This window comes from Anastrepha ludens, chromosome 3 (genome assembly GCF_028408465.1).
Source record: "Anastrepha ludens isolate Willacy chromosome 3, idAnaLude1.1, whole genome shotgun sequence".
In the NCBI taxonomy this organism is placed as follows: domain Eukaryota; kingdom Metazoa; phylum Arthropoda; class Insecta; order Diptera; family Tephritidae; genus Anastrepha; species Anastrepha ludens.
In genome coordinates this window covers 379,660-501,128 of record NC_071499.1, presented here as the reverse complement: position 1 = coordinate 501,128, position 121,469 = coordinate 379,660, and the positions used below count along the sequence as shown (strand labels likewise).

Genomic DNA, 121,469 nt, shown 5'->3' with positions numbered 1-121,469 from the left:
CTCCCGATTGGTAGTCATGCACTAATCCATTCGGCTACGGCGGCCGATGTACATATACTACCTACATATATTGAATGTTGTTCAATGCCTAACTGCTTAAATGATTGTTCGAAATTTTCGAGCCCTTCAACAATTTGAGCAGCTAAACATTTACCAGCTTTTCTTAAGCTTTCCAATGACGTTAGCACTGACAAACCGAATTAATAAATGTGACTTTTTTGCAATTTGGTAGTTTGATTGTAAAAAATTCAAACAAATTCTAACCAAACAAATAGTCGCCAAGAGAAAAAGAACAAATCACCTGTTACAGCGGAGTGTGGATTTGCCTTGGCACTTTGTATGAATAGTTTATAAAACTTAAAAAAATACTACATACGTGAGCACAGTACTTTTGGTTATAAGTTGCTCCAGAAAAGTATGCATAAATATGTGAAGCCAAAATCAAAAAGAAATTAAAAGAAATACATCTAAAAATGTTTCACCAATTTGATTTAATTCAACTGCTTTTTAATGTTTTGAAAAGTGCTTGTTTGTGCAACAAAATAATAAATCAGCAGACAGAATTTTTAAAAAGGTAAAACACAATCAATACAACACTCCCCTCAATAGGGGCGCTGGGTTGGTGCTTTCTGATTAGAAGAGGTCTAACCCTTGACAGAAAGTTAATGTCCAACATTAAGCAGAGGATGAGGAAGGCAACAGCCGCCTTTTATGGATGCAAGGGGTTTTTGGCAAAAGATGGTTCCTCTCGCCTAGAGTTGTATTTTGGCTCTATAATACTATGTTGAAGCCAATATTCGGCTCAGTCACACAGTAGTCAGAAGTACGAATATAGCGGAGCAAAATTATTTTGAAAAGAAAAGTCATGCTTTAATTTCTTAGTTATGCAATAATATAGTGTAGAGAGTTTAGAATAACGGCAAGCGCGTTCCCAAATGTTTTGATGCGTTACTACCATTCGGTAGTGCCCGAGTTCGAAAGAAAGGAAACAGTTTTTCTAATAGGGGTTCATACTAGCGATTTTCTAATAGCGATGATATATCGAAAATGGCCCAGTGCCGGGTAGAGAGCAGTAAACACGCGATCATATGCATGAACTGTATCGCTGCTCTGTTTTTGAAAATTTTCGCGAAAAAAATTTAGGCTTAGTTCCGTTATGAACGATAGCGAAATTTGACCCATCGATCGTGGAAACGTTGAGATATACTGAGGGTAGTTTTTCTGGCGAACAAAACAGACATCCCCGTATTTATTATCCAATTGACGATTTTGTGCATATACTTATATGTCTGTATCGTTCCGATAATGTAGAACCGACCATCCTGGCCCATCTTTTCCCATGACTTGGCCTTATGCAGTTATGATAGTATCTGGAAAATAAATTGAAATTGATTCGCACAATATTATCCTAGTTTCTAGTGACAAACTCAGACTTCTACACACGCTGACACTTGATTGTATACTAGTTTGCATATGTACATATGTATATGGCGTTACGATCACCGAGTACTCGGCAACCGATTTCTGCCCACTCGTTTCACGCGTATTCACACACTCGCCCCAACCTTGGGGCACACCCTTACGAATCCGCTGCGATGTCATGTTGCGAAAATATAAGTATAAACAAAAGAAAGGGGGAATTATTTTTTGGGAAGAGGAAGAGTGGGCGAAACCAATATAAACTACCAAACACAAGAAATTGTGCACATACACACACACACACACTTTCTTGCCACACCATCAACCGGCGCGTTTTAATTTTTTTTCGTATATGACTAACGCAATCTTAAAACATTACTTTAATCGAATAAGTCAAACTGCACAAGATTATGATCCATAAGGATACGAAAGTGTAGGAAAACGACTGCTATTTCTCAAAACGGCAATAATAATAATAATAACAATTTTTTTGTTGGTTACAAATGGCTTTAGTTATGTACGATTACTGATGTGGAGTAGAATTAACAAACATTTTTAGAGATTTCGTTTTTTTATAGTTCTGAATAGTTTTGTTTAATGTTTTGTTCTATTATTTGTTACTAGCAAAAGTACCTTATATTTGCATTCATAATTATGGTTCGTGCGCCCCTGAATCAGGAGACCTTTTAAACACAATTTGTAAAATGAACACCTTAAGATTTCTCTGTATTATTATGTATAGGATTTTTAAATTAGTTTATCTTAAATTTTAAATGGTTTTATTTCACCTTACGTTTAAATGCTTTCAGTGATAGAATTTTTACTTAGTCGAGGGATTACTCAAAAAATCCCAAAATCCCAAAATACCTGGATAAAAATTTTTAGATTATACTAGCATCCCTAATATATACATACATACGAATGTATGTACATGCAAATGTGTCCATAGTCAAAAGCTTTTGAGAATGAAAAAAGAGCTTTCGTTTTCCCTGAAACAATTTGAAAGAGAAAATTGCGATTGTGCAATTCAGTCGCAAAAAGAACGTCATACCAGGTTTTAATGACAATGACTAAAGTAGAAGTGAATTGCATATCAGGGTTAGACGGTTGAAAGTTTTTTTCGGGTTAAGAAGCGCGAAAAGCCAAACAAATTTGTTATATACACACATACATGTGCACCGATGAGAATAATTAAACATTCTACAAATCAATAAGCGTTGCGAACTTATTTTCCGGACACTTAAATTGCATTGTGCCATCCGTACTTGCATATTTTTTTAATCCTATATATGTATATACATATGTATGTAAGTTAATAACCTACGTAGAAATTTACAAATCGTAAAAAGCATTACAGCAAAACGTAATAAGCGTATGTAGATACATACATACGAGTATCAGTAAAAGTGAACTCGATACATACATATCTTGGAAAACTTCGACTGGAGACTGTTGACACAATAAGTTCAGCAAAATGTCATGGAGATATACGGTATGCATAAGTCTCGATTAACATATTTCCAACAAATATTATAAATAGCAAATATGAGTATATAAATACGCCAAAAAAATACCTAATTCAACCTTCACTGATCAAAACCATAAAACTCTAATAAAACAGTGAAATTTTAAGACAAATACTTAATTTTCGACGTATCTATGCTACAAAGCCTTTAAAAAGCCGATATGTACGAAAATTTAATTGTAAAACAGCCAAATGTTTATACGTCGAAAGTGTCGACTGTGATTAAATATGTGCAGCGAGAGTGTCGCTATGGGCTGGCAATTATGAATGTAAAAAATACATTTGTTAATAATGGATGGAGCAGCTCAAAATTATTGCAGTGATCAATAACATCTCCACGTAAAAGTGGGCAGTTGGCTTTGGACAAATAATCACATTTGTCGCACATATCTATGTGCATATGGTACTTGTATGGATATATGTACAAGTGTAGGTGTAATTATTTAGTATATGTTTACTTAGTGTCAATCAATGAGAGGGTGCATTCCACTCAATGCTAGTGTGTACATGTATCCATGCTGTGTGCATGCATACCATACAACATGAACATGAACATACATATCATTTGTACATACATAAATGTATAATATATTTCAATCCAATCCATTTTTTTTCTATTTAATACTCGTAGTGGAAAACTTAAAAAAAATATATGTACGTGGGAGGTTTTTTCTCAATATACACATATGTACAATATATACTTATTATTCTGTTATATTTCAGCCCTTTACTGACAGGTACAGCACCAATATAGGAGAAAGATACAGTTCATTATATTATCAGGTATATTTTAAATGTGTATGGAAGATATTCCGTGTCGTGGCTCAGCTTTTCGAGGTCAGAGATATTGTGCTTCCACTCCTGAAAATTGTAAAAATATATTAATAAGAAATTACTAGCACGTTACTCTCCCAGAAAACTGATAATTGTTTGCAGAAACCAGCGTAAGAGTTCGCGCCAACTCATTGCATTGCAATTAAATCTTCAAAGTGTATGGGCGCTACAGAGGTACCAGTCTTTTGAAGGCAAATGCCTTTTTATCGCCAAGCATGTCAAATCATTGAAAAATAAATAAAAAATAAAAACAAAATGCATATAACAAGTGGTTTTCAAGAGTTAATATTTTTAGTTTTTTGGTTGGTAGAGCTTTCAAGGTGATAAAAAACTGAACGGTGAAAAAGCTGGAAGCTAAAAATAGAAATAAACACGATTTCTCCAGGAGTTGGGCCACAATACACTCGATATATGTATATGAATATATGTATGTGTACCTCTTTTCAAGTACAAAAATGCATGCATTATTGTGCCTTTAGGAAATTTTGGCATTTCGCAAATCTTTTTTTTCATGCTTTATGTACAATAATAACTGTAACTGCCTAAATTAATCAAACGCAACATATTCACAGTTATGCTGAATATTATAAGCATGCATATGTTTGCTTATTGATATTTGAGATCATTCGAATACCGAGTCTTAACTCATTTAAGATTTACAATAACCCTATTTCTAATTAGTACTCACATATATACAGGGTTGACTCCAAATTCTTTTCAAGTTGTGGTGGGCACCTTGGTTTTTTCTCGCGAATGCAGAATCGCACAGCGGCTGAAGGCAGAAGGTGACCTCGATTAGAAAATGGTTTGTCTATTAGAAAATGGCAAAACTCCGATTTCTGCCATGAAAAACAACTTCTTAAGAACATCTCCCGTTCCAAAGCGATTCCTCTCCTTTTCTAGGCCAGCATCAAGACACACAACATAAATTGGAAAGGATGTGTAGGGGTTTCCAATAACAGGTGTTATTGGTGAATGGATTGCGATATCGAGAGATGATTAACGTTTTTTATGGTCGGAATTGGATGGTATTGATCGGGACAACGTTTATTTTTAACAAGACGGCGCTACGTGTCACACAAGCAACGAAACCATTGATTTTTACGGATAAAGTTTCCGGGCCGTGTTATCTCTCGAAGAGGTGATTACAATTGGCCACCGAGATCTTGTGATTTAACACCTTGTGACTTTTTTCTTTGGGACCACGTAAAAGAGAAGGTCTACGCCAACAGCCCAGAGTCTATTCAATACCTAAAAGATGGAATTCGTGAGGCTATCGAGGACATAAGACAGCCACTTTGCAATTCGATTATGGAAAATTTCATGAAAAGCATATTGCCCTGTAAGCGTGGTCGTGGTGGTCATTTGCCTCATGTTATTTTTCACTATTAACGGCATACCTTCCTCCTTATAATGAAGTAAACATCCGATCATTTATATTAAAAAGGAGCATTTTTCTTTGCATATCAAAATTGCACCTCTTATTGGAAAACCCTGACGTGCCACTTATTCCTATATATACATAAAGATTTTACATTTTGAGTAAATGAAATTTAGAAAGGTCCATTCTTATTATTATTATTCGCCGCAGCCGAGTGGCATTGCACGTGACTGCCATTCGATAGTGAAGGGGTTCAAAATCTACTGTTGGCACGAAACACCGAAATGATAGGCAATATTTTTTCTTATAGCGGTCGCCCAATTGCAGAGGATTGCAAACGTCCGAATGTATTTCTGCCACAACAAAAGTCTACATAAAAAACCATCTGTCATTCGGAAGTGACATAAAACTGTAGGTCCTCCATCTGTAGGGCAACAATGTGGCGCACACCTTAAATTAAAAAGAGGAAGAATACCCAACAAAATACCTAAATATTATTATTATTTATGAAGAATGCCTAGAATTTTGGACTTGAGTTGATCAAGTTTAGTGTTAATATTAGATTATAAGTACGAGTGTATGTGTTCGAATATGTGTGCATGAGTTTTTACTAATATACATACAAATAAATGTACGTTTTAATTATTTTTGTTGATGCAGGTATAGGTATAGGTAAATTTATAGATGGTTTGCATACCAGATAAATTTTAAGTACTTCGTTTTCGTAACAGATTTTTTAAAATCTAGCGATGGTATTTTCAGAAGTAATCTGAACAACGAGATAATAAAAGAAATAGCATATACCTGTGTAGTTAGTGCACACGTTTTCTATCGGACAGAGCCACGCGGTGTTTTCAATAACAAAAATCAGTTTAAGCCCACACCATCTCTTAACAGAGTTCTTAGTAAGCATTTGATTCACAAATAAACTATTTATTCATACGTACAGATGCTGTGGTATAAATTGTCGTCGTTTATACCACTGGCAAATAGCCAACATATATATGTATATAAATAAAAATTCTTAGTACTGGGCTATTTTTATTTGATGAGTATGCAAAGAAATTCTGGCATGTACAGGCAATAACGAATTATTCAGGGTCAAAGTACAATAGCTAAAATCATATACATGTATCTCGACATATGCTCCTATACATAGGTAACATTTTCAACAAGTGAAAGGAAAATTTGCAAACACTTGTTTTTGGTATTCCCAGCCAATTATTGAAACGAATAAATTAATTAACCTATAAAAGAGAAAAAAAATTAACACTGTTTATTTTGCAATTAATTAATGTGATAATTATAATAATTAGAGTTTCGATAGAATGTAATTTCCAAATCCCAAAACAGATAATATCTCCAATATTGTTAAATACCTGAAACTATTTCTTTTCGCTTTTACAATTATAAAGGTCAGTTAACGGATATTTTTTAAATTGTATTGGCGAAGCATGGTTTCGGGAGTACTGGAACATAATAATGCAAACCTCAATCCAAATTCAATACTAAGACTCCTAAAAGTGGATAAATGACCGATGCGCAGGCTACATTATATAGTTAACCGAATGTTAGCGCAGGGTTCGTCTATCCTGGTTCTGCACTTTCTGCACCTATTGAGTTCAAGCTATCAAAATGTTTTACTCCTTAAGAATTTTTAGAACCACCTGTATGAGTATCTGTGTGGCGATCGAGCCAAACTTTCTGAATAACACCTACGTGAGGGGTGATTCTGTTTGCCTTCTTTAAGATGGATGACACATTTATATACATAACTCCATAAGATATTAGCTTTGGTTCTTAGTTTTGTCTTAGAAGGTACAGAATGAAATTGAGTTAATACTTGTAACTTTTTCAGCTTAAAATGAGAAATGATAACATAATTTTAGATAATCTTAGGACTAAACCCTGCACGAAGTCGAGATAATAGCATGCAGATAAAGCCCACCGATTCGTAAGCAGCACTAATGCCTTTTTACGTAAATTTTTCGTATATGTATGGACATTTCTATAAAAATACTATACTAATACTTCAAGTCAGCTTTTTTATTTTAAACTAATTTTTTAAATTGAAAGTACCTAATGCAAATGAGTATGTACTATATACATACATACATATCGTCGACATCATTTAAAAATATCTTAAATGACATTTTGGATTTTCTATGTAGCTTCAGTTTCGAGTTTTTTGTAATCCAATAATTTGGATGGTATCGATTGAAATTAGTTTCAAAATCGGAATCTCGGAAAAATGTCATTTGTGATGTTGAAGATAACTTTTATGTACCTATTGTATGTATGTACAGTACACAAGTGCAATAAATATTTTTAAATATTTTCTGTTTATTTGAAAGTCGCCGAGCAGATTGGAATCATCCAGTTCAGACCAAACTACCGGGCGTCAACTGCAGAGAGTTCTCCATTATTCAATGGCCCCGGGCAGAAATCTTCCTGGTTTGCGAAGAACCGAGTGTGCCATACATGATGTTGATTGTGATGAAGTGTATCCCGGTATTTACATTGGTGATGTGTAAGTAGCATACCTAACCAAACTTACATAACCACATATATGAGTAAATATAACTGCCAAGAACGATTAAATACAAGATTGCATGGGTCCCAGGTCTGTGACGCCAGCACAGAAAATAATCAAATGAAAATAATAGGGAGAATAAGCGAAAGAATGACAGAATACCTTGTAGAAAGCAAGGAGAAAACTGCATTTAGTGGTTTTATAACTCTTGCTGCTTTCATAATTTAACACGGGTTCCTTATTTGTATTATTTTGTTTAGTTTAAAAAACAAAATAATCACTGATTGGTTCACAAAAAAAAGTAACTGTGCTCAAAAGGTTTGTTTATTTTCTGTGCTGACATCACTCAAACGTCAAATTCGTCAAGAGCAAACTAGCGGCCTGCGAATGATACGACCCATAAATTTTCTACATCTACATACATATATAAAATAAAGTTTGTGATCAAAATTTAAAATTGTATCACAAAATGAACCAAGGGCAACGACTGCAGGTGTCACAATTATACGTGCGACCTTGTTATACTCGTATACCATTGCTTCATCTACATATGTATATACATATATATGTACATAATTGGCGCTTTCTTCATATATGCATGTATATTTCAGAGCTGCTGCAAAAAACAAATCTTTCCTACGAATGATGGGAATCACTCACGTGCTGAATGCCGCAGAAGGTTGTCGCTACGGTCAGGTGGACACTGGACATAGTTACTATCGTGATATGCCCAGCATAAGGTGTGCTTAAAAACTTTAACCCACATGCAGTACGCACTCGGTAATCGCAACCCTTGATACCAGCATTTCAATATAGCTTTATAATATTTTTTTATATATTACAATTTTTAAAAGATTTGCCGTTTATAATTTTTCGTTTTTTTGCTAGGTGCAATAATAAATTTTTCTATTAGTTGCGATTACCGAGTATGATTATATACTTATACATGTACATATGTGTAGTATGTACATAGTACAGCAGCAAAAAATATTTATATGAATGCATGTTTATTTTACTTTTTAATTATCTTCTTTATTTATATCATCATCCTCTTGTAAAAGCAAATAACTTCAACCAACACTTTGTGAAATTTTGTTTTCAACACACCGAAATTAAGAAATCATTTTTTGTCAGTTAATCATATAGCTTTCTTTTGGTTTCAAAAATCTATATTTTTCCCAACCCAATTTGCAAAGATCCTATTAGTGGCTTCTAGTTTTATCTCACGACTCGCTCAGACCATATTCGCCTCAAGATCTTTAATTGCTTCTGGATTCTCCAAAAAAACCTTACCACCTTGTCTAAGAGTTAAGTACGACATTGACGGGCAGTCATTATTTGAATCAAGACAAAGTTGACAGTGTCACAATCGACTGGTCTTAAATCATTCGTGACTTCATTAGTGAACTTTCAAGTCCGATTTTATATACTTAGGTGTACACATGTACATATGTAGAAATTGAAATGTTTTTATTGAATGAGTCTTCTTCAAAATCTAAAGGTCGTGTAAGCGACGATTTCAGGACTGAATTTTATGCGAAGGAAGAAATCAAACCTCTCTAACCTCTCGAATTACAAAAATATTTTTCGAGTTGCGGTCATGCAACAGTGCTCGAAAAAGTTAAAATTTCAGCGCTTAGATATGTAACTACTCCTAATATTTATTACTCTATCATGAAAAAATAATACGAGGAGCACCTAAATAAATATGTATACCGTGAATATATAGTATGTAACCAGAAAGTGGAAAAACTATGGACAAAAATATCTAAATAAAAGCGAAATGGCTTTGTGTTTTTAAAATATTCCTACGTTTTCTTTTGGCTTATAACGTCACATCCAAGCAGCTGATTGGCAGCGTCAAACCACAAAATATAGCGGAACCTTGAAAACGCAATCACTTTATCTTCTTCCTCATTTTCTTAGGAAGTATTTTGTTTGAATCAAGTAAAACGCTACCTGTTGGGCCAAATATTGTTTATACTTATATGTATGTATGTGTTTATATAGTAAGTACATTTCATACGAGCATTTAATTTCACAGTGAATGCTGGAGCAAGTCTGATGATTTTAGCATAAAACTATCTAAAGATATATTTTTATATTTCACTGACGCAGTACACTTATTACTCTTACACTTATTACTTTGTTTGGTGGTATTGGTATGCCATATAACGGAATGCACAATCACACAAATATGAAAAAATGATAAACAGCAGCAACAGTGGCACACCCACTGTGGGTAAATGTGTACATCTCGATAACGGCTTAATAAAATTCTCTACAATAAACATTAAACAAAAATTAACAGCCAGCCCAAATTAAAGTTTACTAAATTGGCGCGGGTATGTAAAGTTATATATACTATAAGTTAGTACCTACATAAAGTTCGGTGCCGACCGAATTTAGCCATTCTTACTTGTTGCGCCTAAGTGTGATATATACATACTCGTATAAGTACATATGCGTGTACATATACATACATGCAAAATAGGATTTATTCTTCTTGTTACTCTTCTATGTACTCAAATACAAAAGACCACAAGCATTAGCCGTTAAGTGAAAGGAAGTGAATTTTTCGTTGAGAATAATTGACGTTACGTGTGTTTTAGCCGGAAATTTCACCCCGCTGCCCCTAATTGAGCTACATGCATATATGCATACAATTTTACTCGCTATTTTCCTTAGGTTTAAACACGTATCCAGACACATACATAAAGGGTGTTTTTTTTAGAGGTTAGGTTTTCAAGTTGGCACTACTTTTTTCGTAGATGGTCTTTTTGACAGCTGTCACTTGATTTATGCTCAGTTTGGTTTGCCATTTCATAATGAATAGACTTACACCTGAACAACGTTTGCAAATCGTGCAAATTTATTACGAAAATAATGGTTCGGTTCGCGCGACGCATCACAAGAAAATTTTGTTCAGCGATGAAGCTCACTTTTGGTTGAATGGGTATGTCAATAAGCAAAATTGTCGCATTTGGAGTGAACATAATCCACAAGCCATTGCTGAGACGCCGTTACATCCTCAAAAAGTCACTGTTTGGTGTGCTCTATGGGCAGAGGGAATCACTGGTCCATATTTCTTTAAAAATGAAGCCGGCCATAATGTTACAGTCAATGAAGAGCGTTATAGAGCCATGATTAATGACTTTTTCGTGCCTGAATTGGACGATGTTGATGTGGACGACCTTTGGTTCCAACAAGACGGCGCTACATGCCATACAGCCAACGCAACAATCGATTTATTGAAGGAAACTTTTGGTGAGCGCATTATCTCGCGCCGTGGACCTGTGGCGTGGCCTCCAAGATCGTGCGATATAACACCGCTGGACTATTTCTTGTGGGGCTATGTGAAGTCGCTTGTCTACGCAGATAAGCCCGAGACGATTGACGTCTTGGAAGAGAATATTCGGCGCGTTATTGCTGACATACGGCCCCAATTGCTGCAAAAAGTGGTCGAAAATTGGAATTTATTCGAGCCAGCCGCGGCGACCACTTGCCCGAAATCATTTTTAAAACATAATGGCAAACCCTTATCTTTATAATAAAGCTAAATTCTTGGCCATAACATTAAATTATATACGTTTTATTTCATCTTGAAAACCTAACCTCTAAAAAAACACCCTTTACATACCAAGGATGATAGATTTTTAATTCTTTTCACCATGCCTACATACATACCATTCATATGTATATATGGATATGTGTGCATGTATGGACAAGGATAAGTGTGTTACTAAAAAAATTACCGAAAATAAATAGAAATTATTAATAATATCACACTCCATGGATTGGCTTTGTTGGCTTACCAATCTACAATTTGTTATTTTCGGTAAAAAAAACTGTTGACAACATTGTAGAAGAAACAACAAAGATACTATTTTCAGGTATATGGGCTTCCCAATGATTGATGCTCCTACAACCGATATATCCCGATACTTTTACGTCGCTGCGAAGTTCATTGATAGCGCCATAAGCAGTGGAGGTAAGCGAAACGCAATTATTTTGTTATCATATAAGTATGTAAACGCGTTTATTTCAATTAATACATTTCAGGAAAAATTCTTGTTCATTGTTTGGTGGGCATGTCAAGATCTGCCACATGTGTATTGGCTTATTTAATGATTTGCCGCAAAATGTCTGCTTCAGAGGCGATACGAAAGGTGCGAATGCGGCGTGAGATTCGGCCAAATGAAGGATTTTTGCAGCAACTGGCCGATCTGGATATGGAGTTGAAACGAAAAAATCTTTACCCATACTAATGTGCACCCATCTAAAATAATCTTCGGAAAGTGCTCGCACTAAAACATAAATCTATTACAAACTAATATGTGTGTGCATACATATGTATATTCTAAGAAATGCATGTCGCATACGTTATATGTACACATCTGTGAATATAATGCTTGCATAAGCCTAGTTATAAAGCCGAAATGGGCAAATAATTATGTATGTACGTCTTTTCGATACAAAGTACCTTTACAATTCGACAATAACACATAAATACCATACCTATGTATGTGTATACATATAAAGGTTTTTCTAAACTTTCCTTATGTATGTACATACGTATATATGTATGTGCGTGGGTCTGAACTTTATGTATCAAAATATACATGTACATATGCATACATACGCAAAAGGTAACGACTTTAATATTAAAAATAACCGTAATTCATGTTTTACCGAATCGAGTTTTTAACGGATTTTTATGTATAACCTCTAAATACACCTTCACTAAAAAAATTATTGCCTTACTATGAAAACTAACAGTAATACAATTATTGAAAAGGAAAACTTAAAAAACTAAAACAAGTAACCCTCTTCTGGTTATATTTGCGTTTAGTTTATTCATTGTTCAGTATATGAATTAGGGCCTTTCTATATTAAGGTAACGATATGTACATATGTACATACATACAATGTAGATATAGACATCTGTGCGTGAGCACACTCGGGAGCAGGTCACAATATGGACATGTGCAGATTTTTGTACAAAAGTAACCAATCTTTTTGACTTTGAAGAGTTCAACTGATTAGTAGCTAGGAACGAACTCGCCTGGTAGCGCCCATTCTTAGGCTGATTTCAATCAAGTTCAGTAATAACTTTACCATGCCCACTTAGGTTATGTTTATACGCTTGCACACATGTCCATACATCCATGAACAAACATACAAAATTGCAGGACTACATACTTGTACCACCTATTTCCTGGCCGAAGTCTTATGGCTTCTTTGCAGCTATGTATAATGTATGTGCAATTGTACGTACGCATATTGAATAAAACTAAGGGCATTTTCCTTTAAACTCATTCAGAAACACACATTCTAGTAAATTTCAAAGAAAATTTAGCACATTATTTACATACATTTTCACACGGGTGAAAATGTTTATGCCGTTGACGAAAAAGAGAAAGTTGTAAATTGCTACATAATAGAATACAAAATAGTTACTAAATAAACTAATGTCGTAATCCATATAGATGTATAATATACATTGTATATACTCCTTTATAGAGGATAAGTGAATATTTTTGTTAAAGTCTATATAAAGATATTTCAATGAGCTAAAAATAAATCAGACCAAGTGAAAAAATGATTATAAAATCCATACGTATAATTTTGGAAAGTTGTTTAATTATTAGCACATGCAAAATTTTCCAGTTTTCTACAGTGCACCTGCAGGCAGAAGATCTGGAAATCGTTTCTATTGCGATCTCTTTAACGTGCATTCTGTTCAGCGTTGCTGTTTTTTTTTCGTATTCTATGGTTAAAATTCAAAAATAGTGACTAATTCGCTGAAATTTCATATTAGGAAGCGGTAAGTACAACAGTTTTAAATTATTTTCATATACATATATAATATATGCGCGTGTACACCCGATCTCCTCCTCCTATTTGTGGTACGCGTCTTGATGTTGTTCCACAAATGGAGGAACCTTTATTTTGGTCTTTTACCGAGATTTGAACCTAAGTTCTCCCTGAATTCCGAATGACAGTTACGCACCAACCCCTTCAGCTACGGCAGCCGCCAAATAAAATTTATTTATTTTCATACAATTTTGTTCTTGGTGGCTTTTACAGAATCGGTTGTTTCGAGTGACAACAGCACAGAAAATAAACAAAAATCATTTATCATCACAAAAATCATTTTTCATTCCATTAAAATCTTCCGCCAGGAGCAGAAGATGTAATTATGAAAGGTGTTATTATAAGTAAATAGGAATCTTGACAGGTTAATCAATATCATGACGAAAGACGCGAAGCGAATGAGAAGAAATCGGCATTACTGAATTTATGTGAATTCTCAATGAAAGGGACATGTATGTAGCTTAAATGTTATAAATGCGCATTTCGACCACGATTTCACGTAACTCAGAGTTTCAAAACATATCATCCTGGATTTCTGCGCTGGTGAGTTTTCATGCAGTCACTAACTTTATTATTTTTGGTTATGTTTATAGTGTTTTGATACAAATTATTTTTAGTTTTCATCAATACCGAAGAGGTGCGTAGGCGTTAATACTCCCAGTTGAGGAGCATAACACCATGCCAGTAAGCAGTTTCTACTGGAGTGCTACCGCAGGAACCACCCAACAGTATCCTATTGTAAGCAAAGCCACCTCCTAGGCACGTCAGAAGCCATCTCCACCAAATCACCCACGAGATCCAGACGTACATCAGACATCCACACTTATATCAGGCAAACTGCTCCAGCTACCTCGAGAGACTTACATATATTATTCTGGCATAATTGCGTTTTTAGTCCGGGAGCCAGGGGTCGATTTTGAACTACGTTTTTATACCGTTAAATTCTTGACTATACTTGTGATTTAGCTTTCATGAATAACGAAAGTGAACGTCAGCTGGCGCACCCGCGGTGGGTGTGATTGTGGGAGGGTACGAAACGTGTCGAAAAAAAATGTCTACCAACTCATTTTATACCGGCTGAAATTTTTTTCATGTATTGTTGAAATTTAGTAGAATAAAAAAAATAGTCAGCTGCGCAGTAAAGGGGGGAAAACACATCATTCTACTAACTGTCAACTATACATGAATAAAATTTCAGCCGGTATATTATGAGTTGGTAGACATTTTTTTGCGACACGTTTCGTACCCTCCCACAATCACACTCACCGCGGGTGCACCAGCTGACGTGCACTTTCGTTATTCATGAAAGCTAAATCACAAGTATAGTTAAGAATTTATCGGTATACAATTGAACTCCAAGATCGACCCCTGGCTCCCGGACTAAAAATTATGTAAAAAAATTTCAATCGGCCTAAAGTAGTTTTACTTTTTAATTTATTTTACAAGCTCGCCTGTTCAGCTGACGTATTTGCCCCCCTCTACGGCGCAGCTGACTATTTTTTTTTTATTCTACTAAATGTCAACAATACATGAAACAAATTTCAGCCGGTATTAAATGAGTTGTTAAAAATTTCTTTTCGACACGTTTCGCAGCATCCCACGTACGTACCCACCGCTACTGGACCAGCTGACGGTTGGTTTCGACATCCACTGGATGACGTCTGCCTTCAGTATTAAAATCAGTCGGCATGAAATGATGAGGTCAAAATGACCCCTGGCTCCCAGACTATTTGCATATTATAGCAGGTTAAACTCTAACCTATCCAGAATTGACCTAGGCTTACTCAACATAACGCACGCCTTCTTCGAAAGAGGCACATCTCAAAATTCCTCAATTATATAGAATTTACTCATTGGCGGCCGCCGTAGCCGAATAGGTTGGTGCGTGACTACCATTCGGAATTCACAGAGAGGTCGTTGGTTCGAATCTCGGTGAAAGCAAAATTAATAAAAACATTTTTCTAATAGCGATCGCCCCTCGGCAGGCAATGGCAAACCTCCGAGTGTATTTCTGCCATGGAAAATCTCCTCATAAAAAAAAATATCTGCCGTTCGGAGTCGGTTTGAAACTGTAGGTCCTTCCATTTGTGGAACAACATCAAAACGCACACCACAAATAGGAGGAGGAGCTCGGCCAAACACCTAACAGAAGTGTACGCGCCAATTATTTATTTTATTTATTTTTTTTTAAATCTGTCTACAAATACGCAAACCTCTATCTCACATTTTTTGTTGTATGTTGTCGCCAGTTAGGCCTCTTTCCTAGTTATGATTGGCAATGGCAAACCTCCGAAGTGTATTTCTTTTCTGCCACGAAAAAGCTCCTCATAAAAATCGTTTGCCGCTCGGAGTCGGCTTAAATCTGTGACTCTCTCCATTAGTGGAACATCAAGACGCACACACACACTTTCTTGCCACAGTGTCTTCCGCATAGAAACGCAAAAAATTGCATTTTGAGGCTTTATATTAATTTTTGCATTCAGAATTTAACACACGGTATTTTTCATTTCGTTTTCATTTCATTTCACTGAATTTTCACAAACATGTAATTTCTAATTTTTTTCTTTATTGTGTTCATTTGTTTCGCATTGGAAAGGTAGCTGACGTCAGACCCGTCAAAATCGCGAAAAATAAAGTATCTGTTTTGGAAGTGCGTCACCTATTGTATTCAATTCGCCTTGCATTAGTAACATCATCTAATTCGAATTCGCCTTCGTGTTAGGCATAAACATACGCAATGTGGATTTCTTTAGACCCGACTTACACGAGGAGACATCTGGAAGGGAAACATTTTGTTCAAGGGCGAAGGACGGTCGGGGAAGAGAGAAGGGATTTTGTCTCCCGTACTCGGCGACACGCTTTGCTCTTTTTATTCGTATTTCTTATCTCAAAGCAATTTTTGACAGTTGCTTCATTCGTTTTCTTCTTTTGTGGAAGAAAGTTCTAAGATAGCTAAAATATGATACAAATGCTTTGGTTTCGATGTTGTCAACATATCTTTGAAATACCGCGTCAATTGTTGTTTTTGATCTCATTCTCTCTCAGTTTGTTTTACGGAAGGTTTCACTTCTATCGCGTCTAACCGTTAGACTGGTATTTTTTTTTATACATATGTATGTATGCTATACTATGGCCTAGCCTATGTACGTACATACATATTTGTATTCTGAACTTCCAGCAAAACAATGCTTATTAATATACACATATGCATCTACATACAACCGCACACACAGGCCACTCACTTTATTCCTGTAAATGCGTATGTCGTCCAAAGCTAAAATTCTATGCCTAGCGACTACAAGAACAAAATGCATTAATAGGCGCAGGCGTAGCGGCCATCATCCTAGTTGCCATAGCGCTGAACAGTCGCGGCGGCGCCGAACAGTTTCAACTATTGTACTGTGCAACAAAAACTCATCATCAAAAAATTGATTTATAAATTCGAGCTCATAGTTCTAAGAGCAAGTACTTTCATTCATAAAACGAGCCGCCCATATGCTAATTTTCTCGACAATTCGAAAATAGTCAATATTGGAATATTTCGCGTAGAATTATTTGCCAATATTCAATTTTTGTCAAGTCGAGTGCCCGCGGCTCCGTAAATATGTTTGCACCCATATATGTATGTAAATATATGTTTCTAAATGCTCGACAACCGCAGCTGCCTGTTCAAGGTTACTGTACATTAGGCCGGGTCGATTTGTGGGAAGGCAAAAAAATCGCCCATTGCTCTGTGAAAATCATATTCTAGGGATCAGAATAAGAAATTTTGCCGAAGGAACCATACCTCTAAAACGATTTCTGATGTCCCCCAATATGGGTCGAACTTTTTAATTTCTTTTCTATAACTCACATTCATTCATTTACATATGTTCTGACTAAATAAATTTCTTAAGAGAAAAAATATATAATATTATAAATAAATAAAAATAAAGAAAAAACATAGCCATTTAGCTGATTTTTTCATGTAAAGGCCAAAAATGGTGATATTTTGAAATTGGGGGACATCAGAATTCGTTTTAGAGGTATGGTTCCTTCGGCAAAGTTTCTTATTTTGATCCCTAGAATACGATTTTCATAGAGCAATGAGCGATTTTTAAATCGACCCGCCCTACTGTACATGCAATGCTGTGCCTATGAATGCGCGCTGGATTTCTTGAGAAATTTTACCGTATGTTTTGCTGTGGCGAGGCACATATGTACATACACACAACATATATACATATATCCGCATATATACATACATATATAAATTCACAAATTTAAATTTGCTTATGCCATCCTTCTGTGTGCCTGGTAATGAAGCATTTTCTATACATACATATATATGCGTATATCTTTTTTCTTCTTCTTTTTGGTGTCACTTTTTCGTTTCATCGAGTCTCAAATCACTCCCAACGATTCTAAAGAAGTTTTCACTTCAAAAACAACAAATTATTTATTATTTAACCAGTTTGCATTTTTCATTCATATATTTAAGAAACTGTTGTCGAACGCTCTCTGCTTTACATGTAAGCGCGTGCTAAAATACATCCGAACCAGACGATGCTAAAGTATTAAATGTCAAAATGTCGCGGAAACATTTTTGCCCGTGTGTACGCGAATGAAACATCAAAAGAGAATTTCCAGTGTCTCCCCTCCAGATGTCTCCTCGTGTAAGTCGGGACTTAGGTGATGGCAATTACCCAGCTGAATTTTTCGCCGTAGATATGATCAACGTCAAGATGACATGCTTTACAATTGTGTTTGCTGAGCTATTGTTGTAAATGGAACATTTACTCACGTATGCCAATTTATTGCCTCGCAGTTGTCCTTTAATTTAATTCATTTACCACCTATTGTACGCAATTCGCCTCGCATTAGTAACATCATCTTATTCGAATTCGCCTTCGTGTCAGGCATGAACATAAGTATGGCAACATCGATGATTGCATCTCAATTTTCCAGTTGAATTTTTGTACAACCATTTGCGGATGTTGTGAATTATTAGATTTATTGAATGAAATTAAGATTGTAGAATACTTGATAGACTTGTGAAATAAAATGATAATCCGATTGGGCAATATATATTTCTGTTACATACAATAAAACTTTGTCTATAATATACTAACGGTGAGTGTTTTTTAAGATGTACCATTCGCTCTTTGAAGCATTAAGAATTTTTCAATGAAATTCACTTAAAATGTTAATGCAGATTTTCTTTCACTAAAATTAACTCTACGCTATTCAGTTAATAATAGTATCAGTGTAAAGGTAAGTTGCTGGTTTAATAATACATCAACGATGTAAATGCCGTTTAATCCTACATTTGTGCATAGATATGTATGCTTAGTTCACCATGCCAAACATACATATGTATGTGCATATGTATATATGTATGTTTGTCAAAAATATATGTATGGAGAGTAAATTGCACACCAAATTTTCCGAAATTTAAGAAAATGATTTCCGATATCTGTAAGGATTTCTTTACGAATTTTGAATGAAACTCGTGTGGTGAGATTAGCACGAACTCTGTAATGTATTACCTGTACGTGTTCTTAGGAATCCTAAAAGATTTCTTTGAGTATTTTGGCCAGTTTCTGAAAGAAAATTCTAGAAGATTTGCTTAAAGATATTCTTTAAGAATATTCTGTTTACTTTCTGAAAGAAAACTAAATGGTTTATTGAGTTGGCTTTCCATTATGATCTCGAGAGTTTTGTTGGGGAAATCCCCGTTTGTTCTCCCGCCCCTTTTAAAAAAAGGGGTATAAGGGGGGGTAGAGGGGTGTATCCCCATCTTAAAACTGAAAACAGAACCTACCGGAGGCTTATAGTTTTTAAGTTATTTGAGTTTAAAAATTGTAAAATTGACCAAGAATCCTCCTATTTTGGTTACTACAACCAGCCGAAGTGCTGCCAGACATCGTATAAATAAACAATTTTAGAAGATAATAAATGACTAGAAATACAAAATTTTACAAATTATTTCTATATTATATACGTCTATTCATATATATATATATATATATATATATATAGGTATATTTATGGATATATGTATATATTTATATACATATATATATTAATGCTTGATTTTCAGTAAAGTATGTTTGATTGTATGCATTTTGAATATATGATATACATATATATATGATATATATATTTTTAATTCCAAATTTTCACTATATTATGAATATATGATATATATATATAGACATATATATATTTAAAAAAAAAGAAAAAAAAAGCGCCGCAGGCGAAAATTTGGAATAAAAAATCGCGCGATTTTTAATTCCAAATTTTCCCTATATTATGAATATATGATATATATATATACATATATATATTTAAAAAAAAAAAGAAAAAAAAGCGCCGCAGGCGAAAATTTGGAATAAAAAATCGCGCGATTTTTAATTCCAAATTTTCCCTATATTATGAATATATGATATATATATATACATATATATATTTAAAAAAAAAAAGAAAAAAAAGCGCCGCAGGCGAAAATTTGGAATAAAAAATCGCGCGATTTTTAATTCCAAATTTTCACTATATTATACATATATATATTTAAAAAAAAAGAAAAAAAAAGCGCCGCAGGCGAAAATTTGGAATAAAAAATCGCGCGATTTTTTTATATATTAAATATCTATATATAAAAAAGAATAATTAAAACATTTTGCGTACAACTTTTTTCTTCGTAGGCGGCCTTCGGCCGCACTGCAAAAAAAATCACCCTTAATAGTCAAACACCGTCTCCGCTGCACATCGGAGTTTTACGTGAAGCGGAACTGTATTTCGAAAATCATATCGATATTATATTTATTGTATTTATGAACTCAATATATACACTTTAGAGGTTGTAAACCCCCATTCCTTCATTATTCTAACAGAAAAGAGTGTGTGGAAATTATGTTCCTATGTTGCTTCGTTTTCAATGGCATTCTATTATTTTTTTTATTTTTTGCTTCTGGCAGCACTCCATTCAGCCATGCTTTTCAGTTATTGTAAATTTAGCTGGCATATTTGGAGTTAGCAACTTAAAAATGCAATATAAATGGTTAATTTGTGGTATAAATAAATAAAAAGAGTTAAAAACGTATGTGTATGTTAATATAGTTTCAATATTTATTAAAATAAATGTGATAAATGCACTTATTCTATCAAAATTTGGTGAAGATAAAAGACAAACTTTATCAACAAATAACTTAAAAACTATTATTAACAGAATAGTGTTGGTGCTAGTTTTAGCAAAATAAGCACGAAGTGAACATCTCCTGTGAATTTCATTGAAAAATTCGTAATATTTCTCCCAAAAGAAGTGATGGGAGAACACATGGGGTCGGAGCCCCGGAGTTCTCAGAGGGGCCAGACTCGAGAGTAATTCTGAATTATATGAAGTAGACATAATTGGAAAGGGCCCGCATTTGCAATTTTCCCCCGGGGCCCGGATATGCTCTCTACGGCCCGGCCTAAGTGTCTGAACCAATATAAAAAATTAATCCACACAAATGTAGCAAATATACCAATTTTTGATTTATATTTTTTTTTCTCATAAATTATCGATAAGAATTAATAGGGAAATTTAACGTTAAAAATTAAAAAAAAAAAAATGCCAAAAAAACTTCGAAATGAGGATGGGTTGGCTTTAGTAATGCCTTTAACGATTTATTTAATGAAACCCAGTAAAGCTGTTAGTGATGGGTTGTTAGACAATCTTTATAACTCCGGGAATAATAGTTTTGCAATTACAGTCGAACTTCCATATAGTGAATTCGCACGGGACCTGAAAATCACTTCACTATATAGAAACTTCATTATAAAGAAACATTGATTTTTTATGTAATTTTATTTAAAATAATCAGTGAGTTTGGTTTGAATTACAGTCTTCCATTTTTCATTTTCAATAAAAGCTTCCAAATCATGTAGAGAGTAGAAAACATTAATCGGCACGTCACTCCTCATTTCCACAAAGGTTCTAATTACGCTAATGGATGAAGCAGCTTGTATCAACGTAGGTAATGCCTCCTCAGTTTCTGCCAATTCTTCAACGGTCAAATCGTATTCATCGTTATCTGAAATAATATTTACATATTAAATTTTCGTTTGACTATAAAAAGATAAATGTTTACCAGGTTCAGCTGGAACTCCGCGACTTTCAAAAATGCTGTTGAGAATATCTTCTTCGCATGGGTTGTCCCAAGTCTGCACACCATTATCAACATTTACGTAGTCATCAAACGATGCTTCGATATTTGCTACTTTTTTAAATGAAGACTGTAAAGCAGCCAAATCCGATATTGAAAGAAGGTCCTCTTCATCCCAATGCTCAAATGGAATCTGCATAGCATCTTTTGAAAATCCAGCCTTTTTAAAACAGTTGGCAATTGTTTCTGGTTTAACATAGACATTCCATACATTGCTAAGATTTCGAACTGCTTGCAGCAAGTCTATGGCCATAACAAAATTTCCCTCATCCACTTGAGTCAATATATTCGTTAAAATTCGTTTTCTGTAATGTTGTTTCATGTTGTAGATAATGCCTTGGTCCATTGGTTGCAGTAACGAAGTCATGTTGGGAGGAAAATAAGCGAGATGAATGTTTCTCAACTTGTCTCTTACATCTTTAAGGTGGGCAGTGCAGTTATCAACAAAAAACAACACCTTTCTGTTTTGATCACAAAATTTTTTCTCGAGTTTTACAATCCATTTCGTAAAAATCTCACTGGTTATCCATGCTTTTTTGTTAAGCTCATAATCGACACCTAAAGATTTTATTCCCTTGAAGCACCTCGGATTTTTGGCCTTTCCGATTACCAGCAATTTTAGCTTTTCTGATCCAGTCATATTGCTTCCCACCAGGACAGTTATTCTCTCCTTGCTTTGCTTCCCACCAAAGCATTTTTCATTTTTGAATGCCAGTGTTTTAGTTGGCAAGCATTTGAAAAACAAAGCAGTCTCGTCGGCATTAAAAATGTCGTTAATGTTGTAATTTTCAATTAATTTTGGTAAGACGTTCGTTACTCATTCATCACCGTTTTCTATGTTGGCGTCAGCACTTTCCCCACATAATGTCTTTTGAATAACGCCATGCCGACTTTTGAACTTGTCTAACCAACCTATACTTGCCTCAAATTCGTGGTGTCCTAGTGCTTTCGCAAAATCTTTGCCCTTTTGCTTCAATAATGGTCCAGATAAAGGGAGATTCCTACCACGTGCAACGAGTAACCATTTCAGCATTGCTTCGTCAATATCCTCAAAATGACAAGGTCGAAGTCTTTTGCGTTTGGTATTTACTACCAAATCCTCCGCATTTTTTAAAATCACTTCCTTATTTTTTAAAATATTTGATAAAGTGCTGGGAAGAACTCCGAATTCATTGGCAATATATTTTTTTTTTTTCTTTCCTTCATTAACTTTGTTAATCATTAATAACTTTTTTTCAAGCGAAATGCTGCTTCGATGCGTCATTTTAACTTCAATCACTGAATAAAACTGTAATAGCTCAGCTCTTTCTGTTTTAATTTTGGGATTCCCCTCATTACAGTTTGTCCACATCTAACTGTAATTTTTTGCAACAGAAAACTTTTGAAAAAATTCACTATATGGAGACAAAAACTTAGGACGCTTGAATTTCCAGCTGTAAAATTTGTTCATTATATAGAAAACTTCACTATATAGAAATTCATTACAAGGAGACAAAAATACACCGAAAGTAGAACGAAAAAGCAGTGTCTTCGAAACCAGTTCATTATAAGGAGAGCTTCATTATATGGAAGTTCACTGTAGAGAAGTTCGACTGTATTTGCCTTCCAAATGCCTTCAGCAACTTCACTATAGTTTGGCACATTGTGCTGTATATTCTTCTAAGTTTGTTTTTGTATTTGAGTTATTTCAATGAAAACTAATTGCAAATCATTTACCTATATCACCATTTCTGATTTTAAAAGACAAAAAAATCACTGGAATTGGCAAACAAAAGATGGAAGCGCCAATAATGATTATATAAACACCGAAAAGGAGCAATTTTCAATCATAATCTCTTTTTATTGCTTGAGCATTTAATTTAAAGTTTTTTACCTTATATATTGTTAAAATTCTATTATTAAAAGTACTCGGACCTTGGCTTTAGCGTACAAAATAAATGTTTATAATTAGAATAGCTGGTCCATATTCTTTTTTATTTATGAATAAGTATCAAATATCTTTGGCATAGTAAACATTTAAAAAAAATACAAAAATATTGAAATTTCTGGATTTAACGAACCTAAATCGCTAGAAAATACGCTTTAATACGTTTCCACTACAGTCGGTTCTACGTTACCGAAACGACCCGGATTTATATCCGGCCAAGGACTGTCACTCCAGCAGCAATCCCCGTATGTAAATATGGGGAATGTTTATGCTGCTACAACAACAACAACAACGCGCGAAAAATCTCGTGGGCTTACTGCATGTTGCCGTTTATTAACATTACCCTTTGCAGAGTTGAAAATCGTTTAATGGAAGCTTCAGTGTTGTTCAGCTTGGTATTCTCAACTGCCAACACACAAGAATCTGTGAATAAGATAATTTTGAGTAGCTACATATTATACTTGATTTTTTCTAAATATCTTGAGTCTTAATAGAAGTACGAGATCTGTTCAAAAAATAAGGTGAAGGTTTAGAGTTTTCGCGGGCTACGTACATTCGACTTTCGATATTATTTTTTTATGGACTCTTCTATTGGGCTTTGGTTCCGATGCCATAACCATATACCCATGATTCGGTACCAGTTATAACCCTTCTAAGCAAATCTGGATCATCGTTGCCGTCATTCAGCAATTCCTCAGCGATGCTCATGCGACGTTGTTTTTGGTCAAAATTCAGCAGTTTTGGAACGAACTTCGCTGCCACATGCTTCATGCACAAAATTTCCGAGCCAACCGATATGTCGACATCCTCAGCAACTTCTCTAATTGTGAATCGACGATTCTCCATAACAATTTTGTTCACTTTCACAACATTTTCATCGTTTGTTGATGTGCTGGTGCGTCCAGAGCGAGCGTCGTCATTCACATCTCGACATACTGTGAAAAGCTTGTACCATTTGTAACCCTTTTTTTTACTCAGAGCTTTCACCGTATGCCACTGTCAACATTTCAAGCTTTTTTGAGCACTTAATTCCATTTTTTACAAAAAAATTGATACAACTTCTTTGATCCATTTTTTTCGATAGTAGAAAATCGGAAAAAAAAATCTCTGTGTCCAAACACCCGGAGAGATGATTTTTCGACGAAGTATTGATAGCAGGACATTTGAAACAATTTAGTTATGCATTTTTGATTGCCTGAAAATTAAAAATTTTTCAAGTAAAGTTGAAATATTGGGGGTAACAGTAAATAACAATTAAATAATGCATAATAAAGCTTTCAGAAAGGTAGCAGAGACAGCGCCAGACACAGGAACAAAAAGTTTTAAGAATATTCGAGCTAAAAAAAGTCATCGCAGCCCTTGTGGGCGCTAAAAGTATATTTTTTTTAAATTTGATGTTTCGCCTATTATGGAGTTTTGCGTTATTATGCTGAAGGTGGATATAAAAAGCACCAGGAATATTTGCGTATATTCTCAAAGGCCAAATCAGATGTCAGTTGGTCATCAAAGCTCTATTGAGTATGCAGCAATCACCGCTTTGAGTCATTATTTTTATTAATTGTTTCACAAATCATTCAATTCTAGTGTTCAAATTTTTCGGTGGGATATTTTTTTCACCGTCTCTAATAAGGTCTGTCTTATTTTTATCCTTAAATTGATCGGGCCATTATATTTAAGATTTTTGACGTATCGGCCTTAAGTTTCATATCAGTATTCTCATCATTAAGTGCACCTGTATTTCATTCTGTTTCGTCACTTACTTTTGCATATCGCGGCTAATCTGTGCTTTAGCTCAGTTTTTTCTCGCAATCGCTCGTACAAGAAAATGGTCAGGACGCAGTTCGGTTGTCTGCGGTTGATCGGTGTTATTGGAATTTTTAATTATTTATTGGACTTTATTTTTTAAATAAATAAATAGGATTGCTATTGTAAAGAAAACGCATATTTGAAGTGCGAGTGATAGCGAGGGCAATTTTTTTAGAAACAAAACTTCTTTTAGAGCACTAATAACCGATTTTTTACAAGTCATTTAATTTTTAGCGATTTACATTTAATATTCAGGATCTTCCTCCAGCTATTGAAAAATTAAATTGCGGACACTCGAAATTGTATTGCAGTAACTGCGTATTTCAGATCCCCACACAAGATCTACATCAGAAGGCTCAAAAATATATCTGAATTCATCACTTTTACATGGTAGTCCCTGAGCAATTAGATCACATATTTTTAATCCTGATTTTAGCTTACTTAGAACACGAATCGTATTAAAAGTACTATCTGCCCTTGGAAAAGTATTTATCTCTACCCATCATTGCCAAAAGAAGCAAACAAGAGATCACTGCACTTAAAAGCGGCTAGAAGCTGCAATAAAAGCATATTGTCATCACACATATGTTTTCTACAATCAAGAAAAAACTGTAAAATGCAATGTCTTTTATTTGCTTATCATTTTTTAGTGGCGGAATTATTTGCCTGTAAAGAAATACCGATTGAGAGCCCCGCTTTTGTTTTGGCTCACTGTTATATTACGTACCTACATAGCGCATATGAAAGTAACTAAACGGTTCACATTGTAAATAAAATTAAATACACACCAACTACCAAATGCAGAACGAGATATACCCAGGATTTGCCAAACTGCAAACCTCGGAATCACCAAAATTTGCAAACGCTTCCAAAATGCAGACTTCTAAAGTGATAGCTCCTGGGAACTTTGTCGCATCAGAAATTAGTGATGATAATTATACGCATGATATACTGCAGAATCGCACATTGAATCCAGATTTTGCAGAAAAGTCAAATAATTTAAAGACCACCAAAAGGAATTACCGAAGCCAGAGCAGTGGGAGTAGTGCTCGAGATTTCATCCCTTCGGAAGATCTTGATAACTTAGAGCTGTGTATACCACATTCGAACGTAGCAAGGGAATTTGATCGTGGTAACAATATGCTTTCAGGCGCATGTTGTGATAGCTATTCTGGTGAGTCCAATTCTGCTGACCGGCGGAGAAAGGGACATGGACGTCGATGCAATAGAAATGTAGAAAGATCTCATCAGGTGAGTGAATAGTTAAGTTTGAACTAAACATTTACTCACCATATAATACAACACATAAATAAATAAGTTCTATGACACTACTGCGATGGTAACGCCCTTTTAATTAAAAAAGAATATGTTTGCAATTACAGCTGAATAAATATGAGCTCTTATTCGCATAGTAATATAAAATTATGTTCGCATATGCGGGATTATCGATTCAGATTGCGATAATTAATCTCCCCGTTAGACTTAAAACTAATTAAATTAGTTCGTTAGTTTGTGTGAATAAATAATATTAATATGGGAGAAAGGCAAAGAGATACATCAATTTATTTAGAACCAGGTTTTCGGTGATAGTTTAACAGTGGTGGAATTTTAACCCAAACGGCACAATTGACTGGCAGTAGTAAGACAAAAGCGACTAATATGCATGCAAAATGCGTTTTAATATATATTTTATAATAAAAAATAAGAGACCAAAGCGATTTTGGATTCTTTTATTAAAAATATCTCTATTAATCCTTTTTTCTTGCCGATGTTTTGTTGGCCCACCTCCCTTTCTTTTTAAAATCAAATGGGGTGATAACTTCGCATATATAAACATAATATAACATTCCTAATCGTGTTCTTTTTTTATAATAGGTGAATTGGCCGCGTAACATTACCGCTACAATGGAACGTTTTGAACCTGCGCAGAGTAATAGACCGCCTTCCTCTGCATCTTCTTTGGATTACGGGTTCGCTGCTAGTGTAGTTACTTCGGCGGCAGAACTACCGCACTGTTCGCAGATAACACAACCTCTTGAAGTGCCGAAACATGACATTGAGATGCTCAGAGGAGCTGGATCAATGAATCATGTCTACTCCTACGCATATTATGAACCAGGATCTGTAAAATGTCATTCAAATAATCCGCGGAATAATGGGCAAATGTTAAACACTACGACAATGCGTTCCAATAACGTGGAAACTTCTAAGAATGCACATCGCAACTCCATTCGTACTTTACTCTCAAAAGGTTTTCGTTCCAAATCAATTGCTGGACAATCTATATCTTTGTCTCCATCTCCGTCTCCGTCTCCATGTGTGGAAGATCGCCATACTTATACAACTCGATATGGAACAACGGAAAACCTGTACGAAGAAGTAAACGAGCAAAAGATTAGAAAAGTTCTTTCCGATAATCGTATTGAAGTTTCCGCTGCTAATAATGTAAAAGAAGAGCTTCGTCGAGTTCAACACAACCACTTTCGTGTACTGGATGAGCTAAATTTATCTCTGGAAGCTTTAATTATGCCTCCTAGTCCACTAAACCTAAGTCCTAACAATAGGCAGGACATGGAGGATACCACAGGGAAGGTTGACATTTCTGTAGCTATCGGAAATATCTCAACGCCTTCAACGGTTTCTTCTTCATCGCCAAATTTACCGCAAAAACCACGGCGGTTTGGTTTGCTTGGAGGTGATTCATCTTCATTACTCTCATCAGGCCAATCCCATGATTTCTCAAATAATAGCCTTGAAAATGTATCAGTTACATTTCATTCAATGGATCTTAAAGACCGGCCTCATAATTCGTCCAACAATCCCGAGTTTGATGAAGGTGATTTGGATAGCGGATTTAGTGGTAGCGGAAGTAGTAGCGGTGCCAGTTGCAATGAAAGTTTGCGAGATTATAAAATAGGAAGCACACTGTTGACCCGTAACCAGTCTTTCCTTCATAAGAAAAACCTTTGTTACTCACCTACATCTTCTGGGGTATTTGCTTCGAAGACTAGTGTGGCATCACATGAAGATGTAGTTCCAGGCAATAAAAACAATGAAGTAACATCGTTTGTTTGTGTTCACCGTTGCTCAGATACGAATAAATTATCCATGCCATCGACGTCAACGGGTCCTAAATCTAAAAATAGTTTTTGGTCTATGAAATCGTAATGCTACGAATGAGTGCTGTGGATGGAACTGTTATTTTATAGGTAAATACTACGTAATCTATGTATGACTAAAATGTATAATAGTTAGCAATTTTAAAAATATTTTTGTTCAAAAACTGGTACATATGCGAACATAATTGTGCCATTATGGCATACTTATTCCCGCTCGACCCATGCGTTATGTTAATTTGAAATATTATTATTTAAAGCGCGAAAAATGTTCTCAGAGTTTTTCTTTTTTAAATATTGAGAACTTATTTGCACATTCGGTGATCATATGGAAAATCTACCCGCAGGTGTTAGCCAAAATATAGATGCATTATTAGTGGACTACCGTAATATTTTGTAGCAACAATTGTAGCTATGTATGTCAAGATATGCACGTACATGTTTTCCTTATATCGTCCCCTTAGTATAACAATAGCCTATGTGCTCATAGGCTATTATTTTTTTATTGAATTTTTGGATTCTCCATCGTCGATTTTACATGTGGTCAAAATTTTGTCAAATTCTAGTTCCACAAAGTGGATCAAAACGTCAGTCAAAAAATAATAAATATTTACAGATATAATGAGATTTGAGTGAGAGCTACTTTCGACAAAAAGTTTGAAATTCATTTTCTCAAAACATCAAAAAATTTATAGGCTATTTTAATACTAAGAGGACGATATATTGATAACCGGTGAGCATTTCAGTTAAAATAGAAGCATTCCTTTTATGAGAACGAATTTACATACTATATTCAGTGTGAAGTTCGAGTTCAGCGTGAGTTTTTGACTTCAACTGATGTGGGGTTATTTTGAAGAGAACTGCACTCCCACTCTATACTTTTACAGCCTTGAGGTCTTTGGCACTGATGTGTTAAGAAGCGACCACCTTGACTCCTTGGCTCCTTGCCTCCTTGGCACCATAAGATCTACTCAGATTTCTTCGAAAGTCGAGTAGATTTAAAGAAAATTAAAAAGGGAACCCAAGTGCAGTACAAAGGGCTTAATTGTGTCCGAGTGCTGTACTTGCTAGTCTGTCCCGACAAAAAACAAAAAATTCAAGCATGATTTGTGCATACTTCATAAATTTTGCGAATTAAGAAATGTTGTATCTTTTAAACTCGGATAGACCTCGCTGATAAAATGATAAGCTATTTAATTTCTCTCCGTAAAACTCTTCCTTGGTTCGAAAAAGTTAGGTTATTGCATTTTTTAAGTTTATAGAAAAAATTTTCAATGGTATTATTACTTTAGTGTATGAAAGTTGGCCGCAATTTTTTTATTTTTTGAAATATACATTTTCTTTTTCAATTTCTATAATTACAATTTTTTAACATACAGAAATAAGTAAACAGAAGCATTGTTTATCAGTGGTAAATACCTTAACAGGTACGAGTATAGTAATTAAAAATTTAAATAGTAATAAATATTAATCATTATATCGGGTGTTTTTTAGCTGCATGAGAACTATCGATATCGATGACTATGGTTTGCCATGGCAAACTTGGTTGATATTTCCGTTCAGTAAGGTTTGGCAAGTCATCATGAATCGTTTAACGCCAGAACAACGCTTCCAAATGTGGAAATTTACTTTGAAAAAAAAAAAAATCTGTTCGCGAAGTTCATAGAGCACTGAGGAAAGAGTTGCCGTTACGGTAAATGACGAACGCTATAGAGCCATGCTAAATGAATTTTTCTTTCCAAATTATCAACTAAACATCGACGACATATGGTTCCAACAAGGCGGTGTAACTTACCATTCAGCGCGCTTAACAATCGACTTATAATTGGCGCTTACACCTTTTTTGGGTGTTTGACCGAACTCCTCCCCCTATTTGTGACGTGCGTCTTGATGTTGTTCAACAAATGGATGGACCTATAGTTTTAATCCGACTCCGAACGGCAGATATTTTTATGAGGAGCTTTTTCATGGCAGAAATACACTCGGGGATTTGCCATTGTCTGCAGAGGGGCGACCGCTATTAGCAAAATCTGTTTCTTCAATTTGATATTTCATGCACGTAGATTCGAACCTACGTACTCCGAATGATAGTAACGCACTAACCATTCGGCTACGGAGGTCGTCATTCCAACACTACTTTTCTTTATTACCATTTTAAGTTCTCAAGTTCTTAAAAAAAACACCCGATAAATACCCTACACCAAAATATTTAAAGCCTCTTTTGAGTATATTGTTCGCCCGATTTCAATCAAACAAGCAGCGATTAATAACTTGCTTTTGTGCAGAAATGTCAACCCCGATATAAAGAGCCGTGACATATAACATATAGACGAAAACCAATCAAGCTTAAAAGAAACGAATGCATAAATTATATACAGTTAAGGAAAAAATTTATTAATTTACCTTACGAATATCTTAGAAATACAAAATAAGGGCGGAGCTCTACTACTCTAAATTAATAAAGCGTTTGCATTAATATTTAAAGGACCAAAAACAAAGTTTATTTACAAAACAAAAAGCTAAATCAAAAGCATAACAATAACAGAAATAACAAAAACAATAAAAATTCATGAGAAAAAAGTCTACATACAGTGTTAAAAATCGAATAGAATATTTGATTTCTTTTAAATAAATAAAAGAAAACAATATATTTTTAATATTTTGTAGGACCACCTTGGGCTCCAATAACCGCCTGAAGACGACGTGGCATAGACATAACTAAATTCTCCGTAATACTGGACGCAATTTCCGACCACGCCCGAGTTAAGAAAGTTTTCAGTGTTTCACGACTTCTGATATCATATTTGCGAGCAGATTTTTCCAAAACGTCCCAAATATGCTCAATTGGGTCTGGTGACTGGGGAGGTGTTTTGAGCTGTCTTGGTGCATGATAAAGAAGCCAGTCTCGAACAATATGCGCAGTATGCTTGGGGTCTTGTTGGAAAATCCATTGGTTTCCCAGGCCCAAGCTTTTCACAGATGACTTCAGATTTTGTTCCAATATTGCCTTATACTGATATCTATCCATAACGCATTCAACAAAAACCAATCGACCAACTCCAGATGCCGCCATAGCTCCCCACACCATAACACTAACCTCACCATGTTTCACAGTAGGTATAATATTTTTGGGATCAAGTGCAGTATTCGGTTTTTGCCAAACCTTGTTTCGGCCGCCATTCCCGAAAATATTATACTTACTTTCATCAGTAAATATAACTTTCTTCCAAAAATCCATTCCTTTCTGTAAATGAGCCTTAGCAAAATCCAGACAAAGTTGACGATTCTTGACTGAAATAAATTGCTTTTTGCGTGCTGTTCTACTTTTAAAGCCGCCATCATGCAAAACGTTTATTATTGTTCTTGATGAAACACAAATATTCGAACATCTTGCAAAGTATTCGGCTAGTTTTGGGGCACTTGTTTTTGGATCTTTGTTGACTTCTTTAAGGACACTACAGGCATCGCGTCTTGAAAGCTTCTTCGGTGTTCCAGCTCTTGGCTGTTGGTTTTTTTTTTTTTATAGTTTTTGACAATAGTTTGCACTAGAGCGACTTAATTTTACTATTTTAGCAATTTCCCCGTAAGACTTGTTTTCTTTTCGAAGATTAACCACCAAATTTCGAACTGATTGCTGAATTTCTTTTCTATTTGCCATTTTTAAAGTTAAAACGTGTTTTACAAATCGCTTTCTGAATTTAAATAATTGTAATGCTTGACAGATAAAGCAAATCAAGAAAACTAACGGTTTTTTTCCCTTTAAGTTCTTCGTTTTCCTATGTATTTTAAGAGTTGCCAAAGCTGTATGTAGACTTTTTTCCCACCGATTTCTATGTTTATCGCCAATAATTTATAAGTTACCAATATTTTCAAACTTTTTTTTCTTCCAACATTCTTAACGATTAATGTCGTAAACTTTCACATCAAAATTATGTTGAAAATTATCACTAGTTCTCTAGAAGTTGAAAATAGTAGGGTGTATGTAGAGTTTTTTCCTTAACTGGATACCGTACTTATGGTAAGTGGTAGATAGTGGAAAAATGGGGCGTAGCACCTCCCATACAAACTTAAATCTGATATTTTGTGCACGAATAAAAAGAACCAAAGAAAATTTCAAAATCTTAAAATGATTTAATGAATCCCTAGCAGGCTTTGAAAAAAAAATTAATATTTTATCACAGGAAAAAAATGCTTTTTGAGCTCAGGAATCCCACAAATTCTCCTATAGAGAAATTTCTTGTATATGTTTAGATAATTATTATATTATTATACATAGTAAACCAGAGTTACGATTTTAAAATTTAGGAAAAATTTGCAAACTGCTATACTTATTTCGAAAAAAGCAAACAGAGCTTAAGATATTGAAATATTCGTGAAAATCTTTATTTTTGGCCTAGGAAGTGTCCTTTTCATATTAAAGATAACCTTAATGCGTATGCAAATTTTTGCTCTATAATATTAAAATAAATAAAACCTACTACTTACATTGAGAATTGTTATTGGTCGAATCTTCGACCACGGGCGATACGAGTATATATAATTCGCGCAAAGTGTATTATTTACACGAAATGTCTTAGGGAGTTTTACTCCATTCATAACTCCGTTACCATTTAAAAAAATGTACATCTTTACTGGGAACACCCTTAAAAAGAATAATATCGTATGTATGGCAAACTTTATTGGCAAAAGATACCAAACAAGAATTACGCATGTACGTACTTACATGCAGACGTGTCTAAATACAGATTTTTTTAATGCTGCGGTCAATATGAAAATTATGATGATCTTCCAATTGACCAGTTCTGGGCAAATGTACTCATCAAATGCGTTCATTCGATATATTTTTACTCTGTTCCTGTTGTGGTTTAGGCAAGCTAAGATTTTTATTTAATAGTATAAATCTTCTGCTTAATTGGCGCGATAACCGCTTACGCGATTTTGGCAGAGTTTAACAAAGTGCGCCAGTCGTTTCTTTCTCGTGCCAACCGGCGCCAACGCAAAGGAGGCCTTCCTCTTCCTCTGCTACCACCAGCTGGTACCGCATCGAGTACTTTCAGAGCCGGAGCGTTTGTATCCACTCGGACGACATGACCCAGTCAACGTAGCCACTGGCTCTTTATTCGTTGCGCTATGTCTATGTCGTCGTAAAGCTCACACAGCTCATCGTTCCATCGCCTGCGATATTTGCCATTGCCTACGTGCAAAGGTCAAAAAATCTTGCGCATAATCTTTCTATCAAATACTCCAAGCGTCGCTTCATCGGATGTTGTCATCGTCCTCGTCCATTAAATAAGCCTCGGATGAGAATAGTATGAATAGTATAGGCAAAAAAGAAAGTACAATTATGTATCTAACCTAATGTTTAAAAATTAACTACTTACAATTTTAACAATAAAACTCAGAATTTAATTCATAACAATTGATAAATTTATAAACTAATTAAAGAGAATTGATTCTTAATTTTAATTAAATTTAACAAATTTTATAATTTTAATTTTAATTACAAATGTCTGTACGCACTAATAAATTCTTACAAAAGGGAACAGTTTCACATTATTTCATGTCGATCTTCCCGCTAACGCGCTGCAGATAATGTTAAGGTGTTGAGAATTGAATTGAAAACATTAAAAAATATTCAGGTGTGAGCGCAATATTAAAAATCCCATTGGTCACACTTTATAGAAAAAACTGCTGCATACTTGACATATTTAAAAAGTAATTGTAATATATATTAATATTATAATATGAATCAAGCCACTTGCAACGGTGTATGACTCCGAACGGCAATATCCCATTTTTGTGGTTTCAGATGCACTGCACTCCAGCACAGAGATAATTATGCAATTTTGTGACGCATTGCTCTCGGACAAATACTTGTCCTTGTAATTTAAATTAGTAATTGTTTTGTTTTCTAAAGCTCTAGTTTATTCAGATTACACGATCACAAAGTTAGGGACAATTTTGTCCACTGACGCCTTTCCCTTTATTAGATAATATTTTAATACAGGCATCTGCTGGAGGTGTCCGAGGTAGGGATCGACTCCATGATATTTTGTTGGCCTATGCTTCTTATTAAATCTTTGGTTTTACTCTTTTCAGGTTCTTCGCTCATTTGTATGACCGATGAATAAATAAATGCTGCGTTAATTGCTTATTATCGCTTGTATCAGTTGTCTTGTGAAGTTAACCAGGAAAAAGTATAGCCCTGTTGGCACGCAGAGTATAATTACACACATATATATGTATTTCGCTGCAAGTATTATTGAAATTATAAATAAGCACAATAAAATAATTTAATTTATTTTTGGTATTTATGTACATGAGGAATTAGGGAAATTCAGATATACTTATACATACTACCTAAGTTTGCCACTAAAGTGATTTTAACTATGGATAATATTCATACATGTGTACAAATAAATAGCAATAGATGAAATTGTTTTAAAATAAATGCAACCTGCAAACTAATTAAAATGTTATGCAAGTAGTCACTTCTGTTGGCCCAAATTTTGTAAGTACATACAGTGTGTTCGAGCCTCAACAATTGCGGCAGTGTTAATTTTTAAGAGATAGCGTCACGTTTAACCGAAAATTCCGCCGTGATGTTGGCAACGCGTGTGATCAATAAAATGTTGATCATATGTTGTTCATCACTAGGAACAAAATGTAATAAACAAATTTTCACTGAGGAATTGAGATAGAAGGCCAAAAGTAAGTAAATTTTGAAACAAATACTAATTCCATGCTCTCTATTTGATTGTTTTCATTGGAAAGTTAAGCTCGCCTGGAACCAAGTTGTTGGAGGACCCAGTTGTTGATTGGGCGTGATTGGATTAAGATTGATTTGAAAAATAAATCGGTTCTTCGGAAAATCGGTCCATTTAAGAAAAGCACTTATTCATTTAAATGGCAAAATTATTGAAACGATTTTCGCCAAATTCGAAAACTTTTTAATTATTTGAAGTCAATTCGAAAATTAGTCGACCATATACAGGGTGGCTGATGAATTTTGCTACATTAAGAAACTCAAATAACTTTTTTTTTAGTGCATGGAATTCATTTATTTTTTTTTCAAGTTGAAGGTCATTAAATTTTATTAAATGTAGCTTAACTAGTTTTAAAAATAATTGAATTTAAATGCCCCCCATGCTCGTTGACACAAGTGCGGCATCTTAGTAAAAAGTTGTTCATTGCTGCTTTGAGAGTTGCGACAGGAATAGCCGCAATTGTTGCCCGAATGGATTGTTTTAGTTCATCCAAATTTGTTGGCTTTGTTTTATAAACTTCTTGTTTACATAAACCCCACAAGAAAAAGTCAGGTGCAGTAAGGTCAGGCGACCTGGGGGGCCAACGAAATTCGGAGTTTCTTGAAATCAGTTTATTGGGAAATTTTCGTCGCAACTCTGTCATAACAGTCTGGGCTATGTGAGACGTTGCCCCATCTTGTTGAAACCACACAGAGTTGAAAGGAATTCTCTTTCGGCGTAGTTCTGGATAGAAAAATTCTTTCAGCATTTTCAAATAACGGTCTCCAGTAACCGTAACGGTGTGACCATTTTCTTCAAAAAAATAAGGCCCGACAATACAGCGTGAAGAAACCGCACACCACACTGTCACGCGAAGAGGATGCAATTCCGTCTCGTGGAGTATCTGTGGGTTAGAAGTACTCCATATTCGACAATTTTGTTTGTTCACATTGCCGTTTAAATCGAAATGGGCCTCATCAGACATGAAAAGGCAGTTTAACATGTTTTGGTCTTCTTCCACCATTTGCAGGATCTTCTGGCAAAATTCCAGGCGAATCGGCAAGTCTGCTGCATTCAGTTTGTTAACCATTTGAATTTTGTAGGGAAATAAGTCTAAATCTTTGTGCATTATTGTTTGCAAAGACTGTCGGCTGACACCAAGTTGAGCAGATAAGCTTCTTGTTGAAACCCTTGGATTGCTTTGTATAGCTGCAGCTACAGCAGCGATCGTTTCCTCCGTCCGAACTGGTGGGTTTGGATGATAAGGCCTTCTTGCGACTGTTTCTTGCTCAGCAAAATTATTCACCAGTCTCATTATGGTCCATCTGCTCGGGGGATCGCCGCCAAACATCCGCCTGTACTCTCTCTGTACCAAAACTACGGACTCCAGTGCATGATAGCGGCGGACTATCCAAATTCTTGTTTGCGTGTCCCAGTTATCCATTTTAATAAATTTTAAAGATCAATCTGCAAATTAAAACAAAAATGGAACAGATAACTTAAAAAGAAAAAAAGTTATTCAATTTTTTTTTGGTAGAGGTAATTTTGACAAACTCCTCATAAAAAATATCTGCCGTTCGGAGTCGGCTTGAAACTGTAGGCCCCTCCATTTGTGGAAGAGCATCTAGACGCACACCACAAATAGGAGGAGGAGCTCGGCCAAACACCCAAAAAGGGTGTACGCGCCAATTATATATAATATACATATACATATATAAGGCACGCAGGCGGCCGACGTAGCCGAATGGGGTTAGTGCGTGACTACCATTCTGAAGTGCGCGGTACAGTGGTCGAAATAGTCGATCTAGCGGAATTTAATTCATATCTCGAAAAAAAAAAAATTTACAGTACTTGCAGTGGTATATTTTTAATGCTCTATTATACAATGTTAACAAAATGGGTTTTATTTGCTAGATGTAAGATTAAAGTATCTAATAGAAAAATATTTTTTTTATTTTTTGTTTTTATTTTATAACTTATTTATACTAAATTTTATTAATTTTTCAGTCACAATCGGGGTCGCTTCCATATGAGTTAAGCTCTTCATATGTGATATATTTTTCAAAAAGAAGTTGCAATATTTCTTTACCCAAAAACAGTTTTTTCAATAACTGTGCTTTAGATAAAGATGTCATCACAAGATCGGTCGAATAGAAAATAATTAGAAAGTTGAATAGCATTAAAAGTAAGCAGCCGATTTTGCATATTTACGATCACAACGAATCACATTAATAAAAAAAATAAAGATTTGCTTGAATACGGTCGAATTTCGTAAAACTCGTAACAAAATGGGTTTTATTTGCTAGATGTAAGATTAAAGTATCTAATAGAAAAAAATTTTTTTTATTTTTTGTTTTTATTTTATAACTTATTTATACTAAATTTTATTAATTTTTCAGTCACAATCGGGGTCGCTTCCATATAAGTTAAGCTCTTCATATGTGATATATTTTTCAAAAAGAAGTTGCAATATTTCTTTACCCAAAAACAGTTTTTTTCAATAACTGTGCTTTAGATAAAGATGTCATCACAAGATCGGTCGAATAGAAAATAATTAGAAAGTTGAATAGCATTAAAAGTAAGCAGCCGATTTTGCATATTTACGATCACAACGAATCACATTAATAAAAAAAATAAAGATTTGCTTGAATACGGTCGAATTTCGTAAAACTCGCAGTAGGTAATACAAGTGTTAACTTTGACTACAATTTGTAATTAAAAAATATACACATATGTATATCACAAATCCGCATTTTTTTAGTTATTTCATTCCTTTAACTTTAAACTAAAAATGAATTTGTTTATTAATGTAGCGAGTTTGCCTATCGTAAAAAGGTGAGAAAATTTTAATCTGCACTTGGCGCAACTCTTGTTTTGTTTGAAAACTCACACAGAACGTTAATACATTAACGTTCTGACTCACAGCTGTGCGAATATGCAAAGCAGAACAAAATAGATAGGGTTAATCTCTGCAGTGGATTATTGGTTAGGCAAAGAAATAAAATTTAAGTGTGCTCTGCCCAATCCATAAGAAGGGCGATCCTGCAACTGTGCCAATTGCCGCGGGATTAGTCTTCTAAATATCGCCTATAAGGTTCTAGCGAACGTATTGTGTGAAAGGATGAAGCCCACCGTCAACCAACTGATTGGACCTGATCAGTGTGGCCTTAGACCTGGAAAGTCTACCATCGACCAAATATTTACAATACGCCAAATCTTGGAAAAGACCCACGAAAGGAGAATCGACACACACCATCTTTTCGTCGATTTCAAAGCTGCATTCGACAGTACGAAGAAGAGTTATCTGTATGCCGCGATGTCTGAATTTGGTATCCCCACAAAACTAATACGGCTTTGCAAGATAACGTTGCTCAACATCAGCAGTGCCGTCAGAATTGGGAAGGACCTCTCGGAGCCGTTTGATACCAAACGAGGTTTTAGATAGGGTGACTCGCTGTCGTGTGACTTCTTTAATCTGATGTGGAGAGCATCGTACGAGCCGCAGAACTTAATCGCTCAGGCACAATATATTATAAGAGCGTACAATTGTTGGCGTATGCCGATGATGTTGACATCATCGGCCTTAACAACCGCGCTGTTAGTTTTGCCTTCTCCAAACTGGCAAAACGAATGGGTCTGGTGGTGAACGGGGACAAAACGAAGTATCTCCTGTCTTCAAACAAACAGTCGGCGCACTAGCGTATCGGCACCCACGTCACTGTGGACAGTTATAATTTTGAGGTTGTAAAGGACTTCGTAAAGTTAGGAACCAGCATTAACACCGATGACAATGTCAGCCTTGAAATCCAACGAAGAATCTCTCTTGCCAACAAGTGCTACTTTGGACTAAGTAGGCAACTAAGCAGTAAAGTCCTCTCTCGACGAACAAAACTAACACTCTACAAGACTCTCATCATGCCCGTCCTAACGTATGGCGCAGAAGCTTGGACGATGACAACATCCGATGAAGCGACGGTTGGAGTGTTCGAGAGAAAGATTCTGCGTAAGATTTTTGGACCTTTGCACGTTGGCAACGGCGAATATCGCAGACGATGGAACGATGAGCTGTATGGGCTTTACGACGACATAGACATAGCGCAGCGAATAAAGATCCAGCGGCTACGTTGATTGGGTCATGTCGTCCGAATGGATACAAACGCTCCGGCTTTGAAAGTATTCGATGCGGTACCAGCTGGTGGTAGCAGAGGAAGAGGGCGGCCACCTCTGCGTTGGAAAGATCAGGTGGAGAAGGATTTGACTTCACTTGGTGTGTCCAATTGGCGCCGGCTAGCACGAGAAAGAAACGACTGGCGCGCTTTGTTAAACTCTGCCAAAATCGCGTAAGCGGTTATCGCGCCAATTAAGAAGAGAAAAAAAAAAATATTGGCGGCATTTCACAACTTTAATTTTTTATAAAATCCCGCTAGATTGCTCATTTCGACCACTGTTCACAGGTCCGAATCTCCATGCATGAAGCATCAAATATAGAAAACATTTAAGCAGTTAAGCAATGAGCGATATTCGAGCGCGTATAGTATATGTATGTATATATATTGGCCGCCGTAGCCGGATGGATAGGGCGTGACTACCATTCGGAAGTGCGTAATTTCGAATCTCGGTACATGAACATCAAACAATAGAAATTTTTTTTTCTAATAGCGGTCGTCCCTCGGCAGGCAAACCTCAAAGTGTATTTCTGCTATGAAAAAGCGTATCATAAAAACCGTTTGCCTCTCGGAGTACACAAAAAATGTAGGTTTCCACATTTCTGGAGCAACATCATGACGCACGCCACATGTGGAGGAAAGAGTTCACCAAACATCCAAGGGTGTACGAGCCAATTATATACATATGTATGTATAATATATATTAATAAATTGCGAATATCGGCTGGCAGTAGAAGATACCTTTAATATTTTATTTTGGTATTGTGAATTACGATCGAACAACATTCGACAAATGTTCGCCCTATTGTGAATTGACCTGCCGCGCAAGATCTGCATTTCTTACCTTTAAAAAAAAATTAAACTAAATTACTTACTTTTTATTGCCCATTTATTTATTACTAGTCAACACTTGCAATAGTATTAGTAGTAGTGTTATTACTATTAATATTACGGCTACAGCGAACTAATTCAAGCAAGATCTATCTGTTCACTCAATCATGGTTGTTCATGGAACTCAAATCAGAAATTTTGAGACACTTTAAGTTAATTCATGACGATCGCTATTAGAGAAAGCGTTTTCTGCCATTTAGTGTTTCGTGCACAAAGCGGATTTCGAACTGTGCACTTCCGAATGATAGTCACACACCAACTCACGTGAGGGATTTGCCATATTTCATGTGGTAAAATAAATGCTCAGCGAATCGAACAAACAATAAAATAGACTGTAGCGCATGTGTTAAAGTGGAAGAGAAGACTCGAACTCTTTCATAAATGATTCAGCTTCAAGTCCTGCGGTGCCATATTTTTCTTTTCCTTATACAGAAATTATAGGTATTTTATCAGCATCCATTCGACTTCAGGAAATCCCAGTCAACAGAGGCGGTAAGATGTCATTAAAATGTTTGGCGGCAAGAGGTCTATAAGAAGAAAGGAAATAATTCCAGGATCAGTAGAGACGAGATCAATAAATCAGTTTCAACGAATTCTGTGCTTTCTAATATCCATATTTGCTTTAAGGGGTTAGGGGTAGTCAGGGGCCCGAAAAATGATGATTTTCAAATGATGAGAAGTCTCATGCGGTGATCATCACAAGTCTTTGGAGATTCATCTAATAAATCGGACAAGAGAAATTAGTTTTATTAATAGATAATCTTGTGCTTGGTCGAAGTTTTTTTTTTGTCAAAATTAACAATATGGCGGTCTCAAGAAATATTTTTCAGCTTTTCGAGAAAAAACCAAGTATTAATTGTTTAAAAAATCGAAATTTTTGAAGAAAAAAATCCTTCGATCAGACACGAGTTTTTTATGTTTTTCAAAAGCTGTATAAACATAAAACATAGTTTTGAGAAAAACGCACTTAAAGTTTTGCTATCGATTTATGTAGAGTTATACGAATTATTTAATTATTTATACTGTGTCATCTATTCCTGGGTCATATAATAGTTCTTCAGCCGTCATAGCAGCTTCCAAAATACCGATTTGCCGTTGCCTACGTAGCATCCTACCTTCTCGACTGTTAACGTAAGAACGCTTCTGTACCACTTTCATACTTGTGTGCTGCTAGCTACTTGCTCTCGAACGCTCCGGAGCGCCTGAGCGCACTTTGTTAATTGTTGGATAACTCGCAAAGTATGTGTCGGATTCACTTGAAATTTTCACACACTATTTTTTAAGATATTATACTTTAATAAACTTCAAAAAAATCCAATTTTTTGAAAATTGTGACTACCCCTAACACCTTAAAATCACTAAGCGACAAATAACTTCGAAAAGCTAAAGTTGCTCCAACTAGCTGGTACTCCCATAAGAGAAATTCGCCGATCGCATAGGATTAAGAGTGTAAGCGAAAGCTCTTTCGCAAAGAAAAGGAAAAAAGGTAAGGAACAAAAAATGTGTCTTAACTTACAAAAATCGGTAGAAGAAGACATCACAGCAGAGTTCGTTTACAAATTTTTGCACCATAAATGTACTTTAAATACTCACCCTTTTGTTGTTAATATAAATTTTGTTAAATGTTATTAAATTCCTTTCCAGTAAGTTGATTAAATATGGATTTTTTCATATTAACAAGCAATTCTGGGTTAGGTTTAATCAGACCATAATAAATAATTTTCGTATAATTATCGCTGCCATATATTGAATTCCATCTTCCTGAATTTCATCCAATTCTAAATCTTCAGCCTCAGAAACTGGATATATTCTTCTTCCGGTAATATGGCAACTACCTTTGTTGCCATAGACGCCCCAAGTAGGTCAGACGTCTCAGGCATTGATCGTATGATAAGAGTACCACACTTGGGAATAGACGTGTCCTCTTGAAAACACTCGGCTGTATTGGGCAACAATTAAACCACTGGCACTAAAATTATGATGTTTTCCTTTCTTGCAATAAAATCGCATTTACTCTGTTCTACACAACGGCTGTCAAGTTCTTTCTAGAACTATTCTGCTCTACAAAAAATGAGGATGAGTGTTGTTCGGCTGATTTTAGTGGAATGAATGTAAATCTTTCTATTTTATTATATTAAATAATTTGTGGAATTATTGCCTATAAGTATTCTCATATGAAATATGTATCATTTTCATGCGCATATGGCAATATTTTCGTAATATCGGTGTGATGGGTACCCAGAAAATAAAAGTCTGTGAAACAACGCAGTAATATCCGGCCAAACTGTTGTACATATTTGTAGAGTCGATGCCACCTTAGCTTTTTATATCCGATCTTCATAAAAACAATGACAAAAACACCGTGTTTCATTTACTGATTTGGGCTACATTGAAATTACATTTCCATAGATACATTACTGCTACCAAACATTGAAGCCATATTCCGTCAATGGCACCTAGTCAGGTATAAAACCTTATTTTCGTTTTTCAAGAATAATCAGTTTTTATGTATAATCCATTGAGAACATTTCGTGGCTGGGAACAACCATCCGCATTTCTTAGCGTTTCAAAGAAAAATAAACGAAACAAAACCTAGTCGTTAACGCCAAACTAACTAATTTTTTTTAAATTAAATCTAACAAAAGCAAAAAATAAATATTGTATATAATTCAATAATACAAAATTTATTCGTTCATAATGCTTCTTAAACAAAAAATTTGACTACATTTAAAATGTAAAAATTTTATCTCAAATTAATTTCAAAGTCAAGGTATTTCCGCATAATTTTTAACTCGCAGCCATAAAATTGGTTTATAGTCAAGGCGCATTAAACAGATAGCAGTAGCAGGGTTGCAAATGTAGATGTTTCTATTTATTTGGCCCATAAATTGTTAAATTTCGTTTGAATTATTCTAAATTGTCGATCTATGAACAAAAGATTTTCAAATTCTAGGGATCAAAGGCAAAAAACAAAATATGTGCATTGATCTTGTGGTCAACTGCCATTTTTAATATTAATTTGTTTTGCATTTCGATCCGTAAAGCACGATTTTTGTTTTCATAATTAGAAAAAAAACAACTTAGTTCAACTAATTATTAAATTATCATTAATATATTATATAATATATATATTAAGCCGGGTCGATTTGTGGAGAGGCAAAAAAAATCGTCCATTGCTCTGTGAAAATCATATTCTAGGGATCAAAATAAGAAACTTTGCCGAAGGAACCATACCTCTAAAGCGAATTCTGATGTCCCCCAATTAGGGTCGAACTTTTAGTGTCTTTTGTGGGGAGGCAAAAAAATCGCCCATTGCTCTGTGAAAATCATATTCTAGGGATCAAAATAAGATAACTTTGCCGAAGGACCCAAATTGGGGGACATCAGAATTCGTTTTGAGGTATGGTTCCTTCGGCAAAGTTTCTTATTTTGATCCCTAGAATACGATTTTCACAGAGCAATGAGCGATTTTTAAATCGACCCGCCCTAATATATATACATACCTATATATAAAATTTCAAATCGAATGTATTAAAACCCAGAGATTTAGTGATCTTTAAGTAAAAAGTTCTAAAAAGTTATTATTTTTTAAATATGTATTCCACAAATAGTGTTGAATTTAAAGTTATGTAAATAAACCAAGAGTTTTACAAATGTTTGTACACTACAATTGTTTGTCAAGCAGAAAATTGAGCTAGATGAATAATTAGTTCGAAATCTAAAATAATGTTTTAGATGTTTCATTTATTCAGTTTAATATTTTATTGGATTGACTTATTCCATCGACTCCAGTATTTAACGCTCCTAAAGTTACATTTCTCTTCTACCCATAAGCTGTATCCCCTTTTATACAGTTATCTTTTCTAAGCGGTGCTAAGGTTTTGTAACCGATTCCTGATGCAACGTCCAAATCACAAGCATATTACCATTTGTATATCGTCATTGGGTAGGCCATTAAAGTTTCTTGTATTGTGAGAATAGCATAGTACCAGAAAAAGCACAATCACACTCCGATATCAATCTTTTTGCAGAGTTGAAATTCAGGACGACGTGAGGTCGATTTCGCATTACTTTCCCTAGGGGTCATACTTTCACCGAGCATTGACATACAGTTGAATTGAATGGGGATGCATCTGTATCAACCAAGATGATGCGATTAAAATAACTTAATTTCATTCGGGTGCCTTGTTTTTTAAGCCGTGATAATTTTTTACCGGTATTCATTGACGTCGTGAGCGTTTATTAACAACTTCTGTTGGCGCTGACTTGATGTCTCTATTTAGTTGACCACTACTGTATATCAAATACATATGTACTATATATGTATTTGCAACAATACAATATCAATTCCTCAGACACTCTATAACTAAGGTCGCTGGTCAAAATATTGCAAATAATACTGAAGCTACCCCTTTCTATCTTTTATCTGCCCAATAGCTATCTAACCAATATGAACGGTTGGTTGTATATATATTGCCACGGCCTTTGTTGGCCGAATCTATTGGAGAATACGAATAAATTCCACTCAGGTGAGTGTTGAAATGACAGAAATATAGCAGATAATTTAAAACACCAATAATTAATTAAACAAATAACATTATAAACGTTATCCATTTTTATTAACTTTTAAGTTAAATTAACAAAATAAAATGTTTAAAAATATCTATCATTATAACTTTTTAAACATAACCAGAAATATTTTTGGAGAGAATACCTATGGTTATGAAAATGTTTAGAGATGGTTGTTTGCAATAAATTATGTTTTATGGAAATGTGCAAAATTTTAACATATGCAAACTGAGGAACCTTGTAAAATGACATAAAATAACCATAGAACGGTTTTTAAGCTGCATCTGGCATATTCTTATATTATTTCAAACTCTATTTCTTGAAAGGGTATTGTTTCTATGAAACATTGTTTCTCAGTACACATAAATAAAGCAGTTATATAGTGTAATTACTAAAAACAAGGGCGTTAGGGGTGTGAAGAAATGCTATTTACAGCTTTAGCATGTTTTAAACCTTTAATGCCCGATGAAGCCACGCTATTCTTATTTTTTTATAACAGTTTGTTGCTGGAGCTTGCGTCGCTGGTATTTATTTGCAAGCTGCTCAAAGTCGAAAATAAAAGCTAAATGCAAGATATATTTGTGTTAGTATCACAGCTGAATTTTAGTCAACTATTAGGGAAAAATTATAGTAAAATATGTTTGTGTTTAAAAATTTACTACTTTTAACCAGACAATATTTTATAATGGCTAAACTACGTTTCATTGAACTTTGAAATCTATACTAATTTATATTTAGGTCGAGACTAACATCCACGGATGTACGAGCATCTTTGAAATATGTTTAGTTACGCTCCAATTCATTCGGGTATTAAAGGATTAACAACAGTATGTATAGGCTTTGGAATATGATATAAACTATCACACCAAACCCCCGCTGTTGTACCAAAAAAAGATTTTTTCGGGGCATGTAATTTGTTCAAATATTTGTACAAATACTATTATAGTACGCACATCTGTACGTGTGCAAATTTCACTGCGACTTGGCTACATGTATTTGTTCTTACATGGCATATGATGGACCACTTAATTTCAGCCATGAACCGTTTGGATCAACCTACTAAGCTGTAATTGTTACATCAACTTGAATTGAGCCGCAGTTGACTTTAATATGTTACATACCTACATATGGTACGTTCATATATTGTACGTATGTTTGAATAATTTGAACCGCAGTTGACTTTGTTATGTTATGAGTGTACGTATGTAATTTCATAATATGCCAACTTTTTCTATTACTTAAAATTTTCAATTTGGTCAGTCTCCTGATCTTCGTCATGATCTGTAAGTAATGGACTATCATCGCTTAATCGGTTAGGCGGTAATGCGGTGCCTGGTGTTGTAGGTGCTGAACGTGAGACCCAAATTTTTCGCACTCTGCCTCCTCTGCCTGTGAAGAAATTTGTCCCCACTACACTGCTGACAGGACTTTTTAAAATACATCTATTAGAAGGCGTCGTTGTTATATTCGGCACCATTGGAATGTAAAGAGCTTTATTTGGTTTTGGGGTAAATAATTTTCTTTTATGTTGTTGCAAAGTTGACGGGCGCTTCAATATATTTTCGGTGTCATTGGAAGAGCTCAAAGTCCTTTGTGCTGCTGTTGTTATAACTGTTGCTGTACCTTTATCTACTGAAGGAGACTCCAAATGGACAGTGGTCTTAGAAAACATTGGAGAGGTTGTCATGAGGGTTGGGGTTTGTTGTATTTCACAACATTTAACGGAACTGCGAATTGTTTTCCCCTGAGAAGTTGCATTCGTGATCTTGGCTAGTTCTGCAGAGGTGGTTGTGGGTGAAGATACAGTGTTACATAGGGCAGGTTTCATATGCAGCAACATGTCTTCATAGCTTATATTGTCCTGCAATTGACGTATTTGTTCGAGAATATCTCTCACTTCTCCAGTTGGGCTTGTAGCCTGAGGTGGTGAGCTAGGCAAGCAAACGTTTGTAAGGCTACTAACAGCAGAACAATTATCTGGCCTTATGTAGTTACGTGGATCGTCTGCAGTATAATTTTTAGTCAGCTCATTGAGTCGGGATGGTGGAGACTCTGTTTCGTTTATCGTACCTTGTGGATGCTGGTGCAAATGCTTCTGCTGTTTTAATATGTGGCAACAAGTTTCCAGACTTTGTCTTAACAATTGAAGCTCTTTCAATTCTGTTTCTGACAAATCATCTGCAGCTCCAGGAACTGTAAGAGGAATAGCAGCAACTGAATCACATGATTTGTAGGTTGGATTCAGGATACTTGAGTCGAATACAAGTTGTGCTGAATTCGTTTTCGTGCGATGCAAAGGGTTAGGCTTTATATGGCCATTGCGAAAAATTGCCGAGGTCCCGTGATTATTTAATGGAGAGTGCTTAGAAAAAGTTGTGACAGCCTCGCGAGATTCCGAAGGGGCAATGTTACCCTTTCCATCAAAATTTATTACATCTATGGACTTACTACCGCTTGCGTTAGTAGTATTTGCATAAGCGGCTACGGAACTGTTGTTTATAAAAATATCACTGATGCTGTTGTTGCTATTGTTAATATAACGAAGCTGTTGATCGCTTTGAGACTGTATAAAACCTTTTGGGACACAACCCGCGCTAACGCTGCTTCGATTGCTTTCACTACCACTACCGTTGCCAATGTTATCATGATTTTCATTTTTGTTATTTGTATGATTGTGATTGATCCCGACTGAAACTTGATTAAAATTAAAATTTTCGGCAACAGATGTTTGTAAAATAGTATTGTATGAGATTGAAGAGTTTGTAACATTTCCCAGACCAATTTCGCTCTGATTTCCACCAACTGATCCATTAAGTGCCACCACAGTAAAATGTGGTACCTTATTTTGCTGACCTTGATATACTTTCTGCGCTACAATACTGCTACTTATCTCGCGCGTTCCCGCATTGTTGCTATCTCCATTCCCTCCACAGGCGTAAACTATTTGCGAGGCTGAACGAGGCATCATAAACTGTTGCTGGAAATGCGCACTAAACTCAGTTTCCGGACTTGCTGCACGAGAGTATGGAGGTGGTACTAGGGTGTTGGCTTCATTGATATTGCAAATGAAGCTTGAACTAAGCGAATCAACTGTACTTGCCGCGGAAAGTGATCCAACTGGTCGAACGATATAGTTTCGAAAATATTGTACCATCAGGTAACTGGAACCGGATTTAGCATTGTCACTGTTGCATGTGAACACGAGTGGATAAAGATCCGGCTTAGATGTGACCTTAAAACGTTAAACCAACAATAGAGTTACTAAATATAAAGATATTTTAAAATTGCAAATAATACTTCGGTATATGGAGGTGGTGGATGATGAAACGAATTACAGCGACTGTATTGCGGTGGAGCATAGCAGGAACCTGCCGAGTCGCCCTCTGATTGAGCTCGATGCTCCGTGAATCCCCAGCCGCAAAGTGTACGGCGTTTCTTCCATAAAGAGTATGCACACAATATTGCCAAAATAATCGCAACCACCACACACCTATAAAGTCAAAGTTTTATTATGTTAAAAGATGATTGTACATCGCTTTTGGTTATAATGAATTACTCTCCGCCTAGTCTTTTTCGGGTTGTACAGATCGCTAAAGAGTAAACTGCAAATAATTACTTTACTAATTACGAAAACAGTTTTTCCACAAATTATTGAAAATATAAACACGTTTTTATTAAAATTCCACATGAAAGTATTCATTTGCGGCAGGGAAAACATTCATAGTCAAGTGTGCATAGGTGTATAGAATATGTTCTGTGGATATTTTCAAGCGGGATGCTTTAAAGCCCAATAGAATTATATAAATTTTTGAGCGATATGTGATGAGGAGCAGCAGGTTTGTCTTTGATAAAGGGTGAGCAGATTGGAGGTACTTTTTCAATAGGTTTTTTTGATAGATCACGCCTGACTACTGTCAAACTAAATACATGATTTTTTTCAGTATTCATTGATATTTCATCATGGAAAGACCTACGCCTCGTGAAGCCCGTGATCTCCACAATATTTGTTCCACCAAGACGGCGCTACTTGTAACACAGCCCGTGAAACAATGGATTTACTACGTCGTCGTGCCGGTGAGCAATTTATCTATCGTCCCGGACCAGCAGATTGGCCACCAAAATCGTGTGATATCACACCTTTGGACTTTTATTTGTGAGGCATTGGAAGCCAATACTACTAAAGTTATTCACGAGATTCCGACCGAAGTCTTCCAACCAGTCATTCAAAATTAGTGTTTATGGATGGTCGAATTACGGCGCAGTTGTGGCTAAGATTTTAAAGGGACTATCTTTAAAAAATAAATGTCATGAATGTTTCTACATAAAAATAATAAAGTTTGCCCAATCATTTTGAATTTTCGTTGTTTTATTTCAATTTAAAATCCGACAACTCTAAAATGATCACCCTTTATATAGTGGGATCGCGATAAATCGATAGCTCGATAAGTTGAAAATTGCAATAATTTTTAACAACGAAACAATCGGTGATAATAATTCGTTCACATATGCATTAATCACCTATAAATCCACTAAATTAATCTACCCGTTCACATATGGCAGATTACCTGCAAAATCAACAATCAGCTGTCAATACTGCTTTGAGAGGTTATTCTTCATAGAAATTAGTTTGGTGGAATATTTCGGTGTTTTTGGTTTCTTTAATTATTATTATTGGAGGAATTCCGTATGCGACGTTTACTGAGGTTGCAAAAAATTATGGCAGCAATACGCATTCGAAATTCGATATTATATTTTATAATGAGTTATAAGAGGGCACACGTTTATAGACACACGCTCTTTTCTGTGAAATGAATCCCGAATTAATAATATTTAACAAAAATTTTATTAGAATTATGTTTACAGACCTGTTTTCTTTACCGGCATCCATTTCATTTAGTTTTTATTTTGATGTTTCTCCTTGCATTCGTAATAATAAAATTCGATAACACAGAAAAAAGTATCGTTATTATCTAGGATTATTTTATAATCCCAGATTTTGGGAGAGAAAATTTCTATGGGAAATCGCGATTTTTAATTACGGATTTTGAGTTAAGCGTGAAAAAGTAGATCATCTACTTATATGTCAACGTATTTATAACTCGAATTTTTTCCAGCCGAACGACTCAATTTTTTTTAGTGGCAGTCAAATTCATAAGCTTAGGAAATATTATATAATATTCAGAAGCTCTATGGCAAAAACAACGGGAAACATTTTAACCCTCTAACTAACAGCATATTTTGTTTGTTAGTTTATGCATTGGAAAAGCGCAAGTGGAGAATGACTTTCCTGAGCCAAAAAATCTAAAATTACTAAGACGTTTACCGCGCTTAAGTTTCCTGTTTTTGATACATTTCTAAGTTGAAATTACATTTTAATAGAAAAAATATTTAAAAATTTGAACATTGAATTTGTGCGTTTGGTTTTCGGTTTTAATACCTACCTATTTCAGGTTCTTTTTCGTCCAGTTAAAGACAGTTACAAATAATTTATATTAAAACTAACGTTTTTTCGACTGCTCGACTTTTTACTGCAGTGTATTATCGTAAGAGTACATTCTGTATCATGAAAAAAATATCTTACCAGAAAAACCAATGGCTGATGAAAAATAAATTCAAGACGTGTTCTGACGGTGGTGGTAGTTGTCGGGGTCCATTTTGGTATGGTGGACAACATCCTTGAGTACAACATTCCCTTGGCAACGAACAGTAATGACCTCCTTCACAAAAGCGAGCTGCAACCTGTTCAAGTTAAATTTTCAAATATTTATTTGGACTTGTATAAGTTATTTGGTTAGCACTCAAAAAAATTTACATATTATCCGTCTATTTACGGGCGATGCATATAACAAATTTTATATAAAATATTTATTTGAAATTTCTTTATTCCAATATCTTAAAATTACACCAAAAAGTTAAATCAAAGGGCGTTAAGTTTTATCTTGATTATACATACATATTCACAGAGAGGTCGTTGGTTCGAATCTCGGTGAAAGCAAAATTAATAAAAACATTTTTCTAATAGCGGTCGCCCCTCGGTAGGCAATGGCAAACCTCCGAGTGTATTTCTGCTATGAAAAAGCTCCTCATAAAAATATCTGCCGTTCGGAGTCGGCTTGAAACTGTAGGACGCTCCATTTGTGGAACAACATCAAAACGCATACCACAAATATGAGGAGGAGCTCGGCCAAACACCTAACAGAAGTGTACACGCCAATTATTTATTTTTTTTTATACATATGATACAGGTTATGATATGATACTTAGGACAACTTTTTAGGCCTTTACATAGTATGGAGTATATGACATTATTATTTGGTAAATGAATTTTTATGTTTAACACGAAAACTATGTATTAAGGCTTTGAGATAAAAAGTGTATATCTATTTAAAAATTTGGGTTTAACCATTTGCGGCTTTAGCTGTACTCTAATAGGCAAACAATTTCGCACCCTTGTTTAAGAGTAAATTCCTTTGCCACTATTTGTATATTTTTGTGCACTTTTTATCAATTGGAGAATCCCATACGTAAAGGTATATATTAATTTAATATTTTTCTACTATGAGAACAAAACAGAATGGCTTCGAAATTTTTAATAGTGTTGAAATGTCGAAGATATTATAGATAGTGACTGTTTTGTGTATTTTGGAGTGTGCTTCAGGCGCAACAGCTGAGGCTCGAGCATTTAGAAGACATACTATATATAAACACTTATATGGGTGCATGCGTATAGTATAAACAGAGCTCAGAGCACTCGTCTTAAAAAAAAATTGCAAATATTCGCAAATAATTCTAAATAACAAGAAATATTGACATGTTGACTTCTTCAATTTTAAATTTAGTATCTGTGGCATCGCGGAGAAAAATTGGCATATATGTAGATGTACTACACTTCACTCCTAGAAATATGAGTTTGCGCAATGCTTACAACTGGGCTTTCGCTTCGTTTCGCAACCTGACTTTGAATATACACGGTTATATGAAGGCGTTCCCTGCCAGGATTCAGAAGATAGTTTGCTCGTATATCTTAAAGAACTAATGTCACTGTTACTTTCAACAGTGTTAAATTTTAACTATACACTGTTAAATTTTAATTGAAAGTTAGTCCAACACTACTAACGCATACCTAACTTCTTATCGTGCATAATGAAGACAGTTTGTTTATTTGTGCACAACATTTTTTTCTGAATAGTGAAATATTAATATTAGACCTCCATAGCCGCGGTTCAAAACTCCCTATAGGCATGAAACCCCAAATGATAGAAAAGCCTTTTTCTAGTAGCAGTTACCTCTCGACAGGCCAGGGCAAACATCTGTAGACATCCCTCCAAGCGGTATTATAACATACAGCACGGAGAGAGCCAGGAAAAGAGTTCTCAAACGATAACGTAACAATTTTCTCTTCTTCAGGTGAGTTGTATAATTCCCATAAAAATGTTAATAAATTATTTTTTTAACGTGGAGCTATTATTTTAATTAAATGTAAATTGAATGTGATTGCGATTAGCCGTCTTTAAGAGCCTTACTCTTCTTAACACTTCCTTCAAGAATTATTATAAATATAATCAAAAGAAACTATATTTAGACGTATAGCCTTTATATATCTGGATGTTAGTTTCTAGTTTTAAGATTATGTATTGTACTACAATTACGTTAAGTTCTTAACATACTAGAAATCTTACATATACACCCAAATATCTTAGTATCAGTAAATAAATAAATTAAAAAATTTAAATAAGCATACATTTAATAATGCAGTTAATATTGTAAGTAATACATTTCATTAACTTTAGTTTGTATAATTTACCCATTTTCAACTTTGGAAAACATACCCATGTATGGTGAAAAAAATTGAAAATGTGTGACTAGTAATATAGCGTTATCCGGCTCTCAGTGAATTTGACAGAATCAGCTAATAGGCTGACGTAACTGGGGCACGAAGCGGTTTGTTTACGAAAAAACTAAGATTGTGTTAGTGGTATAAGAAAAAAATCAACACAATGTCGGTTGTAGTTTGAACAACGACTGATTGGACGAGTGTGTGAAAACATGCAAAATGATTGTGCATAATTCGGCTGGCGATAAGATTGTGTTAGTGATATACGAAAAAAATAAACACAGTCCCCACTTATGTTGCTTCGTTCCCATCTGAACAACGACTGATTGGACGAGTGTGTGAATACATGTGAAATGATTGTACAGAATTTGGCGGCTGCCTCCCCCGTGACGTGGCAGCCGAAGTTCCCCTCATAATTTTCTTTTTCACCATAATTATTGGCCAAACCTTGTAAATCTATCATCCTTCATACGCATGCAGAGGCATAAAGTGAATGACCTATATTTGATGATAATGCATTTCGAAAAACGATCCTTTATTTTTGTGATTTTAACAACCAGATCAGGACAGTACTGAAAATAAACAAACTTTTTTTCACAAGCTATTTGTTTGTGAATGTTGGAAATAATAAAAATTTAGGTGCTGCCGCAGCCGAATGGTTGGTGCGTGACTACCATTCGGAATTCAGAGAGGAACGTAGGGTTGAAACACCAAAATTAAGAAAAAAAGAGGTTGTCTGTAAAGTCGGTTTAATGACGATAGTTTAACGTGATAACGTCATAAGAAAATACTGATTGAATGGTTGCATTTTTCAAAAGGAAATTTTAATTTTATTTGTTTGATAGATATTTTGTATGGATATAGAGAATGAGTTAACATTAACATAAAATATATACATAATATAACATAACATAACATAACATAACATAACATAACATAACAAATTACCCCGTATTAAAGCACTTATCAACAGCTTTCATTTGATACCCATATTGTACATACACAACCAAAGGTTACCCGGGTCCACGTTTTGACCTTTATCTCGAGACTCCAGTCACGGAGCGGCATGAAAAATACTCTGTACTAAAGCATTCACCAACAGCTTTCATTTGATACCCATATTGTACATACACGTCCGAAGGTTACCCGGGTCCACGTTTTGACCTATATCTTGAGACCCTATCTACCAATAGGTATTCAAACTATACGGAAATCATCTTCAATACCTACTTAACAATGTGTGTAAGTTCGGTTTAATTCGGTTCAAAGACACGGCGGGTCCACGTTTTGGCATATATTTCCAGACCCTAGTCATCAATAGGTATGAAAATTACCCCGTATTAAAGCACTTATCAACAGCTTTCATTTGATATCCATATTGTACAAACACATTCTAGGGTCCACGTTTTGGTCTCTATCTCGAGACCCTAGTCACGGAGCGGATGGAAATACTCTGAACTAAAGCATTCACCAACAGCTTCCATTTGATACCCATATTGTACATACACATCCGAAGGTTACCCGGGTCCACGTTTTGACCTATATCTCGAGACCCTATCTACCAATAGGTATCCAAACTATACGGAAACCATCTTCAATACCTCCTTAACAATGTGTGTAAGTTTGGTTTAATTCGGTGCAAAGACACGGTGGGTCCACGTTTTGGCATATGGGCATTTTCACGGTAACGGACGCGACATTTGTACGCTTTTACGGGCGTCCAAAACAATGAAGACAAAGTAAAAGTTTATATATATTGATATTGTTTTAAAGGGCTGACGGAGTGCTAGATTTTAATATATACGGGAAAGATCTTTTACAAATAAGTACGTAGTTATAAGCAATTATAAAGTGATACGGACGCGACAAAAAATAGAAGTTTTTTTGAGGCGCATTCAGAAATATACAAATTAAGGATTTTTATATATATACAATATATATGTTAATAAATGCGAACGGATGACTGTTATTCGTAGGTTTATGAAATATGATAATTTTCTCTTCGTTTTTTTTTAATTGAGTATAGAAGAAATACGGAGGCGACATAGCGGACGCGACAAAATTTTCCATGAGCCAGGAAATTGAATTTTTTTCATTATGACACTTCAATTTTATTGAAAATAAAAACTCAAGTAATATTACAGTAAAAACGACTTAAAAAATTTAAAAGAAGAAAGTTATTAGTTTTTAGGATGGTCTATTTTAATTATTTTCTTTAATGAATAGGCCATCCGAGCAACTACAATACATTTACTGTCGAAATATGAAAACCAATGCATACTTTTAACTCCTTTGATATATGGAACATTTTGCCATAACTCTGACAGTTGATTAGAAAAACTATCAATTTGTGTTCCAGAGATATACAAAATTTTAACTCCATCAATGTTGTTCTTACCACATTCATAGAAGCATAAGGCATCACCGAGAATGATATTTCTTGCTTTAACGATTTGCCAGACTTTTCGTTTAACTACGGCACGTATTCCGTCTGCAGCAACTTTGCCTTTGGCGAAAAATTTCCAATCTAAGATTCTTTTTTCATTTTCTCTCTATATTTCGTTGTTATTGCTTTTCTTGTTTCTTTTGCCGTTTTTGCCATCTATAAAATTTTTAACTTGTGCAATCTCTACGATTTTATTTAAAATTTAAGGTTCGCGGTAACGGACGCGACAAATTTCAAACACCAATAAATTTTATTAATCGTTTTTGTCGAGAGTCAATGGCTACTTTTCTTAAGTGAAATAAGTTATTTGCTTAAAGTCTGAAAGCAATTTATACTTCAACACTTTTTGCACTAATGAGAACAATAAATGCTATTTTTCGGTAACGGACGCGACATACGAATATAAGCAGAAGTAATAAAAAAAAAATTACCGTTTTTCGATCTCCACTAAGTCTCTCTGCTTGTAAAACATTATGTTACTATCAGTAGAAGATTTTTAAATTATTAAAAACCTCATAGTATTGCTTTCAATAAGGGAATATTACAAGGAAAAAAGTTGGTATATTTGGTCAAAAGAGCTAGATTTTTGTAAATTTTGTATATTCGTTGTATATTTCGGCTCAAATTAAACGAAAAGAAAAATTCTTTTATATTTATAAAGTAAACACATTTGAGATTTATTATTCATCAACAATAAGTTTTCAGGAACAGTTTGAGTTTTGCACTCGTGGTTGACCTTTTTCTGAAAATGCCCATATATTTCCAGACCCTAGTCATCAATAGGTATGAAAATTACCCCGTATTAAAGCACTTATCAACAGCTTTCATTTGATACCCATATTGTACATACACAACCAAAGGTTACCCGGGTCCACGTTTTGACCTATATCTCGAGACCCCAGTCACGGAGCGGCATGAAAAATACTCTGTACTAAAGCATTCACCAACAGCTTCAATTTGATATCCATATTGTACAAATACATTCTAGGATCCACGTTTTGGTCTCTATCTCGAGACCCTAGTCACGGAGCGGATGGAAATACTCTGAACTAAAGCATTCACCAACAGCTTCCATTTGATACCCATATTGTACATACACATCCGAAGGTTACCCGGGTCCACGTTTTGACCTATATCTCCAGACCCTATCTACCAATAGGTATCCAAACTATACGGAAATCATCTTCAATACCTCCTTAACAATGTGTGTAAGTTTGGTTTAATTCGGTGCAAAGACACGGTGGGTCCACATTTTGGCATATATTTCCAGACCCTAGTCATCAATAGGTATGAAAATTACCCCGTATTAAAGCACTTATCAACAGCTTTCATTTTATACCCATATTGTACATACACAACCAATGGTTACCCGGGTCCACGTTTTGGCCTATATCTCGAGACCCCAGTCACGGAGCGACATGAAAAATACTCTGTACTAAAGCATTCACCAACAGCTTCAATTTGATATCCATATTGTACAAACACATTCTAGGATCCACGTTTTGGTCTCTATCTCGAGACCCTAGTCACGGAGCGGCATGAAAAATACTCTGGACTAAAGCATTCACCAACAGCTTCCATTTGATACCCATATTGTACATACACATCCGAAGGTTACCCGGGTCCACGTTTTGACCTATATCTCGAGCCCTATTTCCAAAATAAAATATAATCCATGTTACTCGTGGATGATGTAGCTTTCGAATGGTGAAAGAATTTTTAAAATCGGTCCAGTAGTTTTTGAGCCTATTCATTACAAACAAACAAAGTTTTCCTCTTTATAATATTAGTATAGAAGTATAGACAACATATCTTATAAGGTATATGGTAAATATTACCATACATTTTTTCCTTCATATATAATAAAAAAATTAATAATAATAACATTAAAACAACATGTATTATTAACAAACTTGGTTTTATTTTAAATTCTTCAAGTGAATCAAATTAATAATAATCAATAAGAAGGCATATGCAAATACAAATACGTGAATTTATATATGTACATATGCGCATATACATACATATATACGCTCACTTAAGTAGGAGAGAGCAAGATGTCGAACGTTGCCGTTCGTTTGCTTTGTTTGCTTTGTCGTTCGTTCCGCGCTTTCGCTTGCAGTTCATTCAATGCAATGAGCAAGGTAACGACAAATGAGCAAGGTAACGGCAATGAGCAAGGTAACACTAATGAGCAAGGTAACGACACATTTTTTCGTGCGTGCAGCCTGTTAAATCGAATTATAAGACGTTATCACGTCAAAATATCTGCCGTTGGGAGTCGTCTTGAAACTGTAGGTCCTTCTATTTGTGGTACAACATCAAGACGCACACCACAAATAGGAGGAGGAGCTCGGCCAAACAACCAAAAAGGGTGTAAGCACCTATTATATATATATATAATTAATAAGTACCAAATTAAATGTGCAAAAGGAGCTTAAAAAGCACTAATGCAAACTCCAGGTAACATGGCAAGTGTGGGAGGTGTAGTTGCTGCAAAAGCATAATAAATTGATGGCTAAGGAAATGCGCAATATGGAAGAAAATACTAGCTTCCATGTTTACAAAGGGAAAATTCACAAGTTGAAGGTTAAAGCTAAAATGATGAAATGGGTGGAGGGGACATTGTACAGTCCATCAGTTTATATGCTGCCAGCCCAAACTCATGTAGGTTGTTGTACAAACAATTTTCAATCCACTTCCTGCAATTCGAACACCACAAAGTTGGGTCCAAAAACTGGACAACTCGTGTGAGATAATCCAACCTGGCTGAGGCCGCAAGAGCAAAATTGGACCAATTGGTTCGAATTATTCAAAATACAACATTCAACTTATATGGCCGTTCATAGACACGCAAGTGTAATGTTCCAACTTCTGATTGGACGAAATAATGATAGAATAAGAGATTGCGCCTTCCGAATTCGCTGTGGCGTCACGCCCCGAGAATATAAAAATAAAAGGAAGGGGAATTATTTGAAATTTCTCTTCCTTTTGTTTGTTTGTTTGTCTATTAAGGTGCCTGACATCATTTTGATGAGTGTGTAAAATAAGCAGGCTGAACTCATCCATGGTGAAAATAATTCGGAAGGTGTGGCCAATATCAGGCCATTAACCGGCGTTCAGCGGGTTTGACAGAATCAGAGGGGATGGCGTAACTGGGGCCACGATGCGGTTTGTATACAAAAAAAACTAGGTAGGTAGGTAGGTAGGATGGTTGTCATAAAGACACACTTAGACCTTTCGCAGGTCCATTGTGATACCACTGGAGCTTATCCTTACCCTACGTGTTCCTTTTCGAACCATCCGGTAACTTTAATAAACGAGCAGAGCTTCGTTAGTTTTAGATGGGCTATGTCCGCTACATCGGTTAAAAATGCTGTATCAAGAGTGTGCAGCCTTCTCATAGCTAAGCTTTAACACTCACATAAAAGGTATCTGACTGTTTCCTCTTCTTCTGTATTAAGACAGCTTTTACAAAAATCGAAGTACGGGAGTCCTAATCTTCTAGCGTGGCTGCCTATTAAACAATGACCAGTTAATACCCCTATCATTTTTCTTATAGCTTCTCTGTTAAATCTTAGCAAGATCTTCGATCGACCGCTGTTCCAGTTCGGCCATGTCTGTCTGCTTAGTTCGCCTGTTGTGAGGTTTTGCCAGCTTCAATTTAGTGGCTATAAGTGGCTATAGGCATTGGTATTAGCGGCTTACCCGGTTTGAGATCGAGCGTTGTACCGGTTCGAGCACGTTCATCCGCCTTGCAGTTTCCTCCTATATTCCTGTGGCCTGGCACCCAGATAAGGTGCACTTTGTAGCACTTAGATACCTCATTTAGTAGTTTAAAACATTCTAAAACTGTTTTTGATGAGTGTGTTTTAGTTTCAAGCGCTTTTATTGCCGCTTGACTGTCCGAGTAAATGAAGACTTCATTTGTGGATAATACTCTCGTTTTTATTACCGTAAGTCCCTCTTTTATGGCTGTGACTTCCGCCTGAAATACACTGCAATGATCAGGTAGGCGAAATGATTGGCATACTCCGAGTTTATCGGAGTAAACCCCTCCACCTACTTTGTTGTCCAGTTTTGAGCCATCTGTGTAGATGTTTAAATCATTTTTCTTAACAATAAGCCCGTTATCCCATTCCTCTTTGGAAGGAAATACTGTGACAAAGGTTTTATTTAAGTTGATGTCCTTGGTCTTACAGAAATCCGTTGTGCCAGGAATGCAGGGGAATTTTTCTAAAATTGAAGGGTGTCCTTCTTGGTTCGTTCTGAGTAGGCCGATTTCTCTTAGTCTGAGAGCTGCTTTGGCAGCTGTTTGCTTACCGAATTGCTCTATTGGTAAAAGGTTAAGCATAATATTTAGTGCTTCTGTGGGTGTGGTCCTAAGGGCCCCGCAGATGCAAAGACTGGCCATTCTTTGTACAAGTACCATGGTTCCTTTAATGTATAAATTATCTAAAGCTGGCCTATTAGCCTTCCAGCTTAGTTTTCTGACTAGTATTAGACCTAAGTAGAGACCCTCATCACTAAATGACAGTGCCGTACGAAAAAAAATAAGACTGTGTTAGCTCGCATAATTTTGTTTTTTACCATAGTTAATAACCAAACCAGGTAATGCTGCAATTAGTGGTGTCGTTGTGCCACATGCATATGTATATTATCATCAGGTTAATTAAAAGTATGCTATTACAATAGGTCTTCCGTAAAACCATTATTTCATAATAAAAATTATTGTTTTGGTGGGGTTTACTAAATTTTAATTTCAATATGTATGAGCATTGCTATTAAAATGAAAATTATACCGTTTCTGTTTTAATTTGAGTATAAAGATGTCTCAATAAGTTTGCTATTGCATACATTCATATGTATGTACATACACATTCACATATTTGAGATCTAAATGTACACACGGTTTCATGTCACGAGCATGTATGATACAAATGAAGTCAAATGATGTCCTTTGTACTTCTCAACCAGTCTTTTAAATACATATGTATGTATATGTATGTGCATATGCGTGTTTGAACTTTTATATGTGTATATACATTTTGTATATATAATGTAATCAAACTGTAAAAACTTACTAGTCTCGGCATACGAAAGATGTTAAACATGAAAATAGCTGGGAGCAAAAACATTTTCTTTAGCTCCTAGAAACTGTTTGTCATAGAGTGTGGATAAAAGGTAGTTCTGCATCCATTAACTAGGTAAATAAATACTGTCTTTTGCAGCTCTAGACGTCAATCAGTTGTATTTTAAAAGAACATGTTTAATTTGGTTGATCCAGAATTATTGTTGCTAATATTTGTGCAACTTTTTATTTGTAGTGTCGAGTGACAACTCTCTAGCAGCTTTCTTATATAAAATTCGAAATTCGTTCACAAGCAATTAAAAAACAAGAGTAGCGTGCTTGGTATACTCAGTTCTTTTAACGTTGTTACTAAAAATTTATCTGGAGTTTCTAACGCTTTCATTTGCGAATAAATTTATGATGAAATGTTTCACAATTTTTTCCATACTTATCACTTTTTTCTTTATATTTGGTAATTGTTGTTTTACTAGTTTAACAAAATAAGTAATGAACTAAATCGATTCTCTATATTAGTTTTCCAATTCCAATAATTCCAATAATAATTTCATAATTCTATATAAAATAAATAAATTCTTCCACTATAACTATTCAATACAATTTTCACATTAATTTGCTATGAAAAACATTGAAAAAGGGAAATTTTGTAAACTACCCTTAGCATACTGTTCGTCATTCCACAATATCCTCTTTACCCTTTACCATGGTGGTATGTTTACACATATCATGTAGCATTGCCAATGATGAAATATTCGTACTATTGTATTTATTGCGAGGAATTAGAACTGCTGGTCCCTTACACATCCCAATTGTATCCATTAACTAGGTTCATTAACTACTATAAAATTAAAAATGCCACTAGAAAGGATTCAACGACTCGCTGCTCTGTGCATAACAGAAGCGATGAAAACCACTCCAACGGCGGCGCTGGAAATGATTCTCAGCATGCCACCTATTGACCTTATGGCGGAAAACCTGGCAGCGAAATCCGCGAGGAGGTTGGTGGATGCTGGAGTAATTACCTGCAGAACTTCGGTCACAGCTCAAAAGGAAAGTGAAGCTCAGGTTGCACAGACTACATGACTCCGTACTTTAGTTGGGAGAGAAGGGTTCGCACTGCAATTGAAGATGAGGGATGGCACAAAGGTATGAAGCCTGGCCATAAAACTTTTCACATCTAAACAGGCGGCTCTAAAACTTCAGATGGAGTGGGAGCGGGTATTTACTGCTCAAAACTAGGGATAAGGCAGCCTCTCAAGCTGCCAGACCACAGTAGTATTTTTCAAGCGGAAGTTTTTGCTGTGGGGAACGAAATATAAGATGAGATAGCAAAAAGTACTGTTAGACTACCTTTTGAACAAGAGAACGACATACCGAAATCGCAAAATACAAAATACAATGAAATGGACGACTACATGAAAAGGCGAGGGGAAGTGCAAAACAGCAAAAGTCATGTGTAGAACTAACGACAAAAAACTGACTCAATTCGTACCTTCGCTCTCACGAAAGGACTGCAGAACTATCATAGGTATGCTAACAGGTCATAATCTATTGGCTGCACATGCGTACAAGATAGGATAGATAAGATAGTTACCGTGAGCCGTGAACTAAGCTCCAGACCTATCATAAGACTGCCCTCAGAACAGCCACGGGATGCCTCTCGGTTAGCGAGCATAGCTAGATGCTCGGTAAGCTATCGCAGGAACTACCTTCCGGCACTTGTTGGAGGCTGAGGCAGGAGACATCTCTTGGAATATATTGATGAGATCCAGGAGCGAACATAAGTGCAAACACTGCATCAGACAGTTTACCGACATTCATCGGTAGTCTCTATCCATCTTCTTAAACTCCAACCCCCGAATGCCCGTCAACGGAGTCAACCACCTATCCATTGCAGACGCCGAGCTTCAGCTGCATCGTAAGACCCTCATATCTTTGGCCAAATTACGTTCTGTATATTGTAGCAAGTTAAATTACTACCCCGACATATTTAATATATGTCCGGCATGTGGAGGTACCCCGCACAATACTAACCACCTATTTACATGATCGCTTAAACCCACAAATCTAATATTCCTCTCCCTTAAAATTGCATGCATCCTGGGACTATAGTTAGAGGAGATAGGCGATGACGATCGATGACTACACCGTAATGGCAAAGCTTGATGAACTGCTAATACTGGAAATTGCATACACACATACTTTCTTGAAACGTCGTTATCGGCAAAAAAACTACATTTCGAGGTATTTTTATAATTCGTACTTTTACAATTAAACACGCGGTATTTCATTTTTAGTAGTTTGTTTAATTTAAAAATTGTAATATTACTAAGCCATTTTCTGAATATTTATAAACAAGTAACTTCTCTTCCTTTATTTCATGACGTCATCGGTTGTCAAAATGAAGAAAAATAAAGCATCTTTTTTCGGAAGTCGCCTCCTTTAGTGTTCTGTACAGCATGATACAGCCAATAGTTCGACCAAATTAAGCCAAAGTCCGCCAAATTTTTTGAAGATATACGTTGATATATCCATAAACATCAAATAAAAATGGTGTGGTTCTTATTATAAGCAGTTAATTTTTCTCTTTCATCCTATATAATCCAAATATTTTTTTTGATAGCAGGTTGATAAGTAAGCTGTGGTGGAAACGTAGTATTATTAATAATTTTATTTAATCTGTGTTACTCTGTCATTTCGAACAGTTCAATTGACATAAACAAAATTACTTGTTTGTAAAACGAAAAAGCGTGTGATTGCTTCAAAACTTACCTATTTCAGCGGTAGTTTGCCAATATATCTCGAAATTAAATAAACAAAGAAGCTAGGAAAATTTTAAATTTACATGATAATTAATTGCCAAAAACAAATAAATTAATGAAGTTCCGATTACTCTCTATATATTTAATTGTATATTATTGCAATCCCGCTATTGCAAATCTGTCTAGGGATGATGCCATTCGACCTCAAGGTATTTATTTTAATATGAAATTATACAAAACTACATATGCTTTTTCTCTGGCTCAACAGTGACATTTGTAGATCCGGGAACAATAGTGGACTATCAGCCAAAGTCACGTCATAGAGGCTTTTTCGATAATGACATGCGTATCTATTGTTATCGTGGATCTCCCAAAGAGTTGATTCGTTTTTTTGAAAATGTGGAGCTTCAATTGGAAATAGATAGCGACGATTACACACAATATGAAGGCGCAACGCCTACCGAGGTTCGGCAGCATTTCGAAGAACGTCGGTCGTTATTTAGCTTCAATTTATTCACTCAAAAACGCACGCGGCTGAATCTATCTCCGTTCAAGCAACAGTGTATTGGCATCGACACTGTATTACCTTATCGTGTTCGCCTACTGCAATTTCGATTTGAGTATTTCCGGATTATCCAGTTTGTTTTGGGTGTTTGGTTATTGGTTTGCGCTGGAAGGCTAAGCCAAAACTCGCTGTTTTTTTACCTTACGGGTGTTGTTTTGGGCATATGTTCTTCCTTAATGCTTATTATTTGGCTATCTAGCAAGTTAATGCCCAGGTAATTTTAAATTTAGTTGTACTTTTTGAATGTACTTTACAAAATACTTATAGGCGTCCTATGATGTATGGAATTCTAATTGGTGGGTGGACACTTGGCGTTTACATTATTCAGCGACTATGGGAGAACCTACATTTAATATTTCAAATGTATCGCGCATATGTGCTCTGGTATATATTTATTACGGGATTATTGTCATTATTTTTTTGCTACCGAATTGGGCCTCCTACAAACCAACGCTCGAAAAATATAGTAAAATGGGTTTTGCAAATAATTGCAATAACTTTAATTTATCTCTCAAGCCAATATGAAGAAGCAAGTGCGATCGTAGGGATTACCACTGCCGTTGTGTACTATTTTCCTTATTACATTTTACACAACCTCCTAAAAATTTACAGACGATTCTTTCCACCCAAAAGACGTTTACTTACCAGTGAAGAATTTTATGATCAGGGCATTATAGAAACTACAAAGGCACTGAACGAATTGCGAGTTTATGCAAGTAGCCCTGATTGCAAGCAATGGAAGGTATACCAGTGTATTCTAAATAAGGTTGTATAAATATTTAATACAATTTTTTTCTATTCATAGATCGTATCCAAACTGAGTGATCCTCTGCGTTTTGCGTCTTTTGTTGAAGGTGATTCTCACCTTCAAGAGGAAGAAATATCAAATTTTGAAAGTTTTATGCAAGCGAATGAATTCGACGACTCCGATCTAAGTGCAAATGGGGACGAAAAATTTGTCGAAGAAAATCAAAACACAAATTTACTCTACCACCATTATGAAAATGGACAGAACCAAATTTCAAAAGCGAAAAAAAATATTGCTTATGAAGAAATGAGTGAAGAAGAGTGTGACAGCGATGACAGTATTGGCAATAAAGAGATTAATGCCCAAAAAACAAGTGATGGCTTTAGTAATACACATATTAAGAAAAAGATGAATCGTGTGGGAACGGGCGTGCGACATTTTTACTCTGATGACTTAAGGCAGACATATAATTCACGTGCACGAAAAGAGCAAGAAAGGCTTGATGGCCTGCAACAAGCACACTTAAACACAAAAGCTTCAAGTTCCAACAGTCAGCATTCAACCATTAATAATAAAAAAGGCATAAAATTATATGGAAGAGGAGCCAATCATAGTTATACATACAGCGATCCATTTGCAGATGGCGGTTCTGAAAGTGATTATTAACATGTTCGGAGGTAATCCGTTATTCGATAAGACTCAGTATGGAATGTTTACCACCTCATTATTCTTAATACTTCTTATACATTACTATTATAATCGTATATGCCATACATGCCTCATTAAAAGAACATTTATACATATATTATTAAGTTCTTAATCTTCTTTGGATTTAAAAACGTGCCCCAAAAATATAGATCATTTGGTGCACATTAGAGATCGCATGGGGATCAAAAAAATTATCTTAATTTTATTTTGTAGATATCATAATGAATTTACAAAAGTTCACTTTTTTGTTCTGTTTCTAGTTAAACGGTATGTCATTTAATAAAACTCATCAATAAAATTTAAACCAAGCCTTGACAGTTAAAAATGGCTGCTTGATAAATTTTTGAATTTATCTTTATTTTTTCCTTTAGTCTTTCTATGCGATTCGCCCGTGGTAGATGTGCTACACCGTGCCCGTATCGTCTTTTGATTAGGTGACTTAGTTCGTGAACTGGACTTTGATCTCTGCTTGTGAACATGACATCCTTATGTGTTACGGGCTCTTTGAAGGTATCCCGCGCATAATAGAACCAGCTCCATCGGCGAGTAGGATGCCGTAGCCTGCATTCCTCATGTACCCGCGACGATACTCCGGCCTTGTTCGAGGCTCGTAATAAAAGGGTCAGTTTTAAGAATTTATAAACGTTTGCAACCCTGTCGCAAATTCTAAACTGATACTTTTCTGATGTTCGGCGCTTATTTTGCATAGATGGGTGAAATGAATACCTAAATAAAAACAATAGAGTTTTCTATAAATATTCTCCTTGATAATTTGGATCAACGATGACAAAATTCAAAATTCAAAATGACAAAGAAAATAATGATTGAAGGAAAAAAATGGTTGTGTATACAAAGCTTTTATGATGCCGATTTAACCGGAGCGTGTTAATGAAATCAAAGACATTCTCTGCTAAATTGAAAACTTAAAAGCGGATTTTCGTGTTTTCATCTCGCTAGTAAGGGATTCACCAATAAATGTAAAAAGAATTATTGGCGGAAGGGAGCCATAAATAAGTCATATTACCATATCAATACATAAGAAAGTGCCAAAAAAGCAATAATAATCAAAATAAACCAAAAGATTTTGTATAATTTTCACTAGTTTATGTGACTTCCTCTTGCATAGAAGCTAAAACGTAAGTACAAGTAAATACATACATAAATATTCATGCGTTATGCAAATTTACCAAGTGTTCACAGCGAATCTATCGCGATTAAGAAAACACTAGAATTGTATTTTGGGGCTGCCCACACAGAGATCCCACTTAGACAAAGAATCCAAAAAATTCGCCCATTGTGATACCTCACAGAGGGAAAAGAAAGGAAAAAAGGAAGAAGGGGATATGGATTGGAGGATGAGGACCAACGGTGGCTAATCACTTTTGTATTAATCGCTTCAAGCTACTGATGAAATTCTGTGTGTAATAGTTAAACCTGTTATACTCGCAGGTGTAGCAAAAAAGGTACTGGGAAGATTCCACCTCCTCCTCCAGACAGCTTCCGCAAAACGGGCTTGAAATATTGACAAGCCTCACCGCATGGATACCTAACGGACAATGCCTGGTAAGGATACTCACAATATTGGAGAGCTGCGGTTTGTTAGCCTTAGAAATTCTCTCAGGCGCCCCCGATTTATCCGTGGCTAGAAAGATCTCGCGACTTTGCACGTTTACGCATTATCGTACATCTATCCAGGAGTAGACCACAGAGTAGATCTCAAGAGAACCCCAATCCTCTCACTTCGCTTTGAATCGGTCTCCAGGGTCGCCTATTAGGTCATGAGCCCAACCTAATATCAAAGTATTCGGATGCAGTCGAGAGAGAAATCAGACATTCCCCGACTAATTTCAAACAACAAGCCCAGTGCCCTGATAGCCGCCTCACTCAATATTGAGGAAGGCGTCCAAAGTGAATTATTTATGAGAATGTGATTCTTCAATATCTTTAACAATACTATGCAAGACAGACTCCACCGATCTTCCTTTATATATAATAGGCATGTTGGGCGTACGATAAACTTCCTCGAGGAATTTAGCGTCTTACAGATCAATCAGCCTGTCAAAGGCTTTCAGCAAGAACAATGAAATACTGATTAGCCTGGTATCCTTAGGGGATACTTGCGAGATATTACCTGTCTTGGGTATGACCACAATTCACACAACCCTCCAGGACCTGGGTATGTAGCTCCCATCTATGCAGCTCCCGTCCAATATGGATTTGACAATCCTCGACAGAATGCGTCTGAACCACGCGAACTCATGACAGTTTTCCACGCTTTCACGGAATCCTTTCCATGAGTCTCACTTCGCTTATCTCCGCGTGAACGTAATTCGGTCAAAATTTTTTTCGGTGTAACTGTTGCAGAGATAACTCTGGACAATTTTTCAACTTTACGCGACAATTCCAAACCAGGAAATTAAGTTCGTCCAATTTTTTAAGCTTCCTTTTACTATAATTAATTAAAAAAGTGTGCTTTGGTTTTTCTAATACCTGATATTTAGGATTTTATTTTCTACATATGTATATAACGAAATAAATAAATATATGAACTGTTTTATACGTAAATTAACCTTAGCAAAACTAACCGTAAAGGTTGATTAGAAAAAAAATATTCTGACATCGGTGCAGAAAGGCAAATGCGCTTCCCTACACTTGGCACACAGTATCTAAAAAATAGCAGCCATTCGCTGCGACCTTCCCCCTCAATGGAAGGATGGCTGGGCGGAAGAAAACTATGACGATTCGTTAAAAATGCTCAAGAGTTCGCATTCGTTGTCATAAGACAAATGTGCACACAGTCACTCACAGCTTATTTGATACAGATACGATTTTTTGTAGTGTTCTATATTTCATAATCAGGGCCGTAGAGAGCATATCCGGGCCCGGGGGAAAATCCGGGCCCCGGAGGAAATTGCAAATGCGGGCCCCTCTGAAAACCCCGGGACCGGGGGAAAAAGTACCCAATTTACTGTAACCGCGGCTCCTTGCTCATTTTCGAAAAAAATGGCCCGATGATGCCGCCAGACGAAGAACCGCACCCAACAGTGACTCGTTGTGGATGCATTTGCTTCTCTACAGTAACGTGTGGATTTTCTGAGCCCCAAATCCGACAAATTTGCTTATTGACGTAACCACCGATGTGAATATCAGAAAAGAAGAAGACTCACCACTTTGGAACCAGGTTTTCAATATTTCCCAATTTTGTTCAAGCGAATATCGTCCCATTTTGTAAATGTCAAACCTTTAAGTAAATTATGAACACATTTGACATGTCATTTGTGTTACCATTCTCAAAAAAATAGGTGTTTCAAGAAGCAAACGCTATATGGCTCACCCTGTACTGTTAAAAAAAAGTTAATATGGAACAATACCAAGAATTAGCATAAATTTATGGTGTTTTATTTCTGACAATCCCTTAGTTAATAAGTCTGCAGGCATGTTAGCAGTTGGCAAATATTTAGTTTCAACTAGACCGCTATTAACTACATCTCTGATAAAATTATACCTTACATCAATATGTTTTGATCGTTTATGAGATTGGTGGTTATTTGTCAGTTTTAATGCACTTTGGCTATCATTATACAATATTATCTTGTTGAAACAACCTGTTAATTCATATTTTAAATTTCTTAAATAAATGGCCTCTCGACAAGCCTTTGACAAAGCCATATACTCAGTTTCACAGCTATTGAGAGCAACAGTCCTTTGCTTTTTGCTCTCCCAAGAGAGGGCAGATCCAGATTTAGTAAAACAGATGCCAGTATAAGAACGCCTATCAATGCTCTCACTAGCCCAGTCTGCATCTGCATACCCCTCTAGTTCTGTTCTCTCTTTAAAGTATCTTAAACAATAATGCTTTGTTTTTAACAAATATTTTAAAATTCTCTTAGTATAATTCCAGTGAACATGTGAATAACAATTATTAAATTGACTGAGGTTACTGACTGAACAGGCAATGTCTGGTCGTGTTAAAACTGCCAGATACATCAAACTACCTATAAGTTTTTGACATGGCAAATAATCTTCACAAATATCAGATTTCTCAATAATTAATTTAGTCTCTATCGGAGTACTAACTGTATTACATTCAGACATGTTAAACTTTTTAATCAATTGCTCAATATATTGCTCCTGATCCACTGTAATTACATTTGCATGTTTATCAATATTAATCCTAATCCTCATGCCTAAATATTGCTTTACCTGACCTAAATTTTTAATCTTAAATTTTTGTTCCAAGGCTTCAATTAAAATATCAGTTTCTGACTTATCATTTGAAAATATTATGAAATCATCAACATAAATTCCAACAAAAGTTTTCTTACCATTACTATGATTTTTTATAAACACACAAGGTTCTAATTTACTTTTGCTAAATCCTAAATTATACAATGTTTCTTCGACTCTCTGATACCAGGCCAGTGCAGATTGTTTTAAACCATACACAGCCTTTTTTAACTTTAACACTTTACTGGAATCTTTAACAGGAAAACCTTCAGGTAAATGCATATACTATACATACTTTCTTTTAAATATCCTTTAAGAAAAGCTGTTGTAACGTCTAAGTGAGTAATGCCCATATCAAACTGAACGCTTAATGCAAATAATAAGCGCAAGGTTGAATGTCTAATGACCGGCGAGAATGTCTCTTGATAGTCCACACCAGCTTTCTGTGTATAACCTTTGGCCACTAACCTTGCCCGATACCTCACCTTACCATCACAATCATATTTTCTTTTTAGAACCCACTTTCACTGCACTACACTAGCACTTTCTGGAGCATCAACAATCTCCCATACTTGGTTGTCTTCGAACGACTCCAACTCCTCTGCCATCGCCTGCAGCCACTGCTGCTTCTCTGGATCACTGATAGCATCTTCATATTTCGGCTCGTCCTCTCCTGTGGATCTAGTACAAATATTAGCAACACCGTATTATTATTTGAAGAGGTCGAGCCAAGGAGCACCAGGAGATTTGGTGGCTCCTAAAACACTCAGGCTAAAAAGCCCATTGTATTTAAAGCTCTGGAAAGGGGGTAGATAGTCAAGGAGAGAGGGAGAAAAGTATCAGAGAAAGAGATAGGAAAGAATAGAGACAGAGATAGAGATAGTTAGTCCTGTGAGAATTTTCCAGATTCTTTGGCGAATCTGTAAATATCCTCCAGTTTTAGAGAACGAATATTACTCATTCCCATGACATCGGAACCCAGTACCCGTAGTCGCGCTCTAGCAAAGGCAGGACACTCACAGAGAAAGTGCTCAGTGCTATCCGGCTCCTCCAAGCAGGACAGGCATACCGGGTCCTCGATGATTCCAATGGTGGTCATATGCTGACCCCATGGGTTGTGTCCTGTAATGATGCCGACCATCAACCGAATGTCTTTCCTTCTAAGTTTTAGTAGAAAGTTTGACAGTTTTCTGTTCGGACTTGTCACAAAACACTTTGCAGTTCTGCAGCGTTCTAGACCGGACCATCGCTCTTTATGTAGATTGCCTACATAATCGCTGATCCAATTCTTGATTCCTGCGGGACTGATTCCGATTATTGGCTCTGGCCACTGTGGGGGCACCGCTGATCCACGGTTGGCCAATTCGTAGGCAATTTCGTTTCCTTGAACACCGGAGTGTCCCGGAATCCATATAAGTACCAGCCTGTTTTGTCTTGCGACAGAATTAAGCTTCTTCTTACATTCTTGAGCAATCTTTGAGGTTTGCTTCGCGTTCTCCAGGGCCTTCAATGCAGCCTGACTGCCACTGAAGACTCCAATCTGTTTCCCACTCCATCTCCTCTCGATTATCCATTCGGCTACTTTTAGGATGGCAAAAACTTCTGTTTGGAAAACAGTTGCCATTCCCCCCATAGCATAGTGATACTTATTACTAACGTTTAAGTACCATCCGGCTCCAGACCCTATTTCAGTCTTGGACCCATCGGCAAAGAAAATATCCGTCAAACCTCCCTGCATGCATTCTGGATTGCTCCATTGCTCACGCAATGGAAATTTGACATCAAATTTCCTTCCAAATGAAACTGTGGGTATCAGGTCATCTTTAGGTGCCAAAAACAGTGGATACTGCTCCGACAGCAACTTAAAGATTTCTCTGTGTCCCGAAGTTCCATCTTCGTGCCAGAAACCATATTTATGGTCGCCACCAGACCACAGAAGCGTAAGTGATGATTGGTCTGATAAGTGCCGTGTATATCCATAGGACCACAGCAGGTTTCAGACCCCAAGTTTTGCCAAAGGCTCTACGGCATTGCTGAAAAATCTTCAATGCACGATTCACCTTCAGTGAAACGTGTGTCTCCCAGGTCAGCTTCTTATCCAAGATTACTCCTAGATATTTAACTTCGTTGGAAAGACCAAGTGTCACACCTTTCAGTGTTGGAAGACTGAGTCCATCCAATTTCCGTTTTTTCGTAAACAAGACTATGGTTGTTTTGTTCGGATTAACGGAAAGACCTTGTCTCATGCACCAATCATCGATTTTGTCAAGGATCCTCTGCACTTTCGTGCAAAGCCTCCTTAAGGATTTATCCGATGTTAGCGCACAGACGTCGTCCGCATATGCTTGGACGTGAAAGCCGAGTTCCTGCATCTCCGCTAATAGGGAGTCTACGACGAAGCACCACAGCAGCGGAGAAAGAACACCCCCTTGGGGACATCCTTGCTTGGCCCTGACTGTGATTTGTTCGTCGTCGCTCCCACCAGCGGTTAACAGCCTCTCAGAGAGCATGGAGTATATCCATTTTATAATGGCTTGATTAACTCCGTGTCGTCCGGCAGAAGAACATATCGAGCCGAAAGTGGCATTATCAAAAGCCCCCTCAATGTCCACGAACACGCCCATTGTGTATTCGTCAACTTCCAGCCCAGCTTCAATCTTGCTAACAAGATCGTGTAAGGCTGATTCACATGATTTTCCACTCTGGTAAGCGTGTTGATTTCTACTAAGTGGACTTCTCGGCAATACCCCCACTCGAATATGTTTCTCCACCACTCGTTCCAGACTTTTCAACATGAACGATGTCAAACTGATTGGTCTAAAACTTTTTGCTAGGGAATAGTCATCTTTTCCTGGTTTTGGAATAAATACTACTCTTACGCGTCGCCATTGGGATGGTATATAACCAAATGCAAGACAGGCTGTGAGGATCCTTTTCAGGGCCTCAATCAGCCTGTCTCCTCCTTTTTTAAGCATTACTGGATATATTCCGTCAGGTCCAGGGGACTTAAAGTTCACAAAGGAAGATAAGGAAAACCTTATCGATTCCCTTGTCACTATCCGACTAGCAATATACCAGCTGTACCTAGAGGTTCCACCGCTGCCACCGTCATTGTTCATGCCACTCTCAGCTTCAGAGAGAGTTCTACTACCCGGAAAATGGGTTTCGAGTAGAGCATTAAACGTTTCCGATTTGGAAATGGTGTATGAACCATCAGGTTTTCGAATGGAATCCAGCCTTACTGAGCGGTCTAAATGAAGGACCTTACAAAGTCTCGCTGTTTCCCTCATTTCTTCGACGTTACTGCAGAAATTTCTATAGGATTCAAGTTTGGCTTGCCGTACTTTTTTCTTATATTCTCTCTGTGTAAGTCGATGTAGCAACACCGTACCTTGAAGGCTTTTTTCTCTGTCGTTTCTCTTTTATTTCATCAACTAGTTGAGGGGCTTGCTGTGTATTATTGGATTGTGAATCATTTGTTTTTTAGGTGTTTTATTGACTTCCTGCAAGTCATTATTATATTCTACGCTCTCTGCATCCAGGAATTCCAAGTCGCTAGAGCTTGATTCACTGCGATAATCTAATTTCACCACAGATTCAACCATTGAATCTTATATTGTTATTCTTTATTTAAATTTATAGAAACAATTAATTTTAAGATGGTCTACTGGAACAAGGACCATACAAATTAACAAAGTACGGATATATGTTTGTATGTACAAGTATATCAATAATATGGAAAAAGTAAAGTGCAACGTGGAGTCGAGATCTGCCAGTTTGCTGATGACACTCTATTATATGTATACAACTGGTAGTTCAACGCACGAATGCATTGAAATAAGGAACACTAATTTAAAAAACATAGATAAGCATTTAAAAATGAACAAGTTAAAACTTAATGTTAGCAAAACTAAGGCTATCATAATAAATGGAAATTCAAATGAAGATATAATCATAGATAACGAGGCAATAGAAAAAGTTAATGTAAATAAGTACCTATGGATAGTTATAAATATTAAATTGATGTGGCTTAATGTCAACCAAAGACTGTAATGAATATTTTATTATTCATATTTAAAACGAAACATAACCTGCTGCCCAAATATTTATCAAGGCAACTAGTATATGTGGGAGAAGTGCAACCGTATAACCGCTATTCTATTTATCTGTTCCATGTCCCGTATTAGAATAAAAAAAATAACAAATTGGCATGGTTTTGAATTTGGCACTCTAAAAATAGGGTGTTTTTCAGTTTTTTAATCAAAAACATACGAAATAATTTAAATAATAATATGATTCCAGTACGGGCGATAGCCATTGATGTTGTGAATAACATATTAAAATTTCAGGCTATTCGGTTGAGTAGTTTTTTTTGGGAATTGAGATAATTGGGCTTAAAGTTTTGAGAGTGGATATTTTCCATTGATGCCGCCGCGGGACGAATCTGACTCTACCTGCTAAAACGGCTGTAGAAACGAAAATACTGGGAATATCCTTCCAAATATCAAAAAAAAAAACGATTTTTTTTTTCTAAATTCTAGACCATCCTTAAGGAATAACGAGGAATTTAGAATCAATATGAACAAAACTAGTAGGTCACAAAACACTCTATTATATAAAGGATTAAAATTATTTAATGAATTGCCAAACACTATTAAAACCGAAAGAAATATTATTATACTTGTATATAGACGATTATTGATCGACTATATTAAAATATTGTATAAAATAATCGTAGCGTTAAGCCAACCACACAACAAATTACAAAATTTATTTAAATTAATACAATTATAATTTGAAAATAGCAAGAAAACTAAATAAATAAGTTGCAAATTACGTGAATATTCATATATGTACTTACTTACATGCACATACAATGTAGCTAAAGTTTCGTACCTCATTCAGTTCTTGCATAAGGTAATGTTCCTGTGGGTGCATTGGTTAAGTAATTCAAAACCCTCCTGTAGCCATGGATCAATAGTGTTGTACCGTATATTAGATCGCTAGCATTCAAAGTTTAACATTTAAATTTAATATTTTCAATTTTGTTATGCAGTTAAATAGCCGTTGTTCAAAAGAGTTCTATTAAATTACTGTTTTTTACATACTTAATTTTATTATATTAGTTTATTTATTAATGAAGTACATATACATATACACACACACATAGGCAAGTGCATCTACCATTAAATTTCCTTTTGTTGGCTTTAAGGGAAGTTAATGTTAACTACATATCTGTTATATTTTTTTAATAGTATTACATCACTGATGCACACAAAGTACACCACAAGTTATAAACCGAAAGCGGCAGTGTTGCACGCTTTTGTATAAACATGTAATAAACGTACGTATGTACATATTTGTGAATGTGCAGATCTACTTTGATGTTAGTGAGAGAAGGAAAGATGTCCCCCGCTGCAAACTCGTATCTGTGATACTATGCTAGTCATCTTCAATGGCCAAACATCCAATGAAGCCAAGCACCTGGCACTACTTTTCCATCCTCAAGCTCAAACTTATATCAGCAACAATATTGGCATGTGCATGCGTATGTTTGTAGCAAAACATTTTCCGGCTGCATCTGCATCAACTACCAGTTGTAGCGATGCTAGCAAGCATTAGCAGTAGCCAAATTCACCGTTCTCTCTCCTCTTCATAATGGTTACCTATAAAAGATTTGGTCAATATTCAACGGCTTGTCAGTATAATACCAACTCTCGATCGAGTGTGTTGCAATAGGTTTACAGTGAAGAAGTCCTGCTTCCCTTGGCTTTCATCAATTACTTTATTTGCATTTATTGCAATATTTTGTTTTTTGAATATGAAAGTAAGTTGAATACATACACATATACAGCTAGTTTTGAGCTGGCTTTATAACCCATTTTCACATGACACATTTGAGTCATACAGATACATATGTATGTATGTATGTATGTATCTACTATATGAATACAAACAGTCACATACATAGGGGTATAAATTTAGGAAAAATAGTGAAAATAATTATGTAATTTTTTTGATAAAAATTTTCAGCTATTTGTTTGTTTAGTCCTTATTGGAGCTATCGGAGTATCAGCTAAACCTAAACCAAGTGCTGATTGGTCCTCCGGAGGCGGTGGAGGCGGCGGAGGCTGGTCTTCCGGAGGAGGTGGAGGTAGCTGGTCTTCTGGAGGAGGAGGTGGCGGAGATGTGCAGATTTTAAAAGTGATCACTGAAGAGGGCGGCGGTGGTGGGGGCGGAGGTGGTTGGCCCTCAGGCGGTAGTGATTGGTCATCGGGTGGTGGAGGCGGCGGATGGACTTCGGGTGGAAGCGGTGGTGGAGGTGGTGGAGGTGGAGGAGGGGGTATTAAAATAGTTAAAATTATAAGTTTAGGAAGTGGAGGAGGTGGTGGCGGTGGTGGTGGCAGTGGGTGGTCATCCAGCGGTGCGGGAGGTTGGTCTTCTGGAGGAGGTGGTGGTCAATCTACAAAAATTATAAAAATCATAAAACTTAGTGGAGGCGGAAATGGAGGAGGAGGTGGCTGGTCATCAGGAGGTGGGGGAGGTGGGGGAGGTTGGTCATCGTCAGGTGGATGGGACTAATTTTACTCAAAATATCGAAACAATTGTATATATTTGTAAATATCAAATGTGAAAGCCGGAAGTATGTATGTCAAACCCAATTAGCATTAATATACAAAACCAATAAATGTACAACTTTTTAGTTTTTCATTATTTTATGTTTTTGAATTAAGTTTGGCACTTAATATTAGTAAGTGAATGTAAAGATAAAAAGGTGAAAAATACTAACTCCTATACTTCTTAGAATATTACCTGTTTCCTTTTACAACTTACATATACTTTATGGATGGAATCGTCCTCTTTCTGTGTTAACCTCGCATCTACAAAATCATAATTTTCAGTAAGTCGATAAAAATGTTTAGAGTTACTTAACTTCTATGAAGAACTATAACTTTTTGATACGATTCTTATATAGGGTGGGTCATGTAAAATTTGCTATTTGAATTGGCTATAAAAAAAAAAAACTAATCAATATTTTTTCAAACTTTTTTTTTATTTTGAAGATTGAACATTGTCATTTATGAATGAAAAATAATATCGTTCAAATGACTGCCACGACTGGCTTTACAGTAGGCCATTCGATCAACCCAATTTTTAAGCACATTTTCGATTGTTTGGGCTCCAATTTCATGAATGGCAACTTCGATTTCGTGTTTTAAAGCATCAATCGTCTCTGGATGGTTCGCATATCATTTGTCTTTAACGGCTCTCCACAAAAAATAGTCCAACGGGCTTAAATCACAGCTCCGAGGCAGCCAATTGATATTGGTATACAAAAACGGTAGCGAAAAGTTCGAGTGTAACTTTGGCAGTGTGACAAGTTGCACCGTCCTGTTGAAACCAAATTTCGTCAAATGTCATCCTCCTCAATTTTTGGAAACAAAAACTCGTTGAGCATGTCACGGTAACGCTTGCCATTTACTGTAACCAGAGAAGAAGAATAAGACTCACCACTTTGGAAATAGGTTTTCAATATTTCCCAATTTTGTTCAAGTGTATAGCGTCCCATTTCGTAAATGTCAAACCTTTAAGTAAATTATGAACACATTTGACATGTCATTTGTGTTACCATTCTCAAAAAAGTAGGTGGACAACCCTGTAGTAGATACGAGGTTTTTGAATTCGAACATGTAGATACGAGAAAAACCGAAACGCTCTGAATAAAATTATATAATCATTATGAACATTGTATGTTTTGTTTTATGTAACAGGAGTGCTAGGGAGTGTTTTCACTAAAAATCTCAATTTCGAAAAAAATGAGGTTACGAGGGACGAAATGTATAATAATTACTTTGAAAAATATCTATAGTAAAAATATTATACACATGTGTATACACTAGTTTCAGGGAATAGTCACAAGGTGGGGTGCTGTCTAGAGTCACTAATAGTGACCAGTGTGACTGGTGCCTGAATATCGGAATAAGTGGGTCGAATTTTGTCATACACCGTTTTTGCTGCTAAGCTTACATGTTTGTTTGGCTTGATAAAGGCTTCTTCTTTTTCAAACCAGAAATAAAATCCATGAAATATTCAAATAAACTCAAGTTCTCAAACTTTATTGTTTATCTAATTCCATAGCATTACTAAGGTATTCATTAAAGTCTTCATCTTGCAGTTTTCGATGATTATATATATTAGTATTTGACGCACCTCAGCATATGACACTGCCTTAGCAAACTCCGACTTTCATGTCTGTGCCGACGTGTCCCAGCCAGTAACACCTCATGAAACTGGGTTATTACAATTAATCTACTCACTGTAATACTGTAATAAATATACAATATATTTATGGTTCTTACACCCTTTTTGTGTGTTTGGCCGAGCTCCTTTTGCTATTTGTGGTGTGCGCCTTGATGTTGCTCCACAAATGGAGGCACCTACAGTTTTAAGCCGACTCCGAACAGCAGATGTTTTTATGAGGAACTTTTTCATCCCTGAAATACATTTGGAGGTTTGCCATTGCATGGCGAGGGACAATCGCTATTAAAAAAACTTTTTCTATCATTTTGGAGTTTCATGCCCGGAGTTTCGAATCTTCGAACTTCCAAATGGTAGTCATGCACTAACCATTCGATTACGGCGGCCGCCCGAGTTATATACATAAATGTATATTGATACATATATAAATTAATATACATATATATATATATATAATCAGAATGAAAAGAGGGGTTATTAAGTTTTGTCTGACCGTCCGTGCGGCCGATACTCGCGCAAAAACTAATATGTTTCAACGAAACTTGGTAGGCATTAAATAAAATTATAAAAAGTAATCAAAAACTACAATATGAAATTTGGAACATATATAGTTTTTGTTTATGATTCAATTATTAAAGGTTTGCTTACTAGTGGCATTCGATTTTTGACACTCCCTTACAAAAGGTTGTATTTAAGAAGGAGAATAAAGAGTTACAAATTACATCCTTTTTGGTAAAAATGGTAGAAAAAATGAATTTTTTTACTTAAGTGAAAGCAAACTACGAACGGCTTAAAAAATAAATTCTAATTAATATTTGAATTTAAGTAATGGTACAAATAGAGGTTATTAGCGGAAATTGCCAAGTCTGACAAGAAATTATTTCACTTAATCCAAGACTTTATTTTGTTAATTAATTTTCAAATTTAAAACCGATCGCGAAGTTGCGAAGTTTCGCCAATATGAAACTATTTTGTTAAAAATAAATAAACAATTGGCACGTACCATTCTGTTAGTTATTTGGCCGAGATCCTCCTCCTATTTGTAGCGCGTGTCTTGATGTTGTTCCACAAATGGAAGGACCTACAGTTTTAAACCGTTTCTGGCGATAGTTTTTTATGAGAAGCTTTTTCATGCTAGCACTGTGCTTATCTAAGCCTCCTCTGGACACTTCATCCATCCATGGTAAGATGGGCTCATTAGAAACAAGTTCCGTCAATCTTAACTTTTTTATAATGAGGTATGTAAAGTTATCGATCGTAAGAAATAAAGCTTTGTAAATTCTCCACTCATCGATCTCGGATGGCGTCAATTATTCTATTATGTCTTGACGCGGTTTATATGTATTTCATGTCATACTACTATAGTGCTGAATATACCGATGAAAACTCTTTAGCGATTTGTTGCTCGTAAGCAGACTCAAAATTTCTAGATCCAGCAACGAATTAAAAATACTTTATTATTCCATATAAATTTAATAATTGTTTGTTGTGTAATCGTAACAAAAGTAAATATTGGGGGTTTGTAATGATTTTTAGTAAGCGGGACTACTTAAATATAATAGTAATTCTTATACCAGGAAAAAAAAGAACACAGGATTACAATTGTTGTAATGGTTCACCGAACGAGCTTACTGCAATCGTAAGGTAAGTATTTGAATAAACAATTAGATTAATTTAAATTGGCTTTTCTTAACTTTTGAGGGTTCCTGCAATCAAATTCGGTTGGTAAATGTAATCCTTGTCGTCCATCTCTGCTTCTAAACCATAAATATAAAGTGCACAGCTTTGGGACACCGACAAATAAATGGCGTTATGCATTTGGCACCATTTTCCCTTATATTTCTTAGCCGATTTAGCTGATATTTTTGGTGTTTAGTTTTGTTGCTATATTAACTGATAATTAGAAGATAACGTACAAATTAACAGTATTTAGGTATTCAGTTTATTGTAGACGCAAAACAAAGCAATGAGAAAAAACGCAAGCAATCTGATTGCCAATAATCCAACCGAAATTTGAAAGTCTTAGAGAAACAATTGAAAACATATACAAGCTAATTTCTGCACTGAAGATCAAGCCAAACACCACCATCCTGGTTTGCTAGAAACACTTTCGGATCTAGTTTAATAAAGGGTTTAGTTTTTGTATTTAAAGATATTTTAAAGTTGTATACGATTGAAGCAATCGCTACCTTTGTTTGAACAGTTGCGAAATAATATCCTTGGAAAAATTAAAAAACAAAAAACAAAAATTAAATTAAAATTACAAGCACAAATGAAAATAATTTGATATAACAAATAACGTACATACCTAAGCACATTCGCGGACCATCGCCAAATCCTAAAAACACTCCAATATCGCGAAATGATTTCAATATATTTCCTTCATCGTTAAGAAAACGCTCAGGTTTAAATTGTTCTGGATTATTGTAGTAACTGGAATCGTGGTGAAGAGCATATATTGGTATGATCACGGAGTCACCAATAGCTAACGAAATACGCTCGCCATTTTTATTAGTAAATGTGTATGGTACAGAACACGTTTTGATTGACCACAAACCAGGCGGCAGAATTCGAATACTTTCTACATAGAAAAAGAAATTGTAAACATTGAACTTATAATACTATTTTGTCAGGCGTTCTAGAATGAATAAATATACCGTTTATACACGCATCCAAATAAGAGAGTTCGGTTAATTTATCGAAGCTTAATTCGCCACTTATAGAATTCTGAGTGATTTCATCAAACAATTTTTTTTGAGCTGTTTGATGACGTCCTAACTGGATACAAAATTGATAAAATGCATTTATATTTCAGTAGAATAAAAATTAAGTCATATTACTAGAAATAAGCAGTGCGAAATAACCGTGGCTGATGTATCCAAGCCATCTATGAGGAATGTCATTGCATGCGAGGCAAGTTCTTGGTCGTTAAGGATACCACTTTTCTTTAGCGATAATAGATGATCCATAAAGTCGTGTCGATTTATTTTACATCTTGAACGTATTCTCAAGGCCTCTTCAATTAACATTTTGAAAAAGTCCTCACATTTTCTTGGAATAAATTTGACTTTAAAGATATTTACTATGCTTGGGAACAGTCCGGCGATCAATGTGTAAATAGTAAAAACGGTATTGTTTTCGGATAACATTTGCACATTTTTCGCAATTGGTATAAATCGGTTAGTAAAGGTGTTGGCTTCAATACCAAGAACACAACTTGCCATATTTTCGGAGGTAAAATGCAGTGCAATCTGTAAAATTATTATTTTCGTTAAAAATATGAACATTTTAGGTTGGTAAGAAACGTTGTTAGTATCATTAAAAATGCGAATTTATTTTAAGTTTACATATAATAACTAGATATCCTGTTTTTCAAATTAATACAATAGATTTTATGTGTACTAATTTTCAATTTATACCCTAAAGCACGGCTGCCTACTTTTATTTACAGTCGAACAAAACGGACGATTTAGGAATTTTTGGCGGGCAATTGACGATTCCCATGATTCAATAATAAAAGGTTGTAAAAAGTTTGGCAACTGATTTCGGATGCTACTTAATCTATTGATGCAAATTGGGATCAAGAAAAAAAGGGGCATAAGTTTATCCCTTTCTCAAAAGGTAGCTAAAAATTGAAAAAAGTTCGATGACAACCAGACAACAATTATATGTTATTTTATGAATGCTACCTAAGTATTTATATTTTTAACTTAAACATTCCCGTGGATTTGCCACATACATATACCTATATTGACAATGCGTGTGATTGACATCTATTTAGCGACATCTATTTTTACGAATTTTGGATATTGCCTGTGCCATATCATCCTAAGTCCAATTGATTGTTTTGAATGGGTCTTCCTCTTTTTATCTGCTTCTCAGAAATTATTTGACTGACGCTGCAATGGAATTTATCCAGTTTCACTAGTAGATCCTTAAGATAGACCAATTCCTTTTTCTATCGAATCCCACCACAATCAGAATATGATCTAAATAAAATTTCGTTTAAATAAAAGGGATTTACTCTGTTTGAGTAGAAAAGTCAAGCGGAAATTTTACGTCTGGGCTAATTCCAGCAATGCAAAATTTCTATAGACATAGAGCATCACTAAGTAACTTCGCCCTCTTCCGATTTGGCCTGATCTCGAAATCCATCGCCGAAAAATTATACACGCAACCATTTTCGTCTGGTATCTTTTCCAAGTGGACATCCAGGATTTGTTATGTAGCTCAAGATGGCGCACTCAGGGGAAAATTAGGCCTCTGTATCACTTTTAATTATTGTTTCATATGTTACGCGTTAAATCCGATGTTGACAGAAACAACAAGTCTCAAATATGCTGATCCGTTGGTGTTATACGGTATTTATTTTTCATATAATTGGAGATTGAAAAAAATGTTTTTGGATAATTTTGTTATTACAGAGTTACTTTTTCGGCAAAAAGTTGTTTAGCTTCTAAATGCCGCTGGCTGTCGGAGTAAATGTGTACTTCCATCACAGTTGATTGCCTGTAATTAATGATTTTAACTTACATCTTTCCCATTCAAACTGTATCCTTGTTTCGCATCAATCTGACTTTTCAAGTATGCGCACCAAGACCTGGAAACCGATTGCATTGTAGAGTAAGTGCTTCGAACGCGGGCAATGGTAAGACCTGGTGAAACTAACGCTCGTTGATCACGCCATTCCTTGCCGCTCAGTATAAAAGGATTATTGGCTATCAATGGATCCTTTCTTTTATCGATCTTAAATAAATTTTACTTACAATAAAAATCGTTCTTTTAGATATTTTTTTAATATAATGAATTACCAACTCTGCGACGTTATTAGAATGAAAATTCTTAAAGGAAGTCACGAAAACATCATGTACCAGCTGTGGTTCCAATATCATAAGGTGTGGAGTACACATGAGGAAAACACCCACATAACTTTCACTGTCTTTATACTTTCTTGGTGAATTGATCTTATAATTATAAATTTGAATGGCAAAAATTACTAAATCTTACCTGTAAATATCATTTAAATCGTCGGCAAAATGTTGGTTCCTCATAATTAAGCCAGGAAATGTGCCAAATAATGGGAGCGGTGTCGGTCCTTTTACACCGCGAGTACGCCAGTACGCGAAATTCCTTGTCAGAAAGAGATAAATCATAATCAGAACAACCGACAGTAAAGTAAGCATAAGTAAAAACATTTTCTTGAGTTCTATGCGTAGAGTTCACTTAGAAATATTGAAGTGTCGCAATGTTTTTAGAAAGAAAAATTGTATTTTATTTATAGATAGCTAAGTAGCCAGGTTTCGTGACAAATAACGACATGCAATTTGGTAAAGCTAATTTATTTCATTAAAAGTAAAAAAAAAGTAATTACATACTTAAATATACATACTTGCGCGTACTATTACATCTAAAAAGGGCTTATTTCGTTTTTATAGAATACTAGGTGCCGTCCGCTAAACTTTTTTAGTTGTGGCTTCAATGTTTGTTTTAAATAAAGAAACGTTTGACTTCCTGGTAAAACTTCTATAGTTTCGAACGATGGAAAGGACAAGGCTCAAACTGGCGTAGAGTCATACTTTTCATAAATTCTGTGAAAGAAACTTGCAAGTAAATCACAATAGGTCCAGGGTAATATTCGAAATAACTTTAAAAGTTAACAAAATACATAAAAATTGTTGGGCTCAGACTAAAGTTTCGTTTAAATAGAAGGCATATACTAATTACAGAAAACGTTTTGTAGACTTTTAAATTATGTCCTCATCTTAAGCAAATACTGTTAATCGATTGTAGTTTTTTTCGATTTTTGTCAAAAGAGTACAAAAAATCCCAATCACTTTCGTTGAAAAATTTAACTTTTGAGAAGTCTGACATATCTGCGTTAGTATCAAAGTTATAAAATTCTAAATGAAGGAATAACGCTTTATGGTGTAAAGTATTATTTTTCATTTGCCAAGCAATATCACTAAAAAACATGAACTCAACTCTTACTTGGGCTCCTATATTCTATGTAACCATATTTCTTACTAAACTCAATGCTGTGCCCCCTTATAAAACTTTTCAAATTTCAAAGTATCATGATTATTTATGTTATATAAGTACTGAGATGCAGTTTCATCATGAATACTTGTAAGTACCTTTTTGTCTTTTTATTCCTCATACCGGGTCATACCGTAAGAATTGGAATTGCTGATCTCCGCAGCTATGCAGGTTATAAAACTTCTAAAATATTTTTTTGCTACAACCGCAAAGACTGAATTTCATTTAATATTTTTTTACTTCTGGAACTTACGCATAGTTCACTTTGTAGTGTTTTATGATATTATTATACCATAGGATAGATAGTATCACGCATGCTTATGCAGTCGTACCGTGATATACCCCTCAACCACAACCATATCACGCGTTGTATCTAAGTAAGGACGAAATCTGCAAGGTGTTGCGGCTTATTGGAACTCTATTAGAAACGTAGAAAACATAAACCATAAGTTTTGCTAAATTGAAATACTACCATTGCTATAATATAGTGGGTCCTAACAAACCCGGATACAATTTTTTCAAGCGTATTTCTTTTAAGGTACATATACTCGTACTTTAAGAGAATAGCCCAAATCAGATAATAAAAACGATTTCTTGGAATATCATATTCTAACGAATCTTGTTTAGCAAAAACCCAGTTACTTATTAATAGCAATTTCGTTACTCCCAAAAAATGCTGCCTTTTTATTGCCCTCTACTTTGTGTTCGATTCTATAAATGCCACACTAAACGAAGGCAAACGAAGCAAATTTTCTCTCATGAGAAGCTTTGTCAGGGGAGTTGGTTGTCCTGAGCTTCAGCTGACTACTTAAAACGTTGATGTTAAGAATGCATGCGCCAGAAAAAGTCAGATACATAGCCGCAGTGTTTTGTTCTCTTTTCTGAGTAGGCAAAAACCGCGCTATTTTACAGGGTTGAGTGCAACATTGACAATTTGTACACCTTGGAAGGGCAACATTGCCTCGTAGAAACGAAAATACCATAAGTTTGGAATTACTATTTCAATTGGCAGATTTTTATTAAGTACATATGTTCGTATATGTAGATACGTAATGTATATATACATGCGTATGTACATACCGTGACATGCACGTAATAAAACTATTGACACAAATATTAAATGATGGAGCAATGATGAATATCGAGTTACATATAAGAAAGTAACCGCAACTGATGTGAAAAGTTACTAGCTAATATACATTCATAGATACATACATATGTATGGGCATTAGAGTGCGCCACACATACCTGTCGTCGTACATCGTAATAGCTCAAGTCGGCTTAAGATAAAAATTAAATTGCTTTCTTAACAGTTTTCCAAATACTAAACACTAAACCTCGCTCGCACAATTTTTTAATTTTCTTTTCATTATAGTTCTTATAATTCTTACTTTAAATTTATGGACAAAATTTATGTCAAGATTGCTTACTGGCTAGCATACAAATTAAACAAAGGTGGGCTGTATGCTCAAACTTTCATTTCGTTTTAATTTCGACTACATATGTATGTCATACGATCACAGAAATATATTGTAGAATATTATCTTATAAAGTTCGGGAGTATTTAAAGTATGAAAACTTACTAAAAATATTAGGCTATTCAAGCTGTTCGATATAATGAAACAAGTAAGGAAGCGCTAAATTTGTCCCGGACCGAATTGTACATACCATCGCAAATTTTAGTAAAATTTAATTGGTGTGGCTGTTAATCTTCGGAATCAAAAAACCTCAACACCATGAGAATTATAGCTTGCAACGTCAGAAGCATGGACAAAAATTTAGTCTTAGCATATAAAAAGTGGGCGTAGCTGAATGGGTTGGTGCGTGACTACCGTTCGGAGTACGTAGACTCGAATTTCTGGGCATGAAACATCAAACAACAGAAAAAGTTTTTCCTCATAGTGGTCGACAGGCATTGGCAAACCTCCGAGTGTATTTCTGCCATGAAAAAGCTTCTCATAAAAAATGTCTGCCGTTCGGGGTTGGCGTAGAACTGTAGGTCCCTCCATTTGTAAAACAACATTAAGAGCCACACCACAATTATTATTTCTTTTATTTTATACAACAAGAGGGCGCAGTTTTTATGTCGGATATAAATCAGATGGCGCAAGCTGTACATGTACTAAGTTTGGGCTTTATTAAGTCGTAAGTGGGAGTGATATCATTCAGTGCTTCTTATTTTAAAGCAAACTTATAGTATAAACATAATCAAGTCGCTGAGAGAAATTCGTCAGAAGTTATGTTTATCCATAAATGTTAATAAACAGTTCTCATCGAGAACCTTTTTGCCACAGCAAAAAACTCACTAAATTCGCCACAATTCTACATTGCGAAGTTAGGAATTTTTGATTGATCATCTGTAATTTCTACAATTATATTATTAGAATTTTTGTCTTCGATCAAAAAAATTGACATGTGGGCGGCTTAGGCGCATGTGGTGCTCTCATTTTATGAATGAACGTACTTTCCTTTCCGCACATACATATAGCGGTGGCGTTTATGAATGAACTTGTACTATATTTGTTGGAATATATTATATAATATTTCAGACCCTTCAGCGCCGTCGCAACTAGCGATTCAGGCCATTGCGTCTGTATTTTGTTTTTGTTTTCGCAATGCTTACAATCTTAGCTCTGTACGACATACTTATGTAGAGACATAAAGTTAGTGCTCTGCTTTTTTTTTTTTTTTTTTTTTTTTTTTTTTTGTTTACTAGGCGTTGTGGCAGTACGCTATCCTCAAGTGGCTTTCTGAAATCAGACTAAGCCTGTTTATTTCTATCACATCTCGCCGCGGAACTACCTTCAAGTATTACATCGTGAGAGAGGGAAAACTATTAGCCACGGCTTCTGTGTCGCAGTCTTCTCAGCCACCTCATATTATTCATAGTCTCGGCCACTAAACGCATTCCACATTCCCTTTGAGCGCAGCATATTTCCGGCGAAGGAGATTCTCCAAAGGCTCTATGGAGTTTCTATTTTGCAGAACGGAATCGCGAGCATATGAAGAATATGTGGTGAATATATTCCATAAGGTTTTCATCACAGTAATCATAATAGGGATTGTCGTTGTGGTTGAACATATGTAAATATGCTTTGAAGCAGCCGTGTCTACTCAAGAACTAGGTCAGATAAAAATCCATTGCCCTATGTGGCCTAATTATCCAAAGCTTTAGATCGGGGATGCATTTGTGTGCCCAACACCCTTTTGTAGAATTATCTCACCTTATTTAGCACTCATTGAAGCAGTTTCCACGCAACGCCGCACGAGCAGACCAGCTTATATACCTCTGTGTTCTCGCTATTTGGACAACTTCCATTGCAGGAATGCAGGTACATATCAGCTATTACTAGGACCGTATCGTCGGTCACCGTTTTAAATGCACAACATACGCGTAATGGGGACAACCGATAGGTAGACCCCGGTAGTAGTGCTCGAAAGTATGATACATGTTGCGTTTTGCGACACTAGCCAGGAGCAGGTAGTAACCTACTAAGCCCTGTTAGTGCAGTGTATATTACCGGCCGTCTTTGTCTAACTCATCTAACGGTAGGCGCAGGAAACTTGCTGTTTCGACAGGTTGGATCTAGAGGGAGAGGGGTAGATGAGTGGGTTTGATGAGGCATGTGAAGAGGTGGTTAGTATCGTGCGGGGTGCCTTCACATGCTGGACATATGTTTAGTATGTCGATGTCGATTCTGGATAAGTATTAGTTTAACCTGCTCCAGCATCCCGAACGTTACGCGGCTCTCTCGGGGTACCTAAAGCTCTTCATCTGCTGGGGGTGGTAGTTGTACTCCGATTACCGCATTCAGTGCTTAAGAAGGTGGTAAATTTCTCCCAATGAATGCCGTTAAGATGCCTCCTGACGTGCTTGGGAGGCGGCCCTGGTTCAAGCAGGTGTCTACATGGTTGAAACCGGAATGAATTTTAGCCGAATTACTTATGTAGTATTAACCTTTAATTTTAATTATTTGTGAAATAATTTCGAAAAAATACAAAACTTAAACATTTACTTAATGTCGAGCTCCTCCTTCTATTTGTGGTGTGCGTCTTGATGTGTTTCCACCAATGGAGGGACCTACAGTTTCAAGACGACTCCGAACGGCAAATATTTTTTTTTGTTTTTTATGAGGAGCTTTTTCATGGCAAAAGTATGGTACACTCGGAGGTTTGCCATTGCCTGCCGAGGGGTGACCGCTATTCGAAAAAACTTTTTCGTGATTTTGGTGTTTCACCGAGATTTGAACCTACGTTCTCTCTGTGAATTCCGAGTGGTAGTCACGCACCAACCCATTCGGCTACGGCGGCTGCCATACGTGGGTTACTATTTATATTTTTTGGACTAATAATGGAAAAATTAATTATGGTTGTTGAAAACGGTTGAAAAGCAAAATATTCTCGATAATGATCAATACAATTTTACATTCACTTAAATAGGGCAGGTGTCTCAGACTCTAACAAATATCTCCAGGGAGGATTCCAACGTTAACACCCAACCAGAAATTACTTGCTGAGCATTTACTATGCTCCTTGACCGGCAGTATGGAAGCTTCGTGGTGGAAGTGTTGTCGTTTGCTAGGCGTGTAATGATTTTAGTTCATCAATGCATTCTCGTCGGAAATTGTCAAAAATAATGGTACAATAATGTTCATGGTTTATTTAATTAATTTTTTCCCCAGATGAATTTTTATAGCCACTGTAAAAAAGAGTAAAATTGCTCACATGCACAACGTTCTGAGTGCGTTTTTGGTCAGTTATGTCAAGTTTTTTATATATGTAGATAAGGTAGGTAGGTGGGGTGTCTGTCGCAATGACACACTTAGACGTTTCATAGGTCCATTGTGATACCACTGGAACTTATCCTTACCCTATGGGTTCCTTTTCGAACCATCCGGTAGCTTTAATAAACGAGCAAAGCTTCGTTAGTTTTAGATGCGCTATGTCCGCTGCGGAGCCTCCTTGTCGCTAAGCTTTCACACTCACATAAAAAGTGCCTGACTGTTTCCTCTTCTTTTCCAGCTTCTACAGAAATCGAAGTACGGGAGTCCTAACCTTCTAGCGTGGCTGCCTAACAGACAATCACCAGTTAATACCCCTATCATTTTTTTCTTATAGTTTCTCTGTTAAATCTTAACAAGCTTTTTGATCGACCGCTGTTCCATTTCCTGATAAGTGGAAATTATGGAGAGTGGTCCCACTACTGAAGCCAGGGAAACCCGCCAACCAAGGGGAGTCCTATCGTCCGATAACTCTCCTTTCCCCAGTAGTGAAGGCTCTTGAAGCCCTTCTACTCCCACTCCTTACAGAACAACTGACTCCAGCCTCACACCAGCATGGTTTCCGAAGAGTGCACAGCACCACCACGGCACTCACCGTCATAAACACCCAGGTAAACCGCTGACTAAACCAAAACCGTCCCTGCGAGAGAACTGTCCTAATAGCGTTGGACTTACAAAAGGCTTTCGATACAGTCAGCCACGCCACGCTACTAGATGACATTTTACAGTCGACACTGCCGCCAGGACTGAAGAGGTGGACCGCGAACTACCTGAGTGGTCGTCACTAGTCGGTGATATTTCGAGACCAAACGTCTTAACAGAGAGAAATAAAGCAGGGAGTACCGCAGGGTGGTGTCCTTTCACCCTTGCTAATTTCTACATTTCGAAACTCCCCCAGCCACCAGAGGGAATCTCACTGGTCTCATACGCCGACGACTGCACGATAATGGCGTCGGGCAATGACATTGATGGCCTCTGCTCAAAAGTAAACGACTACCTCGCCCACCTTTCTCGCTTCTTCACTGCGAGAAATCTAAAACTTTCTCCCACTAAATCCACGGCGACCCTTTTTACCACCTGGACAAAGGAGGTCAAGCTGCAACTTCAGGTACACGTCGATGATACCCCAATACCGACGGTAAACAACCCCAGAATATTGGGAGTCACCTTTGACAGCTTGCTCTCCTTCTCAGCGCATACAACCGCTATTGCAACGAGAGTACAGAATCGCAACAAGATCCTCAAGTCGCTTGCTGGCAGCACTTGGGGCAAAGACAAAGAAATGTTGCTCTCGAATTTCAAAGCAATAGGCCAACCGGTTCTTAACTATGCTGCGCCTGTCTGGTCGCCTGGAACTAGTGATACGCAGTGGACGAAGCTCCAGACCTGCCAAAATACTGCAATTAGGACCGCGACAGGATGTCTCCTGATGTCCCCCATACAACACCTGCACGATGAGGCTCACATGCTTCTTGGGAAGGAGCATAATAAACTGCTCAGCAAGCAGTCTCTGCTAGGGTGTCACCATAGGCCTCACCCATGCAGACACCTGCTTGAACCTGAGCCACCTCCCAGGCACATCAGGAGGCACTTCCTCAACTACGTGGACGAGATCCTAGACAAAACAGACAGACCACTCCAGGATCGGACAGTGTACAGACAGGCCAAAAACGACATTCATCGGGAGACCATTACCACCTTCTTAAGCTCCCGACCCCCGAATGCCGTTATCGGAGTCCAACCACCACCAATTGCAGACGAAGAGCTCCATCTTCCCCGAGAGTCCCGCGTAACCTTGTCACAATTACGTTCTGGATACTGTAGCAGGTTAAACTCCTACTTATCCAGAATCGACCCCGACATACTAAACATATGTCCGGCATGTGAAGGCACCCCGCACGACACTAACCACCTTTTCACATGCCCCATCAAACCCACTCATCTAAGACCTCTCTCCCTCTGGACCCAACCCGTCGAAATAGCCAGTTTCCTGGGCCTACCGTTAGATGAGCTAGACGAAGACGACTGGTGATTACACTACACTGACAGGGCAAAGATACTGCTACAACAACAACAACAACAACCGCTGTTCCATTTCGGCCATGTCTGTTTGCTTAGTTCGCATATTGAGAGGTTCTGCCAACTTGTATTTACCGTATTGATGGTTTCCCTATCTATCAGTAGCTTACAAGTGGCTAAAGGCATGGGTATCAGCGCCTTATCCGCTTGGAGGTCGAGCGTTGTACCAGTTCGAGCATCTGCCTTGCAGTTCCCTGCTATATTCCTGTGGCCTGGCACCCAAATAAGGTGTATTTTGTAATATTTTGATACGTCCTTTAGAAGTTTAAAACATTCTATGACTGTTTTTGACGAGTGTGTTTTAGATTCTAGCGCTTTTATTGTTGCTTGACTGTCTGAGTATGTGAAGACTTCGTTTGTGGATAATACTGTAGATAAATGTTCGGCTCTTTTATATATAATATGTACATGTAGAACAAATTGATGAATTTTCGAGCCCCTTCAAACTTCTTCTTCTTCTTAATTGGCGCTATAACCGCTTACGCGATTTTGGCCGAGTTTAACAAAGCGCGCCAGTCGTTTCTTTCTCGTGCTAACCGGCGCCAGTTGGACACACCAAGTGAAGCCAAGTCCTTCTCCTCCTGATCTTTCCAACGCAGAGGAGGCCGCCCTCTTCCTCTGCTACCACCAGCTGGTACCGCATCGAATACTTTCAAAGCCGGAGCGTTTGTATCCATTCGGACGACATGACCCAGCCAACGTAGCCGCTGGATCTTTATTCGCTGCGCTATGTCTATGTCGTCGTAAAGCTCATACAGCTCATCGTTCCATCGTCTGCGATATTCGCTGTTGCCAACGTGCAAAGGTCCAAAAATCTTACGCAGAATCTTTCTCTCGAACACTCCAAGCGTCGCTTCATCGGATGTTGTCATCGTCCACGCTTCTGCGCCATACGTTAGGACGGGCATGATGAGAGTCTTGTAGAGTGTTAGTTTTGTTCGTCGAGAGAGGACTTTACTACTCAATTGCCTACTTAGTCCAAAGTAGCACTTGTTGGCAAGAGAGATTCTACGTTGGAATCTTCAAACTTACCCTTTGCAAATCTAATGTCGAACTGCATACCAAATATTCTGAATGAAAAAAAAAATTCCTAAATTTTGTAGAAAGTTTGACACTTTTTGTTTTGGGTTTTGTTGTAGAATGCATATAAAAAAATAAGAAAAAAAAATTAATTTAAAAAAATGAAAAGGGTGATCCATTTATTTCGAACATATGTAGGTGTAAGCACATAAATATCATATAACCGAGGATGTTCCATAATAATATATGTAATTTAATATAATATTCTCCTTTTATTATCCAAGCAGATATTAAAACATTCATCTGTTCCATTTCTTTTTTTTTTAATTTTTATTTCAACAGTTTAATTTGTCTGGGCCTGTTGGGCCTATCTTTTTCTTCCAACATTATATTGCAATCATTTACTATTCATAAAATAACAGTATTTTATAATTTCGAAATTAATTGTGAGTGCGAGAATTTACTCTGCAGCCCGGACAAGAGCTTCAGCACACTCAACAGCAATGGCAGCCTCCGCCTTGGCCTGAAAAAAGTAGACATCATTAAGAAGCAGATCTACTAGTAATCATGTTGCATACTATTGAACAGATACAATTTTTTTTTTAAATGGCCACTCATGGGTTTGCTGGAAGAACGTAGTAATAAAACAGTAATAAAAATCTTACGCAGAATCTTTCTCTCGAACACTCCAAGCGTCGCTTCATCGGATGTTGTCATCGTCCAAGCTTCTGCGCCATACGTTAGGACGGGCATGATGAGAGTCTTGTAGAGTGTTAGTTTTGTTCGTCGAGAGAGGACTTTACTACTCAATTGCCTACTTAGTCCAAAGTAGCACTTGTTGGCAAGAGAGATTCTACGTTGGAATCTTCAAACTTACCCTTTGCAAATCTAATGTCGAACTGCATACCAAATATTCTGAATGAAAAAAAAAATTCCTAAATTTTGTAGAAAGTTTGACACTTTTTGTTTTGGGTTTTGTTGTAGAATGCATATAAAAAAATAAGAAAAAAAAATTAATTTAAAAAAATGAAAAGGGTGATCCATTTATTTCGAACATATGTAGGTGTAAGCACATAAATATCATATAACCGAGGATGTTCCATAATAATATATGTAATTTAATATAATATTCTCCTTTTATTATCCAAGCAGATATTAAAACATTCATCTGTTCCATTTCTTTTTTTTTAATTTTTATTTCAACAGTTTAATTTGTCTGGGCCTGTTGGGCCTATCTTTTTCTTCCAACATTATATTGCAATCATTTACTATTCATAAAATAACAGTATTTTATAATTTCGAAATTAATTGTGAGTGCGAGAATTTACTCTGCAGCCCGGACAAGAGCTTCAGCACACTCAACAGCAATGGCAGCCTCCGCCTTGGCCTGAAAAAAGTAGACATCATTAAGAAGCAGATCTACTAGTAATCATGTTGCATACTATTGAACAGATACAATTTTTTTTTAAATGGCCACTCATGGGTTTGCTGGAAGAACGTAGTAATAAAACAAAAAAAAATTCCTTCAAGTTTTAAAGAGCAGAAGGCCACATTTCTAATGATATTCTATTAACAGTTACTGGTATCTGCATACTTATATCACAAAACATTTTTTAAACACTCTCCCAGCAAACGAGAATTATATGTTTCTTACTTCGTCACTAGCGGCGGAATTTAATTGCGATTGATACTGTGACAAAAGCTGTTTTGCTTCAGATACGTCAATATCCTCAACTTTGTGTGCTTCTTCAGCCAAAACTTGGACAGAAGAGTCTTCATTTACTGTAATTGAGCCACTAGACACGAAAAATTTTGAGGTTTTTCCATCGTTTTCGATAACTTGCACCACGCCGGGCTTTAAAACAGCTAAAACAGAGAAAATATATTAGTATTCAGTTAAAAACAAAAATTAATACAATTTTACCCAAAGTTGGTACATGCTTCGCAAGGATGCCAAAGCTTCCACTGAATGAAGGAACATCAATTTGTCGCACTTCTGCTTGATCGTAAAAAGTTTGATTAGCAGCGGCAAAAGTCAATTTCATTTCATCGGCGAATCCACGCTTTTGCATCATACGTGTACCGCGAGTCGCTAAGTACCGAGCATTCTTTACAAAAGACATATTTATCTGCAAAAACCAATTTATTTATTATAAGACTTAAATGAACTTATATAACTTTGCAGGTTAGGGACTGGTGTAATTTCGAATTGAATCAAAATATTTGTACACATCTCTATATAGTTAATGATAAAACAATATACCAGTCACCGTTATTAACCGACACCGTATTTAAGAAAACTTCGAGATGAAAATATCTTACCAATAACGTAAAAAAACCTCAAATCGGCCTTTCCACACAATCACGAAAAATGCAATTTTACAATGTATCCCAGCTTTAGCTTTCCTCTATAATTTAACAATGCTGCCATATTGTTATTGCAGCAGTGCTGCCAATCTTCTATAGATATATGTCCATCGTAACAAGAATGATATAACATGTACCTTCCTTGTACTGAGTTTGACAAGCAGTTGCTTGAATGTGACGAAAAGAAAAAAATACAAAACCACTTCTATTTTATTAAGATATTTTGATCTACAACCTTTTCTCTTAGACAACTATTGGTTACATTACTGCACGGTTTACTTATTTATTAACAAGTTCTCTTAATGAACTAATATAAATATATTATTTATTTTACAAAAAATATATATTTATATTAGTTCATTAAGAAAACTTGTTAAGAAAATTTTCAATTTTTGCTGGTCCAATTTGTTCACTATCTATGATTTCTTATAAATATAATACGCAAGTTTTTCGGTCTTATTTTTAATTATGCTGTGTGTAAAATTTCTCAATAGACCTGTCGAATCGCTTAATCTTCTCCAAGGTTTTAGTCATACCTAGATGACCTCAACTTGGCCCGTTGCGGAATTCCTCAAATACGGATGTAATTCTAGATATAAGAACTATAATCAGATCACGGGAATGATTTCCGCCTTCGCTTTCTTATACGCGATGTTGAACTCGATCAATAATTTTAAGGCAATGCCCCTGCACTCAATTTGCCTTATCCACAGGACTTTTTATCACTATTTTAGTTTTATGTGGTACTTATCAGGCGTTTTCCTCTCGTTTCCATGCTTTTTTCCAAGTCCCCCCTCATCATCAGTATCATTCAATTGACTTTTACCTATCGGGTTGCCACTACATTAATCTGATATCAACTGTCCTTTCAGATGACTTGACTTTGGAACAATGCTTACACTCTCGATGCTCGATCTTGAAGTCATAATTTTGCAGCAGCCTTTCGGTACACTGTGCTAGTTGTCCTTCCGGACGTTTGAAATTACGATCTCAATGCTGCATTGTCTGTTCTTAACAGGAATCATCAGACGCTCAAAGGTTGTGGTACATAACAGAAAACTGTCACAACCCATCTTCTATACTGAAGGCTGTCTTCTGTGGATCGATGTGGAGCTTGACGACAGATCTTGCAACCTTTCCACAATCAGGGTGGAATTTGTAGCAATATTTCTCCAGCAATCTCTTAGTTTTCGTCCTCACATGCAACCAAGTCCTTATGAAGTCGTGGATTTTTCTTCCTATTTTCAGGAATTCTTCACTTTCCTGTTTTGGTCCATCGCAGTTTACTATGGCCGCCACCATCCAGCATTTTCCAATAACAGCTCCATTATTTAGAATAACTGGTGCCTTAAAATCGTTTAGTATCCTTACTGCAGCTCTCGTGCCTTTTCCTGTCTTCACTAGTGCCCATCTCCCGATTATATTCGCCGTCTCGTCAGCAGATTCTAGTACCCACTCTTCGCCTATCTCACAGCCTCTTTCCACAGTATCCGATATGACTGCTTCAGATTTTAGCATTGTGAAAAAAAAAGAGGGAATTGCGAATTTAACTTTCCGTGCGTTGTAGCGTTTATTTCGCAGTGTGTCCTCCCTCCGCTGGCTAACGACTGATTTCTGAAATCGAACCAGTCATTAACGCAGCGGCAAATTCGGCGAAGGACACACTGCGGTACTCATATACAAATTTAGCGCTAATTCTGTATATACGCGCTTGTACACAACTAGTATGTCCGCACAATAGGTAACGGTCAATGCAGAGTTCCTATTTCGTTGTTCCTTGTTCGCGTACATATGTACAAACGCGCATACACAGAATTAGCGGGAATCAAATACATAAAGTATAGTACAACAAATAATTTATAACTGATCAGGGTTCCCCAATATTTTTATAAGTAATCAGGGGTTCCCAACATTCCCGCCTCCGTGAATCAACCCGATTCACCATCATCAACGTCCAGAACTGCCAATTTGGAGACGGCACGGCGCTTTAATCCACTCGAAGTGCGTACGTCAGCTCGTCTGACCTCACCATCCGCTCCTGCATACAAACGTTCCACCTTGCCTCGACACCAGTCCCGACGAGATATATTTGGGTCGCATATGAAGACGAGGTCATCTATCTGCAGAGGTTTTGTTCTTTGGCACCACTTCACCCGGCGTGTCAATGTCGGAAGGTATTCCGCTATCCATCGTTTCCAAAAATGGTCCCTTAGTTGTCGAGCAAGACGCCACTGTTGTCGAAGAAAGCATTTGGTTTCCAGAACTTCGCTGGCAATCGGAGTTCGCGGTGTGTTGGCTTCACCGAGAAGGAAGTCATTTGGAGTCAGCGGCTGCTCCTGGTTGACATAGATGGGCAAGTGCGTCAACGGCCGAGAATTCACAATATTTTCCGCCTCGATTAGGAAGCAGTTGAGCGTGTGCTCCCGTGGCGACGTTTCCTTCAAAGTGCATCGTAGTACTCTCTTTACGCACTGCACCAATCGTTCCCAAGCGCCCCCCTCTGCCGGGTTGAAAGGCGAGTTAAAAATCCACTCTACGCCCCTTTGCGATAGCTCACCCTGCAGGCGATTGCAATCGAAGACTTCACTGAAGCGCTTTGCTTCCAGTTCCCATTTTCGGACCTCACACGTACGGGAACGCCGCGACGATTTATAAAGTTGCGCAATACGATTATGCATGAGTCAGTGCTGAGGTCATGAGCCAACTCCAGATGCACAGCCCTGACTGTCAGGCACGTAAATAACGCCACCCATCTTTTTTCGTTGGCGCAGCGAACAGTTACTGTTATCGGTCCAAAGTAATCAAGGCCCGTATAGCTGAATGGCCTGACATAAGGAGTGAGTCTATCAATCGGAAGAGGGCCCATCAATGGCGATACGGCATGGATTTTTCTTAAGCGACAAATGGCGCAATTGGCGACTATACTGCGCAGCAAACTCCTGAGGCGTGGTACCCAATAAAGGCGACGTATCTCACAAATAGTGGCTTCTAGATTTTGATGATGCATTTTGACGTGGTAGTGCATGGCGACCAGATTTGAGAAACAATGCTTTGGCGGTAGTATGATAGGGCGTCTCGCGCTTATTGGGAGCCAGCTGGCAGCTTCTATGCGTCCTCGTACACGAAGAACACCATCTTCGTCTATATACGGCGAAAGTTGAATGAGCGAACTGGTGCGTGGCAGGTTGCGACCGCTTTCGATGTGCTGAAACTCTTCGGCGTATTCACCGCGTTGAACGAGGCGGCACAAACAAAGCTTAGCAGTCTCAACTTCTTTGGCAGTCAACCCATAGCCTCGGTCTGGCGGTTTACGGCGGCGGCAAACGTCAATGAATCGCAGGACCCATGCTGTCGTTCTCACCAGTTTACTGAATGTAGAGAATCGGTTATAGTCTAGAAACGTACAGCTTACGATTGCAAGGGCGAATTTAGGACGTAGTTCCTTGTCAGCTTCCTCATGATGATTGCATGTAGAGCTCTCTGTCGGCCAATACTGCTCTTCTCGTAACAAAAATGGTGGGCCGCAGGACCAACGGGCGGACGAGCTGAAGTCGACAAAGTTATTAGCTCGAGTAGCCTCATCAGCGACATTGTGCTCGGTAGGTAGCCATCTCCAGTTTGCAGTAGTAGTTGTGGCTAATATCTCGGCGATCCGATGCTGCACAAATGGCTTATAGCGTCGATGTTCACTTCGAAGCCACTGGATCACTGTTTTGGAGTCACTCCAAATGACGCAGTCATCGATGTGCAAGGAGTGCTCCTCTCGTAGGCAATTCAGCAAACGCGTACCCAATACAGCTGCCTGAAGCTCCAATCGAGGGACCGTCAATGACTTCATCGGCGCGCATTTAGTTTTTGCAGATATAAATGCGACTTCAACCTCACCGGCGGCATTAGTTGACCTCCAGTAGGCTACCGCGGCAAAGGCATCCTCGCTGGCGTCGACGAAAACATGGAGCTGCAAAACTTCAGGTTTCCCATTTCGATAATAGTATCGAGGGACGGTATATTCGGCGACCATTGGCAGTTGTTTACGCCATCCTTCCCATGCGGTGTTTACGTTGTTTGGCAGTGGCTCGTCCCACCGGATGTCATTCTTCCACACTTCCCGCATGAGGATCTTAGCGCTCACTACAAAGTTGCTAAGAAAGCCCAGCGGGTCGAAGATCGACATGACCACACTGAGAAGTTCTCGCTTCGTCGGACGGCGCCCTCCGTCCAAAACGTTGGAATCTACGTTGTTGAATCTCAGTTTAAACCCAAAAGTGTCGGTTGATGCCTGCCAAAACAAACCGAGGACTCTGTCCACCAGTACTCCTTCTTTATTTGCTATTTGACGGATATTCCCGTCACCACTAAGTGCTTCTGTCACTCTTAATGAGTTTGACGCGAAATTACAAAGATCGAAACCGGCCATCTTATGTATTGCGCGAACTTGTTTCGTTATGTCAGCTGCTTCTTCCTCTGTGTCAAAGCTATCGACATAGTCATCGACATAATGGTAGTCCAGTATCGATTTCACGGCTCGGGTAGCACCCTTGACTTTGTTGCCATACTCCAACGCATTGATCGTCTTCACATAATTGGCGGCGCAAGGCGAACATGCTGCTCCAAAGGTCATTACGCGCATCTCATATACCTCGGGCTGTCTGGTAGTATCACCTTGGCGCCAAAGAAATCGTTGCGCACATCTGTCGTCACGTTGAACCAGCACCTGGTGAAACATCTCTGTGATGTCCCCACACACGCCCGTTGCTCCTTCCCGAAAGTGGAATAGTATAGCAGGCACAGACCGATACTCTTGCGGACCCTTCATAAGCTGTGAATTAAGGGACACACCGTCCACCTCAGCAGCTGCGTCGAACACCATGCGTAACTTGCCTGGCTTATTTGGATTCTTCACGGCAAAATGAGGCAGGTACCATGTTCTATTGCAAGTTAAAGCGGCTTCTTCTGGCGACAGCTTTCGTGCGTAGTCCTTCATGACGTAAGAACTTATGATGCGGTTATATTCAGCGGCAAAGTCTGTATCGCGCCTCATTTTTGCTTCAACACCCGCTAATCTTTTCAAAGCCATAGAATAGCTGGCAGGTAGCTGTATGTCGGAACGTTTCCAGAGCAGACCAGTCTGGTACCTTCCTTCAACACGGCATGTAGTAGACTTCAAGATTTCCCGAGCACGGACGTCAGCTTCACTCTCCATGATAGGTGCAGCTCGAACCCCAAAGCTTTCCGTCTCGAAGTATTCAGCAACCATATTATGTAGAGATTGATCAGTGTGGCAGTTAACGAATAAGCATGATGGCAATGATGGATCGGAGTTCATTGTTGGCCCAAATACAACCCATCCTAGCTCAGTATTCGCAGCGAATGGCCCACACTTGTTTAGCTGCATTGTAGCTGACGGCAAACCGAGGTGGCAGTGGTCGAGTCCGATTAGCAGCTTTGGCTTGACTTGTGCGTATGGTTCAACTGCCAGCTTATTCAATTGGCTTTCATGGCAACGCAAATCGGATTTATTCAGACTCTGAGAAGGCAGCTGCAAGTTTGAAACACCATAAACCCTTCGTAACTTATGTCTCTTTTGCATACCGGCACCACTCACGAGTAGATCTACCACCATGGCCGACTCCTGAGCGGCACGTCCTCCGAACCACTGTAGGTTCAAGCGTTCAGTCCGGCCACGTAAGCCGAGCTCTTCAATTAGTGTGCTATCAATCATTGTTATTGACGAACCTTCATCTAAAAGTGCGTACGTCTCAACGCGCTTTTGGTTCCCATACAGCACGACCGGCAGAATCCGAAATAATAACTTACTATTGTTATCTGTACTGCAACTAAGGACCGCTGCACCCGCATCACCTTGCTGTTCAATACGAGACGCTGGCTGCGTCCTCGTACTAATACCTGTATGTGTATCGGCAATGGAAGTACGTCGTTGGCGATCTCGAGGCCGCGGTGACTGGTTTGATGACCCATCGATTATTTTCCCAATATCGTGCAACAATTTATGATGCCACCGTTTGCACCCGTCAGTTGAACATAGTTTGCGCCGTTGGCAATTGCGCGACCCATGTCCAACGTTGAGACAAGAAAAACAAAGGTGACGTCGCTTCACTTCCTCCCACCTTTCCGGCACTGTAAGTTGACTAAACTGCGTACAATCGGCTGGCTTATGTTGGCCCTGGCAAATAGGGCAGGCTGAATGACGTTGAGATTCGGCAGCGTGCAACACAACCCGACGCTTCGAATCTTTCGCTGCTTCTCCATCGTAAACCGTGCAGATGACGTTGGCAAGTTGAGTGAGCCAATCGCTAAAATGCTGAACAGTTGCGTAAGGCTGTAAAGATGACGCAAAGACTGCCCATTCGATACGCTTGCTCATGGGTAACTTTCCGACGAGCTCATCGAGGAGTGTTGGATTCACTAAATACTGCTCTCCGCCACATGCAGAACGTAAAAATGCACAGACGTTGCTAATCTTCGTCGCAAATGGTATCAACTTTACCACTGAGCTTTCCGATATCGGGGCAATTTCTCGAACATGGGCTAGCTGGCTTCGAATTAATTGCTCTGGGCGACCGAATCGGAACTTAAGTTGCTCTATGATATTGGCCACGTTGTTTGGATGGATTAGTAGCGATTTAACAGCTTCTCGGGCTTCACCCTTTAAGCACTTCTGCAGGCGTAAGTTGTTCTCAAAGCGACTGTACCCATAGACAGTGGTTGACTCGGTGTAGGCAGTAAAAAATATCGGCCAGTCCTCTGGTTTCCCGCTAAACTCCGGCAAATCTTGCAATTTCCTTGGCTGGGTTGAAAACTGCAAGGGTAAGGAGCCCACATTAGCGGAAATTGGCACCGTTGACGGAAGACTGCTAACAAATGTGTCGCCCGGAGGCAAAGTCGAGCTGCTGTACGTCCCATTTGTTGAGGATGTGTAAATAAGCGGTGAGGAACGAGTAGCGGTGTACATCTGATAACGTGTAGCGTTCTGAGGCGGCGGCGGCTGCACCGTATGCACACAGGTAGCAGCACATGTTATTAACGGCGATTGCGGCTGAAGCAACTGGATCTGTGTCATCGGCAGGCTTGATGACGGCAAGGCAGATTCGTTGGCGGAACTGTCGCTGGGTGCACTGGCTATGCTTTGCGCATCAGCGCGCTGGGCTTCGTTGGTTAACTCGTGTTCCCTTATTTTGTCTTGGGCAACTTTCAGGCGACGTTCAAGCGCGGCGATGCGTTTTTGCATAGCCTGGAACATCACTTCTTGGCGGGCGGCAGATGAAGCACGAGTGGTGACTCCCTCGGCAACGGGAGGACTTGGCAAATCCACTACACCGACGGCAGTGCCAGTATCCGACACCCTTTGCTGGTCGGCTACTGATGCAGGTGTAGTGGCCTTTGAAACTGGTGTCGCCATGCTTACCTAGGTCCTGGCTGGAACAAGTGGCGAACAAATGACTTCGAACGGACGTGCGAAAAAAAGTTTTTGTGAAAAAAAAAGAGGGAATTGCGAATTTAACTTTCCGTGCGTTGTAGCGTTTATTTCGCAGTGTGTCCTCCCTCCGCTGGCTAACGACTGATTTCTGAAATCGAACCAGTCATTAACGCAGCGGCAAATTCGGCGAAGGACACACTGCGGTACTCATATACAAATTTAGCGCTAATTCTGTATATACGCGCTTGTACACAACTAGTATGTCCGCACAATAGGTAACGGTCAATGCAGAGTTCCTATTTCGTTATTCCTTGTTCGCGTACATATGTACAAACGCGCATACACAGAATTAGCGGGAATCAAATACATAAAGTATAGTACAACAAATAATTTATAACTGATCAGGGATCCCCAATATTTTTATAAGTAATCAGGGGTTCCCAACAAGCATAATCCGTTTACGATTACTTAGGGTTACCTTTCAGGACTGTACGATGTACTCATACCCAGTACTCAAAGATGTCTCCATATTTTGCACTACAGAATCCTTTTACCCAAATCCAAGTTAAATCCGCGCAGCAGCATGAAATCAACACCTATTATTCCTTCATTTCCTGATTTCACCCCGTAAAAATGTGTGAACTACTGACAAACTTTCAATAAAGATCTCGCAAACTACCTTTCCGGAAATCGTAGCTGTCTCTCCTGTAGCTGATCGTTGCACCTGTGTCCAGAGTAAGCTCCTAGGATCGACCATTTACAGTTCCTCTTATAGTTAAGTTGTTGCTTTTCCGTCCAATTTGCGAGGCAGAGACTATAGAGCATTCAGTTGTGGAACCAGTTCTCGCCCTCTAGAGCTTCCACCTGGGGCTGTCTTCGGTTGGCTGCGTGGTATACTGCAATTGCGAGCCATATGTCCGGTCTTACTGCAGTTGTAACACTTTATACTCGAACTGCTGGATCATGCTGAATCTCAAGTTCACTCAGCTGTGCCATTTTTATTTATAAAACTCTGTATACTTAATTCAACAATCCCATTTTTGACACAAATTTGTTACGTTTCGATCCAAATAAAATGTCTTACAATAATCCCACTGAGTTGGATCAGTGGATTGTTAAATGAAAGCCACAAATTAGAGGGTAACACTACTTGCTTGCTTTAGTCAATCCTTTATTACTTTTCGTTTACTCTTTTACACGTTGAACTTATGACTGAATACCCTATGCGCCTGCACATAGATCTGGCAACTCGTATCTTCTGGCGACTTCTGTCTCGCCATGTGGGGTCAAAGCGAATTCATATTTTTGATCAAATACAAGGCGAATTGAGAACCATACGTGGCGTCTTCACAAAAAAGTTACTTTACTTTTCCTGATTTTGACAACTCTGACGTCAATTCCATTCCCAATACAAAACAAACGAACAAAACAAACAAAAGGAGAATAAACTACATGTTTGTTAAAATTCAGTAAATGGCTTTGTAATTTTGTTATTTGTGAGATTAAAAGTAAACAACTAATGAAAACGAATTGCTGTGTGTTAAATTAATGTCACACATATCAGAACCACGAACACTAAAGTAACGGTTTTGTGAAGGTACTACCTTCTGAATATAGTTCGCTTTGGGTTATTAACAAAAATATTAGAGAAGAAGACTGCGCCTTCCGATTTCGCTGTGTCGTAAGAGCCACCAATACACAAACAAAAGCAAGAGGAATTTCTTGTTTGTGAAGAAGAAGTGTAGGCCAAAGCAATGGAAACAGCCAAACACAAGCGCAAAAAATGCATTTGGAGGCTTTATATTAATTTGTGCTGTAACAATTTAACACGCGGCATTTCGTTTGCATTAGTTTGTTTAGTTTTAATCTCACAAATCACAACATTGCCATGCCATGAACTTAATGTTCACAAACATGCAATTTCTACTATTTTTGTTTGTTATATTCGTTTGTTTTGTATTGTGAAAAATAAAGTAACGGTTTTTAATGGCGCCACCTCCACTTCTCAATTTGCCGTGATGATTAATGCAAAATTTCCTCCTAGTAATAACATCGAGAACCATGTTGAAACAATCGAGGCAGTCGACTAAAAAGTTCAGATTTGCCCGTCACTAGAAGCAACAGAGTAGTGTTCGATCAAAAAAGATATTAGTAGTTTTAAATCTTTTTGCTTGAAATTATAACATTCAGTACAGTTTTAGCTGAAAAATTTATGATTACACCTTACGGTTTTACACAATTGTGTCGATATTACTATGCTGCCCGTGAAATCTTCTCGTATGTTTCAATATTATTTGGATAATTTCTTCAAGTTTCCAAAAGAAATAAAAAATGATATCGTTTATTGTCAACGGTCTTTTAAAGCACACATCAAAGTACACCAGGTAAGTAAACTGAATGGTTGCAGTCACTTTTATCCTTTGTTCTTTGTGTGCTACTTCAAATATTTAATGGGTTTCCTATGTATTTAAATTTATTTTTATTATTTTAGATGGTTATTGACGTGTTTCAACAGGAGGAGGACGCAGTACGTTATGTATTTTTTACAATCAAGATTATTTGTTCAAATGATTTCATAGTGTAGCAATGTAGTATTGTAGTTTTTGAAACTTTTAATATTGATCCAGGCGCCATTTTACGCAGAATTTGTGGAGCCAATGATTGTAAATTATTTTTCTACAGGATCCTGCTCAGAAACAGCGAATTTTGGATGAAATTGAATCGGAGCTTTACGAGATAAATGCTGAGCAGCATTTCCTATTGCTGCGATTGCGTCGAATAATTGATGAATTCACGAAACTGGTGAAGAAGAACGATGTTCCTATGGACTATACGGCAACAAGTGCTTGGATTTCAAGAGAATTAGTGCCACTTGTAAATGATTCCTCTATTGAAATATTTCCTGCAACAGTACTGTCTCGGAGTACAGAACAAAAACTAATCGAAAAATATTTTGAAGTACAGAAAGAAAAAGTTGTTTATGAAATTGAAGATTCTGATGAGGAGGACAATTCGGTTATACTTTCTAATGAAATGAAGGGTATGCGATGCATTAAAAATAATTCTAATAGCACCATGTTTAGTGAAAATATACCCGCTGATGGTACATGCCCATTACAAAGCCCCAGCGAGAACTCGAATAGTTTGTCCCAAATGTCTTTGTTAAAGCCAATTTCTCAAAGAATGGTAGGCAATGTTGGGATGGTTTCAGCAGGTTTTGAAGGATTTCAAGATGCTTCTAAATTCCTACAAATGAATCTTATAGAAGAAAAGAATACTGGTGGTAATCCAGAAAACATGGGGTTGCCATCTGAAGATCCCCCACACTTACCCGATACTTTATCGAAAATTGGCGATTCCTTGGAGCCGCTAATTGATTTACCTGTATCAAAGAATGTAAAAATTAGCCGATTGAATCTACGACAAGCCCTTAACAAGGCACGCACTGAAAATATGGTAGCAAAAGCAGCTGCAAACATGCTAGCTCGTTCGGGTCCCTCTTCAACTTCATCAATAGAAACGTCTGCAGCCAATCATACTGCAAAAAAGTATGAAATTAGAACAAGAGCGGCAAGAAATAATGCCAGTAGTGCAGTATCTGTTGCAACTGTTTCGAAGGAGCGCAATACTGAATTGAACTCATCATCTGAAGATTCCAATCCTGAACGTATTCCAACACCTCCTCAACCTCATTTAGGTTTCATGGAATATGGAGAAGAGCGAACATTACCAGAACATTACGGCCAAGAAATGTTTTTACGTCTTTTTCAACTTTTCACCCCTACCGTTCTTGTCCAGATGCAACAGCGGCGCTCAAAACGCAAACGGCGTACTGTACATAACAACGAACGAGCTGACTTTCACTATGGCCGTATTGAGGTAAAGAATTTTATTAAAAAGTGCTTATTTAGCAATACATTGGCTAGGTAATATTCTTATGATTTGTATATTGAATGTTTAATTTTCAGTATGGTAGCTATCCTCCGCCAGAAAAAAAAAGAAAAGCTTTTTTACTTTCACCACAAATAAAACGCGTTTTACAGTCGAAGCGTCCAAAACGTAGTAATGCTGAAAAAAGTGAAGATACTTTACCATCTCGATCTAGTTCGAGTTCACCGGATGAAAAACGTTGTTGCAATGAGTGCCTCAAAAGCGGCGGTATGAAAACTAAAGTGAATATTGAAGGTTGAAATGTTGAGCTTTGTATTATTTCAGATTGCTTTGATCAATGCATCGAGTGTAAAGGGTATTATCACCAATTATGTCATCCGGAAGATGACGAGAAGTCAACTACTTATAAAAAGGCTTCAGTTTTAGAAAATACCCAGCAAAAATTATGTCCGGCTTGTAGGCGTTCGCAATCAAGACTAGTGAATAAGGGTAAGCAACAACTATATTAGATTCCTAAAAAGAAAATATAAATTTTTCTTTCTTTATAAAGCAGAAGCACAATATCAAAATTTGCATTCCACGGCACAGGAGCTTGAAAAAAAACTCGCTCACGAGAAGGACCGACGTGCCAGCTTACAGCAAGAAAGTAAGATGTACAAATTACAAATGCGCAACCTGTTTAACATCGTTAATACTATTAAAAGTGATCAGGAAAACGACAGTTCAGGATAGAATCTACGGTGCTACAAATATTTTTAAAATATTATATAAGATAACATTTTTCTCAATTTGCCCATGTTCAAGGTTTGTTACTAAATATTTTGATTTTGCTAGCATCCTTACACCTATTATTACGAGAGTTGAAATACATTTTTTTTGCTTTGTATTTGTATTTGTATTTTTTCGCTAATTGAGATTTTCTGGTTTGAAATAAAAGAAAGTTGAATTTTATATGTTAAAAATCGTCAAATGGACATATTCACACAAGTTTTTCTAATTCCGAAGTCTACGGTGGCAGTGATGTTAAAAAAGATTTTTATAAAAATAAACAGTCTGTGGTTAGTGATCACAGTTGTGATTAATATAAACAATTATGTATTATTGCAAAGACCGTAATTCCCAACGCAAAAGTGTTGAGGCTAATAGTCGACCCATGATTGCATAGATCTCCTTGGCAAAAGCACATATACACTTTTTTATAGTTGTAAACTGTATTCGCACATCGATCTTGGTTGTCATCTGGTCCGCGCTGTACGCACATTCGCTGAATTGCTTGGTCGTAATCTATATATGTAAATATATTTGAAATATATAGTCAATATTAAGGTTTCGTAATTACCGTCTACGGCATATGTGCCACCACCTTCGATCACCTTTCCACACCAGCCAGATGCACAGGGTATAGCCGACAGACCGGGTTCATTTTCGACATCAGTTGCGTTATAATTAAATGGATCTTTGCAGCTCCCAAGCTCCCCTCTAGAACGGCACTGATAACAGCGTCGTAACAAACCTATAAAATAAAACATGGATGTATTCAACATTTGCATGAAAGAGTCTGACTTCATAAACGCATCAACGAGGTGTTTTGTTTGCGAATATTTGACTTTGTGTTCATGCAGTGCAACTGTCATTTAGGTAATCAGCCATATATAGAGGTTGCTATAGGTAGTTAATTTTATATTAGTTAATTTTATTTATACATGCTGTATAGGCAAGGGGCTATGGGTGACGAAAACGCAGTTTGTATATAGGTTCGGGTACTGCATTTGAGAAAGAGGATAAAACATTAACACTGGATATCATTCAGTGAGATGACAAAAAAGGAAAAGTCATAGCCCTACTGTCCAACATTATAAGGCCAAAAATTTAAAGCACTTAGAATTAAACAGGCGAAAACATTTCCCATTTGAAGCATGAAAAACTACCGTGAATTAATGTTAATATATTAATTTTGTACACAGATATTTGTAATTTTGATAAAATTACGTTTGGCTTACTTAAACTTTGATGGCTTAATAAAACTACTAGTCACAATCTACTCTGATATTGTCTTGTGTAGAAATCAGTATGGGTGTACGCTGGCAGCAACAAAACAAAAGACTTCAATAAAAACGAACGCAGCAAAAGTTCACATTTTTACTAACCATTCGATATTTGCACGTAAAAAAGCAGAAATGATGCAAGTACTAATTGTTTATACATTTTGTAGTTTTGTTCCGATTTCTTTGGAAGAAATCTGTATTTTTTAATTAAATAAATACGTGAACTATACGAAAATATGCTATGTCAAGGGACAAGAATTTCGATGAGATACGATACAATATCGATAATTTTACCATTCGATATCACTAACTTTTACTCGACAGTTTTAAAATGATATACAGGTATCCCTCGTATAACGCGATAGTTGCGTTCCAGAAGAATTGCGCGTTATGTAATTCCGCGTTATCTAAAACAATAGTTTTCATATAAATTTGGGGGTTACGTTCCAATAGGTTTTTTTTTAAATAAAATGCATACAAAATAACAGATGCACATACAATACTAAAGCTCAGACTTTCTTATACAATTAAAAACACAAGATACGAATAATAATACATATATACATACATATTTCAAAATTCAAAAAACAAAATTTAAATAATTAATAAAAAACTAAAACAAATTAAAGGTTTATTAAACACTTTATTGTTACTCTTAAAACTTCATATGGTAATTAATCTGTTTCACTGTCTTCAAAGATCTTTGCACGTGGGCGTTTTGGGGGAGCAATAGCATCATCAGAAGATATTTTTTCAACATAGTTTTTGCTATTGGATAAGAAACCAGTTGTGGGACCTTACATGTTAACAACATTTTGCTTTTTATTTGTTTGTTTTGTCTTTAAATACGAAATTCGCTTTGACGCGTTGTCATATTTTTTACATTTATACGAAAAATCTGTTTCGTATGTCATTTATTTATTTATTAAAGGAGTAACAATTATAAATAACTATTCCACTTAAAGAGCTAAAGCACTGGCTACTATGGCCTTCGGCTATTAGTATAATAAAAAATGACAGCGTGTCTTACAGCCTTAACTTACATCTAGATACATAATCACAAATCTTATTTAAATTGCATACCGTTGTCTGTTTGAGGAGTTCCGATGGATTGATGCTTGAGAAAAAGGATGTTCTGATATTTTGTAGGGAAGGACAAGTATCTATCAGATGAAGTGTAGTAAATTCGTTGGAGCCACAAAAAGGGCATGTAGGCTTCGGTGAACCGCTGAGCAGGTGGGTTGTCATATTTTTTACATTTATACGAAAAATCTGTTTCGTATGTCATATTTGGAGGAATATTATTCAAAATAGGTGGAAATGATATGGCAGCATGATTCTCTAATGACTCACTTTGCTCGCAGGCTGCAATTTTTGTTGCACCGAATACGAGGAGTTCGAGTTTTATAGCAAAATTTGTTCGGCCAAACAGACACCATATGTGCTGTTGCCATACATAAAAATGATTGAAGATCGCTCCATATGTCAAAAGAAAGCAAAGTAAACATTATTCAGGGTTGCCAGGAAAGTTGTTAAGAACATTATTATTTTTGCCATTTCTGATTTCTTTATAAAGGGTGATTTTTTAAGAGCGATAGGAAAGTTAAAAAAACACGTAAAATTCAGAAAAATGCATGCAATTTTTATTTAAATCGATAGTACAGTCCATATAATTTAATGTTTGAAGATTGTTTCATGCAAATGTTGACCGCGACTGCGCTTCAAATGGTCCATCCGCTTAGTCCAATGTTTTGGGCCGGTGCACAGTGGTTCCGCCATAGGACATTGGATGAAAATAGTCATGTTAAAATTATGCAACAATATTTAGCTAAATGTTAGTTTATTAGACATAGTAATTTAGAGTACAAAAGAAATTTCAACTGCACAATCAGTTCACTTATAATTGTGCCTCCAAAGTAAGAGAATTTGAAAAGTTATAGTTAGCGTGGTCTCCGCTCCGTACTTACGTAGTTCCGGGAAGTGTTATTTTTCTAAGCATTACTGTGTTTATGACCTTTTGTACAATAGAAATTCAAGTTGAAGGTATGTACGACATGTTAAACGTTTTGTTATCTTTTTTAATTATTATTTAATAGGTTTTCAGACCATACGAAATACGTACTTTAAAATTTGCCGTTTATTTTTTTTTTATAAGAAGTTTGTAAAGTTTTAACTAAGTTCGCACAAATGAAACATACATTAAAATATTCTTACGTATGTCCTCTTTAAGGAAAAATAATTTCCAGCTGCGATGACCTGCGATTGCGCTTGATATAGGGTCTAATCTGTACCTATGTGTAGGATTTTGAATTAGTTAACTGAAACCAAATTATGTGTGTTTAAAAAGCGGGAGTCGGGCGAGGTGACAAACTCTACGAATCCTTCTCCGAGCGAACACAGGCAGAGACACAGAAAAGATTTTGAGGATTGCAGCAAGAGGACAAAGCGTCGCAGGTTATCCGATCTAGCTAATGTTGATAGTTCCGCTATTCGTGCAATACTATTGTAAGTAATTCAAAGCATTCAAATTCAAATTATTTAGAATTCAATACGGACGAAGTTTTGTCTCTATTTAATGAGGCAAAACTCGCCAAACATCAGTATTTGTTATTAAGACTCTTTATTCATTCAAAATTGCCTAACGCTTTACCATCTTATAAAAAAGTTCTTGACGCAAAAAAACGGTGTTACCCAACAGGAATTGGCGTTACAGAATCATCTGCCGAAATTAATTGACAATGTTTGTTGGACCACATTTGCTCTCGAATTCTCGAATCTCAAAAACCAGTATTGGTAAATATATCTGAATCAAGTTGCACTGAGTATGAATTAGTAGGTAAATGGGGTTTCGATGGCAGCACTGGACAGAGCGAGTACAAGCAAAGTTTTTCTGATCCGAGAACGGAAGATGGAAGTTTAATTGTTGCATCTTATGTACCCTTGAAATTAATTTGTAAATCGATTACCTCTGACCCAGATAAGATAATTTGGAAAAACCCTCGCCCATCCTCGACAAAGTTTTGTCGACCTATACGTTTTCAATTTGCTAAAGAAACTAAAGCTCTTTGTGTTCAAGAAGAAGAGCATTTTAAAAAAGCTATTAGTGACTTGAATCCGACTGTTGTTAAAATCGATAACCATAGTTATAAAGTAAGTCATTCTTTACAATTAACTATGGTTGATGGTAAAGTGTGCTGTGCTCATAGTGACTCATCTACGAGTAAATGTTATATTTGTGGTGCGACACCTAAAGAATTGACTGACTTAGAAAAGTGTAGAAACAAACAAGTAAACTCCAGTAGATTTGAATTTGGTTTATCACCCCTGCTTTCTTGGATTAGATTTTTTGAATACTTAATTCATGTTTCTTATAGAATCGAATTTAAAAGGTGGGAAGCACGTTCATCTGAGGAAAAAGCACTTTTAGCTAAGAGAAAGGAATTTGTTCAGAGGGAGTTTAGAGTTTCCTCCCGCGAAGGAGAGGAAGTGGCACCTCTAATGATGGAAATACAGCACGAAAATTTTTCCTTCATTCAACCATATCATCCGAAATCACAGGAATAGGCAAACACGTTATAGACAGATGTAGTTATCTCCGACAATGTCTTTCATCTGGTTTTAAAATTAATTCGAATAAATTCAAAATATACGCACTAGACACTGCTAAAATTCTAGTTAGTAAATATTCATGGTATAATTTACCTGCATCAGTTCATAAAGTGCTCATTCATGGGTCGGAGGTGATCGATCATTATTGAGTTAAAAGTTTTGTATTTCTAAGTACAGTAACTTTTTTGAAAGTTAATATTTTATTGTTTTCATAAATAAGAATAAGTTAACTGGCATTAAAGTATACTTTATGCTCATCCTTTCGGAATTTAATGTTTGTTTTCTATTATTGTTTATAATTTAAGATTTATGCAAAACTTTAAACGAAACAAAAAATTTTATATGAAAAATGTGTCTACCTAATTTTCCTTTGACTTTTTATATTAATTATATATTACTTTATTATATATTATTATTATTATATCTTATATATATTCTTATTATATATATATTACTTTTATATGTCTTAATGTTTTTTTAACAAATAAAAACATTTCTCAACTTAAAAACGTACTAAAAAGTCATTTATCACGCCAAAAGTTTTTATGACCGCTCTGCCTACGCGGCGGGACCACTGTGCGGTGTCTCACATATAAATGTCTCAATGTTGTCTTCGAATGCGTTAGTTGAAGCAGGCTTGTCTTAATAGACATGAGCTTTAACATAGCTCCACAAAAAATAATCTAAAGGCGTTATATCGCACGATTTCGGTGGCCAATTGACAGGTCCCGAACGTGAAATAAAATGTTCACCGAACTCGCCTCTCAACAAGTCCATTGTTACGCGTGCTGTGTGGCATGTGGCACCGTCTTGCTGAAACCACATGTCATGCAAGTCAAGCTCTTGCATTTTGGGCAAAAAAAAGTTGGATATCATTTCACGGTAGCGCTCACCATTCACAGTTACGTTACGATTCGCAGCATCTTTGAAGAAGTACGGTCCAATGATACCTGCAGCCCATAAATCGCACCAAACATTGACCTTTTCTGGATACATTGGTTACTCTTGCAATTCTTCTGGCTGATCTTCACTCCAAAATCGACAATTCTGCTTCTTAAGTACCCATTGATCCAAAATTGAGCTTCGTCGCTGAACACAATTTTTCGACTTTAAACTTTCGTAACAGATCACGCATTTTTATAATAAAATTCAATGATTTGCAAGCGTTGTTCGTTTGTAAGACGATTCATGGTTAAATTATAGACCAAACTAAAGATGTTTGACAGTGAAACAAAACACAAAACTTGTGTCAGCTGTTTAAACCAACTGTTTAAAAAGATAATACCTAAAAAATCACCCTTTATATGACTTCAGCAACAAAACTTTACCATTTTCGAGATATTCAAATAAAAAGAATTGTTTTTGATTATTCGCTTACTTTTTTACGAGTACTAATTCAAGGAGCTTTTTTCTGTTTTTAGTTAAATGGTATGTATGTCAAATAATAAAAGTTGTCAATAGCTAAAATGCCCTGATAGCTAAAAATGGTTGGTTTATAAAGTTTTGAATTTACGTTTTACTAAGTGTTTATTACTTAAAATCATTAAAAAAAATTGGTTTGGGAAACTATTCCGCAGCTTATTTTAAAAACTAATATGTCTGTTTAGCTGAGTTATCAAGACAGACAGCGAAGCAGATGAAGATGGTAACTGCAGGCTAAACAAAGCAAGGGCGGCATTCGAGCGAATACATACAATATGGGCGAGTTCGCAAATCTTCAGGCGCACTAAACTGCGAATATTCAGCGCATGTGTGTTGTTGTTGTTGTTGTTGAGGTGGTTGAACATTTCTGAGCTGAAATGCTCCTAATTAGTGACCAGCACCGTTTTACTACCACTATCTCGTGCAATGATGATATGCTTTTTTCTGTTTTTTTTTTTGTTTCCAAGTCAGATCCATTTAGTGAGATCCAAGTATAGGAGCAAATCCTTTATCTCGATGACTGAGATCTCCTTAATTTGCTGTAGGAAAGGCTTACCGAAGGATCGGAGTCGTGTCCTGGCTAGTCTCGGACATTCACATAAATAGTGGAACAGACTTTCCTTCGCCCCTTCCGCTTGACAGCTTCTACAGAAAGGATTGAAGGGTAGATTGAGTCTAGCTGCATAATCCCCTACTTTCCAATGTCCTGTAAGGGTTGCAGTGATACGTGAAATGTTTGGCCGATAACATCCTAGCAGGTCATTCGTCCTTTGGATTTTGTATGACGGCCATGTGTTTTTTGTGGTGATACATGTAGGTATTTGCTTCCATCTTCTTTCGGCTAAAGCATGATAGTGTGAAGCAATGAATGCTTTTAGTGTGTTCAGTGGGGTGGAGACTGCCACCGCCTCTGCTATGTCTAGTGTCGAGCCCTTTGTTGCTAGCTCATCCGCTATCTTATTGCCCCGTATGTTCCTATGACCGGGAACCCATATCAGGGTAATTTCAAGCCAAAGGCTGAGCAGTTGCAGCTCCTCTCTACACTGTAGGACCAGTTTGGATGAAATGTAGTTGGAGTCTAAGGCCTTAATAGCTGCTTGACTGTCTGAGAAGATAGCTACTTTTGCACCAACTACCTTGTAGAGTTCTAGGGATTTGCATGCTACTCTGATCGCTAAAAGATCTGCCTGGAACACGGTGGCATAATCAGAATGACGAATTGATTGAGATAGGTTGAGTGGCTCCGAATGGAAGCCAGCTCCCACACCACAGTTCATCTTAGAACCATCGGTATAAATTTCGATATCGTGTCTTCCAATCACCTCTCCTTTGCTCCACTCGGCTCTCGGTGGAAAACGTACCGTAAAGCCTTTCTTGAAGTTGAGGTCGGGGACTGTGTAGTCTGATCCGTTTGTGAGCAGCGGGGGTCCCTGTAGGAGGATCTTGCTGTGACCGTACGGCCTTGTTGTCCAGCTTCCTATGTCTCTGAGTCTCACCGCGCTGCAAGTAGCTATTGTTTTAATGTGTAAATCTAATGGCAATAGATGTGTTAGTACATTGAGCGCTTCAGTGGGACTGGTGCTAAGCGCTCCTGTAGTTAAGATACACGCTGTTCTTTGTATCTTGTTCAGCTTAGTTTTGTTGTATTTCCTTTCTGTTGCAGGCCACCAAACTAGTGCCGCATATGTTAGTATTGGCCTTACAATGGCTGTGTAGGACCAGTTGGATAATTTTGGTTGGAGACCCCATTTTTTCCCCAACATTCTCATACACGTGTAAAGTGCTATATTCGCTTTCTTTACCCTGTACTCTACGTTGGACTTCCAGCTGAGTTTGGGGTCCAGGATAACCCCTAGGTATTTTGCCTGTTTGGTTAGCGTGAGGCAAACGCCATTTAGTTTTGGGAGATTAAAGTTTGGCACCTTGGTTTTCTTGGTGAATAGCATCAGTTCAGTTTTTCTCGGGTTTACACTTAACTCGGGTTTACACGCATGTGTGAAGTCTGTAATGTTGTTCGAAAGTGAATCGTGGTTGGTCTCCAACACCATCACAGTGAGGCTACAATCTTTCGTCAACAAATGCCTCCGCATCATCTGTAGAATATTCTGGCAGAACACCATCAGCAACGACGCGCTGTGGTGATCAACGAATGAGGAGCCCATCCTGGTCAAGCCGGTTCTTTTGGCGGATAACATCCGATGCCGAATTAAAATGATTACTAAAAGCTCTGTTAGTCATGTCTTATATTAGGCCTCTTCTATTCGCCACTTCTCTACTCGGTATTTCTCTACTGGTCTAACTTAACGAAAATTTATATAGTTAATTCACTTTCTTACAAAAACATGTCATTTAAGGCAGCTGTTGTGGTTGTTGTTGTAGCAGCATAAACATTCTCCATACTTACATACGGGGAATGCTGCTGGAGTGACAGTCCTTGGCCGGATATAAATCGGGGCCGTTTCGATTTAATTATTTAAATGATTTAAGGCAGCTCTATTTCCGCGCTGCCAAGTTCATTTATAGCAGTTGCTTCATCTATTCGCCACTTGCTAACGCTTGGCGAAAATAAGAGGTCTATTATAAGCATACGAGTAAATTTCATTTAAGCTCTAACTCCAGGACATAAACACCCAGCAGGGAAAAGTATCATACTCGTTGTGAATACTCAAAAGTGAACAGTTCGCTTTTCAGTTCGATTAGTTCGCGTTCTTCCTTTTTTCCATGTTAGCAAGTGATACTTTTAACACGGCGATGTTTTACGAAGTGTCAATTGTCCGACCTTGCATAAGCAAAACATCAGCGAAAATTATAGTTTATACCAGCTAAAAAAATTCTAGTCCAATTTTTTTCTAAAATAACAAGCTTAAACCAGTTAAAACGTTTCTTGAAATTAAAAGAATGTTCAAAAATTGGTTCAAACTGACACGATAAGTAATCCTAAATAAATGAAACAATGATTTCTTTCATTAAATACCAGTATCTGAACTAGAATGTTAGTTTGGCTTTCCCTTCAGGGCATACATATGTACGTTTACGGTAAGCTTGTCCAGTGCTTGGGCGACGGCAAACAGGCAAACCAATTGCTTCGAAGTTACCCTTTCCTACACTAAAAAACATAACCCTATAAAGGGTGGGTACTTTGTACCCTATAAATTGATGCCTCTGTAGAGAATTTGCATAGCATAAATTTAAAACTTGTTGCTTCGTTTTTTTATACAAAAATATTAAATCCAATATATATATAATTATATACCTATCCTAATTCTTCCGAGTAGCTGAGATTGTTTAAAAAGGGATCATGCTGAAAATATTGTTAACCTTTGCGAAACAAAAATTTAAGATTGCAACATTTGCATTTTAGTGATATCGTTTGGTCTGACCTACATTTAAAGGTATCTTAACACCAAGCAATGCTAATACATAGATCTCATGAAGTTTACTTTCTAAACAGACTTCTCAGTCTTAACCTTATCTAAATCAATATGTAATATATATACACGCTTACACTTTCTTATAAAAACCTATCTGCCGTTCGGAGGTGGCGTAGAACTGTGTGTTCCTGCATTTGTGGAAAACACCAGGACACATCATAAATAGGAGGAGTAGCCCGGCCAAACACCCAAAAAAGGGTGTATGCGCCAATTATATACATACAAATATCCCTTTCATACCGATAAGTTTTAAAGTCGATATTTTGAAAAGCTTTTCTCGTACATTGAAAAAAAAACATGAGATGCATCATGCATGTTTCTTCTTGAATTCGTTAGAAGTGCTCGCACTTCGGTTTTCCAAGTGACTTTACTGAATCTGAAAGAAGGGTCAATGTATTTTGGAGAGTGCAACCAATTATTGATGCAATTAGAAATATTTACATAGACACTCCATGAAGAGAGGGAGTACGATTTTCAATCGGTGAACAAATGAGCCCTTTCGTTGTCCACTACGCCAAAGTTTGCACAACAAGCCAAGAGCGGTTGACTTACCAGATTTCGAAATTTATCAAGCGAGACTAAAAATTGGAAAGTATCACAAGTAGCTTTAATTTTTTGAAATGAAGTTATACCGAGATACATAAAATGTGTGTGTCCTGAAAATGTTTGAAGGATATTAAAACACCAAAATATAATAGTTGAATATTTTTCATATACCAAGGCATATACCTACAAAAATTCTTAGTAGTTTAGTGTCAGGTCTGAAAGGGGTATAAGCTATTATATACCAATATCTGTATTACGAGGGGTGCCTTTTATATTTCGGGATTAGAGAACAAAAACAAATTTTAATCATCGAAAATCACTTTATTGTTTTTCAAAATATTCTCCATGAAGATCTATACACTTTTGCATGCGTTTGAACCAATTGTCGAAGCACTTTTGCCACTCTGAATGAGGTACCTCCAAAACATGCATTCTGAATGCCGCAACCGCTTCTTCAGGTGTCGAAAAACGTTGACCTCACAGGTTGTTTTTTACGTACGGGAATAAAAAGAAGTCATTCGGTGCCAAGTCAGGACTATACGGCGGATGACCCATTAATTCGATGTTTTGGATGCTCAAAAATGCAGTTGTTTGAGCCGATGTGTGACAGCTCGCATTGTCCTGGTGAAGAGCGATCCGTCTTTGGCGATTGGTTTTCCTAATTTCCTGGAAGACAACTGGCAAACAAATGGTTGTGTACCACTCAGAATTTACTGTTCTGCGTTGTTCTAGTGGTACGGTTGCGACATGCCCAGTTTTTCCGAAAAAACAGCCGACCATTTGCTTGGAAGTGCTTCGTGCGCGAACAACTTTTGTTGGATTTGGCTCATCTTGAAACACCTATACAGTCGACTGCTGTTTACTTTTGGGCTCATACGCGTAAATCCATGATTCATCACCTGTCACGATGTCATAGACGTGTTTCGAAGGGCCGCGATCGTATTTTTTGAGCATTTCCTTCGACCAATCGACACGAGCCTTTTTTTGAGCGATTGACAAATTGTGTGGGATCCAATGCGAACAAATTTTTTTGACAGTCAAATGTTTATGCAATATTGAATGTATGCTGGTCCCACTAATGCCTAAGATTGTCTCAATCTCACGATAGGTCACATGACGATCTTGCAATATCAGTTCGCGCACAGCATCAATGTTTTTCGGAGCAACAACTGATTTTGGACGACCTTCACGAAATTCGTCTTGGAGTGAACTACGGCCACGATTGAATTCACCATACCATCGATAAACACTGGTCCTTGATGGGGCTTCATCGCCAAAAAATGAATTAAGTTCATCAATGCAATGTTGCTGAGTTAACCCACGTCGAAAGTTGTAAAAAATAATCGCACGAAAATGTTCACGATCTAATTCCATTTTTGGACCGAGATGAATCTTTTAAGTTACTGTAAACAACACAAATAGCGCTGGTATTTCAAAACGTTCTGAGTACATAAAAGCCAAAAAATGTCAAACTTTGCGATACAGCTGTCAGTTGCCAGATTGCAACACCAGGGTTGCCAAATCCCGAAATATAAAGGGCACCCCTCGTAACAGTTTTCCTCTACAAAAAAAATTTGATTCTATAGTATACCGAGTTGCCCGTACTTGTCATGCAAAAAATCTCGATTCACCAAATATTGGCAAACTGGCAAATAATTCTAAATAAATAATAAGAAATATTGCGATGCTGACTAAAATTGGGATATGGGATATGGGCGGCTCAGGTGTTTGAGGGCAGATCCGCTCGTTTTATGAATGAATGTATTTTGCTCTTAGAAATATTAGCTGGCACTTCTGAATAAATTTGTTTTTGATGTGCTATGCAATACTTTACACTGTTCAGCGTCATCGCGACTAAAATAATGATAGACGCTGCATCAGTGTCTATTAACGCATTTTGTTTTAGTGTGTGCGGCTTTAGATATATGTATAGGAATAAGCTTAGCTTTGTTGGAAGTTTAGAATACATGTATATATGTATGTATGTCAGCACATCAAGTGTACACACACCCATACATATGTGTAGGCTTTTAGATGAAAGTTGTTGTTTGCAGGAATTCGATTATTTGTGTACTTACTCTTGAATTCTCGTACACAGGCGTGAGAATGTGATGTGTTTTGAGATAGGTCATGGTTGTTTCAGTACATACCTATGTATTTATGTGCATTGCTAAAAGTTCAACGCCTCTCCGCGCTTTGCATTACGGGAGCTATGAAATCAACTCCAACGGCAGCTCTTGAGGCTATTCTCAACCTAACACCGACTGATCTCTATGAAAAAAATCGGGCTGAAAACTCAGCTGTGAGCCTACAAATAACCGAAAAGCTTACCTCTAGAACCTTCGAACATAGCTCTATTACTGGGAACGACACAGTCAATTCAGACTATATGATTCCAGTTATGAGTTTTGGAATACCTCTAAAGACCGCTATAGAAGACGGCAAATGGCCGTGGGTGGAATAGCAAAAAAAGGCGCGATACTTGCGGGGGATCACACAATTTAAATACTTAAACCCCCTCGCATATGATGACAAGTATACTAAATCGGTTATATCGTTCAATAGAAGAAACTGCAACTGATATACTAAAAGGCAGTGCCTAGCTGCAGCACACGCTTACAACTTTTAACGACGTTTGCAGGGAATGTAATAAGTATGTTACAAGAAAAACCCTGGAGCATCTTCTATGCTACTGTTTGGCTCTCTCGAAAACTAGACTATGCTACCTGGGTGCTCTCAGCTTTGAAAGGCCAGAATCTATCCCTGAACTGGAGCTTGATCGACTTCTAAACTTATGTATTTATGTAAATACATACATATATATGAAGTAAAGATGTCCCTGCAAACCAACGTTCACCAGTTTTTCCAATTTTACCAACACATTCACTCAATTTTTCCAATAATACCCACACAATCACATTTAATTCTTTTGTCATTTTCGATGGGTTATACATATATTTATCTCATAATTTTCGTGAATACTTATTAAACTTAACTATAGTGAGTGCGAAAGTGACAGCAAAAAACAAGTTGCAAATGTCAAATACAAAAATTAATTCTGTGAAAATCTCCAAGCAAAAAGGTAAGTTGAACAATTTTTAGTAAATTTTGGAATTATATATTATATCTATTTAAACTAATAAAATGTATTTTTATTTTCAGAAAAACGTATTCACAAATCCTTTGCAGCTTGTGGATGTGCCGGAGATGGAGTATTTCGCCAGTCAAAACACTGGGGAGGTGTGCGTGCGCGGTTCTAACGTATTCCACGGGTAGGTGTTGATAATTTAAGCAAATAATGGTTTCTTCCTGTGCGAACTTGATTTCTGTGACTAAAACTAACTTGAATGATAATTTCTTTCTCTGCCTTTGCGTCGCAGTTATTACAAAGATCCCGAGAAAACTGCTGAGGCTGTTGACTCTGAAGGCTGGCACCACACGGGCGATGTGGGCATGTGGCTTCCAAATAGCACGCTGCGCATAATCAATCGTCGCAAACACATTTACACTGTGAGCCAATATGTAAATCAGGTGTACGTTTACGGAGAGAGCCTTAAGGTAACTCCATTTTTTGACATAATTTCTAGCTTTTCATGTTCACGCCATATTTACATACAACCCTTAACGCCCACTTAGAGCTGCATCATAGCCGTCGTCGTGCCTGATGTGGATGTTCTCAAGCAGTGGGCGAACGACAATCGCGTCAAGGGCACACTTTCGGTGCTATGCATGCAATAATCCACAAGTAAAAGAACTCATGCTGAATTGGGGTAAGCAGAGCGGACTGAAATCCTTCGAACAGGTAAGTAGCCCAGTGCATATCTGCTTATACTAGTAACGTATGACGTGGTAATAATATCATAATTTAAAATTAATAATAATTACAAATTTTGTATTTATATACCAGGTCAAGGATATATATTTGCATCCCGATCCGTTTTCGGTACAAAATGGACTACTCACCCCAACATTCAAAGCGAAGCGGCCACAATTGAACAAAACAGTGCGAGAAACCCCGTAGAGGAGTTAGAAGTAAAATGCGAACAATTTTAAACTTTATGCGAAAATAGAAAAAACATTAAATTGCTATTTATTTAATTAGGCATCAATTTAAATTTCTGTAAAATAGATATTTTAAATACCGGCATAAAAGCAAACTATTACCATTTTAGCCAAAACTATTCTTCAGGTACTAAATAAAATTTTATTAGAAAAGAGTAATCAAATGTAAATATTATACTAATTTATGTACATAAAAACTAAAACGTAAACTTTTCTAATAACTAAACTAATTAATGTATATAAATAACTAAAACTAAAATTTGTCTAACACCAAACCTAATTTTATAATGTCAAATTACTTTAATTCATGTTCTTTTCTAACACCAAAACCTAATTTAAGAATGTAAATATTATACTAATTTATGTACATTAAAACTAAAACGTAAACTTTTCTAAAAACTAAACTAATTCATGTATATAAATAACTAAAACTAAAATTTGTCTAACACCAAACCTAATTTTACAATGTAAATATTAAAATAAATATCTAAAACTTAACGTAATTTTATAATGTAAATAGTAAATTAATATAAATAGCTGTACATAAATAGAACATACTAAAAAAATTATTGTATATTGTATTAATTTTCTTTAGCAACTAAAAATTAATTAAATAAATATTAAAATAATTCATTAAATAAATAATATTCAATAAATAACCATTTGTTTCAGTAATTTTGAAGGATTATTGTATATAGGATCCGTAAGTATTACCTACAAAATTACCCAGTTGAAGAGATTCTGTTAACTATATGTTAACAACGAAATTCACTTATTCATCAGATTCTGTTAGCTACATGTTAACAACGAAATTCACTAGTCTATGAAATTCTGTTAACTACATGTTCACAATAACATTCACCAGCCCAAAAGATTCTGTTCACTACATGTTAACAATAACATTCACCGGCCCAAAAGATTCTGTTCACTACATGTTAACAACGAAATTCACTAGTTCATGAAATTCTGTTCACTACATGTTAACAACAACATTCATGAGTTCAGAAGGTTTTGTTCACTACATGTTACCCACATCATTCACAACTTGAATGTCAATTAGAGCAGCACAGCAGTATTGAGAAATTTCTGTTAGTGCGAGCGAATAAAATCATCACACGTATAGAC

The 121,469-nt window shown here is 36.7% G+C and overlaps 11 protein-coding genes across 16 annotated transcripts; 6 read left to right on the top strand and 5 right to left on the bottom strand.

Annotated features, from left to right (window-relative positions):
- The first annotated feature begins 2,433 nt into the window (after positions 1 to 2,433).
- Positions 2,434 to 13,318, top strand: LOC128856779 (dual specificity phosphatase 29). Of its 4 annotated transcripts, none has more exons than XM_054092097.1 (6): positions 2,434 to 2,911; positions 3,668 to 3,727; positions 7,514 to 7,689; positions 8,304 to 8,432; positions 11,559 to 11,683; positions 11,755 to 13,318. In XM_054092097.1, the coding sequence occupies exons 1-6, from the start codon at positions 2,894 to 2,896 to the stop codon at positions 11,958 to 11,960; spliced, it is 714 nt and encodes a 237-aa protein (XP_053948072.1). In that variant the 5' UTR covers positions 2,434 to 2,893; the 3' UTR covers positions 11,961 to 13,318. The 4 variants fall into 4 exon arrangements, with proteins under 4 accessions (XP_053948072.1, XP_053948074.1, XP_053948073.1 ...); XM_054092098.1 differs by having other exon boundaries at positions 2,435 to 2,911; positions 11,586 to 11,683; XM_054092099.1 differs by lacking the exon at positions 3,668 to 3,727.
- Positions 13,319 to 18,448: 5,130 nt separating this feature from the next.
- Positions 18,449 to 34,908, top strand: LOC128856778 (putative mediator of RNA polymerase II transcription subunit 26). Of its 2 annotated transcripts, none has more exons than XM_054092095.1 (4): positions 18,449 to 18,681; positions 26,142 to 26,742; positions 27,367 to 28,700; positions 34,707 to 34,908. In XM_054092095.1, exons 2-3 carry the CDS (start codon positions 26,290 to 26,292, stop codon positions 28,657 to 28,659), a joined length of 1,746 nt encoding a protein of 581 aa, XP_053948070.1. In that variant the 5' UTR covers positions 18,449 to 18,681; positions 26,142 to 26,289; the 3' UTR covers positions 28,660 to 28,700; positions 34,707 to 34,908. The 2 variants fall into 2 exon arrangements, with proteins under 2 accessions (XP_053948070.1, XP_053948071.1); XM_054092096.1 differs by lacking the exon at positions 18,449 to 18,681 and adding an exon at positions 20,252 to 20,650.
- A 10,081-nt stretch (positions 34,909 to 44,989) lies between these two features.
- LOC128856777 (uncharacterized) lies at positions 44,990 to 60,947 on the bottom strand. Its single transcript, XM_054092094.1, has 4 exons — positions 60,344 to 60,947; positions 50,561 to 50,718; positions 48,277 to 48,469; positions 44,990 to 48,211 (listed from the first exon to the last, which is right to left on the bottom strand). The coding sequence occupies exons 1-4, from the start codon at positions 60,395 to 60,397 to the stop codon at positions 46,214 to 46,216; spliced, it is 2,403 nt and encodes an 800-aa protein (XP_053948069.1). The 5' UTR covers positions 60,398 to 60,947; the 3' UTR covers positions 44,990 to 46,213.
- Positions 60,948 to 63,049: 2,102 nt separating this feature from the next.
- Positions 63,050 to 65,228, top strand: LOC128856776 (nuclear envelope integral membrane protein). The gene is made up of 4 exons (XM_054092093.1): positions 63,050 to 63,319; positions 63,379 to 63,889; positions 63,943 to 64,417; positions 64,481 to 65,228. Exons 1-4 carry the CDS (start codon positions 63,226 to 63,228, stop codon positions 65,087 to 65,089), a joined length of 1,689 nt encoding a protein of 562 aa, XP_053948068.1. The 5' UTR covers positions 63,050 to 63,225; the 3' UTR covers positions 65,090 to 65,228.
- A 9,874-nt stretch (positions 65,229 to 75,102) lies between these two features.
- LOC128856364 (uncharacterized) lies at positions 75,103 to 75,940 on the top strand. Its single transcript, XM_054091663.1, has 2 exons — positions 75,103 to 75,185; positions 75,392 to 75,940. Exons 1-2 carry the CDS (start codon positions 75,180 to 75,182, stop codon positions 75,938 to 75,940), a joined length of 555 nt encoding a protein of 184 aa, XP_053947638.1. The 5' UTR covers positions 75,103 to 75,179.
- Positions 75,941 to 79,138: 3,198 nt separating this feature from the next.
- On the bottom strand, positions 79,139 to 82,843 carry LOC128859385 (probable cytochrome P450 28c1). The gene is made up of 7 exons (XM_054096418.1): positions 82,625 to 82,843; positions 82,429 to 82,567; positions 82,151 to 82,363; positions 80,458 to 80,868; positions 80,275 to 80,395; positions 79,926 to 80,198; positions 79,139 to 79,835 (listed from the first exon to the last, which is right to left on the bottom strand). Exons 1-7 carry the CDS (start codon positions 82,810 to 82,812, stop codon positions 79,669 to 79,671), a joined length of 1,512 nt encoding a protein of 503 aa, XP_053952393.1. The 5' UTR covers positions 82,813 to 82,843; the 3' UTR covers positions 79,139 to 79,668.
- A 9,703-nt stretch (positions 82,844 to 92,546) lies between these two features.
- LOC128856775 (ATP synthase subunit delta, mitochondrial) lies at positions 92,547 to 93,964 on the bottom strand. Its single transcript, XM_054092092.1, has 4 exons — positions 93,856 to 93,964; positions 93,458 to 93,662; positions 93,188 to 93,399; positions 92,547 to 92,920 (listed from the first exon to the last, which is right to left on the bottom strand). The coding sequence occupies exons 2-4, from the start codon at positions 93,654 to 93,656 to the stop codon at positions 92,858 to 92,860; spliced, it is 474 nt and encodes a 157-aa protein (XP_053948067.1). The 5' UTR covers positions 93,657 to 93,662; positions 93,856 to 93,964; the 3' UTR covers positions 92,547 to 92,857.
- A 2,469-nt stretch (positions 93,965 to 96,433) lies between these two features.
- LOC128856363 (uncharacterized) lies at positions 96,434 to 101,320 on the bottom strand. Its single transcript, XM_054091662.1, has one exon. It carries the CDS (start codon positions 101,318 to 101,320, stop codon positions 96,434 to 96,436), a length of 4,887 nt encoding a protein of 1,628 aa, XP_053947637.1.
- A 2,094-nt stretch (positions 101,321 to 103,414) lies between these two features.
- LOC128856773 (uncharacterized) lies at positions 103,415 to 106,115 on the top strand. 2 transcript variants are annotated; one of them, XM_054092088.1, is made up of 6 exons: positions 103,415 to 103,722; positions 103,830 to 103,865; positions 104,021 to 105,217; positions 105,307 to 105,496; positions 105,554 to 105,718; positions 105,780 to 106,115. In XM_054092088.1, the coding sequence occupies exons 1-6, from the start codon at positions 103,594 to 103,596 to the stop codon at positions 105,959 to 105,961; spliced, it is 1,899 nt and encodes a 632-aa protein (XP_053948063.1). In that variant the 5' UTR covers positions 103,415 to 103,593; the 3' UTR covers positions 105,962 to 106,115. The 2 variants fall into 2 exon arrangements, with proteins under 2 accessions (XP_053948063.1, XP_053948064.1); XM_054092089.1 differs by having other exon boundaries at positions 103,416 to 103,722; positions 105,783 to 106,115.
- Positions 106,116 to 106,136: 21 nt separating this feature from the next.
- Positions 106,137 to 107,558, bottom strand: LOC128856774 (uncharacterized). Its single transcript, XM_054092091.1, has 3 exons — positions 107,377 to 107,558; positions 106,569 to 106,742; positions 106,137 to 106,513 (listed from the first exon to the last, which is right to left on the bottom strand). The coding sequence occupies exons 1-3, from the start codon at positions 107,432 to 107,434 to the stop codon at positions 106,308 to 106,310; spliced, it is 438 nt and encodes a 145-aa protein (XP_053948066.1). The 5' UTR covers positions 107,435 to 107,558; the 3' UTR covers positions 106,137 to 106,307.
- An 11,631-nt stretch (positions 107,559 to 119,189) lies between these two features.
- Positions 119,190 to 120,398, top strand: LOC128859384 (long-chain-fatty-acid--CoA ligase 5-like). The gene is made up of 5 exons (XM_054096417.1): positions 119,190 to 119,364; positions 119,445 to 119,554; positions 119,663 to 119,840; positions 119,919 to 120,084; positions 120,190 to 120,398. Exons 2-4 carry the CDS (start codon positions 119,490 to 119,492, stop codon positions 120,018 to 120,020), a joined length of 345 nt encoding a protein of 114 aa, XP_053952392.1. The 5' UTR covers positions 119,190 to 119,364; positions 119,445 to 119,489; the 3' UTR covers positions 120,021 to 120,084; positions 120,190 to 120,398.
- Positions 120,399 to 121,469: the final 1,071 nt, after the last annotated feature.

Bases quoted from the DNA above. Each gene is read 5' to 3' on its own strand.
- LOC128859384 (XM_054096417.1), top strand. From the start codon at position 119,490: ATGGAGTATTTCGCCAGTCAAAACACTGGGGAGGTGTGCGTGCGCGGT. The intron at 119,555-119,662 runs GTAGGTGTTGAT...TTTGCGTCGCAG, and splicing joins GGTTCTAACGTATTCCACGG to TTATTACAAAGATCCCGAGA. The intron at 119,841-119,918 runs GTAACTCCATTT...ACGCCCACTTAG, and splicing joins TTTACGGAGAGAGCCTTAAG to AGCTGCATCATAGCCGTCGT.
- LOC128856774 (XM_054092091.1), bottom strand. From the start codon at position 107,434: ATGTATAAACAATTAGTACTTGCATCATTTCTGCTTTTTTACGTGCAA. The intron at 106,743-107,376 runs GTTAGTAAAAAT...TTTATTTTATAG, and splicing joins TTACGTGCAAATATCGAATG to GTTTGTTACGACGCTGTTAT. The intron at 106,514-106,568 runs GTAATTACGAAA...TTACATATATAG, and splicing joins TGGCACATATGCCGTAGACG to ATTACGACCAAGCAATTCAG.
- LOC128856773 (XM_054092088.1), top strand. From the start codon at position 103,594: ATGCTGCCCGTGAAATCTTCTCGTATGTTTCAATATTATTTGGATAAT. The intron at 103,723-103,829 runs GTAAGTAAACTG...TTATTATTTTAG, and splicing joins CACACATCAAAGTACACCAG to ATGGTTATTGACGTGTTTCA. The intron at 105,218-105,306 runs GTAAAGAATTTT...TTTAATTTTCAG, and splicing joins TTCACTATGGCCGTATTGAG to TATGGTAGCTATCCTCCGCC.
- LOC128856775 (XM_054092092.1), bottom strand. From the start codon at position 93,656: ATGTCTTTTGTAAAGAATGCTCGGTACTTAGCGACTCGCGGTACACGT. The intron at 93,400-93,457 runs GTAAAATTGTAT...TCTCTGTTTTAG, and splicing joins GAAGCATGTACCAACTTTGG to CTGTTTTAAAGCCCGGCGTG. The intron at 92,921-93,187 runs GTAAGAAACATA...TACTTTTTTCAG, and splicing joins ATTCCGCCGCTAGTGACGAA to GCCAAGGCGGAGGCTGCCAT.
- LOC128856363 (XM_054091662.1), bottom strand. From the start codon at position 101,320: ATGGCGACACCAGTTTCAAAGGCCACTACACCTGCATCAGTAGCCGAC.
- LOC128856777 (XM_054092094.1), bottom strand. From the start codon at position 60,397: ATGTTTTTGCTCCCAGCTATTTTCATGTTTAACATCTTTCGTATGCCG. The intron at 48,470-50,560 runs GTAAGATATTTT...TTGACTTTATAG, and splicing joins ATCAGCCATTGGTTTTTCTG to GTGTGTGGTGGTTGCGATTA. The intron at 48,212-48,276 runs GTATTATTTGCA...TAACGTTTTAAG, and splicing joins CACCACCTCCATATACCGAA to GTCACATCTAAGCCGGATCT.
- LOC128856778 (XM_054092095.1), top strand. From the start codon at position 26,290: ATGCAGAACGAGATATACCCAGGATTTGCCAAACTGCAAACCTCGGAA. The intron at 26,743-27,366 runs GTGAGTGAATAG...TTTTTATAATAG, and splicing joins ATGTAGAAAGATCTCATCAG to GTGAATTGGCCGCGTAACAT.
- LOC128856779 (XM_054092097.1), top strand. The intron at 3,728-7,513 runs GTATATTTTAAA...TTTATTTGAAAG, and splicing joins ACAGTTCATTATATTATCAG to TCGCCGAGCAGATTGGAATC. The intron at 7,690-8,303 runs GTAAGTAGCATA...TGTATATTTCAG, and splicing joins GGTATTTACATTGGTGATGT to AGCTGCTGCAAAAAACAAAT.
- LOC128859385 (XM_054096418.1), bottom strand. From the start codon at position 82,812: ATGTTTTTACTTATGCTTACTTTACTGTCGGTTGTTCTGATTATGATT. The intron at 82,568-82,624 runs GTAAGATTTAGT...CAATTCACCAAG, and splicing joins GATTTAAATGATATTTACAG to AAAGTATAAAGACAGTGAAA. The intron at 82,364-82,428 runs GTAATTCATTAT...AATTTATTTAAG, and splicing joins CTAATAACGTCGCAGAGTTG to ATCGATAAAAGAAAGGATCC.
- LOC128856776 (XM_054092093.1), top strand. From the start codon at position 63,226: ATGAAGTTCCGATTACTCTCTATATATTTAATTGTATATTATTGCAAT. The intron at 63,320-63,378 runs GTATTTATTTTA...CTGGCTCAACAG, and splicing joins TGATGCCATTCGACCTCAAG to TGACATTTGTAGATCCGGGA. The intron at 64,418-64,480 runs GTATACCAGTGT...TTCTATTCATAG, and splicing joins CTGATTGCAAGCAATGGAAG to ATCGTATCCAAACTGAGTGA.